The sequence below is a fragment of the Rhopalosiphum maidis genome, chromosome 4, assembly GCF_003676215.2.
Source record: "Rhopalosiphum maidis isolate BTI-1 chromosome 4, ASM367621v3, whole genome shotgun sequence".
NCBI lineage: Eukaryota > Metazoa > Arthropoda > Insecta > Hemiptera > Aphididae > Rhopalosiphum > Rhopalosiphum maidis.
In genome coordinates, this window is record NC_040880.1 from 36297858 (window position 1) to 36442036 (window position 144179).

The window sequence follows — 144179 nt, forward strand, 5'->3', positions numbered from 1 at the left end:
ATAAAATCATCTCTAAAACTCATCATCAACACGTGTTTCTATTCACATACCTAAATACAATAGGTACCTACAATTATATATGACACATGTTACGTAAACTTGCGAAAACGATAAAAATTACAAAAAAACTGAAACTAAACACCGATATCATTCATTTGGAAGTATAATTGCATAATATTGTACATCGAAACAGACATTGTATTTTTACGAGGAACTGGTTAGATTTTGTCTTTGAGTCGAATAACTATTGATTTACACCCACCAAGAACTGACTAATATGAATATAATAACATGACATAATTAATGTAATTTATATTTATAGGTATCGTACATGCACATTTGGTCGACGGCCACGATGATAGCATTAATATCCACATCATTAATACATAATAAGTAATGAATTAAAATCAAACGATGCATCAATAAAATCGTAAAAGGAGGACCATACACTCGCACGACACTCGCAACGACATCGCACAAGATCAGTTCGTTCTCGACATGCTAATCGTGTACCCGAAAAACGCGAGGACATCACGGTTGTGATGCGTATATTATCAGATAGTGGATGGATCGCAGATATGCTGAACATGTGCCGGAAGTGTCAAACAACACGTCTTGAGAACGACACTGCGTACACCGCAACCGTAACAATATTATAATGTCCCGTGACGCGTTTAAATCCCCCTTTTGGAAATCCGCGCTTAACGACGACCACGACCAATACAACGCCCGTGGCCCGGTCGGCCGACAGCTTTAACGTTACATTACATTAATCAGGATGTTCTGGCGTGGCGTACGTGTACTACCGTACAAAATATAGTAATTGAATCAGGAAGCTTGAAATCACAAATCTTCTCCTGCCGCCGCCGAATATATGTACATGTTAATATAATAATGTTGTTATCATAACACGCGTCGGCGCGTTTGTAAATACAATAACAATAATTATTATATTATGCACGTATTTTAACGCGTGTGCTCGCGGCGGCAGTGGGTCAACCGAACGCTAACATGAGGTCAGTCATGTGCTCGACAACGCTTGGCACGACCTTGGCTGTGCCGCGGCGCACGTAGGCACGAAATTCCCTTGCGTAGCACTGCACACCGACCGGCCGGTCGACTGCCGCGATAACTGATAAGTCCGTCCCTCGCCAACTGTAACTGTCCGCTCGGATCGGGTTTTCCCGTTTGTTCAAGAAAACCCGGAGAGAGAGAGAGAGAGAGAGAGCAGTGCGGGATGGTTTGGACTCCGTAAAACCCAATGATCACGAACGATTGGGTTAGGCTAGTAATAATGACAAAATAATAATCAGTAGGTACTAACCAGACTGCCGTTTAACAACGGCCACCACAAAATATATGATGTCTTAATACATTTTCCGCTTACTGCGCCAAACTAACAAACACTTAATAGAGAATGTGGATATGGCGGCGGATATGCATTATTTTCTATTATATTCTATTCTGCACTATAGCATTAAGTCGTGTAGAAGTAGTAGAATACTCTTTCGATAACGAAAGCTCAAATCGGCAAGCACGACACGTCACGATAAGAAAACAACTGTCGTGAAACATCTCTATAGAGCCATAGAGGACAGTAAACACACAACATTATTACAGTTATAGGAACATTAATAATTGATATTTTTTTATTATTATTTTAGCTGCTGGTGTACTGGTGTACATCACATCGGTGTCAGTGAACCTCGTTTCACCGGGAATACACCTGACCGTATATATTTATTGTTGTAAGTTTTCTAAAGAACAAGTATTGGTTATCTAATATCAGTAATATATCTGGTTTTTTTACGTACAAAATAGTTATTAAAAGCTGAATTTGAATATTTAGTTGTTAGTAGTTATCGTCGTTGTGAATCAGTCATCAAATCTGTCTAGGCAATCCAGGTGCGACGGATTGTCGATTGACTACGGTACCCCAATGCATCATTTCTGATTGTACTTAAATTAAAAAATAGAAAGTTGAAAAATGAGCGTGAGAGTCATCAGAGTTATCAGTCGTTATATTGGACATGGATGGCAAATCCAACTGAGGTTTGAGTATATAACAGGGGTGGCCACAACGAGGCTCGCGAGACGCATGCGGCTCTTGAACCAAACTTAGACTAAAACTAAATGTAAATAAATGTTCCTTAATTTGATTTAAAATGAAAAATATATCTCAATTTTGTAAACATTGCTTTACAATGTGGCTCACCTCGAATCAACTTTATAAATTTGTGGCTCCCAAAGTTAATGTTAGTGGCCACCCCTGGTATATAACGTTAGTAAAAATTTTATACATCCTATGACTACATATAGGGATCAGTTCAACTGTAAATCGATTCGGATAAAATTCATTCGTGGGAATTTATGATTTTAATAATGACATTAACTCTAAACGATTACTAAAGACAGTATTAATTTAATAATTTATCAAAAATGAGAGATATAGCGTAGGTACCTACCTAATCTAAAATATCTTGCATGTTTACATATAATGAAAATAAATATTCTATTGATATACGTATAGATATGGTATAATAATTTATAGAAGTGCACATATCTTGCTAGCAGGAAGTGGAGAATTTTTTAGTGGCACAATCCGTGTCAGTTATTATTGTGTTTTTAAAAACAATTTATTAATATCAGTCATGATTCAAGATAAAAGATTGCCTAATATTTTCAGTAATTTATAAATAGGTATTTGGAAAAAATATAGCTCGCAGGAAGGGCAGCTGCCAAGCGTTTTAACAACGCTGAATATGACAAAATGGTTTCACAATTCAATATTACTTCATTTAAACGGCTGTTAAATAAAAATAATTCTTGATACCTACCTATAGTATGACCTATTTTTCAACTGTATTTTAACTTTGAGAACGGTAACCAGTAATGACGTAAACTTCGTCTTCATATTCAAGTATTTAATATTTATTGATCTACGATTTATATCAAATATGTTTGAACGCCAAGGTGTATACACTACGTCAAAATGTGAAATATCAAATAATACGGAAATTAAGTGTGCATACTACCTACGACGAATATTATTTCTGCGTGACGTCAAAAGTGTACCGTGTGTGTGGTCACGCGTGGAGTCCCAAACTTTGAATGACCACAAATTACCGATGTGTTTTAGTTTTGAATAATCAATCTACGGACCTTGAGGAAAATATGTATAAATGCATATGTGAAACACATCACGTACTACTATAATTTTATTAATTACACTGGACCGATTTTCATCCTCGTATATACAGCATATTATGCACATTCCTAATCGTAAAGTAATGGCTGATTAAAATTTCAATACATCAATTAACCGACGCATAAAATTACGGACATACAATTATGAATTAACATATATGACAATAATATTGCGACACCAATCTCTATTGGATCAAACCACGTATACATTTCACACTTCCACCTGTCAGAAGGTCATCTTAATAAATTACATATAATCCCACTACGTCACGTTAATGACTGGATATATTACATATATATATATATATATATATGTATGTATGTATTATACATTTAGTGTGATGTTTAAAAGTTTCCTCTTGAGTACCATTATTATGGCAGTATAGAATTAACAGTGGGCACGTTAAACTTCGTACTACGATGTGTAAAATAAGTGAATGTTCTTGATAAAACTGCTTCTTTTTGAAAGTGTTATTCGATTTATTTAAATTAATCACCGATGTTTTATTTTTATTGTGTCGTTCTGTCAAAATCGATAATCTCTGATTATTTGTAAACCGGATTGTTATAACTTGTATTAAAATAAAAAAGAACATTCGAAAAATCCTAGAAGACACACGAGTCCGTTAAATACTGATATGTAACAAGATACATATGGCATTGGTAAAGATTGTTTGGAATGCAGAATATTGATGATGATTTTTAACGCTAAGATGCTTATTATATTTTCTAATATTTAAATAAAAATTAAAAAAATTTTAGCAAAAGTATTAAAATGTCATAAATCATAATAATAATATTAATGAGAAATTGAATTGGAAATAAAGAAAATATTTAGAGAATAATTAATTATAAAAGAACTATTTATATTATAAAAAAAATAACATTTATTTAAATGTTTTAATATTTATAATTTTAATACAAAAAAAAAATGTTCAAAAATTGTTATCTAATATTCAAATCCTAAATTATATGTAATGGAAGTTCATTAAAAGTTGAACTTGGATTACAAACTAAAAAAAAAAAACAATATGTGTATTTAATACAGTAAACAAGGACTTATGATAGTATTATTAACATTATAACGTATATCAATACCTAAATTTTTAATTTCAACAAATATAGTGTTTTAATATTTTTTATTTCTAATAAATTTAATAAATTATTACAATAATTATTTATATTTTCAAGTACCAAATCATGTATTGTTGATAATTACTGCATGTACCACACTATCATAGTATTGTGAGTATATTTTGTTGAAAACTAAAATTAATTTTATATTCTTTCCGAATTCTTTATCGTTTAAAGAGCTAAATAAAAATAAACTTCTTAGTCATTATTTACTTCAATAATAAGTTTTCTGGTTAGATTTTTTTTTTTTTTTGTTAAGTACTATGCTATAGTTTATAATTTACATAACACAAACTTACTCTATATGTTTAGTAGCTATATCTAAGTAAATTATTCAACCATTAAAAATTAATTAATAATACGAGATAGAATAAAACGCAAATGCAGTAGAAAAAATAAACAATATAGTTACCTACATAAATACCATTAATAAAATCTGACCATCAAAGATAGCAAATGCATCACATAATTGAAATAATAACTAATTTATTATATGTATAATTATTAATCATAGATATTTTGTGTTACCTAATGATATATATAGTATAAATAATATGCTATTTATATTGTCACCACAATACATTTTTAAGAAAACAACTCGTATTGTGTCATTTTTTTCCATGTAAAATAAAACAATGTTTAAAATACCCGTGTATTCATAATTCACAAAATTTTCTTATCTATTCTATAGTTTTTATAAAATCGAAAAATAGTTATTTCGTTTTATTTTTCATTAATGCATGTTGTTGTTTTAGTCGATGAATCGAACATTTATACAAAATTTTACGTCATATTATCACATTTTATTATGCTAACTTGTTATGAATAAACTACGTATAATATGTTTTAACAAAAAATATCTATTACCAAAATAATATTTTTTTTTTATTTATATTGTTTGTCATAATAGAATTTTTATTTTTATAGTATATGAATGTCATGTACTATTTAAAAAAAATTAAAATCTCTAACATACATTTTTAATTGTATTATTTAAACATAATATTAAAAACAATTAACAAATATAAAAATAATTTCAATTTTTTTTTTTAGCGTTGAATAAAATATATATGATTTACTTTTACAGTATTGTAAATAATAAGTACCTATAACATATGAGGAGATATTTATTGTGTAATATCTCATAAAGTCATAAATATACAAATTAGATACTAAGTATAGCTATATTGTAATAATACCTTCTAAATGTCTGGAGAGATAATGAATGAAAAATCTTAGTCTATGGTTGGTATAGACCTAAAATAATAAGACCTTTATAAAGTATTATCTATAAAAATTATATTACGACATATTACATCAATAATTAACTGTTGCAATTTTAAAACTCTTGATGACAAATAGTAATACAAAATAATTATGATAAAAACGCGAAATAATTATAAAGTAAAATAATTGAATACTTACCACCTCTATTTTTCGTTTAATATGTCATAGTATAATTATTATAGTGAATAAAAAATAAAATAAAAACTACTAATTTTTAAGTTTAAATTATTTTATACCGAACGAATTATGCTATATAAAGCAAATATTAATTTAACAATCATTTAAATTAAGAAATCAACAATAAAAATATAAAATATTTAAATATATTAAAATATGAAAACGTCTTTTTAAGTAGCTGTTTTTACTCTTCATATAAAATATTTATATTATTAATTATTAACTATAAAATAAATATAGTACCAATGTATGATAAATATAATTAAGTCGTGGAACATGTTAATAAAAATAAATTGATCAGTACAATGTCTGGTATATTTCTTAATTATTATTTATTAGTTTATTACTAGTTAATATTTTTCTAAGATAGACTCGTGGACTTACAGTACGACTGTCCTAGTTAAAATCATGAAACTGTTTTAAACAAACATAACTGCCTCACCGCCCTCATCCGTCTATTATTTATATATCCTAACCTAATGTTCTAAGTTAGGACTCCTAACACATATATAATATGTATACGTCAATTATTCAAATTCTTATATCAATAGATATATCTACATATATAAAAATGCAGTATTTTAATATGGAACACTTATTATCCCTATCAATTTATGTGTTTTGTTAAATTTTAAAATATTTTTAAGTTATCATATCTACTTTGGTTTAAAAAAAATCTAATTTTAACTATTTCCAATTTTTTGCTTTACTTTTTTTTACCGTAGAATTAGAATATTTTCATATGCTTGTTTATTTTGAACATGGATGTACAATATTCAATCAATAAGCTTGAATTTTTAACCATTTAAACTTTATAACTGATATGTATATGTTTGATGATTAAAAATAAAAAATAAACAGACTATTATTTGTTAAATGTTCGGTTATTTTAATAAAATATTATGATTTAAAACATTAAATTTAAAAGTCACTCTGTATGACTAGTTCTACATATTATTATAACATGGTTGGTGAAGTAAAAAATGATAGTTTGGATGAATGGTTTTTTAAGATATCTTGTTTACTTAATCTTATATAGTTACATATATAGGCATATAGTTCCATATAAGATAAAGGTATGCCCTAAAAATGTAAACAATTTACATTTTCACGTTTAGAACTAATTATCGAGTTTCAAGTAAACACCTAAGACAACACAAAATCAATAAGATTATCTATATTCTGAAATAATACATGTTATAATAAATTATGTACATTAACATGTATATACCTTTATTATATAGTAGGTATTATTTTTTATGGTATTTTTTTAATTCTTATCAGGTGAATGCTCTTTGAACGTATGTATGGATCTCTTTTTTTTTTCAAAGTAGGTACCTATATTATTAACGAATCGTTCAATTCTAATATTCTTAAAAATTATATTTATTTATTCTATATTATTTATAAGCTATAGTATAAGGACCTATATAAACGTACTATCAAATCTACCAAGGTGTTACCCGATTGCATCCGTTAGCCAGTTAAAAACTATCATATTTCACCACTTTGGAATTTAGTGTATTTATGCATTATACAGAATTATTATAATATATTCGCCAACAACTATAATAATATAAAATCGGACGTTGTGCATTTATTGCATCTAATAATAACAGAACTTGATAACCTGTACGACTGAAACAAAGTAATATATTGTTGAACCAAAATGTTTTAACCTATATTTAACTATTTCAAAAAATACTTCAAATAAGTACTAATCAATTGTTATTTATGTGATTTACCCCAAAATTGATTGATTAAAAATATATACGTTTTAGCTTCTTATATTTTCCTAAGTTTCTATATGTACATATTATTTAAATCAAACAAACTACTAATTTTTAGATAACCTTGAAATTAATATAAAAATAATAAGCTTTATAACAATCAAGGTGAGAACTTACTTAGAAAATAAAATCCTGGTATATATATAATATACCTAGGTACCTACTTATATGGCTAAATATATTTCATATTTATTGTTAAAACCATATTGACTATAATCTATAAGACTATAACTTATAATTTTTATATGTATAGATTGAATATAAATATTTAATTGCATTACAAATAAAAAATATATCAGAAATGGCATTAAATGCAATTCAAATCGACAAACATAATTATTTTTGAATATCGTATCTTAATCGTACATATTTTTTTGCAATAAATACATATATAGTAATATAGGTACATGTGTGGTATCAAGAAATAATAATTATTTTTATATTTCATTAGTATTAAATTTTTAAGTATTAGGAATGTATTGACTATTGTTAAAGTGATTCAAATAAGAACAATGTTGAAACTGGTTTCAGTAGACAAAAGCAACTAATCTGTGTAGCGAGTTTATGACGTAGGAGTATACTATAGATAAATAAATTATAACAGGACAGGAACAAAAATAGTCAAAACAAAACATTCTTTTTTAAAATATGCAAGGTCTAACTAAGCCTTATGAAGTATGACTATTTTATTTATATATATACTCAAACTGTCTATTATTGCTGTCGTATTTTTAAAACCTCGTAAATGCACACATCAGTTATATACATATAGGTGTTTTGTATACGCATATCTGGTAGTTAATTGATAAAATATATCAAACGGTTACATTAAAAGTTAGGATAATAGATAGATCTTAGTCTATACGTATGTCATCGAACTTTTTTTTATATTTCTAAAGGCAATAATTTTTGGTACGCACTATGGAAGTACCATACCATAAATTAACTTGTCTCTTGTTCTTTTCACAATACATCTATAGCCAATAGATACACATATTTATATTTAAAGTCATTTTTTTTTTAAGAAAATGTCGATTGTAGCCATATAGGTAATGTCAAAATATAATCTATATACAATTCTTCAATTAATCGAAATTATGTTGATATAAACTTATTTTGATATTGAAATTATTATACCTATAATAATAACAATTAAAACATCATACAAATATATTTTAAAAATCGAAACACAATTTTGTTAATTATATTATGGTACATTTTATTAATCCTGCAATCCCATAGATTTAGTTTTAGTTAACATTTTTTTCGTATGAAGTATAATCTAAAAATATACCTACTTCGTTAATAAATACATACGGCTATTAAACAACAAATTAACGTTCTCGAAATTATGCAAATTAAATTTTATTGTGATTAGTCAAAAATTAAATATACAAGAACACACGATTTTACTTATAGTCTGATAAATGTATTGAAATTAATGGTTTTTTATAACCGTGTACTATAATTGTACCAACATTTTGGTAAATAAGCATATATCCGCCTTTTAAAATATCTATACTATTGTTTCAGGCATTTGTTTCTCCGTAAAGTTAGGTATCATGTATTTATAGTATAACTTATAAGTAAAAATAAATAAATTAAACGCCACAAGATTAAAATATTAAAATTCATAAACCCATAGTATGTAATGTTGGCGCATTTGTTAGAAGAGTGTAAACAAATACATAAATTTACATAATGCACTTTTACATTAGAACAAAGAAAAAAATTCATTATATTTATGTTTCAATATAGAATTTCAAAATATTATAATATTATACATTTACATTTTAATATAATAAGTATTTATTATGTTTACCTCTGTAAGTCTGAATTCGTTTTAAATTTTAAATTAGGATTAATGGACTAAAGTACCACACATACAGCAGTTTTACACAACTATGATAACTGATAAGTTACGAATAATTTAATATATTATAATGAATAATAATTATTAATTGTTCTAGAAAAAGTAAGAGATCGCTCGTTGAAAAATAGATATAATAATATCAGTATTTATATCTATAATAATCATTTCAGTTGCATCGTTTTGTCTTAAAATTTTTAAAAGCATTATTTTATTAAACACTTTATTATTTTTTTAAATAAAAAAAATATAATTCTTAATTTGGTATATGGTCTATATAATTCTGTATAGTGATTGTATAATACGATACACTTCGTTTTGTATTAATTGTGCCATGTTGCTAAGATGTAAACTAATATAATATAGTAATATAAACTCATTAGTATAAACTTTGATATATTGATATATATTAATTAAATTATGTAGGTACCTACTTGTATTATTATCTAGCAAGGCGATAGTGAAATATAATAGTAAAACATATACAATATACATGTATAAATTATAAATTAAATTTATAAGATTGAGTTGTTGAAATCACAATGCATATTTTATACGTGTATAAACTATACATGCAGATAGATCATTAATAATAAATCCTGCCTATCGTTTATAATTATATCAAAGTTAGTCCACTCAGCTGTATGACTTGAATGCATATTTGCACGCGTGTTAAAAGTATTTATTACACACGCCCTTACCCATACACAATATTATTTAATAAATTAAGTACCTAGTATATAGGGAATATTTCAAGTAGTCAAATTATATATTTAGAATTTCTGAGAAGTCTGAAGCCAGATTTATGTAAGCATAACACAGTAGGTAAAAGCGATTTGTCCGAGTAAAAGTATCTAAAGGTAATGCAAAAGCTATATTCTCACCCACGGTCTCTCGATTAAAATGGAAAAAAGTCAGTAGCACTTGTTTATTATTATACGCAGTTACGTAGTACCTACCTATATTTTAAAAGACGGTTTGAGGAGAATATGTGATATTATAAAATATCAAAAACGATAAATCATATTCCACTAGATGATATCTACTATAATTTACACTACAGTAATACAGTATACAGTATGTATTATTATAATACGCGACGACTGACAAATAAAAGTTAATTATTTTTATCGAGTGTTTTTTAAGTGACACAATAGATAGTCCATTAAAAATAAATATTTTTTTAGAAGTAATATCATCGCTTAAAATAATAGCATGTAAACATAATTAATATGATATAATTACAATAACTTTTTTTTTGTTCTGTCTATTATTAAAAAAAATACTGCAACTAAATGTGCATAATGCAATCCACTCAATGAATATTATAAACGTATTAAGTGATGCACGATGTGTCGATGTCATACAGTTTTCTAAACTTGTATTTTTTTGTTTTACACTCCGACAAAATTCACACACAATCTAGTCAACCTCAACCACAATAATATATTAACGCTGCAACCTGCACTCTGCAGATCTATCAGATAAACAATATATTATTATAAACAAGTATCAAATGAGCAATATTGTTGTCGTTATTTCTATTTGAAACGTGTGAATAATACGCGTGATCATAATTATAAACACACGCAACAATCTTCAACAAACTGGTGCCGCGTCTCGTCGGGCCGAATCTCATATTTTCTGATAATAATATAGAAACTCGTTCAGTATTCGTTTTACCGAAATTTAACCGTACACCACAGCACTATAAACTATAGGTACTATAGTCTATATATGAATATAATATGCACTTACAGACGCGGAAACGGTTTGATAATAAATTTTCGTTAATCAAACAGCAGCGAGATAGGACGTAGGAGGCAACGACTTTTATAAATAATTTTATCTATCTTTACAACTGTTATTGATAATACATGATTTAATTATTAAACACTATTATATTATGTACTTAAATAATAACTATTATCGTGCATCAATGTGTTCATTAATATAAGTTGTTGATATATGAGCATTTAGTTTAGGTAAGCATGGTATAATGTATAAGTATATGTAACACTGCAATTAACTAATTTGCTAATATCACTGTAATATTCGCTAATTTGTCTGATGCTAATTGACTCTTGGCACAGCAGGAATAAAATTTACTGGTATTCTGATAATTGGCAAATATTAAAAGATGTTTAAGTATATTTGATACGCAAAACGTATGTTCATTACACGGGTACACGTCCCAAATCCTATACAATGCACGTCAAATTTATTTACCCCATAATTGGCATAATTTGACAATAGAAATAGAAAAAAGTATTAGTACTAATAGTACTCGATTAGATGAAAGTGATAATCACCGTCCACCACTTATGCACTAAAAATAAATAATATCGTAATACTATTTGTTTAAGGCAATTCCATTGCAGTCTTCTAGTTGTTACAAAGCCTATAGGGTATATTATATAGGAGATGAAAGAATTTTTATAATTTGAGAGTTTGATGTGAAATCTATTATAATAGATAGTTAGCGTGGGCGGATGTAAAATTGTTGTACAGATTAAAGTTAATACAGACATGCCAGAATCACCCATTAATTATTCGTAAATTAAACAACTTAAATGTTTCCGCGGAAGTTACTTGAATTACGCTTATTGTTAATACAGAGATTGCGCGCAATAACGCAAAAGAAAAATCGCGATGACGGGTTCGTGTGGATTCTATAAATACCAATACTAGTTTTCTAAACTTACAGGTAGGGTTTGTGTTTATACGACGAAGTTATACGCAAACACGTTAAAATAAAATATAAACTCTTAACGTAATAATATCGTCATAACCTCATAAGATATGCTAATTTCAATATCCTAAAAAACAAGAAAAATGCCTTTAAAAATACGACTTGCACTAATAATATTTTAAAACTTTACAAAATGTCTTTAATTTTTAACTTAATGTTAAATTGAAATGATTGAAAAAAATTTAAAAAATGTATTTGAATTATTTAAATTTACAAAATTTGACGTTATCACGATTGATACAAGTCGTAAAACAGCCAATGTATAAAATACTCGTATAGGTTTTAATTTAATATTATTTGCTTGCACATGACAAAAATGTTATTTATGATACTGTTGCGCGCCCGCCGCCGTAATCGGTCGAATAGGTAAAAATATGAATAATTAAAATAATACGACTACCTAAGTAAAACAAATAATATCTATTTAATTTTTTATCTTCCTAGTGGTATAGTTTTAGGTAAATTGTTATCAAATTGTCATCCATTCTAATAAAATATATAAATATACCAAAATAGTGTTAAAATAACCTAACGGTTCTAAAAACGCTCTATAAATGAAACAAATACAAAATAAAATATTCATTTTTAAGGTCTTTGATGAATGGAATGAATTTTGTGTTTGGAAAGTTATCATAAAAAAATTACGCTCTCGTTTAAATCCACGACCCAGGTTTCTGAACACCGCAATGCACGTACGCGCACATAAGACAAATAGTTTAAGATTCCGCACGTGGTAGTGACGTCGCCAAAAGCAAAAAACACTGTCCAACTGTGTGTCGGATTCCGTAGTATACGATATCGGATATTATACTTAGATACGTATTATACATAGAGGAGGTCGTCAAAAATAAGGTATTTTCATGGTTTCACAGAGTGATAAGTTTGGCGCCACGCGCGACCCCGACTGTATAGGGCACGGCAGCTAGCTGTATTACCACACCGCGAATAATCATTGTAATTAGCTATTATACGACAACGGTATAATATTATAGTGATATAAATTATTATTATAATTAATGTTATCGTTCGCGGTGCTGTAAGAATATAATATTTTATAAACTATAATAAACATATATTATGCATATTATGTAATAATATAATTAATTTGATGGTAATTTAATTACATTTTATTGTGACAGTGTGAGTAATTTATGTGTAATTTAAGTTACACTTTTGTAGTAAATTTATAAAATTACTCTATTATTTATGTTTTTAATACATTTTAAGAACCAATGATAATATTTATGTAAATATTTCATTGAGAACAATTTTTTAACAATAACATTTTTGTAATGCCTAGCTATTATTTGACGAAAAAATATAATTTTAATAACTAGTCATTTGGAAAATGCATTGTTATTTAGAATAAATTAAAAAAAATAAAGAATAAAATATATAAAAAAATTATTTTCTTCTTTGAATCTTAAATAAACACTTCGCATGTTATATATTTTTATTCCATAATCATATTTGATATATTATAATATAGTATTATATAGTTGATGTTTCTACAATTCTACAACATAATGCTATTAAGGTTTTTGAAAATAAAAATAAATAATTTAATAAGCAGTATCCAATGAAGTTACTTTTTTAGTTCAAAATTAATGTAATGACCCAAAAAAGTAAAGTAATGTAATTTAATTACAATTTTGAAAGGTAGATAATTCTTAGTGTAATTAAATTATTAAAAAAAAAGTAACTCCCTCAACAGTCAACACTGTGTTTATATGTCTTTATTGTGGTTACTGTTGATAGCAGATAGGTCGTCGTTGGTATTAACTACTATTATATTGTCATGATGTACTATGCGATGTAAAACCCACAGGACGCGCATGATTCCGTTGGGCAGTCGTGTTCTTGAAGGGCACTAAGGGCAGTCGGGCAGTGGGAACCCGGGCGTCCGGAATTGTATCTGTATACAGGATGATTCACCAAGCATGCTCAACCCCTTTTTCTTCTTCAATAATACAGTTAAAAATTTAAGTTTAGGAATTTTTAATTTTACTCAAAGATCATATTTTCAAACTGTTTACAATTGTTGAAATACTTAATTAAGTATGCCTTGTGAAAATAAAAATTTCTGTTTTTAAAATAACAATATACCTTTAAACTGCAAGTTACTTATTTAGCTAATAACTTTCTAGAAATTTTGAAATTTTGATGTAACAAAAATAAAATTCGAGTGAGAAGTTTTAAATTATTTAATTTTGTGTACTTAGGATAATACGTCCATTATATCGAGTAGGGCTCGGCTTTAAAGGCCCTAAAAATATATTTTATATTTTTGTAAAATCATTTTTAAAGGCTATTATCCTATAATATAAACATTTTAATGACTAGAAAATTATACGTCCTAATTTTGAATTATTTAAGAATATCAAAATTGTCAACAAAATTATTCACTTAATAATTTACAGTAAAAAATTGGGCGTTCCATTCGAAAAACAGAGGTTTTTATCGTTTTAGGCTATTCCTCAAATCCTACAAAAAAAAATCCAAAAATCAGATTTTTTACCTATTAAACGGAAAAATAGGGGTACGAGCGTGGTTGGCGAATCGCACTGTATATAATACTATAATACATTAACATTATTGTTGTTGATATTATGTTATGCTCCACGAACGTGAACGTCCGGGCGTCCGGCAACGACGGTTAACGAAAACGAGCAATGACGATAATGCACGGGCGAACACGACGCTGCGTGAACGCACGTCGGTCACGTAGGCCATGCCTGGTGCCGCCGTCGCCACCACCGCCGCTGCCTATATATATAAGACCGAAATCCAATGCACCGTCCTTTTCACTGCAGACAACGGCCGAGTCCGATACGCTTGCACCGACACACTGTCTAACGCACGTAACAGCAGCCAAGTTCACTGTCCCTTGCTGCGATCGAGCAACGTTTTCCAACACTGTTCTAGAGACGCATTTTCGACGAACTTGTCGACCGTCGACCGCTGTAAAGTATAATCATCTATATATATATACATATAATACACGAGTATATTACCGACGACGACGATCATGTGCGGAACGGCCAATCACAAGTCGGAACACGGACACGGTCATCCGCATCACTTGTTCCGGGTGCCGGCGGCCGACGCAGCGGCCTACGAGTACTTAGCCAAAGAAGATAAGGCGCAGACGATGCCGGCCAAACGTCCGGTCGACCGGAAGAAACCCGGCGACGCACTGACCTCCCTCACCAGGAGCACCGTCGATAAGTGCACATCGTACTTCGGAGAATTTCAGAAATCGCCGGCTTACAAGTGAGCATAACATAATGAATAAAAATATTAAAGTATTTTTTATTTACTCGAGCAAAAACAAATATACAATTTTTATATTGTACATTTGAAATGTCTATCTTCTATACATTATGGTTGTGACGAAGATGGACGGTTACAGTTTATATATGTATGAAACTTAATGAAAAAGAATATTAATTAATTGGGGCAATTTTATAAATAATAATTAGGAAAATATAAAGTTACGTAAAGTTTAACTAAAAAAAACGTGCAAAGATGTAATTAGCCAACCGATAATATTTTTTTAGTACTTATTACAATTTTTTGACATATATTTTTCTTTATTGAAAATGTTATGGAATTGTAATAATTATTAATTAAAGCCAAGTTAATAATTGACACATTTTTTACCAATAAATTTTTCAAAGCGTAATATTTTAACAATTTTTTTATTATTTATATATATTTTATTAACCCAATAATTTAAATTTTTAAACATCCGCGTTTTTGCAATTTTTATGAAAACATAATCCACTGTTAATACGTTAAATTTCTGAAAGTAATGACTAGAAGATACTCGTAATTATTTTTTTTGAAGACGTAGACATACTATTTATCAATATAATATATAACTAATTAACTAATAATAATAATATGGCATAAAGAAAATATATTTACAACGTATTTATAAGAGGAATAAGAATAACGATAAAATCTCTGTCAGCCCGTTTGTCTTTAAGTAAAATGTTTTTCTTTTCAATTTAGGACAAGTACACATATAGGAATGTGTAAACTTATAAATTATAATAATACCTATGCGTGTTTATAATAATTAAATATATTTTGAAAATGGTTCTAACAAGAATGCGCACAAATAATATTAGAATAACGAGTTTGATAATATTAATAATGATTCGTGAACCGTCGTGAAAATGAGTACCATGATCATTATTCACGACAAGAGTGAAATAAACATATTTCTTCGTATATATTACATATAAATATATAATATAATAAATATTTTTAATATTACATGCAAAATATAAAAATATCATATGTCATGTATGGATATAGCTTATTTCAGTCATTGATTAAAATATATACATAATACCTATATATTAATATATTATGTATTAAATATATTAAATATATAATATACATCAGTATTCCACTGATATTGTGTTATCCGCAAAACTTCGAGGATGCATTGAAAAAATATTATATATAGTGGATAACCGTGCTCGAACACTTATTTTATGACTTACGTCCGTATCCGAATTAACCATTATATTCCTGTACGTATTTGATTGATAGCGTCCACAGAGTTCTTAGAAAATCGCCATCTACTTATTTTTCATTAACAAATCATCGTCTCGACAATCGATTAAAATTATATTATACCATTAACCCGAGTTGTTCAAACTTGTTTAGCCTGTTTAACTCGTACGTTAAAAGGTTATAATTGCTAATATGTATATAATTGTTATGTGCCTGTGCGTATGTTTAGACATTGGCTATATAACGTTGTACGTGAATCGTATATAATATAAGTGTATTTGTATATAATACAGTTTCGCGTGCACGGAGCAGGCACGACTGTCAGAATTCTGGACTTGCGATTCGTCCGAGCAGGTAGAAATAGTGAAATACTATACCGTTCACAAACGATACGTAAGATAGAAAGTTGTATCCAATCGAGTATAGGACGTGTGGTTGTGAAAAACTGGAGGGAAATTATAGGGACATGAGGACAAAATCGATCTTAACATTAAGTATATTGCATATTTTTATTGATAGGAGTGATATTTCTTGACTATAAGCGTTCAGCGTATTATGTTTCGTGTGTTACACAATGACGATACATTTATCAAAGAAATGTTTTTTAATACGAATAATAATTAACATATTACAATTGTGTTCAAAACCATGTAGTTGGTGAACTGAGACAAATAGGTGATACGTAACCAAATAATATGACGTAGCTTCTACGAATCGTTTCATAATATTATTTCACTGTACAATAAACGACATTGAAAATCGTCACAAATATGTTTTTATTCATTTGAAAGAATTTGCAACAAAATCTGTTTATACTTGACTTTTCACAACAATACGATCTCTCATACTTTACAACAGTAAGTAATTAATGCAGGTAATATTTAAATATATTTTGTCCTATATTTCATGTCAACGGCGAAGCGTAAGAACTAACTAATTTGTAATTGATGTTATTTAATATTACTCGTTAATCATTCAGGCAACTTTCAAATACGTAATAATATTTTAAAACGAAACGGTTTAATTTCTATCAACTAATTTTGCCTTGAACTGCCTTGACTTAAAATAAGACGGAACGATTCAATAATATTATTGTTAATAAATCCTCTAAACAAAAATAATTTCATTAATTAAATTCGACATACACATGCTTGCTTATTTAAAGTTTTTAACTGGCAGCAGTCAATAAAAACATTCGATGTTTATAATGGATGGACTTCGAGGTCACATGTATCAAAGGTACTGATAGGGTGGGTGGAGAAAGGCTATGATCTTGAGTGACAAAGTATTTTGGCTAACATAACAGTGTTGTTAAAAATGTATGGATAATATAAAAAGGATTTTCGAAGATAGCGTGATAACCAAATTAATTGTTCCTAACTCAAGAATCTGATTCAAAACTAATAATTTCTTAACCTATAAAAATCATTAATTCGTTAATTATAAAAATTCAACAATGATATACAATACCAAAATTTTAAGTCTTACCGATAAGGGCAATAAACATAGGTATGTCTACAATAAATTATAAATTATACGCCTAATTATTTATGTTACATAACAAACAAATATTGTTAAATTAAAAAGCAATAATTATTTTTAAATTAATTTAATGAGGCCAAAATGAGTGTAGGATGTGTAGATAATAATAGCAACATTTAAATGTTATATGCTTAATTAATATGTTATAAAAAGATATTTTCCATATTTTATTTTTAATAAATATTAAACTTTAAAATATTATATAATATTATTTTTTAAATCATTCTTTTAAAAATGTAGGTACATTTGCCATTTGCCTTTTCTATAAACAGTGCTATAATAATAAATTACAAAATAAATTTTAAAAATGTCATTCACCTAATTATTTATTTGATTTGTTGAATATTTATTTTTATAATGTATTTGTGGACCGCGGTACTTTTGAAAGCATTACCGCGAGAGTGCACGTGACGCAAAATTAACCGAGCTTCAAAGTGAAACTTTTATTAATAATACTTACCTTTAGTTAAATGCCAATTAAAACAAAAGTATAAAACATCTGTCGAGTTAGTTTCTACGAGCCAAATCGTCGACATTTTTCGAAATTATTTAAAAATATATGTTATGGTTTCTTCAATTCGTATCGATACGTGTATAAAAGAAAATTACTTAAAGATTTAGAGCAGTTTATAATTTATACAGTTATAATATTAGTTATCAGTTATATAATTATTACAGAAGAAAAACATATTTATAGTTATACAAGTCGGTAGGAATTGAAATGCAAATCATTTTTTTTTTTAACAATCCTCCTATATCTATAACAATAATAATAATAAAGAATAATATGTGCATATTAATCAATATAGATAAAAATAAAAATAAATATGTATAAGTAATAAACGTAGATAAAATTTATGTTTGTCGTTCGATGAATATTTCCGGGGTATTTTTACGTAAGTTAAACCTGTTTAATAAAAAATATTATTACGCATTTACACACAGGTATCTTGTGGGCAGACAGACACATATTATAATGACGTGCGAAGAAAAATTAAATAAAAAAAACACAATATGACGTATAATGATTATTTAACGAATACAAGTGTATGCGCATTGCAGGCGTATAAAATCATGTGTACTAATCGTTTATACGAGTATTCCCGAATTTCGCGTTAAATTAGATGTAGTTTAGGCAGTACAATAATAATAATAATTATTATAATAATTGTATTTTTTTTTTCATTATCTATTAGGGTATTGTTCTTCACGCAACCAGCGCACGTAATAATGGCGTTAGCTGTCACTCTGGTAGCTGCGTCGATGTTGCCCGGTGACATGAAGAAAACGTCTAACGTCAATGGTGAAAATGTCAAACCCAGGACTTTCGTCAACTTCGTGTATCTGGCCGCGTTCTGCACGCACGTGGGCGCCCAGTTCTGGATGACATTCATTTCCGGTGAGTAAAGTGGAGCAAGTTGCGAGTATTTTATAGATAGCCATAAAAGGACGAAAACGAAAACAAAATAGGTATTGCTTAACGAAAATAATCGTCGACGATAAACATAATAATAATATACCGAACACGTGTACATGCGATTGTCATATTATTACAAACGCTTTGTAATAATAATAATAATAAGTAAATATTACGAGTATATAGCTGCAGACGGTACCTAGGTCACGTGCGACTTTCGTGGCGCGTGCATGAAAAATTCGATCTTCTATAGCGATTGAGATTTGATTTTTTAAGAAACGATTTTCCGCTCGAATTGTATACTTGTAAATAGATTATGATTTATGGTTTATTGTGTAATGATAACAATGACATTATATCGAAGACATTTGAATTTGAAAACCGCACTTCCGAATTCGTTGGTAATGCGGACGAAATTTTGGTTATTTTCAATAATAGCTATCCGCGAACTTAGTGTTACGACAAACATCTATGTATATATATAAATACATAGATGTCATTGTTGTCATTACACAATAAATCATAAATCATAATCTATTTACAAGTATACAATTCGAGCGGAAAATCGTTTCTTAAAAAATCAAATCACAATCGCTATAGAAGATCGAATTTTTCATGCACGCGCCATGAAAGTCGCACGTGACCTAGGTACCGTCTGCAGCTATATACTCGTAATATTTACCTATTATTATTATTACACACACATATATATAGTGTTTAAGTTATAAATACATAAAACTGCCATTTTGTAATAAATTCAAAAAAAAATTATGTGCTCGACCTATAAATTATAGATGACTGCATGCATATTCTTCGTGGACACGTGCGAATCGTGGGTAGGTATTATAGGTAGAAGTATTATTTACAATAATTCAATCATTGCAATTCACGCGTATTTATTGTTTTATATATTCATAGTTGTCTTATTTATTGCAACTTTTAAACATTTTTATTGTCCGTGTACACTAAGGTTATTTTTTCTTTTCGTTCCCTTGAACTTTGAGTTGTTTACCGGGAGAGTGGACTACGTAATTAATAGTTATTATAATATTTATATTTCGACTAAAATATGACTAGGTGGCTTATTATGTGCACCAAATTTTATAAATATACTCGACTACAATTAAAACAAAGTCTCGAGAATAATGTTTAATATTTTGAGTCTTAAAATAACTGTGCTCAAGCGTACAATAATACTGACGAGATGACTTATAGGACGGCGATTCGCTTTTTGGGATGCGAAGTATTAATTATATACATGTGTCCAATGACTATTTTCCCCTTGTTTACGAAGTTTTTGGCAGATTATACGAGCAACGAGACGAGAAGTCATTATAAATTTAGCCGACTAATTTATTGGCACAGGAATCGGTATATAGTCGTGGAACGTGCGGTAGTCATTTTCCATTTTTTATTGTTATACAACTTAAGTGAAACGGGATAATCAACACGTGTGCGGTGTTAATATACGTGAACTTTGAGCCACGGCCTCAGGAAATGATAATTTAACAAATTTTGAAATCATTTGTTATCTCTAACTTACAAACGTATTAAACAGAAATATGTATATGAAATGGATTATGGAATATATTTCGGTAAATCCACGGACTTGGTTTAATTGTGTCAACGAGCTGTGTTTATTTTATCTCCATAGACTTAATACATTTAGGTCCACTGATAAATATTGCTCAAACCCAATAGGACGTTTTACTATTTAAGAATAATATTATAAAGTGAAATGTATCACACCAGATGAAATTTAATTTACGGCAATCACATTATTAACTATAAATTAATTTTGTATAATAGTGTGTCTGTAAAATTATACATTTATAAAATAATTATTACTAAATATTTAGATTTAAATTGACTAAATGTAGAGCTTGAAATGGCTTTTCTATATTCTTCGCCGTATATCCCTATATATATATATGCTCACTACAAGCATACTCCATGTATACACTAAAGCAAAGATTATTATTTATTTGTTTTTGTTTACTCAGGGTTGAGTTTGTACTTCAATTTGGCCAGACACGCTTTCGGCGACGTTCAAAAGATCCTGTTTCCCAAATACTTTTCGCTAAACAGTCTGTTGAGCGCCATCACTCTCATCCAATTCGGCAAGATGCACGTCGCTGCCAACATGTGGGACGTACACACGTATTTACAGGTATACACAATTTACACATTTATTAATAACAACAATAGTAATACCGAAAACAAGTACGTGGTATATATTGGTATATTATCAGCGCGTAAACTTACTCACCACGAATGTATCGAATTAGGTTTAGACATACTATATGGTCGGTAGTCGTGTCCACATATTTTGTCGTTACACCTATATTTTTACCATTTCTTCGCCGCCTGCAATATGTCGTGCTCCCGATATAGCAACAGGACTCTCTTGTGTACGCATTCGTGTAGGTACCGTACATATATCAGAGTTATTCATTGCACGACTTATCGTAAAAAACAGAAGACACACTGTACACAGGACAGGTAGATAGTGCATCCTTGAAAAATCCTCGCCAGGTTTCAGGTCTACACGTAAACATTTCCTAACGACGACAAAAATATACGGTATTTATTTATAAACGTGCTGGTGCCCAACAACAATATATATATACACACAATTTTTATGAAATACGTACCCATAGTATATTATGTACGGCCTCCGGTTGTGCAGGGGGTGTCCGGTGTTGTACACGGGGACACAACGTTGACAGTGATATATTATGATATCGGTAACGTGTGTATTGTTGACTGTCGTATAAGTGGATTTTTTTCTAGGTGACATATATTTATCTCTGATCTCTGTATGAGACGGTACGCGCACCATTGTATACAATTATTTATGCTTAAGAAGTTTGGAACCATATCTTTGTTTATCCCGTGTACGATTTATATATTATACTCGTACATACTAAGCTGTGTATTGAACGAATAATACCCGTTACGAGAATAATAGTTTATTACTGGATTTGTTCACGTTTTACTGTCAAGCCGGTTTTGTTAAATTGTTAAGTATTATAATTTAATAATATAATACCTACCTCGATAAACCTTTTAGAAGTAGTTTCAATGCATTTTGAACGTCATACAAAATAAAATATACATGATATATGCGTATACGTGTATAATATGATTTACTTGCAATAGACATAACTTGATAGCCGCAGTCACACAAAAACGTAGTTATCACTATTCACTATACGTATTCGTGTTGTTGGACGTAGACGTATACATTCAGTTTAAATTTGAAAGCTGAAATACGATCGTGTCGATATCGTACCATCTGGCGATTCCGTAAATGTGTTACAAATGTCAACGATTTACACGAAAGCCTTTCAAATTATTAAATATTATATGACATTAAGCCTTGACCTATTATCTGTGCTACAACCGACAGCGGTACACACATTTTATAATATACCAAATGACATCCTTACAAAGTCACAAAGATCCTGCGAGTGACCGGGTCTCATATGTATAAAATATTATTAGGTTGAATGAAGTCTCGAGGAAAAATCCCCATCATGTGGGATTTTCGGTTGTAATCTCGTCGTCTCGTTTATTTTTTCGCCTGAGTTCGGTTACCCGAAAAAAGTTTCGATTGCGTACGCCTACATAATGAATTGTTATAAGCCGATCGAAGATCACAACTGCAAGTGCACTGCACGCTGCGCACCCCTATTTACGCATAACTGCAACAATTATAATAATAATGTATAATTAACGATGGCTGCAATAGTAATAAGATTTTTTTCGTGTATTTGTCCGAACAGTTATTCGTGTTGAGCTTGTGCTTCCTGCTGGAACTGATGATCCGACTGTACGTGGTGCCGCCACTGTTGCGGCTCATCACCGTCAAGACGGCCATCGAAAAGTCGGCGGGTGTCGGCAACGAAGTGGGCCGCTACGACCTGGGCCCGCTGGTCGACTGCCCACACTACATGGCCATCCATCGGGCTTTCCGACAGGTACACCTGTTCGTGGCCATCGGTAACGTGGTCACCATGATGTGCACCGCCTTCCACTTGGCGTACATCGCGGCCTAACGACGCCGCCACCGCCGCCGCAGCCGCAGCAGAACGACCGGAAGTCTTCCCTCCCCCACACATACACACACGCAAAAACCCATTCACCGTGCATTATTATTATTAATATTATTTTATACATACCAGTGAAACGTGTTACAGTGACGGTGGCGCCGCTCCAAATGTCGTTGTCCATCGCGAGGCTGCAGTAATCGTCACTGTAACTATATTATCATACATATATATATAATATATTATATTATTATATTTTATACTATATAATACTATATAAATTCAGTGTCGGGTCTAAGTCTCCGGAGGCCACCGGGTCGCGACTACTGATATTGAAGGTCTCTTCAAAAAATAAAAATAAAAAAATTCTCGTCTACGATTAACTCGACAAATTACATGTTCTTGATACACCCCCAAGAAGATCATCCCCTAATACAATATACTTGATTTATCGGTATACTTTAGAAAATCCAAGAGCGTCGCACCCTCCCTCCACTTTTAAATCCGGCACTGACTATATAATATAATACTATGTTTACCACCAATAATATTACTACTACTACTACTACTACTACTACTACTACTACTACTACTACTACTATTATATACATACGTACATATCTGCTGCACGCGCCGCCGTGCGCTCATCATATATAACATAATCTTATGTTTCAATTGCTATATATATATATACATACCTCTATGCCTATTTTACATATACACGGGGTCATTCGTATGTATTATAACTTAACTGGCTTTCGTTTGTTTTTTTTTCCACCGCCGTTCCGTATCTCATCTATATAGTTCAGTAGAAAAGCGCATGGTTATTTTGCTTTACGCGAACCGCGCCAGTAAAAATTAATCTTACAACATTATAGTCTAGTACACATTGCGTGGGCGATGACGACGACGATAACGATATATTTGTTGTCGACGACGATAGAGTATCGATAATATTCGATTAAACGACGTCGTCGGCCACCAGCGTAGCGAGCGCATTATAATAATTATGTTACCGCCGCGGTGTGCCCATACCGCGCGATGGCGAGAGAGAATAATTTTAATGTGCCTATCTATCGACTTGTCGTTTCCGTGTTTTCTTTTTGGAGACACCCGAACGTGGACACGTCATAGGTATATATAAATATTCGCATGCGTTGCGAATACGGAGCAGACACGGTCGGCGGCGCACGATGTGTGTGTGTGTGTGTGTAATATTATACGTTGCGTGTAATAAATGAATAAATATGACAAACATTAAAATAACGATATGTATATTTATATTATGTAGTTCGATTTTCTTCCCGGGCCTTAGTTGCGCACTAATTTTCGTACACGATAATATTATAATATTATACACACGCCGGGCCGGACTTCCACGCGACCGTCGTGGTGCGGCGACTCGTTTCTCATATCTATTGGGCCGTGTCTCGTATATATTTGCACAAGACTCGACGACGCACGAATAATAATAATAATAATGACGATACGCACAGGTTGGATATTTTCAAAACTATATGATCGTTCAAACGTATGCTGTAGTAGGCCGCGGCGGGCAAAACGAATTGAATTCATGACAGACAATATATATCATAAAATATTTAATACGCACTCCGCTACGCGCGTATGTAATAATAACATTACACTATTACGTTTGGGTACGCGGTTTCGTATTATACGAACGGTTCCTTTTTTTATATATATATATATATATACCGCGTTCGTTCGCATAGGTATAATATTATGTTTTAGTAATAAATAATTGGAGTGCGCGAAACTCGTCAAGAAAGACTGCAGTGTATTTTTTTTTTTAACGTAATCTCTATTTTATTATTATCCATGCGTCTTCTGAGCAGATCGATATTAACTTTTATAAGTGATTTTTTTTTTTTATAACATATTTTATTTTCTCTTAGTTCCTATATTTATTGTTGCAAACGTCTATAGTTGTACGTAATATATAATATATATTGTAACACAAAAAAAAAAATAAATATATTGTTATTATATAAACTATATATTGTTTTTTTTTTATTATATATTATGATGTATATATTTTTTACGAACACATTTTTTCGACCATACCTACGCTATTTTATCCAGGTACTATACCTATATATTATTATATATGTTGAAGTTTAAGAAAAAATAAACATATAGTAGTAAAAACCAAAAGGTAGGTACAATATATAAATAAGCCAGGGCACCCGGAGGTACGTCCAAAATTGTTAGCCACAATACTTTTATCATGACAATAATTAAAATCATTGGGAAATTATTTTTTATTCAAAGGAAAGCTCGAGAAAATAATTTTTAAGTATATAATGGTAATGATTTAAATACAATTGTAAGTATAGGAAAACAATTATAGTATTATTATTAATTCTTTACGTATTAGCTAGCTAGCATAAAAATCATTTTAGCTATTAATGTCACTATACTTAATAATTTAATTTCTGTGACCTCCGTCCCTATAAGTCCTATAGACCTTACTACCTTAGGGCCACCGAATTTCACGTTACACCGTCGACACTCGACAATAAGGTGTATAACAGGCAGTGGTGTTCCCATTAATTTTTTTGAGAGTATACTATATCATCATATATAAACATTTAATACAATAAGAATATTTTTCTTATGGTCTACATGAGTAAAGCCGGTAAAAAGCGTGTCAATAATATGGAAAAAATTGAGGTTGAGAACATACGCAGTTTACCTATAATACTGAAAAAAAATCTTGAGAGTATATACGGCATATACGTAGTACCTATACCCTATGGAACACCCCTGATAATAGGTAGGTACATTGCAAAACCTACAGCGTTCTGAACAATATCTATGTATACTATAAGAGTATAAGGTATGTATTGTCAGTTTATAATAAGTAACAAAGAGTAAGAACATAATTACATATGTAATATAAAAAAAAAACATGTGCATATTAAAGAGTTAATTTACCTAAATCGTAGGTTCGTGTGTAAATTACAGCGTTCAAAGAATGTCTATCATTATTATTGTACATAGACACATCAAAAAAAGTACTGAATAAAAAAAAATTTTCTTTCTTAAACTAAAAAAAGAGTGAAAAGTTACAAAATTTAATTAATAAATAATATTTATTAAATATATCTAATAGTAATGGAACTCCAATTGCTGAATATGTATCAAAATTCAACAATATTATACTCTTATTTGTCCTAATATTGTACTTTAAAAAAAATTTGATTTTACTATATTAGTTATTTAAGTATAAATTGAAGATTGTAATTTAGTTTGATTTCATTAAAAATTAGCAATTGATTTTTAAAATTTTACCCGGGCGCAGGTTACACACGACCTTTTAGTTTTTATATTTGATGAGAACTATATGAGCGCTGATTACATGAATGGTTTTATGTTTATACCTGTACCGGTTGTACCTTGGATGCAGTTTACAAATCGCTGATCAAAATAATAATAAATAAGACAAGGTAATGATCATTAATCAAGTGTGCAAACGTAGACTGTATTAGCTTTGAACAGAAGTATAAAGCAGAATAAGCAGATATATCATATATGTCATTATTTTGATTATTCACTCATTAATCACTCATTAGCGCTTTCCAACAAATTTGTGCTGAAATACGACCATCGTACTTCTAATAATTATTTTTGTAAAAATGTTACCTAATAAATATAAAAACATTAATTGATGTACCATAAAATAATACAAGTGTCTTGTACTATAATCTTATATCAACAATTCGTACGTATGATTTATTATATTTAAGAATATATAATAATGAATAATGATATACTTAAAGGTTTTACTACTTATAATTATTCCGTTCTTCTCGAACACCATTATAATGCTATATTATATAATTTTATAGCGGTCAAAATATTTACAATTGAAAAAAAGATTAAAACGTGTGTTTGTTTTTAAATTGTATATTGGACAGTAATACACTAATACCCGTAGGTAGGGTACCGCGAAATTAATTACCCCGGAAATTTAGTGCCTGAAAAAAATAACCCCATATGAGATTTTGTACGATTTTAAATGATAATAATTGTATGTGGAAATTTTATAAAATATTTTAATTTTTAAGTGAATTATGAGCATTTTCAAATATTTAATATTTTTCGTACTAATAACTCACCTACAAATTAAAATATCTTAAAAAACCAACAAGAAAACACTAGATTATATTCTTACGTAAAAGTTTGATAACAGGTCAATTCACTCTAATAACAATATAGGTATTAAAATATATATTTTTTTTATGTATTATAATTGACATTTAATACTATTAATATTATAAACGTTTTTTATTTATATATTATTGATTGCAATTGAAAAAATTGACTATTTGTTTAAAATTATTATATTATTGATATTTCAAACTAATTTACTAAGTAACATGGGCAGATTAGGAAATCCATATTTTAACAATATAAGTATAAATATAGGACTAATAGATATTAAGATAAGGTACCATATCTTAAGAGGACGTCGCACCCACAATATACCTAGTGTACTTTTAGTTTTGATATTAGAGTAAACTGACCATTGTCAAACTTTTAGATAAGAACATAATCTGTGTTTTCTCGTTGGTTTTTTACGATATTTTAATTTGTAGGTGAATATCAAAAATATTAAATATTTGAAAATGCTCATAATTCACTTAAAAATTAAAATATTACACTTATTAGAATATTTATTTCTTTATTTAATATACATTTTAGTTTTAAATATTATACAATTATTATCATTTAAAATCTTACAAAATCTCATATGGGGTAATTTATTAGACAAATCGTAGATAGAGTATTTTACTACAAGAAAATAATCAAACATATCGAGTTCGAGAAATATTTTACAGGTTTTATTTAAAAATTATGCCTTAGTTTAAGAAAAAATTAACCAAGATACAATTGGTTAGTTTATTTCTTAAAATAATAATTATATGCTAGGTAAGTTCAACACAAATCACATTTTTCTAAAATTAAATTAGACCATAATGCGACTTTTAATAATATACCTCTTGGTTCTTGAGAGTTTTAACACAAATTGACGAACCATTCAAAAGATTGAAACAGAAATTTTAAAAAATGGCGAAAATCCAAAAATGTAATTAAATTATGTGTACAAAAACTGTTTTTCAATTTATTAATAAAATAATGGAAGGGGAAGGCATTTCAAATATCTGTAAAACTATTGAATAATTAGGTTGAAAATGTTAGGAAAGTGGGTAGGTACCGTATGCTGCTGTACATTATGTGTCAAGTGGAACTCATTAATGAGTAAATCACTATGAGTATAATGGATTTTTTTAAATTTAAATTCAATGAAACTCATTGCATACAATGAAAGACGATTTTGAGCAGAGACTGTCTAAATTTTGGTAACTATAACAATTATTTTAACAATATATTAAATTTGCATAAAAATTCCAGTTTTCCTTAATTTTTGTTTTTCCCAATTATAAAAAAAAAGTAATGGGAATATTTTCCTCTAAAGCACAAACTAGATAAATTAGCTATTAAAAACCAGCCTCTAAGTGAAAATTGAAGCTTTTTTATCAACTATTTATCGTATACCTACACTATACACAGACACAAAAAAAAACATGCATTATTGTTAAATAAACCACTTAGAATCTAGATTGTTCTACAAAAAATTATACTATAGGTATTACTCACAAAATGTTATATTATCACTTTCTATGATTTTTGAAGTTATAGCTTTTTATAAATTAATAATTAATATTTTACTTAAAAATTTTGAAAAAACTTAAAGTGTGTAATTTTTAGTAGACCACTGACAACAGTGTAGATTAAAAATACATAGGGGCGTATTTTTTTAAAAGCATATGAAGTTTAAATTTTAACAAAATTCGATATTTAAAAAAAGATAATTATTTTGGTTATTTTGTTGGAAATCTTCCAATTGTTTTTTATAAATGTTTGAAGTTTAAGAATTTTAGGTTATGTCAAACCAATCATTTAATTCAAGTAAGTGGTCAACTTTTTATACTTACCAGCGACCTAAGATAACATAACATTAACAAAATTAAATATTCACATAATAAAGAATTATTTAAGTTTGATTTTGATATATTATTGTTTATTACTAAAAAACATAATCAGTATTCACATGTATTATGCTAAGTGTGATCTGAAAGTAGAAAAAACATGCAAAAACTGCAGCAAAAATAGTAATTGATACTTTTTTATGGTATACAATATTATTCAAATGAAATAATATTTTAATATTATCTGAAAAATATTCAAACCAATACATTACGGTCAACAAATGGTACTGTTATTAATATGGTTATTATTAACATTATTCATTTAAATGAGTAAAAAATTTTTTAGATAATATTTATTATTTGTAAGATTAAAATTAATATTTTTTATAAATGAATTCAAAAGATTTACAGAAATAGTATAAATTAAATCTTGCCTATACACATAAAAATTATTATTTACAATATTCTTGATTTCTTTTGTAAAAAAACATATTAATAGAAACCAATGCAATTAATGTTGTAGTAGGACATAAATATTCTAATATTTATCATAATTATTCGCAAATCTCCATAGGTATGGTATAATTATCAGTTACCAACCCTAATGTGTCTCTCTGAATTGTTTCATAAATATGATTTAATTCGGGAGAGCTTTTAATTTGACATACAAAATCACTCATATGTGGATTTTTATCTAAAAAAAAAAATATTCACAATTATTAACAACAATAATAATACAACGCAATATATATATATTTTATTAATTAAATAAGTTGACTGTGCTCCAAATTTCACTTACTAGCATCGGGTATAGTTTGTAAATTAACAACTGCTCTCATAGCAGATCTCTTAAGTTCTTCCATTTTTTCAAATTCCTGTTTCACAGAGTTGGCTTTGATTTTCAACATGCATGTTTGTTTTAAAGGTTCAACAATTTTATCCAACCCTAAAAAAAAATTATTAAACAATTATTTACATCAAACCCTGATTACTGATTATAGTAGAATTTAACAACTTACTTTGCAATACAGCACTAGGTACAATTTGAGCCATTCTCGAAACCATCAGATATGTAAGCATTTTAATATCATAATGATCACGTAATCCATTCTCCAAATAATTAAGATATTCGAATATGTCTAGACGATCTAAACATGAGTCTAATAATGTATACATACATTCAAAAGCTGCCTTTCTTATATCTAACCCATCATCAACAGTATGCTTAAATGGACCCATTTCTACTTCTCGTATAAGTTCTTTCTAAAATGTACACAAATACATAGAAAATTGAATTCTAAAATTTTAGTTTTAAAATATAAATATATACCTTAACAATTGTTTCTGCATATAGTTTAGGAAGTACAGTGTCGAGTAGATCCCTGACCAAAGATGGCTTATTATGTGCAGCTGAATTAAAAGCAATTAATGTTACTCGTCTAACATTTATATCTGGATCGGTAAGAGCACTCAAAAACTGATCCATATTCTGTCTAAGCAGCATGTCAATTGGTTGTGGTTGATCAGATATAGTGAATTTAACAGCTGTCAATAATGTGGTTCTCATAAGCGCAGATGACGAGGGTAGAGATGACTGCAAGTTTGGCAATAAATTATATGGATCGATTAATGTAAGTTTTCCTAAACATTCAGCAACCACATTACGTGAACCTTCTTCTATACATTCACAGTGCTTAAATAATTGGTTCCAAATAGCTGGGACAAAAGGTTTCAAGTTTTCAATGCCATTAGGAGTAGACGACTCAAATGTGATGATCTAAACAATATCAATAATCATTAAAAAATAAAAATTATATTTAAAAATAAAAATTACCTCTTTTAGGGAATGTAATAGTAAATATTGACGTTTAGGTTGCATGTCAATCTCTCTTAATATGAAAGGTATATATTGCTCTAAATTTCCAATAGAAATGCTACCTAAACTGTAACTTGCTGATGATTTTATTTCTTCCGAATTAGACGAGAATGATTGTAGTATAGTTTCCTTCAAATTAACTACAGAACTTAAATCTCTGTAATTAATATTTAAAATTATAAAAATAATGTTCTAATAATAATAATAATAATAAAAATACATAGATAAACATACATATGTCTACCAACTTCACCAATTACTAGCAACGAAAAAATACGTTGTTGGTCATTAGACGGATTAATCAATTCAGACATGAAACTATTTATAATACCCATTGCTTGAGTTGGCTGTGTGGCTGTCAGTGCTGCTACACACTTGGCTAACGAATGATAAGCCTAGACATTAATAATATTTTTGTTTATTACTGTCAAATAATTATTTAAATTAAATATTACTTGTTTGTGTAAAGTTAAAGCTGGAGTGCCAACAGGCTGAGCCATCAATGGTGATATTAAAAGTGTCACTAACTCTTGGTATCCAAACTGTGGAACATTTGTAGCAACCAGAGATTGGAAGAATAATAAAATAGCATTCAAGGCAGCTCCTTGCAATAATGGAGATTTAGTCAGAGTCATAACTTCTGGCATAATAATGTTAGCCGAAAATGACATAGCCAATGGTTGAATTTTTATTATTGTAGTTAACAAAGAAAGTGTTAACTGAGCAATATGTAAATCTGATTCATTAATTAATTGTGGTAATTCAATAAGTATCTAAAATAAAATATACATATACATATAAATTATGATAATATTTATAATTAAACAAAATATTATTTTATGCATTAATATATACCTTATTTAATAATTCAGTAGAAAAATCAGCATGGAAATTATTTAGCAACATATTGAGTAAAGTTAAAGTACTCAATTTCAATGCTCTTTGATTTTTTCGAAGGAATGATGCCAAAATTAATACACCATCACTCTAAAAAAAAATAATATAATTTTATGTTTTGTATAAAAATATAAATCCACAAATCGTTAATTAAATTAAATTTACCAGAATAGAAGACAAATTAATTTTCAATGGTGATCCAGCAACTTTAATAAGTGCTTTAACAGTTGTAAGTCTAGTAATTTCATTGCGCAAACGATCCAAGAATATAGGTAAACACACTTGCAACTCATTTTGTAATACATCACCTAAATTACATATTATTTGTCCCATACAAGAAATTGAGCGTTCCTTTACTTCTTGGTCAATATCAGATGTTTTCAAACGAGAATATGTACAATTATACAATGGAACAGCGTATACCACAAAATTGAACTCTAGTTTATTATCTGGCAAAATAAAATAAAATTAGGAAATTGTATATCTATTTAAATATTGTTTTGTTTTTACCTAATGGGCGAATGACTTTGACCATTTCTTGTAAAACAATAAGTGCTTCTGCAGTTATCTTGTAAAATGGATCACCAACGGCAGTTATAATAGGCGGAATTAATTGTTCTACCCAGGGATGAAAGATTTCAGGAGCATGTGATGTCAACACGCAATGAATAAATGATAATGTATCAATTTTCATGTTGCTACTAGACTTTTTGTCACTACAAATTATTAACTAAATAATTAAAAACAAAGGAAAAAAATGAGAAAAATAAATAAATAATACCTTAGAGAATATTGAATTCCAGGAATTAAAGTTCCTATGTGGTTGGTGAGAGCACCAGGAAGAACGATAACAAGCTCTTTCAATAGAGCTAAACAGTCAGTACGAGTTTTAACACTCCGTTCTTTCATTTGAGCATGTATAGCTTTAACAATTGCAGGAACCTATATGCATTGTTTTTTTAAAGATATTAATTATTTATAAACTATTTATCAGTCTGTCATTATTTAACTTACTTGGGATTGAAGAAGATACATAGCTGAATCCTCATCAGCCATATCAGCTGTCATATTACTACTAGTTAACTTTGTTTGTTTCAACAATGCCATGTACACATGTAATATATCACTTTTAACATTTTCTTCCCTTTCTAAAATATTAAAGATTTAACTATTGTTTCTAGAATAACATTATTTAAAATATAATTACCTTTAAATCTTTGTATCAATGATTTTGAAACATTTCTATACATATCTGCAATCAAATCCTTTCTGGTTATGATTATACCTTCCAAACACTTTGCAGCTGACCGCCGAACTTTCCAACTCATATCATCATCATCCGAATAATCATCCTCAATATCTTCATCTTCTAAATCTTCACCATCATTAGTATCCATTAAATTCTCATCACCATTTTCACCATTATCATCATAATTATAATTTGGATCATATGCCAAATATTCCAAGCATAACTTAATTATGTCATTAGTATAAGCTGCTGTTTCACTGGGACAACGATTAACAAAAGCATCAAAGGCTTGCAAACAATATTCACGTAATTCATCATCTTCCGTAGAATTTTCTACCAATGGCCCTTGTATTAATGGTACAACACGATCAACATGAACACCAAAACGATGGCCAGCTTGACGACTGCAATGTTAGTAAACAGACGATAATAGTTTAATAATATAATTTAAAATGATTTACTTAAATTTTACCATATAGCTGCTATACACTGTATGGATGTTTTAGATCTTGCTGCTGGTTGTTGTATTGATAAATCATTAACCAAATAATCAATAAGTTTAATATATAATACTTGATTACATGACAATACTAAATGACCAAGTGCAACAATAGTCCTGAAATAAACAATGTATATTTAAAATTAGATGGAGGTAAAAAATGTAATATTCTGCATAATTGTAAAGAGTTAGTAGTAAGCGATCAATATCAATTACTTTTACTATAAATTAGAATATTTTATATTTCATAGATTATTATAAAATATCTTTTGGTTTTAAATTTTAATACATTATACATGATTAAGTGTAGTCAATGTCCATACCAAGATAAATTGTTAATTTAAATTTAAAAAAAAGTATTAAATGATTAAGTTGTTTATCGGGTACATTAATTATATAGTTTTTATTTGATGATACCAGATTAGCACTAAATTCTTTTTCTAAATTGAAATGCTATTGCTTAAAGTAGCTTGCTTTTTCTTATTTTTTAAAACCATTAAATCTGTGTTGTTTAAAAGACTGAATAAATTTTAATATATTTTAAGTATATGACTCATCATATGATAATGTACAATAAACCATACTTATAACTTATTTATCTCTCTCTTGCTGAAATATATATTAATTAAAACAATTATCGATCCCAGAGCATTTTATTTTAATGCAATTCAATTTCCTACTAATAATGTTGATTACATTTATGTGATATGATATTAAGAAATATGTTAACATCCGGGTTTGCACAATCATGATTGAGCTTTTCTTAGATAAATATCAAAATAGAATTAGTTATTATATACTTATATTGATTTATTTTTAATAATAAAAATAATTTAAAAAAATCAAAATAACTAATTAATCAAATTACAATATAAACAGAAAATGTATTATTTATATTATTTAACATTACACTCATTAATCAAACTTTTAAACTTAAAACATTTACTATTTTTTTCTTTTTAAATGGAGGCATGATATCAAATCTAGAAGTGCTATAAAAATAGACTCATTATTTTACTGGTTTTTAAATATTTTTAATCAATTGGTATTTGTAATTTTGAAAAAATATATTCAGCACAGTAAAATTAACTAATATTATACAGTAATCCCTCATTATCCGCGAAGGTTACGTTCCAGCAAACCTGTGTGGATAACAAAACCGCAGATGACGAGACCATAAATCAATGTAAAAAGGGTTTAACTTTTTTTAATTTTAAAAATCAATTATTAATCAATTAATAATTGTTTAATTCATACAACTAAAGCATTTATAGTGGAGGGTTGAATTTCATCAAGTGATTCTTTGATGTTGACAAGACATTTAGCGATGTTATAATTTTTCCATCCTTGTGTGACAGTAAGTTGTAAGTACGTATAATGTATATGTGTTATACCTATAGCGATATAACACAATTATATAGAATTGTCAAAAATAAATTTCTACAGTGTTTGTGTAATAACGGTAAAACGTTATCGCAATCGCAAGGTTAGGTTATAGGCAATAATATGCTATCGTGGACCCAACCGAGGATAATTGAAACCACAGATAACGAGGGATTACTGTAAAATATAAGAGAAAAAACATGGACTTTTTGAGGGGAGGCTTTCTTTTAGATTTTAAGGAGATTGAGAGGAGAATTTAATTTTTAGTAGAAATTGCTACTTTTTCTTTATTTAAATACTAAAAATGAAGGTGTTTTATAAGTTTTTTTATGACTAGGCAAATAAATAAGAAAATTATAAATAGATAAGACAATCAAAAAAATATCAAAGTTTACATCAAATATTTCAACACAAATATTTCAATATAATCTGATTTTTTTTACTATCACTACCAACTCTTAACCTGTTATATTATATTATATCTAAATAATAACATTATTGATTTTAAAATAAATTATTTTTAATTCAAACTTTATTACTTGATCAAACAAGGTAACCACATGTTGAAGTAAAAATCAATTTATTTATTAGAGATAGCGGTACACAAAAATACCCAAAAAAGTGAGTGGTAAATAAGAGAAAAATCCCCGATTAATCACTAACAGGAAATATTCAAAATTAAATTTGTACGTACTATGAATTGTAATAATTAAGTTACCTTTTTCTTACTGCTTGACGAGAAGAATTTAATTGAGGCAATAATGACTTTAGTATACCACTGTGAAAATCTAATAGCAATGATCCAAATCTTGAGAGTAAATCAGCAAGTATGTCTAAAGCTTCCAATTGTACAGATACATCTTGCTGTAAACGAGATTACTTCATAAATGTTGTATTCAATGATAAACTATTAAATTTACCTTTTCAATAGCACTTGTCAATTTTCCAGTAATTCTACGGCACACATTTGCAGCTAATAGGGCGTTAGTGATTGGCAACTCACTTATAACAGTTTTTAATCCAATACTGCAAATGTCTCTCAATTGTTCATTTTCAGATATCATATTAGTACAAAGTGCATCAACAATAGTCTCAACTTGGTTTTCTTTTACTTTATTAACAAGTGGACCCAAACTAAAATTCAATTAAATAATATCACTCATTCATTAAAATTAATCATATAATTTATTAGACATGAATGTTGTTAGGTTATACTCAAATCAATCAAATTTTTGTACAAATGTTATTGCATTAATAACTTGATAATAAATAATAATACTAATGCATCAAAAATAAAATGTACGTGGTCTGTATAAATTAATAAACCTAGGCACTTAATCTTTCAAAACTTGATACTTACCATTTAACAGCAAGATTTTGAACTTCACCATTTTTGTCTTCCAACAATCTTAGTAACATTCTTACAACTTTGCGTTCAGAATCGTCATCTAGTTTAATGCTGTCTTTCTGCAACTCTGACATTAAATCGTTGGTTGCCATAAACCGGAAGTCTTTATCACTTGAAGTCATCTAAAACAACACGCATAATATTCAGCAAAAGCCCTAAAGTGACTACTAAAAACCAATGTAATCATAAATTTCACTTACTTTTTCAAGCAAATGAGCGATTTGGTACGACACGTTAGCCATGATTTTGTAGTGGATCGTTACGCCAATAAATCCGACAAGAGTATCACTGTGCGAATATTAATCGCGACCGAATAGGTAGTAGCTAAAGTTAAAATTCCATTAGACGAATTGTATGCATTTGTATTACACTGGAGAGATTTTACGACACCGGATAAAACGTAAAACGATTGAGAATCGGAATAGGTAAAATAGCTTGTCGTAAAAAAACACGGCAGATGCGGCAAGTAAAAAAATTAACTTTGTGTTTTATGAAAACTGATTACGTTTTTATAGTCTCCCAGAAATATACAGCCACAGTTAATGAACCCTGGTCGTGTTTTTATCTTTTGGCATCGTACTTGAATATACCACGGTTTTGTTGTTTACCCGCCTCAGATAACCGCTACAGTGGTAGTGGGCAGCAGCGACTGGGATGGGTACGGTTGGACGCCGTGATGAGAAATTATCGGTGATAACAGAAATTAAAAGTTCGAACACTAACCTCAAATCGGAAAAATTCAAATCACAATCGCCAACCATTCGACGTTTGTAAATAGCTCTACTGCGATTTTTGAGTACACGAGTTTCTCACCCCGGCCATCAGAACCACACACATTATTTATACGTCGCGTATTCCGCCGGTCGAAATTGGTTGTGAACGACCGTTATTTAACGTTTTAACGACTTTAACGGGCAACGGATAACGACTACCTTGTGTTGCGTTTGCTACCCGCCGGCTATAGCCCGCAAGCTCGAATACCGCGCTGTGGCGGTGGCGCGTGTAACAGTACGACATAATATTTGCATTTTACTTCGTGATTTAAAAATACGCTATTTTATATATTTTCTGTATTTCGCGTACGTGTAATACGTTAAAACGTTTAATAACTCTTTGACGCACAACAGTGGTCTTTATTTATAGATGATGTTACATCACTGGTGTCCACAATACGTCCCGAGTTTGCGGGGCCTTCTGGTGCGTTATTAATTTTCTCGTTCCTAAACAAAATTTTGTTTAAATTAGTTAGGTACTAGGCGCAAACGTCCTTATAGTTTACGTTGTTATATTATTGTTATTTAACTATTCACAACGAGTAAAGCCGAATTTGATGCCAAGTACTGTTGTGATGTTAATAAGTTATTTAGTTGTGAATTCTTGCTAAAACATGTTGACTCGCGATTGTCAATATTTAAATTCACCGGTATAGCACCATCTCTAAGTCTGGGTTCTTTTAGACGCACCTACGAATATATTTATATGTTATGTCGTACACTTTTACCTACGCCTAGTTGAATAGTTCATAAATACATTATATATCCATGAGTAAAGGTACTAACCGTGTATTTATTTATTCCATTTCCAGATACCCACGTGTCTTAAAATGATTACGACAAACACGAGAATTATTAGTAAAGTCAAGTACATTTTCCCATTGAGACCGTAACGCAATAATCATTGGGACTTTGAAAGAACTAATCTTTACATATTTGTCATGTGAAGGACAATTAGGTATACTACACGGCATTTTAATTTTTAGCACAATTACACAATTTTATTACAATTAAGCATCAAATGTTAAGACTTTATGACTAATTGTTGTTTTATCTTCTGAGGATGAAAATTTGTATATATCATAGATGATAGGACTGCTATGGACTAAGATAATAGATATTGATGATATTATAGTTTTATAGTGAAGTATTTATCAGGATTCAAATCGTGGTTTTTACAGACATGAGTATTATGAGAGTAATATTATAAAAAATTTCGTCTATTCGAGAGTAATATTAAGAAAATATTTGATACTAGTAAAGCGCGGGAAAAAATAATAAGCTTGTAAATTCTGCTTCTAAATCGGTACACATCATGTCGCAAGCGCTAGTGATAAATGTTCCAGCTGTTCTAGTTATTTAATTTGGTTGCCAGTTTAAAACGATATTATCATAGGTCGATGGGCAATCATGCTGTCCATACTATCTTAAATTGTGGGTCCAACTATACCCATCTTGCAGCAGTCAGGCGGGGCGCATGTTGATTCCACCGGCTACTGTTTATCCCTCCCTTGTAATTTGTAAATGTATTTTAAAAAATACAGTCCTACATAATATATTGTATAATATATATATATATATATATATTAATAAATAATAATAATAACAATAATTGTATGATAATTAAAAACTAAAATGTATAGTCTAAATTGTATAAAATAATAAAAATAAAACGATTCAATATATTTTATTTTATTTTGTACGTATTGCTATAACGTATTACGCTACATACAAATCGCACTTTCAGAACATTAGTGTAGTAACTCAAAAATTGTCGAATTTGAGTTATACATGTTTTCTGATGATAAAAATGCCGTTCTTTACGAATTTGATGATGATACGTGGAATACATAATGTCTTACAGCTGTTTTACTATGCTATCAAATCAAAAAACTCGTTTTTCTCAAAACATGGTTTTTTGAGTTGCAACACTAACGTTCTGATGGTGCGAAATGTCAATGATGATTCCTGCTTTTAACTAAAAAAACAAAGTATTAAATGATTTGAACGATAATAAAATTTCTAAGATCACTTATTTAAGACATGTGTCCAAATATTACCAAAAGTAGATACATTTATATTAATTAGATTATACATTTAAATTTTAAATTATACTTTATACAATTATTATATAATTCTTTCTTGATTCCTAAATAGTGCGTGGTTTCGTTTACACAACGGTCAGAAATATTAATCCTATTATTTAAATTAAAAAATTGATTTCTTAATTAATTGTTTTAGAAGTTATTCTAATTGGTATATACTACATATACTATAGTTATATTGCTTATATTATAATGTAGCTTAATTTCGCCTTGGAATTACTCATTACCAACTTCAAATATAATAAAAATATTCACGAGTTAGCTCAAGTTTTATTATATCTGTAACAAAGTATAAATTTTATTGTTTCCTAACAAAAACGATCAGTCAAACTAATTAACAAGTCACCTAAAACCAAAAACCAAATTAAACCACGTAACTTACGCTACTTCTTTTTATTCGTGAAAAATATTGATTTTCTTATCCTATAATCGATTTTGTTAATTTATTTTATTTATTTTTTTACTTCAGAAATAATCACTTTGTTACAATAGTTCTGTACTTAACTATCACTATAAATTTGTTTTAAAAATGTACTCAATTTTAGTAATTATATCATATTTTGAGAATTTAATAGGTATAGATTTAACGTATAAAATATGGAATCTTAGTAATAGCCGAAATCTTATAGCTATCATAATTATGGACAAATAATAATTTTTTACAGTGTCGTATACGCCGATAACTCGAACGTATACAATAAACGAACAACCAAAATATTGTAAATACTTTATTAACGCTCAGTGTCTAGTGGTGACCGAGTCACATCACCACCACTGACCCCACTTTGTTAATTTCATTATCCTTATAAATCAATTATATTATATTATTGACTTTATGCTTAGCCAATCTTATCTTATTGAGTATGCATACAATTATACTAGTTGTAATATTAATGTTATTTTACCCTACTTACAAGTTACAATATGCTTAAGAATTATTATACTAATTATTATACTGTTACAGCGTTGCTTTCTTAACATAGTATTTAAATACTAAAATTTTTTATTATTACCTATTTTAATTAATATTTTTTGTGGTACGCTTAATAAAACAACAGCAACGACAACTTCAAATAGACATACCTATCATGTTATAGTATAACTTTAAAAGTTTTGATACATTTAATTTTTTTGATTATTTTTTAATGTAATATAGCTAATAAAACTACCTCCAATGGATGTATACAAACATTTTATTTTACCAAAAAAATTAAAAACTATTGGATATCAATTAACATTAATTAAATTGCAGAAGATAAAAATCAAATATGTATAATTATTATTATGAATAGTGCCGGGTTAAGGGAGGGAGGGCTAAGGGGCAGTTGCCCCCGCGGCAATTTTTCAACGACCAAAATGAAAGTTTTAAAATCTAATGTATTCTAATTTTTAGATAAATTATTAAATGTGGTAACAAAATAATAATAAATAATAATAGTAATACATATAATAATATATTATTACACTGTGATTGTCAATCACTGAGTATTATCACGTCAAGACCATACTATTAGCGTGTTAGCAGCCAACCTGTGTTATTAGAGAGCTCGGATAACCAACGCATTTCTATTTTCGTTCTTATATTATCGTATTATTTTCGATTTTAATTTGTATACAATAATATGTTTACAGACTTACGGCAGAACATATTGACACATAAGTACATAATCGTGTTTGTGTCTGTATTATAACCAACAGATTATTAAATTTGATATTAATAGTTTCAAATGATTTGTTTTTACACTACCAATCAATCGTTTTTAATTTGTATTATACTAGCTATCTATTATTTTATTATTTGTCTCTCGATTTTCGTAGACCGTAGTCATAGTCAGTCTTTTCAAATCATATTATAGTATAATATAGAATATCGATTACAGACTGAAAAACAAACGTACAACATTTTTGTTAACAGCGTTTTTTTTTTAATAAATATAAGCGAAAATCTGAGAAAAAAATAAAACAAACTATTCTCAAACACATACAGTACAAAGTTTCTTCTAAAAGGTAAAAACTAATGTACATAATAATACATTTATAATTAAAACAAAATAACAAATCACAAATGTATACAAAATAGTACATCAGTACCTACTCCATATTCCTAAATAATAAAAATGAATTAAATATATTGTATTGTATTTTATACTATTTAATAAATAATAATGAAAAATACTCATTATAAGGTCGCAATTAATATTTATATAAGGGTTTTTAAAACTATAGTTGTAGATAATCTAATTTATAATACTATTCAGACTATGATTCTATACTATTTATTACATTATTTGTTTTTATTTATTGTTTATTAAATATAAATGGCGGAACAGCATTATTTAATATGTGCAATAACTTTTGTTCTATTCAATGTATTACATTTTAATGAATTAAAGATTAAACAATTTTAACACCGTTTTTATTTTAATATTTTTCTTCTTTTTATGAACTGTACAAAATGTGTAAAGGGCAGCATTTGAAAATCTGACCCCAGGCTGCATATTCGTTAACCTGGCACTGATTATGAAAAAATAGAAACTGAAATAAATAATTATCAATATCAATGATAATACTTAATAGTTAATATGCACCACAATTTATAATATATTAAGTTAAATCTAATTTTACCAGTTGTGTCTGTGGGTTATAGGCATTATGCGCATAAACAATCAGAAATTAGATACTATATTTGTACTAAAATTATTTTTTCCCATTTATTGTTTTGAGCATAACCGTGACAATATTGAAGGTTGTCGTCGTCACCTGAAATTTTAATTGGTAACATTACATATTTATATAATATGTATATATATATATATATATATAAGAGTATCCCTTGTCCCATGAGACCCATTGCAATATTTCCTGAAATAATAGATATCAAAATTATGTTTTTTTTTTTTTAAAGGCTCATAGAGACAAGGGATCAAGGACTACAAGTATTTCATATTTTAATTTAATTTAATGTTTTGATAAAAAAGTTAAAAAATAATTTTGTATTCAATTATTTTCAAAAAAGATTGAAGATAACCATTTTGTAGAGTATTTTTCTGAAATGTAAACGTTCAATATTTTATTTTATTTAGTATCGTAATTTTTAATATTTTTTTTAGTTTCGAGAAAAATTGACGATTGTGAATTATTTAATACTACCTATATACAAGTACCAGTATTAATAAGCATGTAGCACGCGGACTCTTGTGTATATTATACTACAATAATATTCACAAAAATAAAAAAAGATATTGAAAATCACAATTCTAATAAGAATACAATTTTGAACGTTAAAATGTTCAGAAAAATAAACTACAAAATTACTATATCTTTAAGTTTTTTTTAAATTAATTAAATAGAAATTATTTTTTTTAACTTATTTACCAAAACATTAAATTAAATTGAAATATGAAATATTTGTATTCCATGTCACTGGCAGTTTTAAAAAAACAGAATTTTCATATCTCCATTATTTCAGGAGATTTGGGTAAATCCCCCGGAACATCAAGTATATGTCGCATCCATATTGCGTTATTGTACGTTTCATGAAATGGACAACGTCTGCGTCCATTTCACGAAATGGAACCACGAGTTCTTAACTTTACGTAATTACACAATATAGATTATATAGGTATTTCGTGAAATGGATATTTAAACCGTCATCAATGGAACTTGTTCTGTCATTTGGATGTCCATATAGCAAAATTAAAAAAAAAATTATTATGTATTATGTAAAAAATCATTTATAATTAATTTTACAAATTTAATTTTATTATTATTTTTAAGAAAATATTTTACAAATAGGTACTTAAATACAAACTATAATGTTTACTGACAGTTTATTTAAAATTAAAATTATTAGAGGAAATGTAAGTCTGAATAACATAGTACCTTCGCTGTTTGCTTGACGTGACAATAATTCTTATCTGTTCTATCCAGGGGCAGATTTACGCATAGGCAACCTAGGCCGAGCTAGGCACGTGCCTAGGATGCAATATTTTTCAGGGGCGCCGCAATTTTTCAGTATATTTTTACTTTTATTTATACAATATAATTTTGCTTTATGGACATCCAAATGACGGAACAAGTTCCGTTGATGAAGGTTTAGGTATCCATTTCACGAAATATAATCCATATTGTGTAATTACGTGAAGTAGAGAAATCGCGGTTCCATCATTTCGTGAAACGTACAATAGCGGGATATAGATGCGACATATGTACAAATAATAATATATTTATTGCCCAATATTTCAATATTTTATGTATAAAACAATCACCTACGCTAGAAAATAGTTGTAAGTTAACGATTTTGTTTGGTGTAGCTTTTATCTTTAATTGATTAGCATTATTGAACTTCATGGCTATTAATAATATTTTTTTAAATTTTAAATCCATGCTCGTCCAATTACAAGAATATATTCCAAAGTTAACGGATTCTTTCTGTATTTAAACACAAAATTAATGAAAACATTTTACTAATATTACTGTGATATATTTTACTTTGTCATTTAAAACATCAAATAAATAGCAGTATAAGTATAACTGAATTATAAAAACAAAAAATGCTGTTGAGATCTTGAGTATATTGAAAATAGAAAATGATTCTGCTGACGAACATATCTATCAACAGAACAAAATTAGTATTCATTAACTATGATAATATTTAGGACATATAAATAGGTTATATTATTATTATTGTAGTTAGTGTCAATTAGTAGCGTGTGCAGAGGAGATTTTGGGATGATGGGTGGTGATGAGGGATATATCCCCCATGGGCTTTTTCTTGTGCAATTTTTGTGTTTGGGTTACCATAATGAATTATTACTTAAAATTGTATAACATATATCCCCTCTCATTGAAAATTCCTGAGTAGTGTTCATTTTGATTTACGAAGTACCTATACCAATAGGACGCTTAATAATTTTACATTTTAGTTGTTTAAGATGAACAAATAATAATAAAAAAAAAAACGTAAATGTAAGATTGAATAGCCTGCTGATAGACGAATTGATGCTTAAGAAAAACGTATCAATGGGGTTTTCTAAAAGTATATTTAGATTTTAATACTGAGTTAATAATACAAATATAAAATTATTTGTGTAATTACCATAATAAATGAATATGTCAGTATTATTAATAAAACTGAATCTATAATAATCAAAAATATGACTATTATCCACACCACACGATAGAATGATTTTAATTTTCTGAAAAAATATATATTTATACATTATTTTTAAAAAGTATCGAATATTATATATATACCTAATTGATGAAAATGTTACATCATTATTATTTTAAATTTAAATATTTAAAAAAATGATTATCTATCAGTCGAATAATATTCAAGCATTCCTAATTATTTATTATAAAATATAAAATACTCGGAGACGATTGATAAACTTGAAATAAATACTCCATTCACGTAAATTGACCTGGGCGGTGACTAGTTTTTGTAAGTGACGCACAGGTTACACACGTAATTGTTTCCCCTATTTAATCAACCAGCAATAATATAAATGCAGAACGATACCTTCGTCCATGTTAGTATAGAACATAATAGAATCGACAGTCAAACAGCTGATCAATTTGTTTTTATATAATATATTAAGATAAAATGTTATAATGTCTGTGCTGAACTTCTGAACTTCTTCAATTGACTATCAAAATATAAAAACATATAAAATAACTAGGAAAGGGTTGATGTATCTACTATCAAACCATTAAAATAATATAAACGAATTCCATAAATATATGATTAGATCCTCAATATATAATCCTTATTGTTACTCAAAAAAAAATAATGAATCTGATCTTTAAAAAAATTATTTATTGAACAAAATGTCATAGAAGAGGTAAAATAAGTATACTAAAAAAAAACTATTAACCGATGGTTTTAGTAATATTAAAATGTGTTCTCCAATGAGTATAAAATACTTTATCTTCTATAATGGATGAGCAGGTATACCTATAAATGGAATATTATTTAACAATAATTGAATCATTTGAATCTATTTATTTCATAAATCTGAACGCCAAAAATGTACCATTCCATGCACATAATAAATAATAGTAGTTAAACATTTCCTTAAAAGTATAACATAATGTCATACTCATTTTTTGTGTAAATGTATAATATTACATTATAATAACCGAATAGGCCAATATAGCCAATAGGCAATAAGTTACAAGACTAACGTGTAAATTTTTTTCTGATCAATTATTATTGATTTAAAATCTTCATATGCTTCGAAACTATTATTTTCTTTTTCTAGAAAAATAAAAAATGTATATTGTTAATTTTCTATAATTTATAAATAATTACTACAATATTCGGTAATATTGCAGTAATTTGTAATATTACCGGATCATAAGATAATTGGTAATCATGGGCGCCGCTAGGGGGGTGCAAAGGGGTGCACTTGCACCCTCCTGGCTTTACAAAAAATTTAATTAAATTAAAAAAATTGAGTGGTATTGAAACTATTTTATTTTGCATATTATCTATATTATATTATATTATATTACGTATTTAACTATTATTATTATTATTATTATTACGTATATAAGCATTATTTAGAAATTAGCGTATACCTACTTGCACGATGCACCCCCCCTGATAAAATTTCTGGCGGCGCCTATGTTGATAATATTAGACATATAATAACTATTAATGAGTTGTAATTGTTTTTATTGTTTTATTATATGTGTTCTTTTATGGTAATTTTGTATTTAATATGATTTTCTATGTTTTAATTTAAAAATTATAATCCTAATATATTGTAAACAAGTTTAGGCCCGTAAATTTTTTAAAAAATAAAAAAAATATATAAATTATATATTATATTTTCATTTATTAAATTGAAAAATATTAAGTACCAAAAATTATGCTTTATAAAATAATTATTAACTAATTTAAATTCAACTTGTATTTATATCATAATATAAAAGAAACATGTTTATAAAATGTTTACCTATTCAGAAAGTAAAAAGGAGTACCCACCGAAATACAAATTTTTAATCCTTATTTTAGTACGTACATGCGCAATTAGCAATTATTTATAATTTCTTATTTTAAACTAACAATGCCAATTTGAATAATGTTTTTAACTTATTTTATACATTTTGTAATTAGAAAAAAATTACAAAAATTGTTTAAAAAAATAATATATATCCTAATCTCTAATATGCAGACAAAAAGTGAGCATTGCTATTCAAGAAAAATAAGTGAAAACTAAAGTATGGTTAATATATAGGTAGTAAAATACTAATTATTTTGGCAATAATAGTATAACACTTGACTAATACTTGTACTACTATTAATAGTATTTATAAAGTAATCGCTAAAAATAAAGTCTTAGAATTTTTGCTATTTTAGTGACATACCATTCTGAACGTCTTCAAGTTTGCAGTCATTTCCAATATTTTCGAACGCTGTGGTAATTACTTCATACTGTGCAATGATAGCCCAACATAACGATATTAGGAAATTATCAATAATCATTGAATAATTTAAAATAAATATTCCCATCGCTATTTCCATTAAATAAAATATGTAATAATATTGATTGTAAATGCTTGTGGATACCGGATATTGCATGTTGAAAATATTATGATAACGCTGATTCGGGCCTTCCGTCATCACAAAAGTATTTAATACCAATGGTACAATCATCCATATAATGAATACTACTGTGCTGTAATTTTGGTATAAATTAGTTATTGTTATCGATCTATCACGATATTTATGTAGGATTCCAACATTTTTGCGACACCGTCTACTCGATAAAAAATCGAAGCGCGTCAGGTCGAATAAATCCCAAATTTGATCCGCATTAAATAAAAGTACACAGATTTTCAATAAAGAAATAATAATAATAGAGTATATAAATATCATTAATAATAAATCAATACTGTCAATAGTATCTATAGTATCTGTGAAAAAGCACATTGCTGAAAATATATTGTAAGATGTAACAACCACAATAAACAGCACATTTGTTAATTTATAACTATCATAATTTAATATTTTTGAGCTGTTTGGATTGAATATATGATAAAATTGGTATCGCTTAAATAAAGCCAAATTAATCGCTACTTCGTGATCTTGTAACCATTTCATTTTGTGAAATATTTTATCTTACGAAATCTGAAAATAAAAATTATATAGGTACGCATCGTATGAATAATATAATAAGCTGTTATAAGTACAATTTTCATTGATTAAATATTAAGAGAAAATTTACCAAATTTACAACATAACCTTACTAAAATAATGCTATATTTATATAAATTTAAAAAAATACAATTTAATAAAAATAATCTTAAGATTAGGTTAGGGAATTAATAGTTACCGTTTACCTATAGGTTACTATTACCCGTGTCTAGCTGTTGCTAGGTATCTTTATTTTATGTAAGCTCGGTTTTATAAGCTCTGAAAAATAATCAAAACTCCCAGCATTTATTATTATAAGTAATACTTAAGTTTACAATTACATTAACAGTACAAAACATTTCTCAGGCTGATAAAAAGAATCCCAATAGAAATTTAACAAAATTGTAATTTATATAATACCTACATTATGTTCAAGATATATAGACTTTCCGATAACCATCATGTTTCAATCAAGCAAAAGGAACTCATAAGTGGATGTTAGAATACATCATAATTTATAGGGGACGTATAGGATGTTATAGTTATTACTTATAATAGTTGGGAATTTAGTTAAGTTATACCTAAGTATATTGACTTACTGGTTTTAATGATCTAAAATTAAAGGACCTATTAAAATATTTATGTCTCAGCGTCGGGTTACCCTACAGGCAAAACCATCAGGTGATTGGAGCGGCCACTTTGGTATACTTAAAAAATAAAATATAAAATATATTTATAATATTATATTATAATTTGGGACGGCGGAAAATAGCTTAATCCGCCACTGTTATGTCTCATAATATGCTAATTTTTATTGGTTGATATATAAAGTTCTTATAACAATTTATTTATTGACGTCTATTTTTGTGAATTATTAGACAATCATTTGATAATGACCACAGTTAAGTTAGATTAGGTTAGGTATGACATAAAAAATATAAGGATAAATATTAAACAATTATTGTCAATTTATATTTTATATGGCTAAATTAATAATAAAAGTTTAAAAATAAACTTTTAAAAAGTATAAGCGAAAATGCAACACGATTTTCCTATTAAAAACAAAAATAAAAGATTTATTAAAATACACTTAAATTTTTGATAACTTAATAACATATATAAATAAAGTTATAAATTGTTATGAAAAAAATTTAACAAAACATGTACACTGTATTTTGTAATTATTTTTTATTTTTGTTGTTCTGTCTAATGACTAGAAAACGGATTTAAATGCTCTAAAGTCTAAAAAACAAGAAAAATGCCTTTAAAAATACGATTTAATGCACTCATAACAGAAATTTGTTTTAAATAATGCACTCAATAAATGATCTTAACATTATTTTTAACATTGAAAAATTGTTTGATTGCATATATTTTTATTCTTAGGTATTAATTATTCGTATAATTTTCGTGATCTTCTAATTCTCCTATCTACTTTTTACTTTGAAAATTATTTCCGAAAAATGAATACACAATTTAGATAAATACATTCGTTATACTTGTAAAGTATGTTTCATAATAGCATTGTATATTTGTATATAATCAGGGGCTGCTTAATTTTTATCCATTATTTTATAAAAATGACATAAAACATAAAAAAAAATGCACTAATAATGTCAAAAAATGAAAAATAAAAGTTACATTTTTAATTTCTTGATATACGAAATTAACTTTGTATTTCTAAAGCAACGTTTTTGGACATTCAGAAAAAAATGCAATTTACATTTAAATCCGTTTCCTACTAATGACTATTGGTTTCCATGACCTTTCATTTTATCTTTTTTATATTTTTATCTTTACAATTTCGCGCAAACAAAAAATTAAAAACATAATTTCATTTATTTTTTCAAACAATTTATCCTCCAAACTTGACAGATAACATAGTATCTACCTATACTTATAAATTTATAATATTACAATGTGTCAAATACATATTCTTATCTTCTAAAATTATAATAATTATTTAATATAAAATATATTATTACGTACCTATCTTCTTAGTAAAATTATGTCAACAATAATGTTTGAACGTGTTTTTCAAAGTATAAGATGTTGTAATTCGGATATGTCTTATTCGGTGGCTGGTGTAGTATCAACTAAAATTAAAATATTTCACTTTAACATTAAGTTTATAGCACCTATTTAAATTTATGAAATTATTGATTTCACTAATTATCACCTAAACTTTTTATACACTTTAAGTTCACGATATTGAATAATTTCTAACATTAATGGTCCAAAAATTAAAATATTAATAATAAATGTTTATAGATACAAAGTCTTACATAAAAACTTCATAAAACAAATTACCTATAATCTATACCTATGAAATAATTAAAAAGACAAAAACATAATAATTATTGTATAAATAATGCAAAATTACTTCGGTATTTTTTTGTTAATATTAGTAATTGTTTCAAGGTCAATATTGAGTTGTAATATAAATTCATGATAATAATATACATATATAATCAAGGACATCAGTTGTCAAAATTTAGCAAAGAACAAAAACAGAAGATTTATTTGAACCTTATCAAATTCAATATAATTATAAGTCTTAATGTGAAACTCTAACCTAACCTACATATAGGTACATGACGTGCTATTTATATATCTTCAACATAAAGTAATAATTTATCATTTTACCTTATTTTATTACAGAAATTGATATAGGTTAGGTTTTAGGTGTGTTACATAATTAAATTATAATAGTAGAAAAATATTTTGGAAAGAAGAAAAATGCTTTCTCCACATATTCTACAAGCAGAGTGGTGTAGTACGGGGTACCCCGCAAAATATTTGTCCACTACTCCGCTTGTCAAACTTTAAATACATATAACTATTAATAAATATTAATATTTTAAATATTGAAGATTATTCAGTATTATTTTATTTTAATTATAACAGGAAAATACTCATTTATCAGTATCTGAAAATATTTTGACAGATAATAACACCATAGAACTTACTACTGACATTAGATAAGTAAAACAGTTATTGGATGTTATAGTCGTATTGTAAAATTTTTATAATTTTTTATAATTTTTATTATTTCTTTATTAAATGGTAAAATATATTATATACAGTTTGTAAAATAATTAGAAAGTCGGTACCTCTAATACGAATCATAACAAATAGTCTAGTGTAATTTTAGGTTCTGAACGTACTTATTGCTATTTCTGTGTATGGAACCCAAAAGGTAAACAAAATTATTAAAATTATATATTTATTTAAAATATATCAATATATGTACTAGGAAAAACTAAGGTTTGATGTATGAAAAAATAAAACGAGACGATAATTTTTGGAAAAATAATATGAAAACCAAAATTAAAACTTTTTATTTAAAAAATCTCTTATCCGTCTTAATCAAAGAAAATTAGCAAACTTAAAACAATAATCTACCAATACTTTTTTTTTAATCTTCAAAATAATTGTATACATATTTACATTATTATATTATTTATACTCATGAATGTATTAATAATTGTCATCAGCTCATAAGTAATACATTATTTGTTTACATTAAATTATTGTACCTATCGGTCCTTTCGTAATTCATATTCATGTATAATATTGATGTACCATATGTACCTACGACAATACGTCAAAATATATGGCCTATCATAATATTGAAAATAGTATACAAGTGTAAGTGTATTATCAAGAATTACGATAATAGTAACATGGAAACATAGTTAAAATATTATTAGTAATTTAAATATTAATTAATTAAGTTATATTGAAGTTCATGTTTAAATATAAAATATTAGAAGTACATCATTTTTAATCAAATATAAGATTTTATCCAACAACGCTTTAGATTCTGAATGGGTAGCGAAGATTAGGGTTATTATTATTATTATTATTATTTTTTTTTTTTTTTGGTTAAAAAGATAAGATAAAAAATAATTTGTTAAATATTTTGGTAAACTTTTTTAATTAAAATTAAATTCTTCATAAACCAACATAATAATCAACATTGCCTGCTCTTCGAATATGCTGTATACAGCATTCATATTAATTATATTTTATTTTTTTTAATTTTAACTAGGTAATACTGATAATAGCTGATTATACTATAATATATAAACATATAACAATAATTGTTTCTTTTGGTTACTATCGTAGTTCCGGAAATGTGTATTTCGACTAATAGGCGGGTGGCAGCAAGGCTCATAGATTATTATCTATAAACCTTGGTAATTGTGATGGCGATTCGAACTTCAAGACCAAATACGTGGCCGTCATCAGGAAAACGATGAACACTCCTGTTAACAGGGTCCACATTGAACACTACTCTGCTAGCTAATCCGGGACAGCGATCATGATTTTCTGAGTGCCCTTGTTCACTTTCGACATATAACAGACGTCGTCTTCGTCACCGCCGTGGCGACATTTCCTAGTGATTTTTATATTGTCTACTGCAAATAACATATATACAAACACGTAATAGTTTTTTTTCTTTTTTTAACCAAAAACAGTTTAAATTTTTTTTTGTCATAAAACGATAATTATCTAATATCTATCCTATAAATTACTGTAAAAAAAAAAAACTTAACTATAAAAATATTCATTTGTCGTGGAAATATTTTGGGTAATAATAATCTATAAACCTTGGGGTGGCAGTATGATAAAAACGATAACTGATTAGTAATTACACACACTAATATCCATTGAGGTACTACTCACACATAGACAAAGCCGAAATGTTCATGTCATACAAATAGCCTAAATATTACTCCTTAAAACATGATACGCTGTAGCCCCCCTTTAAACGCTGCGAAAAAATCGCTAAATATACTTTTAAAAATTTATAATTTACCTATTTTATTTTATTATTTTTACATTATGTAATATTAAATAAATATTCGTGGAAAATTGGACCTTCAAAATTAAAAATTGGCAACCCTATGTGTGAGTAATAAATTTAATATAATACTCGCTGTGAAAACTAATAAATAAACGTATTTTAATATACTGTCCAAACTTTGATATACGTGCTCTGATATCCAATATTCAATGCAATATAGGTATGAGGCTATTGCAAATTGCAATATAGGCTTTAAAATACTTAATGACACATCCATTGTACTTGGCCCTTGGGGGCAAATGTAAACTGGCCCCGCGGTTACCTTTTTTGTTATAAACTAGGGCAGGAAATTTTAGGTAATAAAAATAATGAAATAGGTCGGTTGTAAACTTGGCTCGATTATTTTGTCACTTATAAAATATAAAAATAAGTAAATATAGGTGAATGAATACGTTGGACGTCGTTCATAACCGCACACTTTCAAAAAAAGGTCATCGTTCAAAACCGCACACTTTAATACCTTAATCCTGCATATTTTCCCCAAGGCCCAAATCAAACTGTTCAATACCGCACACATTGATATACATTAATAATGTATATATTTATCTAAAATAACATTATCATTTAGTACCGCACACAAGTTAATCATATTGTATCAAGATCACAAAATCATAAAAATACAACTTTCAGGATTATACTGAAAAATCAGTTCTATTCGAATATTAAAAAAAAACTACAATGATAAAAATTCATAATCTTGACTATGGTTAAAACTTTTTTTTTAGCTTGCCTTATTTACCATCACATTTGATTCCTAAAGTGTTTGTTGGGATTATGGCTACTTATCCAGATGAAATACAGTTTTATGATTTTGTTGTTTAATTTTTAACTGTCAATCAAATGCATGCGGTCTTGAACTATCGATCATTCAAATTTCCCTTTTTAACAATACAATAAATGTGTGCGGCATTGAACAGTGTAAAATTTGCGGTTATGACGACCGCCGAATACACATGACTTTTTACTTAAAACAATAATAGATTTATATAATAACTTTACATTATTACACTAAAATTTTACTTATATTTTTACACTTTATAGCCTATTTAGCTCTCCCTTGGCTACGTCACTGACAGGTAGTGATGAGTAGTCTATTCAATTATGGACAAGTACACTCGAAATATATACATGTATAATGCAGGTTCTGTACAATATTGTTATTTTGCGCAAGTTCAATTTTTTTTCTGTAACATAAAATTTGTTAATAAAATGTGTTTTACATAATAAAAAAAAATATTAAATAAATACTATACATAATACTTTAATCCTTTCAAATAGGTAATTATTAATATAATATTGGGTAGTTGAACTAAAATGATATAAGTATATTATATTTCTCGATAGTAAAGTAGAACGAATTTAAATTAAAAAAAAATATTTTCACAATTGTCCCAGTCATATTAACTACATAAAACTACTATATTATTACAGAAATAACGAAAAGTACATCATACAACCTGCTTATTATTATATAATACTATAGTAAAAGTTATCACTGCAATATATACAACGTGTATATATAAAATATAGTACACCGGTATTAGTGAATAATTTAATAATTTTTCCAGACCTGTAGAAACACACTATTATGAAATATATAAAGCGTGAACACGTAAAAAAAAAATTAAAAAGGACATTATAATAATTAATGAATTTTAATTTTAAATCATTTTAGAGTATTATTATACCTGTAACCTGCAGTAGAAAACTAGGAAAGTAAGCACGTGGAGTTTTATGTTCCGTCTATTTAAAGTCTAATGCAATTTGAACAATTATTATTAATTATAGTTCATACATTTTTCATTTTTCTTTTATTTTGATCAATTTTTATTGAAGAAAATGTCACTAAAATTTAATAAATTAGTAACAACTGTCAACTGATATAGTTCTATAATTCTGTGTCCAAACACAGTTGCTGTACGCGTATGTAATATTATTCTATAAAAACTCCGTATTTGCAGTCTATCGTTTTATTTTGTCGGTGGTTAAAAATAAAAATGCATTTAAAATATTAATCAAAATAATGTATTATAAATATGAATCAATTTTCCAGTAAGTATTAAAATAAAAATATCAATTTATTTTAAATACTTACCTAGGTGCTAGGTATAGATGATACTTGTCTATGAGAGCTCTTCATGACCTGAATTATTTTTCTATAGGTGAGTTTAGGTGTATACATATTGTTGTTTTTTATACACATATTGCTACACGGTTATTAATTATATAAATGTTTTAATATGATAAATAAATACAACTGTTTTATTATCAATTTTGGGATTGGGTAGGTAAAGTCAACATATTCCATAGAATTTAACTATATTTCAGATTTGTTTAGTATTTGATTACAAAAAAAAAAACGTTAAAATGTAGGTATAACCAGTATACCTAGTTAAAGAGGTATAGTTACGTTTAATTTCGTTATCTATTTGACCACTGCGAACGACGTCAGCTAATTATGTATTATACCCGTATTGAATGCCAATGCCGTATAATATCAACACATAATATTATTATTATTATTATATACATTTAGTGCGAGTTTCATCATATCAAAACCACCATTGCCGCTCTTATAATAATAATTAGATTTAAGATTATCATCATTACTATTATAATTCCAAGTATAAGCATATACTTTAAAATATCAAGTACTGGCTCTCTGGCTCCGTCTGTAATCTATAATTTCCCTTTCCCCTATAATGTTCTAAATGCATATGGTCTGTTTTTCCTTCCACCCGACTACTGCAGTAATTCTCACTCACCCTCTCTCTAGCTGTTTTCTCTCTTGTGTTTTCGCCGTCGAAACAAGTGCATTCTAAAAAGTGTTTCCGTTTGTTTTTTTTTTTCATCTCATTTATAATGTTCATGTGTGTCACTCTTTTAGACACCATCTAACGTTTTCCCTTTAGAGTTGTCGAGTCTCGCAAAGATGGAGTAGAACGCTATGTTCTATACCCGTGGCGTGCAGTGGCACTGACGGGTCATTTCGTTCCGACATTTCATCTCTCGTGAGGTAATATAACATTATAATATAATGTAAAATCAAAAAATATTTCAAGCTTTATCAACTAGCTAGTGTCTATAAATTGTTTTATAGAAATATTAACATAGGTATACGTGACTACGTCAGGCAATCAAAAATTCTTACCATCAGAAAAAAGGTAGATATACATCGTACGATTCTTATTCCTATTGTGCACGCTAAGTTATTATTATTATTATGATCTTGCAGACATAAATATGTAAAAAAATAATAAAATTTAATATTTATATACTTACCATATTTAGCCCTCGTATATGACGCTGTCTATTCTGTTTTCTTTTGTTCAGTTATTACAATAGTTTTATTTTTCATTTTCAATTAATGTTTGATTTTTTGGAGTTGTGTACTGATTGTCTAACAATAATCTGGATGACATTTGAAATAATTCGACTACTTTAAATATAAAATAGACGTTTTTCAAGTACTCGCATTTAGACTATTTTTTTTTTATCCAAAATCCAACATATCTTATAATTATTACTATTCCCTGATTTGAGTAATTTCTAGAATAAAGATTATATATCTCACACAGTTGCGTGTGTGCGTGAGTTTACCCATATAGTAAATTATCATTAGAATATATATGCAGCTTCAAGAGGGTGAGGTATTTTGAATATTTATTTCATGTTCCTACTTTCTTAACACGCATCACATACATAAACTTAGAGTCATACCAATGAACAGATGTTATTTCACATAAAATTATGAAATTTTTTATTATTGTGTTGATTGGCCTATAAATGATTCAATAATAAATTGTTAACAGAAATATACACGGGTACTTGAAATAAAATGTTCTGATTTTATTGTTTTGTGGAGGAATGTATAATCGCGTAGAGCATTTATGTATATTAAATAATATTTAGAATCTGGTGAATTGGTTAATTATAAAAGTTTTATCATTATAGATTGAGTTATGCGATTATCAAAACTTCTAAAATTTAAAATGTTTTTTATCAAACCCATTCAATATTGATGATTCAATCAATTTAAACTATAATTTTTGACTATTGTTGTCTTTAAATGGTTATAATAACTTAATCTTAATTTTCTTCATTATCATTAAATCGTTTAAACTGCATAAATCTGCATAAATTTAATATTATACTATAAGATAATTGTAAGTTATAAATTAAGTGCTTACTGATATTTTGAATAAAGTATGACACTCATGGTACCTATTAATGTTTAATATATAATTTATAAGTCAAACTTAAATAGATATACTCGTTATATATAAATATATTTTTTTCAGTATCTAAACATGTGTCGATGTGAATTATAAAGTGGCAAACCGAAACTTAATATTCTCCCCTCTCACCGTGGAATTCTATTCAGTTTCTTTTTAAATTTAACAATATCTAAATGATGCTGGAACCCTGTCATCTTCAGCCGAATGTTCACTAAGCCGATCATCTAACTTCAAATACCTCAACACAGCAAAACTTTGTAAAAATGTGTAAAATATAAGCAAATTTTCATTCAAAGATTTCATTATAATCTCTCAATATTTTATATGATTAGAAGATGTCGTCGTGTTTGACACGCCTAAAGTTTGATATTTTATGGTTACTGCTACAGTTCAAAAGCATTATGAATAAGTATCCTCAATGTTACAATAACTTCAAACCTTTTTTAGAAAAATACATCAAAGTATCATATATCACCAAAACGGTTTAGTCAATACTCGACCAAAAGGATAAGCAGCTTTACTCAAAATCCTATCATATAATCAAAGTTTATAGTCATGACAGACTTTAAAACCAAATATCCTGTTAACTTGTGGAAAGATCACGGGATCTACACCGATGATTACATTAAACTAATCAACAGCCATTGGTTAAAATTTATGCCTCCTCATCCAACGTCACATTATGTTCTCGGAGTTCTGTACACAGTCATTATGATGTTTGGCTGCACCGGAAACTCTCTGGTGATTTTCATGTACTTTAAGTAAGTACCAATATATTTTTGATATTAAAGCGTGGGGTAAATATATTATTAATTATAGTTGTCACATTTTGTCACATTTACGTTTACCTACTTTAATTTACATGAGACACAAATTCTAACAGAAGTGCATTGTTTTTTTTTCAAAATCTATTATTCCCTATACATATATGCACTTTTTGTACACATTTTTCCTAATAATTTTACTGTTTAAAGTTATTCTGATTTTTCCAATATATTATAGACAAAAATCGAATGCGAACTATCACTAACTGTCTTATGAATCTATTTTTGATTTTTAACGAGGTAAGTAACAAAAAATAGACAGATGTAATAATTCAATTATATTTTGGTGTTTAATATAATTATATTATTTCATTGATTTTTATATTTATCTTAGTCACTAAAAATATAAATATTAGGTACGATTTTAGGTAAATCTAAATTATGATTTAATAAGTAGCTATCAAATTTTTTTTTCAGATGTAAATCTTTACAAACGCCGGCAAACATGCTAATAATTAATTTAGCCATTAGCGATTTTATTATGTTAGCGAAAGCCTCGATTTTTATCTACAACAGTTATTATCTGGGCCCTGCGCTAGGAAAATTGGGTAGGTATTACATCTGGCACATTATTATATAGCATTTACAACGATATTAATAATATTTTATTTTAATATCAATTTAGGATGTCAGATATGCGGATTTCTCGGTGGCTTGACCGGAACCGTGTCCATCATGACGTTGGCGGCCATATCTTTGGATCGTTATTATGTTATAGTGCGTCCTCTGAAAGCAACTGTGAAAACCACTAAACAAAGAGCGAGGATATGGATAGGAATAATATGGATTTGTGGATTTTCGTTCTCTATTGTACCAGTGCTGGATCTGGGGTACAGTCGATATGTGTCGGAAGGATACCTGACGAGTTGCAGCTTCGACTATTTGTCAAATGACGACAGAGACAAACATTTTATCCTAGTATTCTTTATAGCAGCATGGTGCATACCGTTCACATTAATACTGTATTGTTACGTAAGGATTCTAATGGCGGTGTGGATGACCACCGAAATAGTCACCAGCAGGGTTGGCCAACAAGAGGAGAAGAGAAAAACGGATATACGATTGGGATACATGGTGATCGGGGCTCTCATGTTATGGTTCGTGTCATGGACGCCATACGCCGTGGTGGCCCTGTTAGGTGTATTCGACCTAAAGGAATACATTTCACCGCTGGGTTCCATGATTCCGGCACTGTTTTGCAAGGCGGCTAGTTGTACGGATCCGTGGTTTTACGCCATTACGCACCCAAGATTCAAAAAGGAACTTATGAAGCTATTGACAAAAAGCAATACCAGAAAGTTAGTCCGAAATTATTGCATAAAAAAGGGACGGGTCGGGTCGCATTTGAACGAAAACGGTAATATTACCTTCGAAAACCGTTTTAAAACCGAATACAAGGAAGTAAAAAAAACGATATTTGTGCTCGAATCTTATGACAACAACGTGCATTGTCGGGAGTCCACTTTCGGTCAAAAGACTGAATCAATCAATGAGTCGGTGACCAAGTTCCCTGGAAGTACCAACCAAGAGAGTTTCAAATACATGCTTTCAAGCTGATACAAATAAGAAAAATTTCTCAGGGTCGCGCCGCATGAATAAGACATCGAGGAACTTAATATTAAAAATTCTACTAGCAAGTATAAGCAGAAAAAGCAAAAACAATAATAGCTAAGTAAAAAGTCAAAAATCAAAGCAAAATAAATAATTTTCATATACAAATACACACCATAATTATTTACATATATAATAACGAAAGATACTACCTAACCTAGTCACATAATTATTAATTTTCATACTTTAATCATGTTTTAAAAATTAAATATTAGAATCTTATATTATAATAAATACTTTTTATTAGATAGATGCATGTATAATTAAGTAATATATTGAGAGCTAAACTACCTATATGCATTTAAGAAAATTAATTTGAGTCGTAATTATATTATAAAGTAATATTTTAATTATCTTTGCTCAATCTTTAAATTTATTTTGTGGATTTTCACCTTCAAAAAATGTTTCCAGTATATTAATATTTATTATTTTTTACCTGTCTATAGACCTACATAGTATATATATACTTCATTATTATTCTTAATAAACTATTCTCTAATAATTATTATGTACACAGTACACGAAATATTTTCAATTTTTACCTATATATTTCGCCTTTTTAATATTTTATTGTAAATTATATTTATTTTGTTTTGGATTTTGCGATTACTATAGTTTCGCTATTTTAAATAATCTTTCACCCTTAATTGTTACCCCATTGTTTAGGAACCATGTACCACTTAATCTTGTTTTATTTTTACTATTAAATAAATCGTGCTTTGTTCCAAATTCACTAATAATTCGATTTAGTTATACAATAAGAAGGACTTCAAAACAAATTAAATTTTCGACGTAAAAAAACGTGTATTTGAAAACGATTATTCCACTTCTTAGGATTATTTTTTTTGGAACTTGTGTTAAATTGTTATGAATTCTATATTAATATATTATATAGAAAACAAAAATGTAGAAAATGTTGGTCACGAGAAGTCGAGAACAAAAACGATTTCATGACTATAACAATTTACTGTATTTGTTGATTTATTAATTTTGACCATGCGTCTAAGAGATATCAGTTAATAGATAATATATAAAATACAAAAACCTATCAACCTATAAAAACTAAACAAAACTTTGATTTAAATTCTTCAACGTGTCTCTTAAATTTTGAATTTTTATCAAACCGGGTTTCTATTTAAACAACTTTGATCATACGTACAGTAAGGGCATTAAATACATCACAGGTAATTAACATTTTATATCATCTATCATTTAATATTCTAATATTTAAAAATAAATAATATTAAAAGGCATTTAAATCCGTAAAATCTATATTCTATAATACAAACATACACTACGGGTTAAATTTAACCTAACTAGCACAGTTGCATAATATATACCTACAAATGTATAAAATCCTAACCATATATCATTAGTAAATCAGAAAAAAACATAAAAATGTCCTAGGTATGGAAATTAAATAGCACAAATCATGACTACACGACCCCAGACTACAGAATAGTCGACCGTCGTCACGTTTAAGTGGTTGTGGTAAAAAAATTATTTAATAATTGAGCAATGACATAATAGGTATATATTATAATATACTGCCCATGGTTATTAAGAAAACCAGTCGCGTAGTGATTTGATGGGAGGGTGTAATTGTTGACCTATTTTTTAACCTCGTGTTTAATTATACCGAAAGTAACACTAGATTTAAATAATAATTTATAATCCAACACAACTTACACAAGAACCAATGAGCAACAGCGCTACGAGACTTTAATAAATGAAAGTACTGCAGCTGTGATCTTACTTCCGGTGTAATTGATAATAGATAATATTATTAATTATTCATACTTCAACAGATTTATTTTACAATTCGACAGAGAAACAAAATTTATAATCAAATAACAAAAAATATTATAGATTTTGCTATGCAAGATAATATGAATAGCAAAATAAAGTTTATATGATTAGGATGAACAAATTTCATTTAGTTTTTCAATTCAACGGAATAGTAGCGTAGTAAGAGTGTAAGACCCGTTAGCGCGCTGACAATATTAGAAAAAAGCACCCTTTTACCAATTAGATGATAAATCATAAATGTACATATACGCAATGTACGCGTTAATAACAATAATTCATGGAACACCGATGGAACAATTTGGGATTTGCCTTATACTATTTACATCATTTCATAATTAAATTCACACGTATATGTAAATGAACAAAATTATACACATATTTTCAAAATGTATAATGAAAAATAATGTGATTTTGAATGTAGAAAAAAAATACTATTTTCAAAGCAGAATTTTGTGCCATCTTACAATTTGCGCCCCTAGCAGTGGCGCAACTACAACTTATGGTGCCCTAGTGTAAAAAATTACATGGTGCCCTATCCGTGGTGATAATCTGTGGTTGTATCACCGTGTCTTTATATTTTAAGTTTTAATAAAAATTTTGATTAAATAAAATTTCAATAGCCTTAAGGCAAATGTCCGATAACTGTTTTAAATATATAGGTGTAACAGATAGAACTACCTTTTGGAATAACTTTTGTTTTAATTAATATTTTCATTTTTTTTTTTTTTATCATTAAGAGACCCTAGCGCTACATGTATAATTTGATTTTTTATGTTTATTTTTTAGGATAGTAGGAAAAAATCTCGGGGGGGGGGAGGAAGTCCCGGAAAAAATGTCTTAAGGAAAAAAGTACAAATTAGAATATTTTAAATAAAACTTGTATAATCACTCTATATGGTATTTTATGATATACACTCTTATAATCACTCTGTATAATATGTTAGTTTGGTGTAAAAAACCTAAAATAAAATGATAAAATCTACTATTTACTTAATATAATACATTTATAGACTTATCGTTTATACTTCATATACGTTAGGTATTAGGTTGCTGTGGAAAACCGTAAATAAAATGATGATAAAGTTAATGAAAACGATAATTTTTGGTTTTTAGCTTTTACCTACCACGGGATCGGCAGTTGATTTACACACATATATATATAATATACAGTTTATAGGCGGTTAGAACGTGATATAATCAATTAAAATACAGTGATCTCTTGTCTAGTATAATATTAATATAGTATAGAGCAGTAGGTCAGTATAGGTGTGAGTGTGTGATAGAGTTGATAGACGGAGGCAAACGACAACGTATGTCAAACAGTATTAAACAGATTTTATTTTTTTTTTAATGAAAATTTAAAATCTAATAAAGGAAACATGAAAATTGCGTATGAAGGGGTTTTTATACACAAATTTTATTATTTCTTAATTATTAGTATTATTATAACTATACTAGTTTTTGGGAAAATTAAATAGAACTTGAAGATTTTTTAAAAGCTGTAGCTCGGAATATTAAATTAAAGCTTAAAGTTTTATTTAAAATATTTCAATTTTGTACTTATTTTTGTATTGGTTTTATATATTATAATAATATACAAAAAATGCAAATGTATCAAGTGGATCACCCAAAATGGCATGAACTCTGGTAGTGGTAGCAGTGGTGCCCCAGTGTAATTACTACCCAACACCCCCGCTTGTTGCGCTACTGGGCCCCGCTAGCGTAAGAAAACTTCACTATACCCTTGCTATGACGCTAGAGTGGAGTTATGCGATTGTATTGATTTTATAATGATGTATGGTTTTTCCCTTCTGTCATCGCCTTTTGGAGCAGTAAAAATACATGAATTTTCAAGTAAAAAAGTCCAGCGTAAAAAAGTCCGATGGAATAAAAGTCCCTAATTAATAGTTATTAAGTTAAGTCACCTAATAATATTTGCTTAGGTCTAAAGACTAACCATATTATATTATGTTATAGAATATCACTTTAATTCGAAAGTCGTAAATTACTAATTTATTACACACATTATCTTTACTTCTCTTTCTTTAATTTTAAAAGTGAATTTCTCTAGATAATAATGGTTATTTTGGCAAACGCTCAGTCTGTATCCATCTGTCATCTGTGTCTGTGAAATCATTATAGTGTTTTTAATAACTTTTATTCGCGGACTTTTATATCATTATGTATGTGCCTAATATTTTTAATTTTTATTGTATTATTAGTTATTACTTATTACTGTGTAAATTCCAACCAGATTTGTCATTATAAGTAAACGAAACACAAGTTCCAATTTCACATTAAAAATAAGTGTAAAATATATTAATTATCTATATATTTTATTATTATTATTGTATTTTTAGGATATTTAACATGTCGTTGGTGTCGCTAATATTTTGACACCGTTAGTGTCGTGTTAGTGTTTCGCTCACCTATAAAAATACACGTGTGAGCAATGAGCATACAAATATACCATGGTACTGACAAATGTCAATATTAGACTGCTACAGTATAATAATATAATAATAAAATAACAAGAAAATAAACCGAAAATACAAACAGTATAATTATAAAATATACAGTAAGGCGATCAGTGACGGGCGACTGTACAACGCTAACTACACGGTATTATTGCGTATACGGCAACATTGGGCTTCGATAACTTTGTCAGTTTATTTATAACTTTTAATATTTTTCTATTATCATTTTCGTAAATAACTTAAGGAAGCATATATATAATATTATCAAAATCCAATAATATTTAAACCAGTGGTTCTACTGGTTCTTAAAATGGCAATTGTGTGAGCGAAATGCTCATAGTGACACCAACAAGGGATTAGAAGAATTCATAAAAAAATCGTATTTTGTAATAATTGTAATGTTTTTTGAATATTTTGTTTTATTAAGAGGTGTGTAAAAATCTAAATAATTAAAAAAAAAAATGTATAACCGTAATTACAATAATACAATATTATAATTTAGGTAAAGCAAATATTTGTAAATGGTTATTCTTATTTCATTAATTATTAATGTAAATCGAATTAATGTTCATTAATACATATATATTAATATAATTTTTACCGGACTTTTAAGTATAATACCGTAATAATTAGGGCTGGGATTTCGATGCACTTTTATTTTTTCCAGATTGCTGTACGATTCTGGTCACAAATCAGTAACGTGTACTTTTGAATGAGAATAAGAAAATTTATTTTGCATTTTTTGACAATTTTTAATTTTAACCTCATTTTCTTCATTTTTTTTTTTTGGCCATTATTAGAGTTTTTGAAACTTGAAATTTTATTTTAAGATTTTACACGCTAACGCAATTACATAAATGTATAAATATTTTTTTTTGTATAACATATCGTATCGTAGAAAACTTAAATAACGATTTTAACTTAACCGATTGGCGGCGTGGTAAAGTATAGAATATTACTATAATATATCAATTTGTTAAATAATCTGTTAGAGCAATAAAATCGATACTGACCTCTGACTATATCGTTCATTACAAGTTATTTTTATTAATTAATTTAATTAAATATTATTTAAAATTTACAGCGCATCCCAAACGGCTCCCGTCCATTGTTTGCTTATTCCAAAACGGCTCCCGTCGAAAATGGTTTTACGAACAGGTAAATTCCTAAACGGCTCCCATCAAAAAAAAATTTACAAACAGGAAAATTCCCAAACTGCTAACGGTAATACCGGTATACTAATTTGAGCTTTTCTAAGTCTCTGAATGTTCCTAAAACGGAATGTTCCCGGCATGTTCCTAAAACTATACGAACTTGCCGGGACAATAGAAAAATTCCGTATTAAATAGTTTTCCTTTTTATTCAGGGTCCGCATTATATAGTTTTCACTGTATCAGAAAGTGTAAAATGTAAATTATTGAAATTCATATAAGGTAAATAAGTGAAAGTAAAAAACATGCGCTAAGTGCTTAGGTTAAATTTAATAATTATAGTATTATTTTATTAATGTTTGATATTTTAACAATACGTGTGCGAATAAATATTAAAAGAAAGGAATGCATAAATATAAAATACATAAACATAATTATGAATAAATCGGTTCTTGAACGAGTTTGTTATCGTTTTACTAGTGTAATGTGTAAACACTCAATTCTGTCGTCATTTTGTCATTATTTTTCATCGATGATTATAACAAAAAAAACATAATTAGTTATAACTGAATGTCTGAAAACGTGTAGGTACCTAATAAATAATAAAGCAACTGGCTGTCATATAATATGCGGTCTACTGGTCGCTATAATAGGATGTGGTTTACCAGCGGCTGGTTTGATTTTACATCGGCTTTTGACTATCTTTTATAGATGGCTTAATCTTTTTTTTTTTTTTGGTTAACGCTTAATCTTTATGATTATGACTTTCGATAAAAATACTTCAACATTTATTAAAAGTATGGACTCACTAGACTCAGACGCTCAATAGGTCACTTATAATTGCGCGACACTATATAATTTATATAACGCATTCATATACACACGATATGTTTGCAAAATATTTTTATTTTATTATAAGTAGTGATTGATCAACCATAAATTGTTTAATTAATAAAAATGTTTTAATAAACAATGAAAATACCGAATGACATAAATATGGAATTGATATGAATTTGTACGTATATATAAAGAGAGGAATAAAGAAAGGAAAGTTTTACAGTAGTTTTACTAGACATTTTTATTTTTTAATTGTTATTGTTGAATTTTTGACAAATAACGTTGACTGTCGAACACAACATTGTATTTTATAATGTTTTACATTAGTTAAATTCAATTTATACACAATAATATAATTAATGTTATTGTTTATATCGGTTATAAATGTTATAATAACAATGCACCTATTTGTGTATAATCGAAATAACCGTTCATTACATTATCGGAGACTGCGTAACTTATTGACTATTGTTAGAAAAATCAGGGAGAGTGACTCTCGTACGAACACGCAAAGTCGTTTGAAACAGCTACTATTCAAAAACTTCAATCAGTCTGATCGTTGTATTGATGCAATAACACTTCTGAAAATGAATTTGAATTCAGCGTGAAGTAAACTTGGGATCGGTCGGGCCACTTTTTCAGTTTTATTTAATAATTATATTTTATATAATAAAATATTTGCTAAACACTACTACAAAATTTAATATAAAAAAATGCAGTTTAAGATCTAAGTGTCGGACCGATCTCAAGTAAACTTCATGTTGAATTCATATACATTTTCAGAAGTTTTATCGCATCAATATTCTAACATAATAACTCAATTTTTTGGTAAATAGGGAAATAAACAAATGAGACGTGTCAAAGTCACACTATTAATTCAAAAATAATAAATATTAAATATATAAGTAAAATACTCGGGTTACTTGTTTGTATAGTTTAATTTTTTTAACAAGTTATGCGCATATAACATACCGTAAATTAAAAATGCTCATAACTCACTTAAAATCTTAATAATTGTAAAAAACCAACATACAAACACAAATAATGTTCTTACTATCAAGTTTCATAATGATAATAGGTGTCGATTCACTAATATTTAAACTGACTGATCTAAATATGACCGGCTGAGCGTAAATTATAGCTATGTTACGTACGACGGAGACAACTGTATACGGGTATAACGTCCTTATTATTTTAAATAATTTATGTCTATTGACATAACCACAACAAATTTGAGGACTATTATTAGGTATATTAATAATTCTAGATCACTGATATAGTTATAGTCTATATTGTTATAAATACGTTTGTTGTAATGTTTAAATTTCAAACAGCATATAATACTGTTATTAAAATAATTTTTTTTCGAACATTTGTATTACACCAGTAGTATGTAATAATATATTTTAATTTTAATAGTTAAATTAGTACATATTACTAAATATCAAAAATATACATGAATATAATAAAAGTGAACTGACTATTGTATTGTAATGTTTAATTATTAAAAGTTTTAATGTGATATAAGCATAAATATTTTCCACAGAATTTCAGTACAAAAAATATATTATATGTTATTAATTATTATTGACTACATTAAAGTAGGTACATTTTAAGATTGTATCATATTATTTATCGATAATACATTTTTAATCTGTATTATATGTCCTATTACATATTTCAGTATGATTTTTTTTTTTAATGGAATAGCAATGGACATAAGCAAATACGTTTAGGATAGAGCAAAGAGAAACAAAGCAATGCAATTCAGATTTTTAATTTATTAAATTTGTTTTATTTTAGGTTTAGTTACATACAATGATTTGAATGATTGATTTAAAAATTAATAGTATGTTAACTGACAATTTTTAAATCACTTACAAAAGTAATTTGTACAATTTATATTTCATTAGTCTTACAACATTTCAAAAATATTTTTATAATCAAACATTAATGTAAAATACAATTGGACAGTGATCACTACCTAGTACTTCACTTCGTATATCACTATCGCATACATTATCCATGAACCTTTTTGATGAAATAAAATAATCTAGTCTCCTGAAAAAAAATGTTTATTTATTAAATTGCATTTTATATTAAACTAATCACCTAACCTTAAGTAGGTTGCATAAATGTCCTTATAGAGCCTTTAGTACGTTAACCGGGTGCTGCTTGAACACCCAATAGTGTTAACAACCCTGTAAATCATCAACTACTTAATCTGTAAACTACAGATTGAATTTTAGTTCTACAATTATTACAGATTGGTTAAATTATAATAACAATTTTTTTTAGTAATTACTAATCATTATTTAGTTTTAACAAATAAATATAGTTTAATTTATTCAGTAACCATAGTTAACATTAATTTAATAATTGTTTTATGCAACACACATATATTTTACAGTCATAATAATTTTACAGAATGAATAAGTTACAGGGCCAGTAACAAAATATACAGACTAGTTTTTATGCAACCCACCCTAATAATAATAATAAGCAGCGTCATAGCCATTACTGTTTGGCATTTATAAATAAAAATTAAAAATAAATTATCATAGATTTACTTTGAATTATATAAATAGGTATATCAATGATATAACTTATAATAATTTTTGTATACTACGACCAATAAAATAAAAAATTCAGGAGGCAGACTCAGTGCACTTCTCTTATACCTACAGCACTGAAAATAAGTAATTTATATTTAAGTAGTAAGTACCAGATACAGATTTTTACAAAGCATTGTTATTTGTTACTCACAAAATGTCAATTTTCAAAACAATTTCAAGGGATAAATCGCATTCAATTTAATATTGCTAATTTTCTTATAAGAATTGTAAAAATATAAATTTTAAACTGTCAGTTATCTATTTATGAGCAATACCATTAGGAAATTAAAATAAGGTTACTAGATACCTTATTATAAACACTTATTTTCTAGTTACTTTTTAAAACATTTAAGCTACCTTCCACATTAGACCACTTAATTTATTGTCAAAAATAATCATAAGATAGTTTAAATAAAAATAACTACTTATTTTACAAGTTGTATTACTTACCATCCAACATTTTTAGCTCTTGAGTTATGAAAATATGTCCAAAAAGTGTAGGCTCCAGTTTTCTCAGGGTTTAATGTTCTAAATGTATCAATAAATCCTTGTTCAAGAAGTAATGACATATTGTCTCTTTCTTCTTTAGTAAAACCTGCACTTTTTGTATTTGTTTTTGGGTTTGCAATATCTAAAAATAATAAATTTTATTTTGTAGAAGGTAGTTCAAAATGAATACTGAAACAAAAATTAATAAAATACCAATTTCTTCATGAGCAACATTCAAATCTCCTGTTAACACAACTGGTTTCTTAGTATCTAACTCTTTCAAGTATTTACGAAATTCCTCATCCCATTTCATTCTTTTTGGTAAAGTTTTTAACCCTGCACCTGCATTTGGAATATCTAAGACATTTGATTGTTAGTAATTAAAATGATTAAAAAAATAAAAAGGTTTGGAGTATTACAAGTAGAAACCAGGAAAAATTGTTCATATTCTGCTTCAATAACCCGACCTTCATTATCGTCCAATTCTTTTATTTCTTTTCCCATCCTCACACTAATAGGCTTCTTTTTAGAATATAAAGCTACTCCTGAATAACCAGCCTTGTCACCTATAAATAAAGTTATTATATATTTCAGTTTTATCGTCAAGTATCTTAGAACTTAAGTTATAAAGTATTGAGCTAATAACTGTTTAAAATTAATTTTACTATGTTAATTTTTTGAAAATTAAATATAATTAATTTTAAGATAAAATAACAGTTATCAAATACTTTACTAAAAATTTTTTAAGTTTTAACCTGAATTAATATAAATTTTATATCCAGGTAATTTTGCTTCTTCTGGCATTTGTTTTTCAGTGCATTTAATTTCTTGTAGACAAATTATATCAGGATTCTCCTTTTTAAGATACTGTACAACATCTTTCTAAAATATAAAATAAATATAAACAAAAACATTGAAGTATAACAATGGCTACGTTATCTCCATATAATTAATCACTTTAAGCCATGCTCTAAGTCCGGCAACATTCCATGAAACAATTTTTAGATTCCAAGTAAGGCCTTTGGCATTTTTTTTTTCACAATTAAAATTTATTTTATTCAAATCAACTTGTCCTGATTTAGGCTTTTTAGATTCTGAATCATCTCCATCATTGTTTCGAGCTCTTTTTTTTGAGTTATCTGTGGTTGTTGTGATATAGTCAGCCATATTTTTTTGTTTTGTTTTACCACTCATTGTATAAAATAAAAATTTTAAAATCTGAAAATACAAAGAATATTTTACATTTTTTTTTTTTTAACATAAATAATGATGCTGAATAAAACTTTTGAAACGCATTTATAAATATATTAACAAAGATAACCGTTGTATTTATAAACAATTATAAAACCAATTCTTCTTTATTCATATTTTAAGAGACTTAAAATTATTTGCTATAATAGGTACAAGTAGGTATTATTGATATGTTTTATTTTATGTAATATAAAGTTAAATTACTCATTATTTTTCAAAAATGATACTACGCATTTAAAAATTGTTATATAATACATATATCATCTCTTCCACTTGAATTTCTAACTAGTAATTACACTTAACTATTTTGAGTTATAAATACTAAATTTATAATAATAATATTTTCGGGCAATACAAATATGTATATAGAGGCTGTTTCATTTAATAGCTAATTTGTGTTTTTCTACATGTTCATTAAAAACTTAATATATAATACTTATATTTTATTTAGATATACATTAATTGTTCTCGGTATTAGTCGCATGCTCACGGGGGGGATTTGGGTGTCATATCCCCCCTTTGGAATTTTTTGTAATGATTTATTTTCTACATGAAAAAAAATTTAGGTTTTATGACAAGTCAAAAATGAATACCCCCCCCCCTTTCAAAAAAGCTGTGCACGCCACTGCTCGGTATATTCAAGTGTTTTATCAATTTAAACATCAAACTCATACAATATTTCATCATTGAAAATTTTTCTAAAACTAATACACTGTATCACACATAATGTTTTAAAACTATGACTCGAAAAAAAAAAACAACAGTAAGACAGACATCAATAAATACCAATTATTCATAATATAAGTATCATATTATTTAATAAATCAATTTTCAACATTATAGAATAGTAATAATAATTTAAAATATTGTTTCCAATATTAAATATCATATTTAAAACTGTTGTATTACCAAGAAAAAAATTATATTATTTATAACTTGACATCAAAACTAAAATGTACAGTGAAATTTGGTAGTTTTAGAGTTTGGATTTTATTTTTACATTAATTTCTACATTTTATTTTTAGGAATTTATACCATCTTATTATTATACATTATTATATTAGATAATTCGACATAATACAAAGTAGTAACTAATTTATTAAATCTAATGTTATGTAATTTCTACAAATGCTGAAATTATTGATTAAGTATATCTGTCACAAAGAGTAAATTGTGATTATGAATTTCAAAAGATAGGTAGATATTAGATAAATAAAATTATGTAGGAAATAGATAAATAGCAATAATTATGACTAAATTAAGGTTTATTAATAATGTCGGGAGTATTGGTAAACAACATTATTTGATAAACATCAAAATACAAACGATAAAATTTGTATAATACACAATTTATTGATGAATGTATTTTAATAAAGTACAATTTATTTTTTATTCGAAACATCAACATTGAAATAGATACATTTTTGAAAAAATAACTATGTATAGTTAACGCATCAATTATGTGCTTATAAAATTAAAATTAAATTAAAAATAGTAAAAATAAGTTATATTGCTTAAATAATTTTTAACAAATTTATTCTGAAATAGAATTAGAACTAGGTATCTATATTTTATTTTAAAGGTGCTTAATTTTCATTAGGTTAAGTATCTAATATTATTATTGACTTATGATTTATTAAATAGAAATAATATAATTGTTTAATATTATCACATACTTTATATACAGTTTAAAAGCATAGATAAATAAATAAAAATAATCAAGTAACAAGCATAGTATCAATTGTGACAATAGTCTGTAAACAACTAATGGTGAACAAATATTGAATCAAATAAAAATAAACCTCTCTAAATACATATTGAGAAGATGTATGCCAACTAATTTATAATTATTTTTTTTTTTTTTTGTTTTTGAGTAATGCTACACATCACAAAAATTATAAAGGATAACATTTTAAGAAGTTTAAAGGTTTTATGAATTTATTTAAAAATTTTCTTAAAACAATAAGATGTAAATTTAAAATTTAATAATAAAACACAAAACTTCAAAATATATAAATAAAAAACAAATTTTTGAAAAGTGTTTTGAGTACCTAGGTTGCAAGTGGATCTGTGATAGAAAAAATACTGAGTTAATAATGAGACATCTTCTGATGTTCACTTCCAAAACCTCGTTTTAGGTACTTATTATGATTGAGTAGACATTAAATGAAAGTATGAAATAATAAAATTTTAATTTCAAACAGAAAATATACACGACTTTTACGGTATTTTATAAATAACGTAAAATGTGAATAATACTAACTGCTTACATAAATGATCTGGAACAAGTAATAATATTGTAATGAACAACAAAATACATAATGATTTTGTGATTCGTGCAGTTTGGTGCGTTTTGCAATACCTATACTTACGAATTACAAATTACGATAACTCGGAATTTTACTCGAGTAATCGTGTTTGGCGCCTGGCTACTTGAGAGAGTTGTTGAAAAATAATTGATTAAAATTTACAATTTACGATTGATAAACTATAACTATTGTACACAACTACAAGACACTCCAATTATTGGCGATTTCCAATTTGGTATCTTCGCAGTTCGCGTTTAAATTTCAGATAATAATACTATTATTCTTTAGTTTATTACCATAGGACAGGTATAAATTCAAAATCCGTTGTGGGATGCCAACTCCAGCGGCTGACACTGCTAGCAGGTCGATCTCGTTGTTGACGGATCAGCCCGAGCCATGGGTTTATAGAATTACCTTATTTTGATAAGTATTCGTCGTTATCACACGCCTTAAATGCAATGTACTATACACTCTCCAATAATAATAGCCTACTTAACATACTACATACTTATTTAGTATTTATATGCTTTATTTATTAGATATTTCTCTTCGTTACCTCATAATGCATACTGTGGAAAAATTCAATTGACTTTCTATGGCTTTTGTAATTTGTAAATAGTTGATAAGGCAAACATAATCCATGACTATAGGTAAATGTAAATTACAATTTGTAATCTTTTGTAGGTACCTATTTAAACATAAACATTTTAATTATTCTCTCTTTAATAATTTCAATTTCATAGTGGGCTTAAACTTCAACAATATATGTATATGACCGACTAGCCTCTCTTTACAATACGTTTACTGCTCTTGATGTAAATTCTAATTGAAGAAATTGTTCACATTTTGTAGTCAGTAATGAGTAGGATAGTTGACTGATGGCTGATCGAGCAAGTGTCGATTCCGGTGAATCCATTAGCACCAGTGATGATTACGAAATTATCCCATCAAATACGTTGAATGTAAAATCATTTTCTTATATATTATTAATTGATTCAATAATAAAAGTATGTGTTTTTTTAGAAATGTGACGGTAAACCTGAATTGAACATTGGTGGTGACGGTGATTTAGAACATATGCAAAAATGTCTTGGTGAGTTATTGGATGAAGAGAATGAGCGTCAATCTATAAAAACAATCATGGCTGATAAAGATATCAAAAGTAATATAGGATTGACAAAAATATCAGATCCTGTGTCTGATGATCTAGGTAAATACATTTGAAATCATGTTTGTATGTATTATGTATATAAGGAATTTATATTTTATATTGCATAAACTATTTGAGAATCTAGATTTAAAAACATAATACATTTTGATTTTTGATCATGGCTTATAAAGCTTAAGGCATAATACTTGTATTATCTAAATAATAATTTAGGTCAAATTGAAAAAGGTACAATGTTTGATGGAATTTCATATCTGGGTTCAGCTAGTATAACATATCCTAAAGAAAAAACCGAAATATTAAGGATTATGGCTATATTAAATGGAGAACATGTTGTTGATCAAGATATGAAAATATCAGTGTCCATTCCAATTTCATCAGATGGAGCTGTTATGTATGTAGTTTAAATATAATATAATATATAATAGTTTTAGTATACATAAGCAATATTAGTACTTAGAAAAAAGTACAAATATAGATTCATTAATCATATATTTTGTAAGTACCTATTTAAAGCAAATTAATTTTTCATGTAGTTTATTTGATGGAACAAGCAATACAGTAATAGCCCGTTATGAGATTGAAAGAATTATGTTTTATGCTAATGGTGTTAATGGAACAAATGAAGCATCATGTTTTGCATTCAGCTGGGCACATGGTAATACTAAAGAAAATGCACTATTTCAATGTCATGTTTTTCGTTGCTCAATTCCAGAAGCTGTAAGTATTTTGTGTGTGTTTATTTTTAATTGATTAAATTAATGATTAATTGAGACTTAAATGTTAAAATTTTTAGAACATAATGATACATTATAAGGTTATAAAACTATTTTTTTTAAATTACTTTTATTTTTAACAACTTGCATTAGTTCTTTACACCTTAGCATTAAATTACATTTGATATATTTTTATTTTATATGAAACTTGGATGCCATAAACACAATATGCATTTATCTGGTGTAACAGTTGTTTAAATAATTTGTTTTGTTATCATAAAGCTTATATTATGTGACAGGTGAACCGTGTATCCAACTGTTTTGTGAAGGCCTTTCAAAAAGAATCGAAATTTACTTCAAGTTCTACATCACCAGAATTAAGTTCTAATATAACTTTAGATATGCAAAGTAAAAACGGTTCAACCGAGATTTTTATTTTTGAAGTGAGTTTAGAAGTCAAAGAAGATGATGGAAAGGTAAAATACTTACTATAGTTGTTAAAAATAAATATATTTAAAACAATGGTTAATCTGTTATTTTTATACATATGTATAGGGAGGATTTATATCAGTACCAAGAGATAAAAATTTCCTTAAACTTCGAGCAAATGTTGAAAAACAAGTTTGTTTAACTATTAATCAAGTAGTATCCAGAACTCAACAAAGGATATTGCATTTGGAGCGATGTTTTGGAGTACTTGTATGTCCTGGTCGTAATGTAAAGCAAAGTGATATGCAACTTTTAGATATGGTAAATTATTATAGTTGTTTTTCTGGAATATTATTGCTTATAAATTTTAATTAACCAAACATTAGGTATCCATGGGAACTGATTTATCAGACTCTGACGGATGTAATACCATTTATTTGATTACTGGTCACTGGGATCCTTCAGATAAGGTGTTTGAACCCTTAAACAGTGAAACTCAATGTTCCTATATTACTGTAGCAGTAGATTTAGTTATGCGAAATATTAAAGAACCCGTACGATTATCTATAGAAACTCCTATCAAAGTATATGCTGCTAATGAAAGATTTTGGGTATTTGGTCGAAGACAAGTTACTCATCAGTTTTACTTGAATTTGCAACAAGTAAGTTATTTTAAAATAATTTAAGATTTTCTTAAACTACTATTTTATTTTTAGATTAATTCAGGAAATTCTGATATTGATTATAAACTTTTAAATATTGATTCTTCTGGTGAAATGGATAAAAGTCGTTTGAATATGACATTAAATAATTTGGCTAATTTCATTAAAACTCAGAGCATTAACTCAATTGAACTGTCTTCTCCTAAAGATGAAGATTTGTCTGGTAATTTTACTTTAGTTTGTTTTACTATTTTTTTTTTATGAATTAATTTATAAAAAAAAAATGCATTAATCATTAATATTATTATTTACTGATTCTGTATATTATATATTTTATTATAGTTATTCATTTATAATAAATTAAAGCATTTTATTTTAAATTTTTATTCTATTTAAAGATAATGATGAACCTTTGGTTAGCGGTACTGGAGATGTTTCCAAAGAATGTAATGAAGTGGAATTAGAATCGTGGAAAGATGTTTTATTAAAATGGGCAACATGTAAATCTCCTCCTGCACGTCAATTAGCTGTACTTGTAAAAGAAGGTATACCTGAAGCTTTACGTGGAGAAGTATGGTTACGTTTAGCCAAAGCTGATTTAGACCCTAAACTCATGGATACATATAGAATACTTATTACCAAGGTAATCATATAGTAACAGTTTTAACTTCATATTGATTTTTAAAGCTAAACTTAAACTATAAAAAAAAAAAAAATGCTGATTTGAAATTGCATTATACATTTTACTTTTTATATTTTTCTTAATTTTTAAATTTAATTTAATATTATTATTATTGTTGAAATTCATAAATACACAGGACTGTGAATGCGGAGGAACCATTCAACGTGATATCCATCGAACATTTCCTGCACACAATTTTTTTAAAGAAGCTGGAGGTATTGGTCAAGATAATTTATTCCATCTAACCAAAGCATATGCTGTATACGACACTGAAGTCGGTTATTGTCAAGGTCTAACATTCTTAGCTGCTACATTATTGTTACATGTAAGAGATTTTCATTTGTTTTTAATATAGATTATAAAATATGTTAATTATATTTTATTAGTTAATATTATAATTTTTAATTTAACTTAGATGCCCGAAGAACAAGCCTTCTGTGTTCTATTAAAATTAATGTATGATTACGGTCTACGAGAGTTTTACAAAGATGGTTTTGAAACAGTTTACTTAAAACTTTATCAACTGAATAAGCTCATGGAAGTTAGTTTTATTATTATTAGTGTAGTTTAAATTTTTCTCACATTAATTTTTATTTTTTATTAGGAACAAATTCCTCATCTTTTCAACCATTTCAATGCTAATGGAATTGAAGCTCATATGTATGCCTCCCAATGGTTTCTTACACTTTTTACAGCAAGATTTCCATTGTTTTTTGTATTTCGCATAATGGATGTAGTACTTCTCCAGGGGCTGGATACATTATTCCAAGTTGCTATTGCCTTATTACAAGTATGTGATGAACAGTTTAAACTAAAAATATTGTCAGAAATGTATTATATTACTATTAATCATTTTTAGTTTTGCAAAAAAGACTTACTACAATTAGATTTTGAAAATATTCTCAAATATTTTAGAGTGACAATGCCAAAAAAAGTACGTAATGAAGAAGTTGCCAGGTATTTAATAAAGAATGCGTGCGCTATAAAATTGAAAAAAATAAAAAAATATGAACAACAGTTTTTGGCTTTGAAAGGTAAAATATGTTACTAACAATTAGAATTTATTAACTGTTTTAATAATTAATTTGTATATAGAAGCTCAAGAGAGTGCTGAAAATTTTACTAGTGAATTAGATCAAGTAAAAATGGCATTAAAGCAGACCGAAGAAGAAAAAAATCGCCTCGAAGAAGAACTTACTAGGGTAAAACATTACTTTTTGAATTATATTTTTAAACATAAAAGGATGTGATTATTATTTTGTTGATTTAAGGTGAAAAATATATTAAAAAAAGAAATTACAAAAGCTGATACAGAAATTAACAGAGATCAAACAATTATTAAAGAATATAAACAAGTAAATAACTATAAAATATATTCCAATAATATTTAATAATTAAGAAGACACTACACCTCCATGTGTTGTCTCTGTTTTAGAAACGTAAAACAAGAAAAAACTGTTTTGTGCGAGGTAGAAAGAACCACTCAGGCTGTAGTGTTCGTTTAGACTCTAAATTGATATATAATATAGTTGAGAACATTATCTGTAAAATATTCTTATTTTTTTGATATCACTTATACAAAAAAAGTTTTTATTATTTCAAAATCCATTATTTTTGTATTTTTCAAATTTAAATAACATTTTTTGTAGTTCTGATATCAATAAATTAAAAACCATATTTCACAGCCAAAGTTCTCCTTTTTATATAATGAAAATTTCGCTTCTTAGTTATGACTATCTCGGTTCTTTCCCGCTCAAAACAGTTTCTGCTATGTTTTACATTTGTTAGATGAAAGCAACACATGCAGGTGTAACATCTTCTTGAGGCAGATAGATTCACTAACATCATTGATAAGTATTATGTTTTTTTCTATGCTTTTATTATAATATAATGTTGGTACTTAAAAATTATATCTACGTTTTGGTAAAAAAACTAATCTAGACATTTAAGTCATTACAAATTATTCTGTTGGCCTCAATTTATATTTTATTATTTCTACTTAAATAAATATTAGTAATTTTTTAAAAATTTCTAGATATGTCAAAGATTAGATGCTGAACAAGCTTCTATGAGGGCTGTTATAAAATTACTTAAAGTTAGTACATGACAACCATTTCTTTACAATTTTATTTATTTTGTATTTGAAAAAATAATAATATTATGTTATAGAATACATTAGGTGAATGTGCTAGATGCAGATCATTTATTGAAACACCATTATTAAGTAATGATGTGTTATCTCAAAGTGGAGACACTTCAGATTCTGTAATGGAAGAAAATAAACTTTCAAAACGAATTACCGAGCTTGAAATTGAACTTGCTCAAACCAAATTAGCCTTAGTAGAATCAGAGTGTAGAAATCAGGTATGCAACAGTTTCTTTCCAATATGTTAATACAAATCACATATGATAAGCTGCCATGTTAACAGGATTTGGGGCATAGATTGGGTGTAAAGTTTTCGGAACTGCAAGCATCCAAAAACACATTACCTCCGTGGTTGCAGAAAACACTGACATCAATCAAAGAGGTAACTACCAATAAGACAAATGATCAGCTACGTATGATTGTTGGCAGAAGAGATTCTGCACCTAATACTCAGTCTTTTGATCTATAAAGAATAACCACCTAAACAATATCCCTCAATTGAACAAATACTTAATGATAATAATTATTAAACAGTAAAGTATGTACTGTAGTATACTAAAACTAATCTTAAATTAAATAATCAATAATTAGAAATGAGCTTTTGTACTAAAATAAGTTAATATTATATAAGTGTATAATTTAATTATACATTTTGTTGTAGGCTGTTAGATTAATGATTAATTTTTAATATTAATTTTTATTTAAATATTTTAATCATTCCACACAACTTTTTGTAAATACTATACTATTAGTTATCCTAAAGATATTATTTTCTTGTGGTAATTAATTTTTGATTAAAGAACAATTTTCATGTTCCGAAATCAAATTTCTTGAAATATTAGTTATTTGCAATATTTGTATGTTTTTTTGTTTTTTTTAATTAAATTTTTATAGGTTTAGTAAATGTACTGTTTTTCATTGATAAAATGAATGTTTAAATTGTTTTCTAAAAAAAAAAAAGCTAAAATTTTACTTTTCAGTTTATAAGTTGGTTAATTAGCTAATACCAAATCAGCAAATGTTTAATATTGTAATCTTAAACAATTTAAGAATTGTGATTTATGATGGATGGCAATAAAACACATAGAACAGTGTCAATACTTGATTACTGATGCAGTCGTTGTCAGATAATGAGGCTCACAGTAGCGCTCACCAGTATATTATACATATTAAACAACAAGGAATCATTTTAATATTTTATGCTTATAATGTGATCCAACACTTAAAAATGGCATTTAGCGTTTTTTACTTTTATGAATTATTATTCAATAATGAATAAGACTACACATAACAACATTGGGAAATAACGTAAAGAATACTTAAATAGTGATATTTATTTATTTAATAAATTATTTTCCTGAAAAATGTTATATTTTTTAACTTATAATAGTCTAGTGTTGCCATTTAAGCTGGATCATTCTGTGTTACGTTCGTTACAGAGGTGATATGAGGGGTTGGAGGGTGATTCTACTTATACGGAACTGAGCTGGGCGAAGAGAAGAAAAAAAAACAGAATAGAATATGCCGTAAAAATCGGGAATTACTCGCAAGGGGTTGAGCGGCGAAAAAAAGTGTTACGATTTAAGAGTGTATAATATACATATATATATACGTATAATCACCAACAACAACTATACGCAGCGTGTTTTCATTACGATACCGACTACGGATCGCACGCTGAGGAGAATCTTCCGCCGCTTCGCGTCTCTTGTTAATCATAAAACCGTCGTCGTCGCTGCCTGCCCAACATTGTGTATATATTATATATGTAGGTATGTATTTTATACGGTTTTTAATTTTTTAGCCGAGTCATAGCGTGGGAGGTTTTTTCATTGGCCTCTGGGGGCCAGTTTTCCATACGGTTTTCTGCAGAGATGGCTTCGCTACATCGTGGCTCTTTTTCCAAAGAAAATTAATTAGGTAGATACGACGAGCTGCCGCCACCCTTTTCGATCCTTATTCCCAGACGCGTCTGCCTCGGTGAGTAGCTGTAACTATTGTATACAGTCAACCGAGTATAATATTAATTGCGTTGTTGTAAATTGTTCGATATACTATATGTCTATTAATTATATTTTATTGTTATCGCCCATGTAGAATCACAAATAATACTTTATGGGGGCTGAAGTATACCATATTTTAAGGATTAGTGTTTAAGCATTTCATATTACGTGTACATTTTGGCTATGTCAATGTGTGAGAAGTAAATGAACATATTAGTGTGTGTGATCGATCCATTATTGCATTTTTCGCGACGAAATTTGAATTCCTAGATTTACGATAATAATCAAAATAAACAATGCCGTATGAGAATTCGTCTGAAAAAATTATGCTATTATTTTTCTATATAACTATTAACTACTATAAATATTCATTCATAATATAGTTGCGTCGTACCCGCATCATAAAATATGATAAATAAATGAAAAATTAACTTACATAAAATAAAAACAGTATCTAACTATATTATTTTGCTGTGTTTATTTTTGACCACAAATCATAACAAACAATAACAATAATTTTTTAATTTTTCTTTTTCTTCTGTTGTTAAGTGTGTTAAACTATTAGAGACGTTCCAATAGTTCTCGTCGGGTCCAACGTAAGAAATTTTAGATTTATTTTTTGGTTTCATAGAAAAAAGTTAACGTCGTATTTTACGGGCAGTCTACCGTTTTTTGATGTTTTTTTATAAACATTTTTTTATATTTCCCAGGGATTTTATTTGTAACGTGCTCAGGGGCGCACCCAGGATATTTTTTTTTGGGGGGGACAGATCTCTCGGGAACCGGAATAACAGGTATAAATATATAACATTATGTTATTCCTAATGTTTCAATTTCGTTAGTTGATAATTTGTTTATATAATAATTTAAAGTCAATATACCTAATCAAATTATCAAAATGTTTGAGGGGGGGAGGTGTCTAAAGCCCGTTAGCCATCCCCTTGGGTGCGCCTTGAACGTGCTTATTAAATAATGATAATCGATTAGATCCCGCATTTTAAGCCATAACTGCAGCATTACACCTAAGTTGATATCTGATATGAACCTTTTAATGAAAAGTTTACGCGTTTTCCTCCTATAAATTTAGTCAATATTGAATTGTATAGTTCAGCCGTATTGTTGTTGTGATTAAGTAACAAGCTTTCTGCGTGGTACGCCAGTCTTTTGTATATACCATAGTTTTAGCAGCTAAGGTACGTAATACTTAATTATTATAAATCTCACTGTACTGTTTGTACCCGAGTACGGGTGGTTATCGAATGACGATCTTCTTCTTCTTTCTTGGTTTCGGCCTTTAAGACCATACCGCTAAATACAAATCTTGCCATCTGTCTCTATCTCTGCAGCTTACCTCCATCTGACTCCTGATTCTAACATTTTTAAGTTCTTTGTTACACATGTCTTCCCACCTCAATCTGGGTCTTCCTAAAGGCCTTTTACCTATAGGTTCTTCCTCTAATATCTACCTAACTAGAGATCCTTGTTTACGTCAGGCATGGTCCGCCCACATGAGTCTTCTTTTTGTGATCTCCTTAATTATATCAGGTCTCTGAAACTGCATTTTGAGTTCATATTTATGTAATTTTCTACATTCATTTGTGTCACTGGTAAAAATCGATCCATATATTGTTCTTAAAACTTTTCTCTTAAGTACTTCTAGTCTCTGTTCTTCGGCTTTCCTCAATGACAACGATATAAAAATAATATTATCATTGCAGTTGAATAATAATTATATACCTAGGCAATATATAATCCTAATATAGTATATGATTATACATATTATATAGTAATAAATATTAAATCACCGTGGTACTGGTTGTACGTGTGATGAGATATAATAAGATTAATTTTTGATATCTAATGGTTTCCCGGAATTGAAGTAGCCTAGTAGGATATTGGTAATTCACGGGACGATAACACATTCTCGCACGCGCAGGAACATGTCAAATTTCGGTATGATCAAAATTGACACACCGCGTTTTAAGCATCTAAAAGACCAATAACTAATAAGCCAGACAAAACTGTGAGGCTTGGGGTTAATAGATTTTATTTTTGAAAACAAATTTGAATTTGTCATCTAATTTTTTAGGTTTTGATCGAAGCAATTTTAGATATTCAAATTAATTATTAAAATATTAATAATTAAAAAAAACTATAAATTTCATTCATTTTAAGAACGTGTTCAATTTTTCAAAAATAAAATCCATCAACCCCAAGCCTCACAATTTTTTCTGGCTTATTGGGTGTTTTACATGTTTTTTTCGACCTAATTCAGCCACCTTAATTGCATATTCAAAATCAGATATCTTTTATACTAGGAAGTTCATTGCGATTTGTGATTGGTGAAATTTCAAAAATAGGTTTTCTGGAAATTTCTGAAACAGTACTAGTTAGGTTTAATCATTATTAAATATTCTGTAAAATGGAAATTAAACTTTGAAATCAATTTTTGTATTGGGTATCTAGTCAAACTTGGGTAGGTAGTATAATGTACTAATGTAGTATTCGGAATACAGCATTCTGAATACTTTCGAAAAAATTACTTGTTTTAATATTTATCTATTGTTATTTTGTAAATCATAAATTATCATAGTCAGGAGTAGATATAGTTATACATATGAATACATATAATTATACAAATTTAATAGTTACCAATATTTTAACATTGGCTATAATTTAAAATTATTCTGAAGACAAGTATAATCTTTTAAATATATTATTCGGAATACTCTGTCATTACTTTTTTATATTACGACAAATTTACCAATTAACCGATTGTTGAGTATAATTTTATAACCGCAGTATCAGTAAGATTTGAAAACTAACAAAATACCGATCTTATTTACAAGGGTATTTGTTAATTTTGACCATAGAAGTTATATTATTCTGTTATATAAGTATAACTATATATCTTATAGACTTATAGTATACAAATATTATACGATCAAAATATAAAACTGTAATGCGACATTGCGACTTTCCTTTTTAGGTTTATGTCATGTATACATTATACTTAGACTCGTTAGACAAACTAATACTATACAGTATAATGTATATATTAAATAATAAATTGGATTTGGGACATTTGGATGCATCGTTTTATTTTTTAGTTTACATCGATGCTTCCTCCGACCGAGTAATATAAATTGTATACATGATAATCGTATGATACTATGATATACAATGTACCGGCTTCGGCACGTTATACCGAAAGGGCGAAAGATCATTACTATATATATGTACTGTTCGGCAACCATATGGTGTTTTCTTTATTTTCATGATTTTATAATCGATAATGTTTTATAAAACGTTAACCGACGTCCTTTATTGTACAAAACACGCGCACCATGTACTTTATAGGAAAAGACTAAAGAGCGTTTTGCTGTGTGGCGGTGTCATATTATATATTATGTGCAGTTGTGTTGCGTACTTCCCTCGCTACCGTACCTCTATTATGTGACCGCTACTGTGCGTGGACTGTCTTATAGCGGGATAAGAGAGCGCCGATAAATAAATCCCTCTGTGACCTTATTATTGTTTAAGCTTCCGGTGATTTAGAATAAGTTATTTTAGATTAAAAAAACACTTAGATAACATAATAATTTATAATGTAAATTGGTATCATATATTAAAAAAATATATTTTTCACGTGGTTGATAAAATACTTAGTAATGAAAAATTATTATCGTGTTATAAAGTATTTACTATAGTTGTTTTTTTTACAAATTATCAATTAGCTTCATTAGGTCAATTTATGAATAATGATTGTGCAACCGTTTTGAGAAATAATAGTTTTAAAATGTCAATTATTCTAGCCTAACCTAACTTACCTGGCTACCTATACAAAATTACTCTGTATTTAAATCTATATAATTATTAGTTAAGTTCCTATATAGCTTATAATATTACTTATATATTTATATTATATTTTATATAGTTTATTCCAGAACGTACTATAAGCACACGACATACACTGTTAGGTATATCTACTAATGCTTATAAACGAAAACAAATTATAATAGAATAATTAGTTTTATATTATTACCTAACTTGAAACCTCGTGATGTTTCAGTTAAATACTAATAGGTAGCTTCTTATATTGAGGAATCACGTTCACTTTTTTAGTCACAAATTATAGTAGGTAAGTACACGCAGTACCTTATTCTACATAAATTAAATGTGATTTTCCAATAATAAATATGCTAATACATTTTTTATACCTAAGTTTATTGTTATTGATATGAATACTGAATATAGTGTAAACTCTAAAGCAGCAAAATATAGAAATCAGGTAATTATAGGTTGCGTATAGACGTATAGTTATTAGATAGAATAGTTAAATTTATTCTCCCGAGTTCTGAGTGTCTGTCATCTGACACCACAAGAAAACATAATACCCTAATCTATTGTATAATATGTTATAATATATTTAATACTGAGATATTTGAGATATTTTAAGGCTATTAAAATTATAATTTTGTCTATCATAATATACGCACACAATCACAAACCCTTAACTACAAAACTACAAGGAAAACTCATAACTTACTATTATACAGTTACGTAATAATCTATAAATAATAAAATCAAAATATAGATTAACAATCTTATTATTTTCAACTATGTATTTTTGTACAATACAAACTATAATTCTTAGAATCATAATAATATATGATTATCAATATAATATTAATCACAACATAGAGTTAGTAGATCCTTAGTTTTTAAGTAATAAGTATAATTATATTTATTAGATACCGGTATTATAATTTAAAATCGAAACCGAAAAAAATTGGATACCGGTATTTAAGTCAAAACCGAAACCGTAAAAAAATTGGAAATCATTAATTTTTTTTTTTAATTTACGTGTTTTTAAAATTTTAAATACGTAAATTCCATTAATATGCTCGTGAGATCGTGATTAAAATATTGATAACCATTTCATTGTTTGCAAAATTATTAGTTGTTTTATAAATAGTAATGAATATATTTCTTTTAGTTGGTAAGTATTGTTTAATTTTTATCGTTAAGGTTAGGTAACCTAACTTTTTCAACTTTAATTTTATTTAAATCGAAACTGAAATATGTAAAAACCGGTATACAAAATCGAAACCGAAACCGAAATTATTTCAATCGGTTTCAAGCCCTGATAAAATTTACCTAGCTAGGTAGATAGTGGAATATAATTGGCATAAATTATTATTATTATTTTTTTTTTTTGAAACAGAAAAATGAATTTTTGATCTCCGATTTTACTATAAAAATATGAAGTATAAAATAGTAGGTTCTTTTAGTGTCTAAGAATTTAATTTGCGTACCTATAAATTTTAATTTTTTTTTACGCCTTATAGCATCGGTGTAACTTACAAGTAATGTTACACAAAGTTTAGTATAGGTATTCACGCCATATTTTTCACAGTTTAAAAGTTTATGTCTTAATAGGTTTTTATGCCTTAAAAGAAAATCTCACTAGGTTGTATTAATACTCTTCGGGGAGTGCTAAGCTCATACACGAGCGCGTGGGTAATATGAAAAAGACCCCTGTCCCTTGTGACACGTTACAATAAAAAATGTAATTTTTAATTATTATTTTTCAGTTACAGTTTTTAATAACGAAACAAACACGTGTTTAATTTAATTTCAAAAATAATATTATAGGCTTTGAAAACAAATTGTAATAAATACAACCATTGATTATAAATACTAGCAGTATTTAAAATCAGTGATACAACGTATGAATTAAAAACCACCAGTATTAAATGTAATAATACGATATAATGACAATAAAATATATAGTGTATGTATTTAGATAGTTACATTCTGTTATTTCATTTATAAATTATAAGGGTATGATTTTTTATTTTATAACCTACATAAAAGATAACTATAAGACGTATAATAGTATATCGTAAGAATCATAGATGCACTTTTTATGGTAAATTTCTTAATTTTTTGGATTATTTATGTTATGTTCTTTGTATAATATTAATTAAAATTAAATAAATGTATATTATACAAATAATATATTAGTATTTAGTATTATAACAAATATTATTTTTTGTAATGTATATAATGACTCTATAATATTTATTTATAAATTTAATTTTAATTTTTCAAAACAACCTAATATGGCAAAAAAAGCGAGTAAAATATGTTGTATTAAATAACCCAATTGTATGATTTCTGTAAAAAGTTAACAATATGTTTGAGTACCCAAGGGACACTAAACATTTAAAAACTACATAATTTAAAACCCCTTTCGTAACATGATATCCTTTTACCTACCAACCTACCACCCCATATAGAAAAATGAATACAAATATTTGCAGTGAAAATAAGATGTATATTGTACTGTAAACAGAAATTATTTTATTTGTACTGTAAGATACGATATATATATATATATATATGACCCGCGTACCAAAATTGGCAAAATTATTCTCAAACATCTATTATACAATACAGATATAGGTACCTAGTATAAGTTTTTTTTTAATTCACTAATTTTAAATAGTATAAATCCTAATGTCACAGTTCACTTTACATTTAAATTATAGTTATTTTCGATAAATGTTTAGATGAAGCATTTTTGCCTTGTATTTTTATAAATATTTTAAATTAGGTAGGTACTTATTATAATACTATGTTATCGTTGTATGACGATATTGTTGGTACCGATGGCATTTGATGAACAGTGTATTTTTCTCATACCTACTCTGTAATTCTGTTGTCTATAATATTAAAATGTACACATATAATTATAATTAATTTAATTTGCCAATAACTATAGCATACAAAATTAAAATAACAAGCTTTTCCATATTGTTATTGTTTACAACTTCTTAATACACGTACATATTTTTAAATAATTAATAATGTATAGAATAAGATAATAATTGTTGTTAGGGATAATAATTTAACAACGAATTTGTCATTAAAATACTTTAATAAAATTATTTTTGAGTATGACTTTCAAATCAATGATTTTTTGCGGTACAAGTACAGACTATCTGAATATGTACCTATAAATTTATTATTTTATTTTGTTTTAAATAATTTGAAAATAATATTTTACATCTAGGATCTAGATTATTAAAATATATTTACCCATAATATTTTAAAATTACTCAATTATATTACAACTGATATTTAATTATTATGACAGATCATTTAAATTAAAAAGCTGTAAGTACAAGCAAATAGAAGTAATCGAGGAATTGTGATTGTTGAGAGTTGAATGATAAAACTATGAATGATTACTAGTGTATGTGTAGTAGTGTATATTTTAGGATAATAATTCTTCTTTTTTGCTGAGTTCGTAACATTATATTATATACTTTAGTGTACTTAAAGTTTACGCTAAGTCACATTATGGATATTATGTATAGTATAATACAGAGTAGGCACTAAATTAACGAAGATCTTTCTATCTGTAAACAAAATATATTACCTTTTTCCATATTATATTATAGTATTATACTAATATTATAGGTTAGGTACTCATTGGACATTGAAAATAAATAATAACCCTGAGTCAAAACACTCAAAACTAATTTTAATAAGTCAAAGAAGTATTGTTTTATACTCTTTTACCGGAACCAACAATTTAAGCACATAATACAAAATCTATTTGAAACTCTTCTGGTCTATGTAATCATTAACGGTTAATCTCATAGTTCAAATTCAACGGTGCGCGGTAACCGTTTTGAATATTTTAAAAATAAAACTGTGAAATGGTAGCTCATATACTTAGGTATGCGAGTACAAGTTACACAGGTAGGCATTTACTTGTTAGTTGTTAGCCCTGTACAGTGTACAAAGAGCATTCTTGAGTCACTAGTCTAAACTATTTATATTAGGTGTCATAAAGTGGTTTTATTAACAAAGACAGTTTCTTACCTATATAAATAGGTGTGAAAATATATAGGTTCATTATGTTTTTACTTGTGTTACATTTCAAGTTCGTCGTTTGAGAACTATATAATATGAATATCGTATAAGTTCAGAAGACGATGGATAAAATAAAATACGTACTTACAATTATTATGACGCAGTTAAGCATTATATTGCAGCTGTAACAGGTATTAATATGTTTATACTTTCTGTAAAAAAAAAATACAAAAAAATGTGTTTAAAAATAGAATATTATTACGTGCATAAAATGAAATATTCATAAATAAACACAAAATAATAATATGCAATTAATACTGTTTTTTTCTATCATTATAATATTATAATATAATAGATAGTGATAATTTGAAATTCGCTTAGCGCGAATAACCAGCATGCATTTTAAGGTAGGTATACACTATACCTACTGTGTGACCTACCAAAAAAAAAAATTCTATAGTGTATATTATATTAAAAAAATAGAATATTACTGAAAATAAATAAAATATATATTATTAAATTATAAAACGAACTCTTTTTATATTTTTCAAAGTAATTTGGAATTTTTTTATTGAGCATTTGATTTTTAATTTTGAGCAGAACAATAAATAATAATGAATATTTATTTAGCAGTTTGATATTGTTTACATAATATTAATATTTTATGGTTACACAACGTCTACCACTAAGGATATATTTCCTCGTTTTGATAGACACGAGTCGGAAAAAAATAATAAAAATAAGTAAATAAATAAATAATAATAATAAAGGTACATGTTTTATAGTTATATGATAACAAAAATAATAATAATGATAGCGTGTCAATAGTTCGTGAAACATAATAAAATATAAATGACGGATAAGAGAAAAAGAAAAAGAAAGATAATTATAGTTTAATAGTTGGTAATTATATAGTTAACTTAAGGATTTACTTAATTTGTCATTAATCATCCGAGATACAACTCATATCTTTCAGACTCTGTGGTATAATTTCCGTTCATTGCATATTTTATGTGTACTACAATAATAATCTTCACCGAAATGTATTTTTGGTCAATTGTAATTTATTTATTTTTAACTCAATTTGTCTATACGATTATAATAGACCGCGGTAGGCTTAATAGGTGTCACGTGCTACACAATGAACGGTCATAAATAGTAATCAATAACTTATGCAGAAGTCGTTTTGGTGTTTTCGTCAGATTTGTAGCAACGATTATGGCAATAATAATATAATTCGGTTTTTTGTTTGTAATTTTAATATAAATATACGTAATTTCGTTAAATACGCGCATATAATTTATTACGTTAAAGACGTACGTACTACACATATTTATATACATACGTAATTCCTATAGTACACACGTATCACATATTATATACACACATATACATTGCTGTAGAATGTTAAAAGTTTTGTGTTAGCGCTCCCCAAATTGATTCCCATGAGAACACCCGAGACCTGACCGAAAGTGGTGTATATGTCCGGGTGGGTAGTAGTCGGTCTACTCGGTCTTTAGTGGAATGTTGTATTTGCCTGTTGGTAAAAACGCGTTTGGGAAATCGTGGACTTTGGTCGTTTTCCATGGCTTGGTGGCGGTGGTGGGGAAAATGAAAAGGGAGATCGAAAGGGATTGATGGGGCCGCGTGCACGCTGACGAAAACGACATGACACACGAGGTTCATTTAGAAAGTCCGGTTGATTACTATTGTAGCGACTTGTGGCATGACGAACACTACCCCACCGCCCGCTACAACCATTTTCACCACTGCCACCACGATCCCGTCACTTCATCCACACGCTCGGCCGCCGAAAACTCGCATTATATTGTACACGCGCGCATATAAACTATATAGTATGTACACACCGAGTGTGCCGTGGTGTTAAATGAAATGATGACAATGGTGGTTAGGCGCACGATAATAACGAGTTCGCGTTAACGGTTAACATCGATAAATTATTCAGAGTAATTTGCCAACCTCACACTTTTTTTATTCTTCAACAATGCAGTTGTTATTCAAAATCTGATTTTTGGAATTTTTAAGTAAGTTTAACGATCACACTTTCAAATTCTGAAGTATTTTCGTACTATACAACAGAGAGTGTCCTTTGAAGATACAAACTTATTTTTTAAATAAGAACCCATACTGTAAATTATTTAGCAAATAATTTTTCTGAAAATGTTGATGCGTTAAAATCATAATTCGAACAATTATTAGTTTTTGAATTATTTAACTTGGTGTAAAAAATTGTTCAAGTATAATAAGTACTAAATCCAATATTAAACCTATTTAATTTTTCCGTATAAAACCATATTTAATGGCTTTTATCCTTAACATATTAAACTCAAATAGCTGAAAAAGTTAAATAAATGCATTATTAGAACGGGAATGATTGAGTGAGCATGCTTATTAGTGAATCACGCGATCACCCCATATATACATTATATTTATATACCAGAGATTATAAGTTCTCGCGTTTCTGTGCAGCGTTGATGCTTCTTGAACTTTTATATTTTTAGGGTGGATATAATGATGTATTATATGTGGGATTCCAGCTAGTGAACTGTCTTACATGTATTTTTTATTCAAATATTCACTGCGATAATTATATAATGTTCATGAAAAAATATCATTACCACCAATATTTCGCTGCAAATTTGGTTCTAACATGTGAACATTACGAACACTTATACGCACTAAAATTGACTCCATCTTATAAGAACATTGTTTAGGAGGGGGGGGGTATAATCCACAATTTAAGTGTAGCGTTTTGTGATCGATCTCTATTTAATGTATAAATATTTCTATTTTTAATGTACCTATATAATTACTTAAAATCATCCTTTTTAGTGCATCATCCAATAACACAAATTTATCAATTATACATGAGCGTAATTTAGAAATTTATTGGGGAGGGGAATACATATTATATCAATATATTATTGATTATTATTATATTACTTACTCCTCAATTTATTCTAGGGGGACAATGGCCTCCCCCCTAAGTTTACATGCAGTTATCGTTGGGCAACTTTATCCCTTATTTTACATCGTTCAAAACTGCAAACATTTTATTGATAATTAAAAATTAAAATTGAATTATTAAATGTTTATTGTTATTAAACTAACAGTACCAGATTTCCATTTAATGCACCTATTTATAATTTATAATTATGAAATTTAAAAAATATGGATTTATTCAGTTGTTTCAGCAAGTCTAAATAGCAAGAAAATAATTATCTTATGTACAACATATGTAATAATAATTAACGAAGTATGAAGGTCTCAGACCAATTTGTTTACGTCTATCATTATAATCCTATCGTGTTTCGTTTGGACCATATCATCATCGCCAAGTTCCGGCACTTGTCATGGATTTCATTTTAAGATTTTGCTAATCACGAGTTTTTCTCATTTTCTCTGTTTACCACGCAGGGTCTTTACACAAATGGATTTATCATGTTAAACAGTGCCCATTATGGGCCACTCGGTCCGCATATATTTTATATATTAGTACAACGCGAAGACGAAGGGTGTTACGAATGAAGAAAAAATAATCGTGGAAAGCTGCGGAAGGAAAAAAAATAAAATAAAAGAAGCAAACAAGAGTAGGGAGCCGATATTAATTTTGGTGGTGCAGCCGCCGCGACATTAATTAAACCTCGTTTTTAGGAACGCATTAAAAAGACGCTCCTGTCGCGTGCTAGCGATCCGATTGAAATATTGCCACAGCAGCGGCACCGGTGGAGCAGCGTGCGTTCGCGGATTATATAATAACAACCGCGGTCGTTGTAGTTTTTTTATCCCCGCGCTATTTAGTATACGTATACACACACCCACTGACGCCTCCTTCAACGAAACTAATTTAAGGTTATAACTGCACTGTAGCGACGACAACCCTAATGGCTTTTAAGTGAGATTTACGATCGACTGTTATTGATTTTTGGCCTGTGTATCTATAACATAGTAATATTATGTAATATTATTATAACACAACTATATGCATTCTAATTTCTAGCTATATCATACAGATAATATCAGCATCGATGAATACTGCAGGCTTGATCAGTAAACATGTATCAAAGTTTGTAGTTACGTAACCAAGTTACATTAATTGTAACTTATAATTTGTAATCATTTTCGAAATTTTCAATAAAAGATGCATGTATGTGTAATATCTATTTAACGTTTAAAATTAAGTATTAAGTAGATAATCAATAATATTTTTGTTATAATTTTTAAAAATTGAAATATTTTACGTAATGAATATCTATTATTGAAACTTGTGTTTTTTCTACAAAATAAATCGATATAAATATTACTGATGCATATTTATTTAAAGTTAGAACAGAATCACTCGATCATACGTGTTATTTTATACATTTTAGTCTAAAATCTAAATACGTAAAAAGTTTTTGTATTTTTAGTTTTTAATTGAGTTAAATAGTCATAACTCATATTACAAGTTTACAGTAATCATTAGTGTTACCTACAAAATATGTTAAATGTATTATTTTTATTTTATTTCATAATAAAACCGCATTCCCACGACTGGTGTACTTGACAAATACGCCAATAATCGTACATTCGACCAGTGTATAATTACGGTGTTCACACGACTGGCGTATTTGACAAGTATGCCAATACTTGAGTACTTGTACAAGTAGCCAAGTACACTGTTCCCACAGCTGGGAATTACAGCAAATATTGGTGGTGGAGCCACATTTATAATTAATATATTTAATAAAAAAAACGTAAATAGGTACGCGTGGGTATCATATAAAATAAATAGCACTTACGTAGATTTCTATTGAAAAATGCTAATCAATCAATTATTGATATCTAAATATCAAATTTGTACATTTAATAATAATTGTCAATTTTTCAAATTAATAAAAATTATTATAATGGTATACATTAAACATTGATTTGTATAAATATTGGGAAAAAATGTATTTTTTATTTGTATGAATAAGTTTTGAACATTTAAATACTATACTCGAGTAGTACCTATTATATAATAGTACTATCATATATTCATATTATTATAATAATAAAATTATTGTAAATTGTTAATAAGGCAATATGAAATATATGACACAATACTGATAAATTGATAACAATTAAAATCAGAATCATATTATAATTTTCAAGTTTTTATCTGATTTTCTTTGTATAATACTTTTACCTACATATAAGTATAAGTACTGATATTACACCTACGAGGCTTATACATCTGATAGTATTCCTAAAATTATTCACCGGACGAGATGTTCGAATTCAATAAATATGTTAGAACATGGCTTTATAAATATGTTGTATTGTTGTTTGTGTTTGAAAATAAATATTGTATGATTAATGATTAAATTAATATAGACCCCTTTTATAGTTTAACATTAAAATAATTAAACTTGAGTTGAAATCTAAGAGGGTATTTATTTAATTTTATTATTTTTAAATAACATAAACTTGTGGGTAGGTACTTACCTAACAGTAAAAAATATCAGCACATAAAATATAGGGCATGACGCTCTCGCTTATTTTTATTGTTTGGTAGATACAAGTATTTACTTCGTTTTTTTTACACTGTCGAGTTTGTATTGCAGTGTTCAAAGCAAAATAAAATGGATCAAATACAAAATTGCAGATGACAGGGTCAGATATTATTGAAACAATTTGGATTTAGAAAAGTAGGGTGGGTATATGGTATATTGGTGACATAAAAGGGCTGGTTTCCTCGATAACAGACCACCAGTGAATATGCATGTGCGTGTGCGTGTACTCGATTTTTTCCTCCTGTCCTATAGAACCCTTTTTATTCCTTGAGACAAGTATAAATTATTTAAATTTAATCACGCTTTCATTCCTATCCCCAGAGCAGTAATATTCATCTCCCATCCACCGTGTCCTTCCAAGCAATCAGCTACGGGTACCAATCTTCGTCCGGATTCAATTACTACCAGCTTTATTAACCCTTGGTCCGTAGTTCGAGTCGTATATTCTTAAGTGTAAAAAATTACATTTAGAAAGTTTATTTTAATGAAATATATAGTTTAAAACGAATACAACGTAGGTATTTATTGTAATAAGTATACTTACATTTTAAATTTTAATCAATACATTTTATTAGAAACTTAAAATTAAAAAAAAAATCACTCTAAGACATTATATATTCAATATTTAATGATATAATAATTTTTTTAAAATATATAATGATATATTAATAACTATTTTTGTATTATACTTAGAGATGATAATATAATATATAGGTACAATACCGAGTATCTATATTATCCTGTCAGGAGTATATTTCAAATTCAAGTACAAAAATATAATGGCATTACAGAGATTTGGCTACTTCAAATAAATAATGTAACATTAACTTAAAAAAAAAAACATTAAACATTTATGATTTATTTATTTTTATGTATGTAAGTATGTAATTAATTAGGATATTTTGTTATTTCTTTTTAGTTGCTCTCAGTATACTATTATATTTTGTGTAGATAGTTATAATAATATTTAATATGTTTTGCCTAAACTTTGTTTATATTGTACCTATATTATTTATTTTGATAATTATATTATTTTTCAAATATTATTTTTTATTATTCATTATATTTACAGTATGCTAATTAATAAAAAAGTCATAATTCAAGAAGTTATCAATATTTAAGTGAAGTTTTTTAATGTACTTAGTAGGCTTATATGAGTTTATGACTAATAGTCTCCTTTTACAATAATATTATAATACTTTTATAATATCATATACTACATAGAAAAAATTTCACTAAAATAATCGAATCGTAAACAATATTTTAACTAAAATTTAAATTAAATAACACTATATTAAATAATATCTACTGTAGGTTGATATATAGGTATCAAATATTTTATTAGTATCTAATACAATATTTGTGCATATTGTTAGATCCATCAAAAGGCAAACAAATATTATATTTTAGATAATTCCTAAAACATATTATAGATTTATTAGATATTTGATAAATATATGAATATGATAGTAACAAAAATAATTATAGTATTATTGATTTATATAAAAATAATTATATTTGATCACAATATTATAGTATTATATTATAGTATTACTAGTATCACAATATGTATATATAGTATGGCTAAATATATTACCCAAAACCAACTAACAAATTATCCATTTACTAGATTTTGGTAATTTTTTTAAATGATTTCACACGAAAATAAAAATGTATATTTTAAACACAAAGAAATACCTAGACTGAAATGCGTGCAAAGAAAATATTAAATTTTGTTCAAAGAAAATCTTCAAGATGTTTTAGTGATGGATCGGTTGTCATTAGGTCGAGTCGTTTTTGAGCACAACAGATGACGGCAATACGACAACCTGATAAGGGAGAATTCTGGTTATTAATACACTCTGTTATATAAATGGGAGACTATTATAAAGGTTTGCGGGTTCGTTTTTTTTTTATATTCTTGTCCAAAACCAATTCCAATTAACTGCTTAAGTCTACTTACAGAAAAAAAATAACTTTATAAAAATTCTGACATCATTTTAAAAATGATTAATTTTTTCGAAATAATATGTTCAGAACTCAGACAGATTGGTTCTCATATTACAATGATTGTGCATAATTATAGTAACAACTTAAATCAATATTTTAATTTTTATTAACATATAACGTTTAACGAAGTTATAGGTAGCGCATTGTGTTGTCATGAATTAGGAATATAATGTACATATTGTACTCTGTAATATATGTTTATTGTATATTTGTATATTTGTATATTTGTCTATGATCTTTGTTTACAGTTCTGTAGCAATACAAATTTTTAATAATCATAATTGCTTATATTCAATTGTACAAGAGTTTTTAATAAATAATCAATATCAAGAAGAAAGGTATATAGGTGTATAGCCCGGTATGTAGGTAATGATTACATAGTTCATACAACATCTATAATGCATTTATACATATTATAGTTTACATTCGTGTATGGCTTCAATAGATTTTTATTGAAATGACAGCGATGAGCCTCTAGGGTTAGATTAAAGGGATAAGATGTTTTGTTATTTCAATTATATACGTTCGGGGATTTTGATAAAGTAACTATATGAACACAATTTCGTAAACTTTCATATCTTTTAATGTTTTTTATTTTATACCTGTCATAAAAAATAAAAATATTGATAATCTAGCAAATTAGTTAAAGTAGGTTTTGACCTAAAATTTTTAAGTCATGAAGAAGTTGAAGATACGATTTATATTTAATAAGCTACAGTAAAACAAGGCTAAAAATATATTACCGAAAAAATAAAAAGACAAAATAGTGAATATTAAAAAAAAAAAAATAACATGTGATAAAAAGTACAGTTAATTTATTAATATATGTTGGATAACGCTATCTTTAAATTGACATAACAGTAACTTATTACGACTTATAATTGATTAACCTATTATTTATATAGCCTTATTTTTTTTATAAAATTATTATTATAATTTATGACTACGACTTTGAACATTTTTATCACACATTTTATTCAAATATACCTGTGTATACATTTATCATAAATTATTTAAATAAAATATATAATTACTAGTGTATAACCCATCTCTGCCTGGGAAAAAATAAATAAACATAAAGCATGGTGCTAAATAGATCTATGTATCTCAGTTTTATAAGTTTTAGTTCAACGGAAAATTAGTGCTGGTGTACCTCACTTTGTGAACTAATTTGATTTAGATTGGCAACTGCTCATATATAGTAGCTATATTGGATTGGATGTAATACTTTGTATATTTTCATACGTGATTCAAACTACTCTCTAGTCTCCAAGCATCTCTAAAGATACCTTTGAGAAGAAAGTTTTTCCAAAATCAGCCTATTAGTTATTGAGTACCTCTATATAAACAATAAACTTACATTAATTTTGTTTATATTATATAAAATATAACTTTTATTTTTGTAACCAATGGCAACCCTATAGCTGTGTATAAACAAAAAAAAAAAAATTCGATTTTCGTAATATAAAACAAGATTTGTGTATGCATCACACCTTAGCAATCTAAATAGGTTAAAAAACGAATCTGTCAAGAAATATATGTGCCAAATTTAGTGCGAAATGGATAAGTAGTTTGGGAGATTGGCGAGTACTAAAAAATGCTTAATCATTTTTATACATATAAAGATTATTGTTAAATATATATGTTTAATTTATAAACTTAGAACATTTAATACATTAATAGATAAATAGATATTATAATAATTAACTTAATTACTTGAATGATACCACTTAATACGTTAAATAACGAGACAAATTATTATTTTAATCATAACTAAAGAAATGCGTACGAATGAACTAAACATGAAGTATCTACCTATATTATGTTTACCTATAAGTATTTTAAAAGGGTGAAATTTAAATTAGACTTGATTTTTTATACTAATTAATATTTATAGTTACTAAAATATACTCTTAGAACATTAGATTCTGGTATTAAGCTTGGACTACCAAATTAGAATAATTATATTTTGAATTATACACCTACCCATGACCTGTCTAATTAATTATTATTTTGGTAGGTACCTAGTAGAAAAATCAAACAAATTGATAGAGATTTTAATTTTAAATGTATAGTGATAAATCACTTTATTACAAATATATCTTTCTCACTTATAATTTTTTTTATCTGAATGAAAATATCAGTCTGTATTTATGTAGAAGAATTCATATTTGTATTAATTTAAAATAATAATAACATATAAATATACTTTTGCTTTAGGTTAGGTAAACGTTTTATTCGCGTTTGTTTTACTTTCATCGATTGGCACAATCCCCCGAGAATATAATTTATTATTGTACAGTGATTGTATAAATATCCATATTATAGGGTATAAATTAAACCCAACCGGTTTATAACTTTACACCGATTTCTGTACCTCATGTCGTATGTATATAAGAAAAATTGCAATTAATTCGGTATACGGCATAGGGCTAATGGTGGCCGCCTTTGGTCATAAACTTAATGGCCTGTTGTATACATGTACTTTTTATTAAGTGCCGTCCACCGTCGACTCTGTTAAGGGTGTGTTCCAGCAAGACATTCTTCACACTGGTAACGAGAACAAAATAAGGAGAAAACAATTCTTCGTTATAAATCGCCCAACACCTTATTGCCGTTAAGGTTTAGGGGTCATAAAACAACTTACCACATTTAAAACGCACATTACGGTGATGTATATTATACACAAAATATTATGGTAGGTACATGACTTCAAAAATCAGAGAAAACACATTAATACTTCATAAATACAATTGTATGGAAAAATAATTAATAATATTAAATGTACGTGTTTAGTCGGGAGGAATAATTATTTATACGAATGTGTGCTTCTACGTGAATGAAATATTTGAAAAACTCATATTTATATTTATTTTTGTTTTTATATTATATACCTACTTGATGTCCGCTGGAATGGATCAGATTCATTTCATCTTGTAATGTTTAATTTATCAATATGATAAATATAAGAAATTACATGACGTAGTCTTGCAGTAGTACCGTATATGCCAATAGGGCATATTCTAAGGTAATCATAAAACAATATTCATGGATGATTTAGGTCATTGAAGCAAGTGAGCTGAGACAACAAAATGTTTATCATTTAAGAGAAAACGAATATGGGATTCTCTCCAAAACTCGTGGCACGGCAGCACTATTACCAGGGAACTGATATTATGCGTTTAATGAATAAATATATTTTAATAAAACTGAGTTTATACTCAATATACAAAAATCACTAATTTAAATTTTGAATTCCAGTGTTCTTAATTTAATACCAATAATTATTTTGTACTTGAATCGTTTTAATATCTTCTATAAGTTACATCAATTAGTATATAATAAAATTTGAATATTTAATAAAAAACTTTCGTTAATTTTATTATTTATAAATATGTGTTAAAGAATTTATTAAATTATCAAATTATCGTATTGATTTATAAGTTTTTAATAGTATTAAACTTTCAAATATTTTTTTTTAAATAATAAAAATTATAATAATGAGGAGTGAGGACTTAAAAAATGTATTTATCTTTGTTTTTATTTGACAATGAAATTTCAAACTGTCTTTGTACAATATTATTAGATTCATAGTAGTTGTAATAGTTTAATAGCGCCTAAATTATACGATTACAATTATTTACCATGCTTACTTATATGGAAATATCAATATTATATTATTTATTACATATAATCAATTGACTAAAATTTTAAGATTAATCTACGTGTCTCGTTGTTTTTTTTTTTTACAATATTAGGTATTGCAATTGTTTTGTTATAGAATATTTATTTATTCATCATAATATTTTTAAAGTTATATTACAATACTATATATAGAGTTTAAGTATACTTACAAGTTGATAATTATGTTATGTACACGAAATACGAATTGTTGGATTTATGTTTTATATTTGAAAACGCTCAGTGTGTCTGAGCTACAAATTTCAATATTCGAATTACTGGGATAGATCTATTTCGGTGAAGCGTGTTAATGGACGAATTGTTTATAACTCAGTAGCCGATTAGAAGTGAGTGTAAACACAGCGGTGCTGAGGAGGAGAGTCACATGACGAACGTGTTTAATATACATAACTCCGGAATGGTTGACATTTTGTTTAGAGCATAAAAAACAGACGCAATGGTAAAAAAATCTGATTTTAGAGACAGGGGACGATCGCCAGAACGGGCACTGACTGACACAAATCCCTTCATGCGCGCACACACGAATAAACAAAGTCGCACACAACATTATTGCCGTGTTGTTTGGGTAGAAGAGGGACCACCCATCTATATTATCCTATTTTTAGGGAGTTTAAAATGTAAACAAATATTTTGATACAACTTTAGTTCCATGGTCGTGGCAGAGTGTACAATATATATATAGTAATCTAGTAATGGGATGAAGCGGAATGTGTGCAGCTAAATTATGTTAAATTTATGACTTGCGTGGACAAAGACAATAACAAATAAAGAGTATTGGAATATAACCAAAGATCGACAAAAATTTAGTATTATAATTTATAACAACAATAAGATTATTATTCCAATTGGATGACGGAAATGGTGATGTGTATACTGCAGTCAAAGGACACGCTTCGTAATACGAAGATAAATTGAATAATATAATATATCACACGCATTGTATAAGTGATACATAATATAGTAATTCATAATATTTGAAAATAATATAAATAATATAATAATTGCTCTGAAACAATTTGACCGTTAATTGATCTTTGTTATTTTACAAATTATGTATATATAGGTACATGGAAAGTACCTTTTACGAGTTTGATGAAAAACAAACGAAACACACAAAAACATTTTTTAAATTTACACTTTTAATAAATAAGATTTTAAAATTTATAATACAAGGTTCTTCATCACTTGTTCTTGTAACAATTTAATTTGGAAAAAATTGGATATTTAAACGAAAAATAACGATTTGTTAGCCGATTGTAATTCAAAAAGTATCATTTGTTGGAACTGAAACTTTTACTATGTACCTAATTATTATTTACTATATACAAATACACAATACAATTTTCAATTTATTTAAATTAATTTTAAGTTTTTTCACCTCCAACCTAATATTCACACTATTTTATACCTTTTGATATTATTGACACAAGTTAATACCATCAAGTAATATTATATACGATTTGTTTTTCAAAAAATTAGTTTAATAGGGTAATAGGCAATAGCGTAATACTAACGGAAAAATATATTATCAATATTAACGTAATATTTACTAAGAAATATTAATAGAAGCTGACAGATTACTATTCCGCGTAGAATCGTTTTTCATATGCATTAATAATTATCATTGAAACATATTTTAAAACAACCATTATAATTTATAGCGACTCTAACCTATTACGATTAACCAGGTACATTCACACCTATTAACTAATTAATTGGTATGTAACAGACCGACTTTTCTAGTTTTGGTTTTTTTTTCAAATGCACTGGATGAGAGTCAATTAATATAAATTCACTGAAAATATACTCCTGTACAGGATGGTCTGGACTATAATGATAGATCACTGTACAGGTATTGTATAGTGGTGTATACCTAATATATTTACTCAAATTTTGATTCTTGGAATTTTTAAGTATATTTAATGACTAAATTTTCATACTGAGCCATTAAGAACTGCTGTTTTGTATGTTGTGATAGTGATACAAATTCAAACCTTATTTTTGTGTTTGAATCGATGACGCCGCGGGAGCTGCTTTCGCATTACTTCCGCGACGAAACGAATTCAAACTTACTTTTTCGAATGAGAACATCCTATTTTTTATTGTAAATTGTCAAGCATAGGTTTTTTTTAAATGTTTATATTAATTTGTACATTAGATGTACAATTTAAAATTATCGTAGTTTTGAATTACTTAACTTTATGTACTTATTACATAATAATTATTAATGAACGTTATGTATTTATAGTGTAGTAAAAGTATAAATTAGAAAATGTTTATATATTAACCTATTATATTATATAGTTTTTAATTCATTTTAGCATTCATAGCCCCAATATATTTTAAACATATAATGAAGTATTATGGACTATTATGTTACTCATATAATTTCAAATAATTCAGAAACTAATAGTTTGATTACAATTTGTTATGTACATTTCTGAAAAAATTATCTGATTAACTTGCTATTTACAGTAAAACGAGATAATCACGTGAAAAACAAAGTAGATTAAATCGTGTACAGGACACTTTTTAAATTATAAAAAATCTATTGTTCAAAAATATTGCATTTACGTTTCCTAAAAATTTAAAAAATTGGAATTTGAATAAATACATTATTGAAGGAAAGCACTTTTGTGAGCGTGCGGGTGATTCACCTTGTATAACTTGAAATTGGAATATTTTATAAATTACTGATTACTGAGGTTACTTATATAGGGTAATATAACGATACAAATAACAATGTGCCTATAATTATCATGCGTTATCTAGTTTGAATGATTACCGATTATTCGCGGAAGATTGCGTGAATTTTAACAGTAAAACGTTACTGGATAAACGTTTTACGGTCGCTTGTACAAAATTATTTATTATGCTCGTCGTCGGTATCGATTGATATATAATATTACTATAAAGAAAATAATATCTTATGTAATAATAGTGTTCGGGATCGCGCGTTGTTGGACATCAAGAACCGTTGGTCCGGCGATCAGCGGATTTAATTCAGCGTGAAATTTCGAACGTTTTCTGATTGATTGGTCTGGATCACGCGCAGACCGGCGTGTCGCTTGTATTAAATATAAAATAATATAAGTGTGTAACTTATAAAAGAATAATGATACTGGCGTAGGAGTATGCAGGTACTAGTATTTAATAGTAACGTATAATAGGTACCAACAGGCAACACTATTATAATAGCAAGTCGACAACAAAAAATAAGAACTACAACCGTGGTCGTATAATATTAATATATACTTACTAGTTATATTATATTTAACTACATTATTCCTTAAAAATATCTCACAGTGTTGCACTGTTGCTCTAGTATATATTTTACCCACCAATTATACAATATATAAAATGTTCTCTTACTTATACGACTAAATATTAAAACTTATCTATAAATATTAAAATATTAACATACTTAATTTTCAAATAAAATTATTTTCATGAATATATAACTCCATGAATTGGTTTTTCGGATTTTTGTATAACACCATAACATTTATTTTTATTTCGAGTTTAAATAAAACACTATTAATAGTTATCAATATTATTAGCTCTTGGCTTATTTTACTATATTAATCATCAGATTTCATGACGAATTACTTGCGACCCCTGTCTCATATAGAGTACTAATATTTTAGTTGAGAGAGACATAACATTATGTCTAAGACAAAAGGAAACACGAAGTTGTTAATATATATTTTTGACCAAAAAACGAATACAATTTTAATATTTTTGAGTATTTATAGTTTTTTGTTATTTTTTAATAGTAAATAATTAATATGTATTTAATAGAAAGTCATTATTAAGTATGTAATTATGAATTTGTAAAAACATAGGATCGATTAAAGAGAATAAAGCATATTGGCAGCATTGGTCTTTTAAACGAAATTACGTCAGTTATACAGAAAACGAGTTATTTTTGGACAGTTCTGAAAAATAGTCTCTATAATCTATTATGCTAACAAATAGAAACAATTGACATTTGATAATATGGTCCCAAAGTAGGTATACTTCGCTTAAATATTCCGAAAATCAGGATTTAAATGAAATCATTATTAAATGAAAAATTGAGGGATGATCATGTTTGGTGAATCATTCTGTATATAATTAGAATAATTAGATTTCCCTAATAAATAATCACGAAAAAAATAACCACTATAAATTAAATATATATACCTTACAAACATATTCACGAGATGTCAATGTCAGTATATGTATGATAAAAACAGTACATTTTTAAATCATAATAAATTTGTATTAAAATTTTAATAATAGTATGTACAAAATAAAAATTATATATAATATTAATATTTCATAATCGTTTTCTCAAATTGAAGTACATTTTTTCATTATCATAATATTATCAAGTGTTTGGCGGACATTTCATGTTTCCGGAAGAAACATCGCTGGGAAACGTCGAATGGTGAACTTGAGTGTTTTTTTATGTGTTTAATGTATAGTTTCACTCACGTAGATTTCTTCAAAATATTTAAATAACTCCAAGAGGAATATTTAATTTTATATTTGTAATCATTAATTCATAAAATCACTATTATAATAATTAAATATTAATTATTATCCCCCTTTGCCTCTATCTTTTTTTAATTTTGCAAAATCTCACACACGGGGTTATTTTTTCGTGATACCGCATAATTCAATATGTACAGTGCCCCTCCTATCGTGTTCTCGAAGATGGTCGTCATTAAGCGTCATCCGTCAGTTTATGTAAGTCCATCGTCGTGGAGCGTAAGTAACTGTAAATTATTTGTTGGAGGAAAAAATCCGAGAACAAGCGAGCAACGCTTATAAATTACCACATTCTGTCGTATTGGTTGGTACCTATAACCCTCGTACATTTGTACATAACGTACTATATTAAGTTTATGTACCTTTGTAGACAACGAGAAGTGTTACGATGTGATCTCATTCGTATACACATAAAACAAAACACGCAGCGTACAATATGATGACGATAATAATAATAATAATAATAATAATATTATAAAGCCGTTGGTTAAACATCGTCGCGTTTAAAATATATATATTATTATATTATATGTGTGCGTGGTTAACAGCCGCGATTTATCGTCATCTTGGCCGGCGACAACGACGAAGAAAAGGACGGCGACGAAGATGGTGACCGGGGAAGGACGATTCCTGATGCATTTATCTATACATATATGTACATACCTATATAGTATTAAATTGTAACGCGCAATAAAACGATTGCGTTGGGTCGCCGCAGCCTCCGTGTCACGGGTCACAGATAAGAAGATCACGTTTCGCCGCCGTTATTTGATTTACGCCTTTTCACCTCGTCACTAAATCTCTATCCATAGCAACGGCAATAAAAAAGAGACAAAACTAATCGCTCAGAGTCTATATGCTATAACATATACTTATGTTAATATATATATTATACAAGGTGATTAACAAAGTATATACTTATTTTATTATAGATTTTAAGCGGAGAAATTAATGTTTTTATTTTAAAATAATGTGTGTTTTTTTCTGTCATCACCAGTTAAGGTCTGCAGTCGCTTATTTTCAATTTTTTGTTTGTGGATGGGGGAGGGGGGGTTTAAAAATGTATTAAATTATATATTTATATGTATAAATATATACATAATATTTAAACTATAAAATGAAATCAAACTTTCTATTCTCATTTGCTAAATCATTAATTTTTGGGAGGAAACCTCCAGCACTCCTCTATAAATATGCCATTGGTTAAAGTTATGAGGCTATACTCCCCACCCCCTATAATACCCCTCTTTAAATCATATGAAAATATTTATACATAATCAATTTAAAAAATATATGAGTAAGTAATTTACTATAAATAATTTCACCTATTATATATATTATAGTTAGAAAATAATAACAAACTCAAAAGGATAATAAAAGTATAAATAAATAAAAAACGTCCATTTTTAACTATTTACTTAAATAGTTTTATAAATTATTATTAGTATAATTTTGTTTTTTATCTTCCAATTTTATCCTTTTTGGATATAACAATTTTTTTTCGCATCTATTTTACCATTTATTTTCTAAGACTCTACACACCTACTTGTTATAATCAGGTGGTATAGGTGGTTGTGGCATCGAATGCGTCAGAACTAATTGTTTCAGTAACTTAGGTAGATAAACGCATATCTTTAGGTACAGCTTTGCGCAGACTTGTTTCTTGGAGGTTCATATACTTCAGATCACAAGTAATAAGTAAACAAAAAACTAATCAGCTGATCAAGTGTCATTTTTATTATATTGTGATATTAGTTTAAAACCATGGTCTAGTTTCTAGTTATTCTATAGTTACCCTTTATCACTTATCTTTACGCAGTCTGAGTAGAACTCACTAAATTTTAGTTCTAGAGTAAATATACATATTATAAAATTAAATTTTGATAATATTTATGTGAACAAGACGATGAGTTTTTTAAAAAAAATTAAAATTTTAAAAATTTGAAGATTATTTAAAAATGTTGTAATTTATAGCTATTTTTTCAACGATATAATTAACGTTGTATTGGGAATAATGAAAAAAATTCATCGTCTTGTACTCAAAAATATTATCAATATTTAATTTTATAATAGGTATATTTACTCTAGAACCAAAATTGAGCGAGTTCATGAATTGGATACAAACAAAATCATTAATGACTAAAAAACAAGAAGAGTTAATTTTTATGTTTAATACTTTCATTTTGTTTTTCTACTTTGAATATAAACAAATTGGAATTGACGTAAAAGAAAATGATCATCATTTATCACCAAAATCTTATCATTTTATATAAAATGCCGCTGTTAATAGATATGACTGATACAAGAATTAGCTAATAATCAGTTTTTATTAGTTTTTATATTAAGGTTTGGAAATTTAATACAATGTTCCTCATAAAGAGTTAATACTAAAAAAATATATTATCACATTTTTACGGTTCTTTGAAGTTTAAACTTTGAAATTACATATTTTAACGATGAACGATTCTGTTAATTATCTTGTTATAATGCAAAAACATTATTCGCGGGGACTATGTAAATTAATTTAATGATATTATCTACTTATATTACTGTATACACTTATTTACTCTATTTATGGTAAGATGGGATTGTCTCAAAAATTAATAACAATAATAAAATACGAGTATTATTACGGCATAAGTATATATGATTTTAATAATTAATAATTAAATATTAATAATATAATAAATGCAATGTTTGCAGAAAATATTAAATAATTAAATAACCTACCATAATGCTAATAGTAAAATAAGTTACTTTAATAGTAATGTCAAAAAATATATCACGAAATAAAATTAGTAGGCATATAGGCTGACACTCTGACAGACTGTCTCCAGCCTCCGTTCATTATCATTTTTCGTATACTAATTAAAATGTAACACATTTATTACATTAGCCCATTTGACACTTTTTATACAGAAAAGCATTATCCACCTATTTACTTTTTAGATTATAAGTGGACGTATTGATTTTGTCGTGTGTTTTTTTCTTGTGTACACGATACGATAAGCTGTAGATAAAATCCTTCAATTTTCAAATGTAGGGGTGATCAAATTAGATCTAGTATGTACTTTAGAAAGGTCCCAGTACTTATTTTTAGGTTAGGAAAATAAACAAAAAATTAAGGGACAATGAGAATTTTTACGCAAATCCAATTTTTGACAATAAAATACGCCGAGAACGGTATGCATGAGTTGTATACAAAAAAAATACGAAGTCGTTATAGAAATTTGTCGATCACTCATTTAGCCGGCACTGTGTTATCTTACTTTATTATAGTATGCGTATTTATAGCGCTGTGTCCGTGTTGCTTATTTATTTGCGAACTTTAGGCAATGTATAACGCATAAACATTGAGTAATCGTTCAACACATTTTACGAATTTTATACTATCCAGATGCCAATGGAACATTCGATAACTTTATCAATATATATTTTATATAAAATAATAATTCTTTGTAATAATTTATTTTGCTGTATACCTGTCAAAACAAATTTTTTGTCTCGATTTTGTTCAAATGTTATGTAAACTAACCTAATAATAAATAGTTATGTATTGTCGATAATCTCTTATAATAAGACACAGTTTAATCGTAGATGTTACATTTTTAGAGAATATTCACGACCGTAAATGATGTAGTAATATTATGAATAAATAATAATATTTAATATTATTATCATAAGACTATAAAACAATATGAGTACCTAAACAGCAACATTTTTTGTAACTATTAAATTGTTTCATGTTGTATAATATTATAATGATGTTTATTTTTTAATTAATTATTACTATTATAATAATACGAAGTGACTGAGATATACATTTACGGTATATTTACCATATTAATGATCTTTTAAAATAGGTAGAATATATAATTTAATTTAATTAATATGTTGATATAAATTAATGTACTATTATGTATTATTAGTGTTATAATCATATAAAATCCATGGAGCTTTCTGAAATTATGCCTATATAAATGTAATGGGTACCTATAAGAAACCCAACCTTTGAAGTTTATTTAGATGTTATTTGATTAGGAATTTTTTTTATCAGTAGTTTCCAACCTAAACTTTATAACCTTATTTTTATTAATTTTTTTTTATATAAGTAAGATTTTTATTGCTTATACAAAATATTTTATGAAACGCTATATTATATAACTACCAATCGTTAACTTGGGGGTATCACAATGGTATCTATATATAAATATATAAGTTTGATAAAATTAAAAAAAATCTAGGTAAGTACTTATAAGTTATAACGTATAGAATTAATTATTTTAACCACTAAAATTAATCACGACAATATTTATTTTACATTAAATTCATTAATATGTTTATGTACATAATTCTTTTAAAGTATCTACCTACGTGGTTTCGATGATTTCGTAGTGCAATATTGAAACAGTTAAAACTAAACGTTAGTTCTGTACTTTTGCGTAGTTCACTAGGTACTGAATATTCATTTTCTTCATTCTTGTTACAATAGAGAACAAAGTTTTGTGATCAACTCTCTTTGAGTTTAATTAAATAGTTTTGTTTTTCCAGACGATTGATCACTAAGAGTGTTCCAATACGTTATGATATTATTTACATTTTATAGACAAATAATTTACCGATGAATGGATTTAATCTTAACATTCTAAACTCGGAGTCTTCAACTAGCGACTCAAGTATACATCGCGTATTTCGCACGGACCGACGACCATCAACATTTTTTAACATCGATGAGATGAAGAGAAGTAACTGTGCCTCTAACAGAATATATAATGCTGGAAAGTTTAAATTTTAATAAATCTCCAGTTATGCGTACGGTATAAAATATATTAAGTACTACCCACTAAAGAATATTTACAGATCATTAAATTCATAATATGTAATATGTATTTTACCATAGTCGAAAATATTGGAACAAAATAGTATTGGCAAAGATCTCCCACCTACATACATGTAAAATTCGCATCTCTATAAAACACATTTTCGAAGAATACCCTATCTATAAAACAACTCGCAGGTCTCCCAATCTTCTGCATAAACCCAAAAAATCATCATATTCATTACTAAATATAATCTTATTTAATATCTGTTATCAACAAATTCTAATTTAACCAGAATATATAGTAAATCATATCATAATTCACTATTTATAAATAGTATCAAACCTTTATTGTTATTAAAAAAAAAAAAATCTTGGCTAATAACCAGTTGACGCCTATAACCTTTTTAAATAATAATAATAATAATAATAACAATAAAAAAATAGTGTTGAAATCGGTAATGCAAAAATCATAAAGTATATTATAAACTATGTATTTTCTTGTTTAATTCCGAACTTATACCGAAATTAGAATCAACCAGAACTTCCAGATAACCTTTATGAAGTTCTGAACCCACGAGAAAACTACTTTATTGATTCCATAAATTTCACAAAATTTCCTTTTTTTAAAATCAATTAATATGTACATATATTTATCTTGTATATTAATATATACGTCTCCATTTAGACGCTACATTTTAAATAATATTATGTACTTTTTTTTACATTGATAATTATTTATATTTGTAGGCAAATAATCTTGTATCAATTTAAACTGTGAAATGAATAAAACATTTTTAGTCTAACACTAAAACAAATTATTTGTATTATTGAAAATCCAATATTCATTACTGTAAGTTTCATGCAGTATTTAATAATAGTATTAGGGTCAGGAAAATACGATAGGATGTAGGTTGTTTTTTTTACCTTAGCTCACTTCAGTGCGTCTTGATTATATAATGTTTTTTAATAACGTGTCATATTTCAGCAATAATCAGTTATCGATAAAAAAATCAATTAATAAACTTATATTGAACAAATGGAAAATAATTAAACACAATACATACAAGAGTATAAGACTATATACAGGTTTGGACCATTGTCACGTGCTAAAACAATAAACGTGCTCAACAAGATAACAAAAAAAAGATCTGATAAATATCTTTAAATGGATTATATCGCCTCTTTCGCAGTGAACTATAATACTAATAAATTATCGACTTTTAATCGGCTTGGCCGTGTATGTGAAGATTTTATTTTATTATTTTTTATTTTGGGCATTCAATTTTCACAAGGTATTGTACTTACGGCAATGCCAAAGCCGTCAGAGTATGCATCGGAACGACGCGGTAGCCGTGGGGGTAGGAGGCGAAAGTTGTGATTCTTTTGTGCCAAGCAGTTTTCCCGTGGGAAACAGTACGTGGCGGCGTCCCTTGTACACCCCCAACACAATATTGGCCTTAGACATGTGGATATATATATATACGCTTTTGACGATTGCGTCTTTATCACGCACACGACGCGAAACTCGTTAACGTTTTTCCGAAGGGTCTTGTGCGCCACTAGTTTGCGTGTGTGTGTATGTGTGTGCGTGTGCGTATGCGTCTACCTAATTACGGGGCAGAAGTTGTCGTCGTTTCGTCGTTGCCCAAATAGCCGGCTGTCGCGCGTAATTCTTAGCCGCCCCATAAATAAACTCGTGTCCGCCGTCGAGTGCGTGCTTCAATTCCACGTCCATAACGGTTTTTTTCTCTCCGTACTACCAAAGAAAACCCGTACGAGACTTTTGGGAAAATAAACACGTGTGATGTCGAACACGGTTTATGTGCACGCCGACAACGACGCAATGATGTATATATATATATATAAATTCATTATACCTATATATAGTCGTTTCACCATTACCAGCTATATTATAACGATGATGATTTCGTGTAGAATACTACAGCTGCCCTATTATTATTACTGTTATATTATATGAGGACGACAATGCTTTAAATCAATGAGCCTCGACTATTCTACATTGTGTCAAGTATGGAGACTATGATGATTTCAACATTGTAGTGATTAATTATATTAATCTATCAACATTTTATAATCTGTATTGCTACAGAGAACTCTTAAATTGGTTAAAAAAATCTCAAGTATTTGAAAATATGATCATTGACAAGCCCGGATTAAGAAAATTTTGGGTCCGGAGCCAAACAATTTTGGGAGCCCATAACCATAATCAAAATATTGGTGACCCACAAATAAAAATATTTCATAAAAACAAATTATATTTATAAATGTATTTCTTAATTTTTTAAGTACAAAAATAAAAATGTTATTTGTATAAATAATTGTACACGTTTCTTTTGATATGCGAAATATACTATTATTATAATAGCCAAGTATTTCTGGTTTACCAGTTAGGTTAGGTTAGGTTAGGTTACCAGTTTTAATTTAAAATTTAGTATAAATACTGAAAATGTATAGTAAATTAACTATAATTCATCAGTTCATCACTAAAATGTTTCTACTTTTAAAAATTTCGAGGAGAGGACCCCTGGACCTTCCCCTCATTTATGACCTTGATCGTTACCCATTAGTTTAGATAATTGTCACTTGTTTCCGTTTGTTCAACAATTAACAAATATTTAATATTGTTTCTATAAGCATTAGGCCAAAAAATTAAATAAATAAACAGTAAAAACTATTCATAAATAACGTGAAACGAAAATAAATATTTTTGTTCTATATTTTAATTTTTAATATAAATATATTAAGTTAAATCCATAAAAAAAACTAAGTAAGTTGTAATCACAATTTTTTCCTAAAATAAAACGCGTATTTTATAAATTATATTTCAAATTTTTTAAATTTTTAAATCCGATTATAACATTTCATATACTTACAATAAAGAAATGACTTAGTGTGCCAATATATTAATAGATAATTGTGCATTTAAAATATTTCTTACGTATTACTTATAAGTAATAATAAATTATGTACACATAATAGTCATAAATACTTATCAAAATAAGCAATTAAGAAATAATTATAAAATAATATAAAACGTAAAATTAAAATATCTCAACATTATAAATTATAATATAGTAATGTAGTAAATACCTATATAAATTATAACATAACTTAACCTCTAAAAGGTTAAATTATATGTTATCAAGATGTCGATAAAGTATATGAAATCTTGCTTGAACTTAGTAAATTCTTTATTTATATTTTATGAATTTTTTTATTTTTTCATTTTCATTGCCAATAATTATTAACTTAATGCAAATATATTTTGTATGTTAAAAAAACCTTTAAAAAATAAGTCATTTATCAACACAGGTACAATAAGAAAATAAATACCAGAAAATTTCTAACCAAATAATTTAATAAAATGTAAAAATAATAATAATTAAAAAAGTTACTAAATAATCATGAGATAGTCATGATCCACGATTGAATATTGTTTTTATTGAATTATAATAACTATTGGGTGTTCAAGGTTTGAAAAATATAAAAATTAGAACAAATTCGATATAAAAAAAAACTAAAAAGGGAGACATTGGCGTACTAGAGGTGGATAACACCCTTAAAGTTCAGATCTAAGTACGCCTTTGACGGGAGATGTGTTCAACACATAATTAGTTAAGATATTATATTTATAATAGTTAAAATTGTATTAGTTTTACTTTGTTTTACGTGAAAACAGCTAGAGAATTCGAAAAAAGGCAAATACAACTTTTTAGAATTTATCATTTTAAACTCAGCAGAGTGTTTTTTTTTCTCTTTTTGCAAAAGTAAGATATAAAAAAGATATATTTGTATAATAATTTATATATATATATATATATATACTTGTATACGATTTAAAAAAAAAAAACTTTAATCCATAGAAAAAACCATTACAAATCAATAAGACTGAAAAACAAAGAATATTTTATATTATATATTATAACTTATATTTTGTATATTTAATACTTATACTTACGTTTTTAATTATAGAACGTCAACTACGTATTATGTATGAAAAGGAAAAAGTATTGTATTTTTATAATTTTGTAATTAAAGCGTTTTGTCTCCCCAGCAAAATCAATTCTCTTAAAAACAATATGTTTTCTTTATTTATTTTAGTAGTCCTTTCGCATCAAAATCTATAATATAATATAAAATAATAATTATTTCAACTAATATATTCTTATAAATACATAGATAAAAATTAATTCCTCGTAAAAAAAAAATATTCAAGTATTATTCGTGATTTAATTTAAAGTTTTTAATTTAAATAATTAAACTTTTTGGTGTATTATTGTCATAGCTTTAATTTTTTTAGTTACATAAATAACTTTCACTTAAATTTTAGAAGTAGGTAAGTACAAATTGTATTCTTTGATAAATCAAAGGAATATAAGAATTCTCGTGCAGAAAAATGTCTTTTCTGATTTCTTCGTTTGTTCAAAGTATACGCAGGACGTTTTAAAAATACAAGTTGGCAAGATAGTATTTCCGGAATGCTTTTACGGTGAGCATGGTGTAGAGAGTAGTGGAGAAAAACAACTCGAGGGTAAAAGATTGGCGGTGGTCCTCGATTCCGGCGTGTCATTGTTTCCGCATTACTTTGCTCGAATTCCTTGTCGAATCTGGCGCAAAAATGGAAATGAAAAACCACGGCTGTATATACAATGAAAAAGAGGGCAAAAGATCCAATGCGACTAGTCATCCGTCGTCAAAGCCGCATTAACGGCCGTTTTGCCGACAAACCGCGGAACACATTTTCCTCCCTGCACTCTGTTTTCTTCGATTTCTTGTAAAGGGGTCTATCGTAACACGTAGTATGTCCGCTATAAAAACCTAAATATAATTTCCATCGACGTTACGTTACGAACGTAGAGTACAACTATAACATACAGTATATACATATTTCATTTCGAAAGTATACGTTTAATTTGCTATTGTTTGGTATAGGTGTATATAATATTAATCTTTTAAAGTTTATTTAAATTCACATATTCAGAACTCATTAGTTTTGTTTATTTACTTATTCGGTCAAATGAATATTGTGTTAAACCGTTAATATAATAATATGTAGGAGAAATAACTCAGAAATGCCGGTTAAACGTAATATTTTTTATGCGGTATTTGTTTGTTTGATGGTTATAAAGATAATATATTTTAAAGGTGGTGATTGGATACTTGTTTAAACAAATGGTTAGGTTAGGTAAGAAGAATAAATGTTTCAATTTCTAGTTGTTTTTATTAAACTATCGAATAATATAATATATACTTTATACTTACTCCTTAATAAATACTACTTATTTAAAAAAATTGGACAATACGATTATACGAAGGCAAAAAAATTATTGAAGCATATAAAATTAAAATCTCATTTATGAAAAGTTATCTGCATGTGTAGCTTTTATCAAACTGTACAAAATTCAAAAATAACATATTATCACTAAAACAATATTGAAAATGGATGATGCAACGAGATAATATACATGGCGGTATATCACAAAGAGTAGACATAAGAGAATACTATCTTATACCGTAATATGATATTTAAATATACTTAATTTGAATGTCTAATAGTTAATCGTATGTATCTATTCTATTACTCTCTATGATATGAAATATGTATTATATATAATAAAATAAGTCATCATTACTTTGGTTAAATTAGTATGTTTATTTTTATGAAAAATAAACATAGAACAACGTTAATAATATTTTAAACGTTTAACCTATAATAATAATATATATATTTATTAAAATAATATTAATAGATTAATAGATAAATAAATGATGATCACATAGCATGTTCATTTTGTAATAAATTTAATTTTAATATCAAAAACTGTATAAAAATTAAAATTTGATAAACAATTATTGAAGGTATTTATCAAAGTTATCAATCAAATATAATGTTTGTAATACTACTTTAAGAAATAACAAAAATTTTTCGCGATGACATACATTTAATAGGATATAATATTATATAATATTGTATACTTACCTAAATTATTTTCGCTATTTTATACATAAACATATTGATAAATATATTTATATAAATATTTCAGGCATATCCTATTAGTGTACTTATATCAAAAACCCTATAAGTGCCTATGTGTCAATCCATTTGACAGATTAAGTGTTTGCGAACATTTTGATGTCATATATACTGTGCGTGTATATCATACATATAGATGCTCGCATGAAAGCATATTTACTATGTACAAACAACTGCGTAGGTATGTGTAATGTTATTATATGCGTGTATATTGCGTATTTATATATAATAATATTATTTGTAACATTTGTATAAATGTTAGGTTAGGTTGATTGGTGGTAAGTATTCCAAACGTATAGTCACTTTATAATAGTCGGATAAACTTGTCGCGGAGAGCAAGATAAAAAAAAATTGAACGAATAACACGCAACGTTTATAATATAGACACCGATTACAAATTGGCGGGGATTGGTAGGTAGGTACTCGCAAAATCACCAAGCTTTGAGGCCGGTGTGAGAACGACGTTCGGTGGCCAGTTTTTTATTTTCACGGCATATATAATATAATGTTCTTGCAGAGATGTGCGACGGGGGTTTCGACAGCAAGTACACACACACACACACACACACACACACACACACACACACACACATACACACACACACACAATCTACATTTATGCTCAAGCACGTTATAATAGTAAAGAGCAATTTGTTTGAGATTCCATCGCGGCGTCGAGCGCAAGAGAGCTTATGAATTTATTATAACCGCGTGTGGAACGCGAACGCGACAGTACGTCGTGCGGTGAAACGAGCTGCATAAAATATGGATACCTATCTGGTATTGTTGTTCGTGAAAAATAAAATAAAACGTATATTATGAACAACGTGACTTTATTACGTTTTATAGAGAGAACTTTTATTTCATTCGTGTATAGTTTGTTTCGTATATTACTATATTCAATAATGATAATTAATTAATTGAAATTTGATTAAAACTGACGGTTTATTTTTCTGTCCATTTCAGTTCCACGAAACTACAGCGGTTCATATTAAACACAAAAACGTTAAACACAATTACAACATCGTTCATTAATGAGTGAACATTTAATTTTAATTTTTTTTCTGTTCAACTCACTCAAGGGACTTTATTAACACACAACTTTTTACATATTTTTTTTAAAAAGGGTAAATTCGCAATTTCGGTCTTTGGCCACTGCAAGCGATTGAAATATCATTGAGTTATATTTAAATGCTTTTTTATATTTTTTTGCAAAGAATAGGTAATGATTTATCCTTAATTTTGATTATAAAATAATATAAGCACGTGATAATAACACTACTCTTACGAAATAACTTAAAAAAAAAAAATGTAACCTTTTTATACCTATTATTTAATAATTACTAATAATGATTAATAATAATATATGATAAATATAGCTCTACCACTAGTTAAATAATACTTGACTGATTTGTGTAAGTTGTACTGTAGAATATATTTGATAATGCATTTTTATCAATAGGGTTTTATAATTTGTTGCTTTTTAAATTGTATTTGATTTTGTTATTCATGAATATAAATAGTAATAAATAATATTGTACTTAAATACTCTGATGAATAAATGTATGACTTAAATTTTAATTATTTAAAAAATAAGAAAATGTATGTTTTATGTTTATTAATTTAAAATTTCACGTTAGTCTTAAAAAAATTACTAAATTTGTAAATAAACATTTAATATTGACTAATTGTTTGAAAATTATTATTTATTTTAACTTATCAGTGAATAATAATTTGATATTTTTTTAACGGTAACATAATATTATAGTTTGGCTACATTGTATGATATTATTTTGATTATTCAGTTATACCGTCATATTGATTTACGAGATAAATTATTACAATATTATGTATCATTTATACGACAATGATGTAGATAATATTTACCACTTAATAATCACTTAAGTTATCCCCGTGTACTTTCCGGTACAAAATGCATTCGTATTAAATTTAATTTTAACGTATCGCGTGTGGATAAATAATATTTTTGGTTATATTGCTTTAGTGTGTAGATGATATTTCCTACATATCAACTTTATATAACTGTCCTGTTCATTGTTGCTTATTTTTAAAATTATTTTTCTTATATTTTTTTTTTTTTTGTTGAACGACCCAAATTTTCTTTTCTTTTCATTCTGGACCAAAGACCAACGGCTCATAAAGTTTTAATAGTGTGAACCAAAAACAATGAAAAATTTTTTTCTGTTAAACTACATCATACTATTCATTAAAATAATAAATAATTGGTAACACGGATGAAAAATATATTTTTTTGAGTGTATTTTCCTATTATTTAAAAATAATATAATCAGAAATAGACTTAAAACCTGCTTCGCGAATCGCGATGTATTCTTTCATTAAAAAAATCAAGATAATCGGTCATGTAGTTTCAGAGAACGTGCTTGATAAAGATTCTTATTTTCATATTTATATATATATATATATATATATATATATAAAATATAGATGAGTTGTAAAAATATGTAAGGGAATTCATGTTGACAGTAAGATAATAATAATATATATAATAATGATAATTTAAATCTGACAAAAAGTGTAGGCATAAAATATATATATATATGCACTATATGCAAAAAAAACTTTTTTTGACAGATTCTACAGGTTATGAAATACAAACATTTCTTACTCCCATCAAACAGCATACGCTTGTTAAAAATATGTTTTTGCATAAAAATCCGGACTCTGGTAATAACCATTAATTTAATTATATTTATTACCTGTAACCTATAACATTTTACAATTGTATTTTTTTTTATCGAAATTTAATTTTTATCGAATAGGTGGTAGGTATTACACTTGTTTTATATAATGTGTTACAAGTTAGTATGGAACAGAATGTTTTGATACTGCATTATACTTCTATATCTGTTTAGTATTTACCTACATATTCTGGGAGATCGTGTTTTGCGCCAATTTTATTACCTGTAATTTGCGCCACATCTAAAAATTGATTTCAGTAATTTGCGCCAAGACAGAAAACGAAATAAAATATGTAATCCGCGCCACACTATTAACTTCAATTATTGGAATTTAATTGTACTTATATACATTTATTTATAACTATAATATGGCTGAATTTTATGCGTTGGAATTATACTTCTTTTTAATTACTTTTAATAATTTTCCAGAAATGTATAACTTGATTAATCAATAATTAAAAATACAATATGTTAATCTGTAAAAATAATTTTTTTAGTTATTTTATTCTTATATACATTTATTTATAGTTATAATATGACTGATTTTTATAAGTTTTTTTAATTACAGGAATTGTAGGTACTTATATATTTTAATATCTATTTTTTTAAATAGTTTTCAAGAAATGTATAACTATTAAAATTAGTTTGATTGATCAATGATTAAAAATACAATAATATGTTATTTTGTAAAAAAAATTGTTTAGTTGTGGCGCAATTTACAATTTTTGAAGGTACAAAATGGTGTAGATTATATAATGTTCTTTTATTTAGTTTTATGTGCCGCAAACTACAACCTTAAAAAGTGGCGAAAATTACCAAATACATTTTCAAATGTGGCACAAATTACACAAATAATTTTTTCTTTAAATTGTTTTTTTAAATTACATACGTCCTATATTCTTTACTTAAGTCCTGAAATCGAATATATTATACAATGATCTTAGGATTTACCTTACTGAAAATCAAATTTTTTTAATCCAGATTTTTTAAATACGACTAATATTTATACGGTGTACATTGTACACCGGATTCTTTATTATTCTATAATATTTCATATTTCACTCTAATGGAATATAAATCTAGAGTAGTCACTAATAATTATGTAGTAGTTAAATGTATAGCTATGAATTAACTTTTTAATCTCTAAGTTCTTATCTAAACTTATTTTTTTAGTTGCTGATGAAAAAATATTTAATTACTAAACATAGCCTAAATTATCAAATATAATAATGAGGAATAAATATTAATATTGATATAGGTTGCTTATTATATTAAAACTCATCCGTGCATCGTTAATTACGCACTTAGTTTTATTGATATTGATATTATTTATTTTCATTCGAGATAGTTATTTGATATAATTTCAGTTAAATTTGAGAACCAATATAAAATAACAAGACTCAGTTTGTGTTCACTAGTCAGTAATAATTAACAATTTTTAATTAAAATATAAACCATTATACATTTTTCATTTTATATGGTAGGTATGTTTTATTATTAATTTTTACTATAACATATTATAGATTGTCTAAAAATATTCCCTTTGGGTATTTCTTTTATATTACTATATTTGTAGTTTTTTATATTAATTAATTGTAAAGCATAAATACAGTAACGCAGTATTCAAAACGTAAATAATGTTATTATTTATTTTTGCTAACATATGCCAACTATAATAAATTGTAGCTGTATATTGTATATATTACATATTACGTGTTTATTATAATTGTTTGGAAAACGTAATTTTAAAATCTTAACAATTCAATAATATAGGTATTGAATTATAAAAATTAAATATATCAAAATTGTATTTTATCCTACTTTCTCTTAGAGTGTCTAAAGATGGTAAATTGGTGAATATAAAAATAAATTACATGCTTGTAAAATGATTAAATTAAAAAAATTTGCTTTCATTTTTCAAATCTCAATCCATCAGTGAATCAATATTCAGGCTTTTGGGTATAGTAAAATAGACCTTTATGATTACCATATTATGTATATATTTTTTCAAAATGTACCGAAGTACCTAATTTTCAATGATATATTTTGTTTTTAAAACAAAAGTCTTGCAAAATTCAGATAAACATATTCTTTGTTTGTGAGAAGTGGTGATTGCCGTGATTTCAGTGGTATTAGTGGTAATCTATAGCAAAACATTTGTCGTAGCCCGTAGGTTGCCCGGTCACTACTATTGGAAGAAGAGGGTGAATGATAGAATAAGTTGATTTTTTAAGCAGAGTTCTCGAGAGCGATAAGCAAAAAAAAAAAAAAGAAAATAAAGGAAAAAAGTTCAATCATTCTTCTATTCAGAAGTTATTACGGCAGCAGGTGTGCTAATCAGCGAACAGCTCTAGAAATCGTTAACTCAGGCTGTACACACACAAATATACACATACATATATACACCCCTAATACCGCCCGCACATCACTACCACGGCAACGTTAGTTCTCCGGTATACCTATATAATATACAGCCACCGCGCCCATCTCGACACCGGATCGCCGCCTCATCGATCGTCCGCACACATTAAACGGACAAATAAAATGTCCGGAAATGACAAAGCTTGCTCGGCCGAGTCGCAAAACCACGTCACGTATAAGCGACAAGATTTCCACCCTCTTTGCCCTTCGTACAATAAAACAGAAGAGGGGCTCTGAACAACATACGGTCAAAGTGCATATGTGACCTCGGTGAATCGCCAACACGCACTATTTATATTTAACCTACCTTTGTATATATATATATATATAAATGACGGTAGGCATATATACTCGGATGCTGTCCTAGTGCGTATGGCGATCACGTATTCGATATGAGAAGTGGACAACTGCACCAGCAACCCAGCACTTGCCCTAAATGAAAGAACCACCGAAAATCTCGGGGGCAAAGAGGTCGTAATTAACTGTCTTCATATAAAAGGCTCTTGGACCGGACTTTTAATGAACCACCCTCCCGCTGCTGTACATAAAAGGTTTTCGGTTCCTATATATATAAGATGATGAATATATATATATAGGTACCTATACACACTATACGTTGAAATACTGCAGTATACTATTACTGCTGCTGCCGCTGATGCTCATTTCCAAAACTTGGAGAGTAGAAGAGGGTGCCGCAATGCAGTTGTATAAATATACGCCGTTATTATTGCCTTGTTTCATGTATGTTTCATTATATTATGACCGTTTTTTACAATGTTATATGAACCGTATAATATCATAGATCTGTATAATACAGTTGATGCAAGGAGTGATAGAACACTGCTGATTGCAAACACTTACGCATTTTTTAACTAACAACTTTTTTCCATTTTCGTATAGTCTTATAAAAAAATTGAGGGACCGAGCGGATAAAAACAGTATTTACAGTGATAGGCGGATATCTTATAAAACATTGAGAGGGCTCAGATATTAGTTTAGCAAACAGAGCCGTGAGGGCTTTGCTCCTATACCCCCAAAAACCTAATATTTACATTAAATAATTAAAAAAATAATAATTCAATAATCAATAATAAAAATAGTGAAGGTTCTTATTATCATAATAATTAAAATATTTACAAACAAAAATGAAAAATGAATAAAATACAATTAGGTACCATTTTTAACTTAATTTATCAATCTATTACACTTTTTGTTTAAAATAATTTCATTACTTATAATATTTAGTCTTATTTTTTTCGATGTATAATATTGAAATTTCATTAAATTTTTTTCATTACATAGATGATTTTAGCTATGTTTTTATATTCCTCAAAGTAGAAAAAAATTTTCCACACGTAGTAGAACTAATAGGTAATGTTAAAGCAAGTTGGATAGAAATTAGAAAATATTTGAGGTGAAATATTCTTTTTAATATCTTCAATTATATTCTATGTTATACATTTATAATATGATATGTATGTGATACGATTTTTTTTTAAACAGCTATTAAAATTTTCATTTTATTTTTTAGTATTAAGGTAGGTTGATATAATTTTATTCTAAAAATATTGCATATACCTATTAAAATTTATAATAATATGATATACATTCAAGTTTTGAGTTCCACTAATAATATTTTTAAATTACAATTAAATAATTATCATCGTTATTTATCATTTAAATGAGCAATTTTGTCCAAATTTGAACTTAATATATTCATATAAAAAATAATTGCCTTTATATATTTATTAAGTTTTATGATTTAAGTACGTATGAAATAGTTATGATGAATTTTGTATTGTATTTTCAAAACTTAAATATAAAAATAAAAGTTTTAATGAATTTCTAATTACAAAGTCATTAATTATTTTTTGCGATTTTGATAAATTTCTTAAGATGCATTTCAAAATAAATTGTGCCTATGTATTTTTAATATTTTCGTATAAATATAAGAAAATATATGTGGAATCTTGTATTGCATTTTCGACAATTTGGACCCTGCTAATAATTTTTATCAATAATTATAATAGACAAAAAAAATTGAAAATTTGTCATGTCTATAATAGCTTAAAAATACTATTTTGAAAATCTTATCATATAAAATATAATGAAAACGGTAATAGGTATAAACATTTTATGATATTTTAATATATGTATAAATTTATTAGTTTTTGAATTACAATAAAAAAAAAAAATTGTTTGGAAACAAATAGTTATTACAGGTGTGTATATCAAACGTAGTAGACATTTTTAACTTAAAATGCTTATAAAATAATTAATTTTGCTTCCCAGAAGAATTTTTTTTTTTTAATATAGATTGTAAACATAAAAAGAATCTTGTATTCAATTTACCAATCTCAAGTTTAAACAGCAATTTTTTAAAGAATTTCTAACTACAAAAAAATTTGTAATTTTCGAGATTTTGACGAATTTTATCAAATTTTAAATACTTATGAAAAAATATAATAATTATAAATTTCATTAGTTTTTAATTGGGATATAAACATCTAATAAGGAACCTTGTACTGAATTTGTAAGCAAATTGATTATTTCAAAAAAATCTAAGTTATAATTCTTTAATAATCAATACTGCAGTGTGATATTTAAATAAGTATAGTATAAAATTATATAATTTATTATACCTATACAACCATACAATATAGTGATACACTTTTTTTGAAACTAAGTTGAAATTGGTTGGTATTCCAGAGCTTAATTGATTCTCAATGCAAGCTTTATTGCCTCAAAAATAAGTAACTATAATATAAAATTAAATAAATACATATTATTATTATAATAATTAAAAAATACTAATAATATAATAAATGCAATATCTTCGAAAAATGATATCAATTCACCTTAATATTGAAAATAAAATAAATAGTTTTAATAGCTGTTTTAAAAAAAGTATATTGCGAAATATACTTATAGTGATATTAACTGACAAACCGTCTTCGCTTAGAATCGATTTTTATATGTGATGATATATCATTGGATTTAAATTTACTGCACTCATAATAGTGATTTATTCGACACTCGATTTACTGCAGAGCGATACCCATTTGCTTGCTTTATTATTTTTTATTACTGTTTTTTTTTTTTTACTATTTCAATTTTATATTTTGAGATATTAAAGACTCAAGTACTTATATTGTTATAAAATATTCAAATTTAAAGTTACATAATTTAGTTATTTTGTAAAATAACATACAAACACATACTATATTTTTGTTTAGAGATAAAATTACACTTACTGTTATGTTGATGAAATTAATTTAGACAAAATTGCCATGTATTATCGTCTCACATTCATTTCAAACTGAATTATTTTATATAAATTCGTCTTTTAATCCAAGGTCTCACGTTCGGATTAGGTATTGCGGTCATGGTGGTACTTATATGTAGGGCCTGTCCCGTCAATAAAATATCATGTAATTCGCATCATGAGTTTGGGAGGTATATATGTATGATAATGGTGATGGCGTTACTACGTGATCAGGATGTGACTGATATTTTCTTTTCGTTATTATACCCCATAACTATTGGAAAACCCGATTGGGGCAAATAAATAAAAAAGTATAGGCACCGGAACTTTCTGAGATGACACTTCCGGTAGATGGTTTTGGCCGATAAATGTGTCCCACGCGGCCATATACCATGCTCGAAGGGTTCTCGTATATGATACTATATCTGTGATTTGTGAACACAGCACGGAAATCGTTAAACATTCACGGTCACTATAAGAGCTGCAGAAACACGTGCCCATAGAAAAACCTTTAAATCAGCCGGCCACAGCTTTTCTACTATTTATTATAATTGGGGTTATACTTACTGAAATTGAAAAATGTTGGTTTTACCTGTGCAAAAGTTCTAATCGGTTTTGATCTCCCAATCGGATTCATAAAATACGTTATTATATTGGATGTACGGAAATTAATGTGAATCCAATGAGACATCTAACTTAAAATTAATTTTTTTAAAGGGTTATTTTAATTTAAAAAATATTCTTTTTAGTTCTAAGCTATACTAAGTTTTAAAATTAATTAATTAATATAGTGATGTTCATTTAACGTGGTTCGGAAAATAAAAACTTTATGATTAGGTCTTAATATTTTTGTCGTATATCGTGTTTATTTATCTCGTTAATTATTAGTTATTAATTATTGTGGTCTATCTGTTTTAAAAAAATCGTGTTACGTTTTCTACAAAATATAGTAAGAACTCATAAAGAATAAATTATATATTAATTATGTATAAAAAAAAAACAAACTAAACGATAACACTATAATATTATCAAGTAATCGCATTTATCTCAGTAAACAACAATAAATTAACTTAATATAACATAGGAAGTGATGACCCGAAATATCGTAAATAGGTTCATTAAAAACTAAATGTGACCATAATTTTATACTAGCACAACACATGCGCTGTAGAGTGAGACTACCGGGGTTATATACACAGGTCCAGGGCAAATATGTCATAATCGAGATAAAGACTACAGCAGACGATTAATTAAACAAATCAAAGGTTAGACGATCTAGTTTACTGATATGTTATCCAAAAACTACTTAATGACGTTTTGCTTTGAAATGATAAATTACCTGATTAGTGATTATATTTTTTCCGTGCCTGTATATTATATTAATATTATCTTAATATTATTATTAATGACTAATATAATATTATTTGTTTTTTTTAACGAATGTAACGAACATAATAGTTTACTAATAATTATATGAATTTACCATTACCTACTTAAAGTGCTCGTTGTGGCTGGTTGTTTAATTCAATAACAACATATACATATATTATACATGGCGTACAGGTACTGATTGAGTATTTATTTTCAAAATGTTTGGTGATTAAATTATAATTTATGACCGAGAAGTTTTGAAATTCAAACTATCACAAAAATATTATATTTAACATAATATAATTTTTAACGATCGATAAATATTCGTTCTTAGACGTTGTACAGTGGTATTACGCCATAATACGTATTACGACTTCTCTTCGTATTATCGTGTTGTTTGCCATATACATTAATACATTATACCTATGCATTGAACGCGTGCATAAACGACTCGTGTAGTTAAAGTTCGCCACCAGCGGTAGTGGTGTATTGTATGTTACAGAACTCATGACAAACCAGCATTTCGGACAATGTGTTTAAAACGACCGTTACCGGGGTCCTTAAGGAGGACAATAACGACGCCATTCGCGGCACGCTGCGACCGCTTAAGAATCGTTTTTCCCGTTGCCGATGCGCCCATTTACACGCGTCGCAGTTTGGCGCTCCCTCGTAAATAATTTAAAAAGAAAAACAAACGTCGTTACCGGCAAATGGCAGCACTAAAAAACCGCCATTAAACAGCCCAAAGACACATCAAAGTGGTCCCTGTCCGCTAATTATAGGCGGGTAGAAGGTTCGGCGAAAAATAAAATGTAAAGACGACACTTTAAGTCACGGAGAGATAGTTTCACTTTACTTGAATATACCGACACATTATACACTAAATTACACACGTGTATGTATACACTCACGATGCGTGTACATTTCAAATAACTTGTTGAATTAGATATGATATTATCGATCGGGGTGTGTATGTGCTATTTATATTTCATTAATACTTTTACTGCCTAAAACCCTCAGATATTATATTAGATGACATTATATACCTCATGTCAGTATAGCAATAGACGACGGCAGTGACGATTGTACACATCTGTAATGGTAGACACGTCACACATAGACCCCTCCCCCCTTCCATCCACAGATGGTTACCGATCCGAGTAATATATGATATGTTATGTTTATCAACTGTCAGCTTGATTATGGACGGAACTGCTCAAGTGCTGTTGTCGTTTGCGAGCGTTTTTACCACGTGCATGTAAACGCAATACAAACGTTCTTTCCTTTTAAAAAATACTTCCAAAACCAATTGAAATAACGCTGTAACATTTTGTAAAGATTTGTAAACTCGCCTTTGTGGTTAATATACTCAACCAAAGGCGATAGTTTTGATGACTTGGCGTGAGTTTTTAACTACACATTATTACATAATATAATAATAATAATAATTGTGTATTATCGTATAGTATACTAAGCACGTGCAAATTAAATACGATTGAGATTTTTACTTTATCACTATACTAACTGTCTTATTCGTTGTGGCGAACTCCTAGAGGCTAACTGTGTTTACCTAAGCATGCTTATAATATATAAGTATATGTAATATCATTGTACTACCGAGTATAATGTGTACACGTTGTGTTAGGTATACCGTATACACGGTGAAATTGCAACGACGTGCAGGAGCGAACCCTTTAGGCGGTGCGCGTGCTGCTGCCCCGAGTGACAGCGACGTTTTGATCGAACGTTTGGCTCATACTATTATTATATTAATTATATTAAAGTTGTGTCCTACGGCGGCAGTGGCGGTTACGGCAGCAGTATTGCAGTGTTTATATTATAAATTAAAACTGCACGCGTCGTCATCCAATGGGGTGAAAATGTGAAATGACATTTTTGATGTTTGTGACTGTTTTGCTATAGCAGCGTTGTAGACAAGAAAACGCTTCATTACGTCTCTTGTTTGTCATAATTATATGAATATTTATAATTATTACAGGTTTATAAGCAGTTTAAGTTAAAAATATTATAACATAGTATATTTACTTATAATTATTTAACTATGTTTCTATTATTAGCATTAATTATTATATTTTTATATATAAATCGTTCATTAGATTTAAAAAAAAAAAATGCTGTGATTTGGTTGTTGCTTCAAAATACCTCAATGTATTAAAAGTTATCAGAATATTTTTAAAATAAAATACTTTTTTCATAGTATGGTGTAACTATCATTGCACGTCATACTTTTATTAAATATTTTATGCTGACAATATTATTAAATTTTCCAATTGAAATGATTATACTATCACCTTATATTTTGAAAGGGATGAGTAAATTAAATTCTTATAATCAATGGAAAATACAAATAAAAATCATAAAGTACCTAAATAGGTTACATAAATACATTTAAAGACGTTTTATATTGTTTTTAGACTTTTAGTACGCTTTTTGTATTCGATTTTTAAAACAAAAAAGTATTTTCGTAAAATAAAAAGTAGTTTAACAAAACAAAAAATCATAATACAGTGGTTTATATAAAAATATCCCATAAAATAATGATTTTCAGAATTAAAATATTATTTTAGTATTAATAAATAATGCATTTTGTATGATAACATATGGAGGTTATTTACTTACCATATCTGACCTTTTATATGTTATGATTATGGTACTCAGATGTAGTATAACAATATAAAATAGGTAGCGGCCCAATAAGTTATATCTAATTATACTCTATAAGTATTTCAATATATTTAGCTATTTAGTAGCTACTTATCCATTATTTTGTATGTGAAATACTTTTTACTAATTGCCATTTAAAATGATAGAGTCCATTACAGCTATTTATATAATAGTCACATGATTTTTGACAGATAACTATGATACAACTGATACTGTTATATAAATGTAATGTATATAATGCATATATTTTATGTATATAGGTATCATATAAGAACATGATATAAGATCACTAATGTAACAATATTATACGTTGTATTCATAGGTGCATTTAAGATTTTTCTGTCCTAGGTATATACTATTTTCTTTGTACTCTTTCCGGCTTATTTTGGTTTTCGTGTTTTATGATATTATATAGTTAATTCTAAGTTCTAGCTTCCTTGATTAATCATACCATCTGGCCCCAGGGAAATATATGCTAATTTATGCCTCTAACTGTACAAGCTATAGAAAGTATTTTAGGCCCACATAATGTAATTGGAATATTATTTGTGTTATTTATAAAATTTTTAATTTACACATAAATATATTTATTTTGAGATAAAGCAAATAAATATCAAAGCTAAATTAGATTTTTCAATTAGCTCTTGTTCTGACAAAATCTTCAATTATTTCGTCATAACTTAATAATGTCATCATCTGTGTTCCAATATCAAGGATAGGTTAAACAAATATAGCCAAATTATTTAAACCACTGCCATTCATTGTCAATCCAAGAAAATATTTTAATTTTATAAGTGTACTGAATAGAACTGATTGAAGCGTATAAATAATACATGTAGGATAACATAAAAATATATGCAGTGCAATAACAGCGTACAGATATAAAAATCTGACAAATTTTGATCTTTTATACATCTTACGCAATTTTAAGACTAATTTTGTTGCCCCATTTTTTTTTTTTTTGTGAAGCTTAATATAAAACCACGAAAATAAATACATTCAGTCATAAACGATGATATATCCAGATCCTCGGTAGATTGTTTTATATTGTAACTTTTTGTCGGCTTTTCTTACTACTGAAACTTAGTATTACAAAGATGAATAAAAATCGAAAATAAGCATTATTATTTTCATACGCATTTATACTCTTTTTTAACTCTACTGTATCTACTATAGTAATGAATTCAGTACGACCATACAATATATACTTGTATTGTCTATGTATCTATATATTTATTTAGGTACGCATTTTTATCTGATAAAAAACCTAATTAACTATCAATATTCTATTTCTATCTCTAATATCGAACATGTTTCTCAATTTGAGGATTTAGGCATTATTTTCGATTTTAAATCAAATTTTTCTTTTCGTATAGAAATTGTAAAGAATAAAGCTATCCGTAATTTGGGATTTATTAAGCGCGTTTATGGCTCATCATGGATCCTATTCCCTTAAAATGTTATATTGCTCCCTTGTTCGTCCCCACTTGAAATACTGCCCTCTTATTTAGATAAATAAAAACATAATTCTACACTAGAATCTGTCCAAAATAATTTTTTACGTTTTATTTCTTTCAAACTTAGTACTCATAGACCTTCTCACGGTTCTTATAATAATATTTTAAACTTTTATAATCTTAAACCATTTAATGAACATCGAATGCTTTTACTCGTATTATCTAAATTTCTCCATAAATTATTATTAGGTTCTATTGATCGTCCTGAACTATTGTCATTAATTAATTTGAAAATTAATGGTCTTAATACCAGAGATTCAAAATCATTTTACCTTCCATTTTCAAATAAAAATTATATTTTAAATTACTCTGCTAACCTAATGCGTGCTGGCAATACATATGTCTTTAATTTTATTTAAGTTTTCTATTATCTTTATTGTACCTATAATATATTTTATAGTTTTTGTTATTATATTCATTTTTTATGATTAAGTAAATACTAAATAATTTTATATTTATAATATTGTAATATTTTTATCTTTTTGTAGACTAATTTGTTTGTATTTCAAACACATATTTCTGTACACATTGCTTAAAAATTGTAATTGGACTCACGTCTGTATATTTAAATAAATATACAGTAAAATCCCGTTACAACGAACTCCAGGGGACCGAATTTTTTTTCGTTATAACAGAAATTTATAACGTTATATTTATAACGAAAATTCGTACAAGCTCTTTATATGCCCTGCTTTTCGGCAGAGGACTTCTATGACTTTCGTTATAACAGGATTTTTCGTTGTATTGGTATTCGTTGTAACGGGAATTTACTGTATATTTATTATTTATTATTATTTTTTATATTTATATTAATATATTAATAAAATACGTTTAATGATATCAAATTGATTTATAAATTCATCTTGTAAAATATGGTTTAAATTCTCCCAACAATAAATTTATTGGTAAGATTTACTACCTTCAAAAAAATGTTGCCAGGAGCAATTACCCTTTTGTTATTCAATTATACATATAACACTCGTTGTATTGACAAGATATAATCTGTTCGAGATTTGAAAATTTGTGTTAGGTATTATACTTTATTCTTACAAACTGATACAGACATACAGTTTGTTCAAATAAAGTAACGTAAGTATTAGGTACTAATAAATCGAGAAACGGCATTTAAAAGATATTCGTAATGTGTAAAACGATACTTTTTATCTTGGAATCTTATTCGATAATTTATTAACAAATGATATTTAATTATGAGTTATGTATAAAGTTGTATATACTACGTATAATATAACGACATTGTTGTCATTATCTATAGTAGAAGAATTATTATTTCTATTATATAATATAAATCATTTATTGCATAGATAAAAATACAGATACGTATTGTGCTTTAATTATAATAAAAATGTATTACATAAATATTATTTATGATAATTAACCTCATCTAATGAGAAAAATAATTAAATTTAACATTTATATTTATTTTGATTGTAACATAATTGCATAAGGCTAAACTTTAAAACTTCAAAATTCAATTACATGTTAAATGTACATTAAATTTATCTAAGTTTAACATTAACCGATAGATTTGTTACAATAGATATATATTTTAGAATAATGAATAGTAACCATTATTTCGCAAATTCATGAAAATTACCATAATATTTCAACATTTCGGTAATATTTTATCCAAACCAATTGAGGAGGAGATAGGCTTATATATTATGTTTCAAACTGTGAAATATTCAAATAGCCTGCTGATAGTTTATTAATAGATATTATATTTACTATGAGCGATGAGACAAATTTCCATAATGGATTAATTACAATACCTTCATGTAATTACACAAAATAATTTGAAATAATTTTATTTTATTTATTTTTTTTTTTTAACAAACCTGTGTTATAATATATATTAGTACCAATAATTTATCGTTATCCGTCAAGCGTAAAAACATTACGTTTGTCGCACTCAAAGTACGTGCAATATTTTACGTCGAAACACCGGGTAAGTATAATCTATTAAATCAGTGTGTCAAAACGTGAAAAATGTTTGTCAAAAGTTTCTGCGCAGTTCATATTATTATATATGTATTTGTCTTACGGAGACAGAAAACTGTGTACAGATGACAAAATACTGAAATGTTAAGTCGTGAAGTATGTCAGGTATGCAGTCGTTGTCATTGCCAAACACAAATTCCGTATGTCCTTATCAACCACGCTTGTAATAATAGGGTGTGCATTATGCAAGCAGGAGTGTACTGAAAACACAGTGAACTCTGAAAATCGATTTCGAACGACCTTCAGTTTTAACTTTGGGGAGTTGATTTTAGGAAGGGTTAGAAACCCTTTTTTTATTATTTTTTTAACAAAATATTAATATAATTTTCGCGTCGACTGTATATATACCTATATTATAATATAGTGTAGGTATTTAGTTGTAGTACATAATATAGTTAAATAAGACATTACATTTGTTATTTATTAATGAGCTATATGCGTTCAACGCGTTAGTTTACTAGCGTTATGTTAGATTAGATTAACCTGCACCCATGCGATCTGTTAAAAATTGTGTGTGACATATAACTAAATATAAAGATTAAAGAGCTTTCCTAATAATAATGTAATACCATTTTTAATTGATTTATAATTTATAAATTAAATACAATTTTGTTTATAAGTAAATTTTAAATATTATAGCCAATATTTATTATATATAAATACTTTTTATATTTTATTGCCATCATAATTATATATACTTATGTGTTGTATTTATATTAATACTGCAATTTAAATATGAATTAAATTATTTTATAGGGCACCGCCCGTTTAAAAATATAATATAATAGCAAAATATGTTTAAATTATAGCCCTTATATCCATGGATTTATTTATATATTAGGTTAGGTTAGGTAAAATTAGGTCATTTGTTGCAAAATTGTTGATAAGAATATGCAAATTGGAGTATCGGATAATGTACCTTTCAAGTTACAAGTTCTCACGTTAACTATTTTATAATTCATTTCTTTAATATAATCCGGTAGATAAATCAGAATCTAAAATGATTGTATAATGTGTGTTTTTTTTACTATTTATCAAAGATATGAGTTAAATACATTCATTAAATAAATTAAAAACTAATATAATCCAAAAGAAAAACCACCAATAAAAATATATTTCGAACGTTATAATAAATATATGACTATTACAATTATTTAAGTGATACAATTGTAATTAGTAAAGTTGTTATAAAATGTAAAAGATAATAAATTGTGTTATTTCAATAGGTTTATTACTTTTAATTAATATTTTAATTTATTTATAAATGTTTTAAATTATATCTAATTAAATTTAAAAAAAACATATTATAATATATCGCTATTATATAATTTTAATTAGTGGATTAATTTTAGTCTAGATAAATTCTGAATAATATCTACAAGAATTTAATGTTTGGGTCGTTTATACATATTTTTGTAGTATAGCTGTAAAGGAATGGTAAAAAAAAAATACTTGTAGAAAGTATTCGAATAATTTCTCTAATTATTGTTCAAGAAAAGTATTTTAAAATATAGCAAAAATCTTTTTGTAAAACTAAATTTGATTATTATTCATACTTTCAGAAAGAAACAATATTTGATATACATTTGAAATATCTATAAATTATAAGTATTCTCTATAGATATTACATAATTATGAGAAAAAATGTATTTTAACCTCGATAACTATAAATTAATATTAAGTAATATATGCATTTTAGTATACATTAACATGATAAATACTAATCTTTTTAAATTTCTTGTTTTACCATTAAGGTTTAACTGTACTCTTAAATAAATATGACAAATAATTTTAATAATTTGACTGATGCATACTATTATGAACTATATATTTTAGTTTAAAGTGGACTTTTATTCATTTCATTGCTCTTTTACATTTTAAACTTTTATACTTATGTTAGTACGATAATTTAATTTTGCACATTTAAATAATAACATTAGACTTAATTAAACCAGTAAAAGTATTCTTAACATTCTCTTTTTACGGAAGTTATTAAAATTGAAATTAATTATATTTTTAAAAATATTTATTTTAAGCCTTTAAAACTATAACAAACAATTGTTTCTGTGAGATATAAAGAATTATTTCTGTATATACATTACATTATTATAATACTATATACTTGTTATTAGTATTTGTTTATATGCATTAAATTTAACTAACTATAAGTTCTAACAAAATTCTACAAAATAAAATGTAGTAGTAAATAATGATAATTTTACTTCTAGGAATATAATAGGGATGTCTAATACCAATACGCACCCTCTTTTCTTATTTAAACACTTTATTTTTATTAGTCTACATTTTGTTTTCTTTTTCATTTTTGTTTATTATTGTTACTTTTTTATTATATAATACTATCATTTTTATTTACATCTTTATACTCTTCATAATATATTAAATAATCATAACTATACAATTATTTATTAAAATTTAAAAGTGAAATAAAAACTGAAATAGGCATGGAAATTAGGTATATGTTTACACTTTATATTTATTAAGACTATGTTAAAACTATGTCTAAGACTACTAAAATTAAAATTAAAATAATGAGATTTGAACGATGAATCCCGGTGGATATTTGTCTGATAACAATAATTATAATATGAGAATTAAAACGAATATCTACATGCAGTTAGAATTCATTTTGAAATTGACTATTACATCTTTGGGTGAGTATACGGGGTGTCTCACGAAGATCTGACAAATAAAAAAACTTATGTTCTAATCAATATTTAAAAAAAAATTTTTTTAAATATTATTCATAGACACTTGCGCTACACTTTTAGTATACATTTTTTATTTTTTATTTTTTAATACTGAAAATGAAAAACTATTTTATAAAAATGTATTGCCTATACAAAGCGCCGTGCATACAAATTGTGTTGTATTCAATTAAATTATAATAAAGTAATTCGAAATTCCACTTTAGGACATTTTTCATAAAAATATCAATATTGATCTATGCAAAATTGTGGAAATATCATAAAAAATATGTAAATCTAATATATGATTTAGTTGTCAATTTAATTTTTTAACATGCTATACTGTTTTTTCTAGGAAAAATAAAATGCTTTTTACTGCGTATCTGTGTCACTGGCAATATAATACATTACCTAGGTCGGCATTAAATTCTTTACAAGCATAGTAGCTTATTTAATTTCATGATTAAATAGCATGGTTGCCGGCTGTTTTACTAGAGATTTTTATAAAAATGTAATAGCAATTATTTATATAGACGATTAGGCCGTTCATCATTCTGTTACAATGTTTTGGTCACAATTTAACACATTTGTGAGGCAACGCTTGTCTAAAAAATAAACTATTTAAATAATAATATTATAAAAAAGTATATCCTATATCAGTGTACCTAATAATAATATAATGTTATTTTAATATATATGATATAGGCATGTCATCACAATCGACCTTTACTCTATAGATTTGATTTTCTTCAGAAAAGTAGTTCTACATTTTATTGTTTTAATTTCCCTTATACAATTTTCAAACTTCAGTATTATATTATGATATTATATATTATAATGGTATGCTTATAAAATGCAAGCACTGTACATAAATTTATAAAAGCATAAGGTGGCGGTAAAATGATGGTCATAAAAATTCCACTGCAACTTCACTAACCCCTACCCTGTATTATATTATAATATATTTATATATATATGTATAATATTATGATATAAATATTTTTTAGTAGATATGCTATTGTTGTTTAATGTATACTGTCTGTTTTCGTCATTTATCAAATAAATTTGGCTTGGTACAGTTAAGACATATGCAAACATGTGGACAAAGCGTTTTATTTTTTACACTGCAGTGACTATAAAAACCAGATACAGCTTGTCAATGAAAATAGAAATATTTTCTTTTTTTTCATTAGTTTAAAATTATAGTATTTTGAAATAATAAATAAGTATAATACTAAATTACCTTGTTATCAATTTAAAGAATACAAATTTTAATAGATATATTACAATGAAAAATGTTTAAGTGCCCCATTAGACTGATTCACTAATTTAAGTTTAAGACTACGTAACTATATATTATATACAAATTAAAAACACATTTCAACTTAATATGCCTATACTATTATGAATCTTACGGTTTATAATACTAGTATAGTATTAAATTATTATTTAAGACTGATAACATATAGCTCTAACAAAGTATATAATATGGAAGCACTTATTCTGAAATATGATTTAAAAATATGCGCAATACATAGACAATTTATAACTAAGTAAAAATGCGTGTTCACTCAAATACTCAATTACTGTTATAGTACGTTGATGATTTAAAATAATCAAATGGTATAATAACCAATTGTCGTTTTTGTTGAATATTCAGTGTTTATGTATACTATACGTTGTATAAGTATCATATAATGATCGGTGGGGGCTATCTATCCACTATTAAAGAGTAGACAATTTTCAGTGTTTATCACTACGATTTATACAATCATTACAGATTACTTATAATACAGATAACAATAAAATACAATGAAATACGTTTGTGTTATTAATAATATTAGTAAATAAAAATGCACAACAGTTTGAATAAAAGAAACATATCTCAAATAGCAAAAACCTAAATACATATAATAAAGCAAAAAACAAAAATATGGAACACAAAATTACAGATTTTACTTAGTTTTAACACAAAACAAATTTATTTGTGACTGTCCCTTTTTACGATTGTGCAAGACAAATATGCAAACGTGAAAAGCCATCTCTCCTATATAAACTTATTGCATCGTTATCAATTATTATTTAATTAAGAATATATTGCTATTAACTATACTACACTTTGGCCAACGGAATGGGCAGCGATAGACTAATGAATATATGGCAATATACACGGCCGATAAATCGCAGTGATCGATCGATCTGTGGTCGTGAGAGATGTTAAGATGCGATGGACAGGTAGTCGGGCCGCCAATGGTCGTCTATTTGTCAGGTAAAAACCAACCAGTGGCTGCGGCTGCGGTGGCTGTGGATTTATCTACGGGTGAAAGGGTAAAAATACTCAACAGTCGCCTACGCAGCAGTTGGCTCGGTGCCTGTGAGTTTAATTCGACCAACCGAAGACAAATGTTGCGGTTAACGGGACCGGACAGCGGATACGCGGGGCTGTAGGAGACCAATCTCCGCTCCACCAGTGTCGACTCATCAATTCCACTACGGTCACCCACTCACCCACAATCCCTCGATAACACCACCGCCGCTTCGGTTTCGTCTTACCTATATAATGTATATATATTATTTGCACCTCACCGCTATATTCCGGTCCGCGGTGGCAATTAATCCAATAATTGGGACCGCCACCCCCATCACATCATCCCCCCGAAGCGGCTCTGTGTCCCACGAGGACCACCACTGCCACGGTACATACATATAATAATAATTATATATATATATATATATATATACATCTGTACGTTTTCCTTGTCTTGCATCAGAACCGGGCTGTAGACTCTACGGCGCGTATTTATGGCACCGAACCCTGCGAGAGGTATACACATATAATATACATGCGATTTTACACTACCGGAGCACTGGCAAATTACAAAAGTGGTATATCGCCCGAGATTCCCCAAAGGGTTACGGCCGCAGCGTCGTTTTTGTAGTGTACCATATTTTCAAATTATTTTCCTTTTTCCCCGGAAAATTAACTCCTGTAAAATGTTTGAAAATCACAACATATAATATATATTTTAGTGTAGGTATATCATAATATTATATACGTATATTATGATAACTAGTAAGGCACAGCATAAAAAATATTATGCATACACATCATAAATCTGAATTTTATACCTATAATATATATATATATATGTTATATGGTTTGCATTGAGATGATGAAATGCACCACGAACGAGTGACTCGAAAAACCGCATGACTTGTCAAAGCGCATCGGGAAGGACGGGAAGAAAAGAAATAATAAATAAATATAAGAAGTTCGAATTTAAATAAACGTTATTAATGTGTTTTTCCGTCTCTCCTAATGGCCGTAGACGTGCAACGTCACTCTAGGCGTCGTCGTCGTCGTCGTCGCCGCCACCGCTGTCTTCGCAAACAACCCTCGAAAGTCGCCCATGTCACTGCTGCCACGAAGAAGGGGTCGTTCGGAGCGTGTTTGTTTTCCCTTTCGATTTACGCAACATTAGTCATTGTCCGATTGGAGTGGAGCGTAAAAAATAAAGCTTCCCTCACACATATATACACCTACTGTAACTGGAAATCAAATCCGAGATATCGACGGGTTTTACACATATTCACTTACTACGAGGTTCGGTGTATATATAATATGTGTGTGACTATAGTGCAGCCAAGAGGAATGAAATTGAATAGATCTTATCCGGACGTATATATGTGTTATATAATTGCACCAGGACCCTATTATATTGACTTCACAAGTCAACATGTCGTTTTAAAACTACTAGTTCGATTATGCGTGAAAATCATCGTAAACAATATGAACAAAACCTATTCTTTTTTCAGAGTACAAATTTTCAACTGTATTATTCAAACTGTAGCAGTAAACGTAATATGTACATAAAATGTGTAATATGCACAGCGCCGGATTAAGAGTTAAGGACGCCGGGGGCAAAATTTTTTTTCAAATAATAGGTTATTGGTACTAAAAATAGTTAACTCTGTTCTTAACATATGAAAATTATGACGCCGGGGGCAATTTCCTCCTTTGCCCCCCGTTAGACACGGCACTGAATATGCACACAATATTTACAGTAATATAAGAACATAGTTATTTTAAATTTAGGATTAAACTTCAATTTCGCGAATCGTAAATCAAATTAAATTTTCAAACATTTAGAACTTTTGAACTTTTATAAATGAAAATGTCATGATCATTTATAAGAAATTTATAAGAGCAATACACGGATTAAAAATATTATTCTATGAAATGACTACATTTTTCCATATATTTTTAATAGAAATAACTTTGTTCCAACTGGAGCCTGCAATAACCTTGATCTATATAGCATGTCGATATGATATAAACGTTACGGATAAATGAGTATATTGTGCGTGCTTGGGGAGCACCCTGAATATTTAAAAATTCATTTCTTTAACTTGACATTGGAAGTGTAATAAATTATATTAATATAACGCATTTAATTGATATTTCTAGCTTTCCAGATTGTTAACCATTTTATAGTGACGGAGAGTGCATAATTTTTACGATCGTCGTCTATAAAAGTCGTTAAGTTTACGCACGACATGAACGGTATCGGTTTCACAAAAACGATCGTTAACGTGGTTTTAGTGCAAGTTACAACGATCACTGTAATATATTATATACCACTGCTACAAATTCGCGCACTGAGGTGGTGGACAAACTGAGTTGAGGATTGGTAAAATACTCCGGTCGACCCTGCGCTCGCCTTCCATCGAAAAGGGTTGTTTCTCATTAAGCGAGCGACGACGTTCGTTTTGTTGTCCCGGTCCACTGATCCATCCATCTACCTCGAAAATGCCGACAAAATGCGACAGCCTCTCTCTTCAGTGCAGAACAATAATAACACTAACAGTTGTTATATGTTGTCGTCGTCACAATCACCACCGCCGCCATCAATGCATTTTTATATTAAAATGAAAAACTCTAAACTTTTAACAAGTTAGGTACTTTACTTGCATGATCAGATGTGCGTTACAATAATAATAATGTTTCATACACTTCCCGATAATATTATGAAATATATTATTACTAGTCAATGTAATCAATTGATCAATAAATAAGTTTTTAATTTTCAAGCATTTTAGTATGTAGATTTTTTTTGTTGATGTTGATGAAATTAGATCGAACGACAATATTTTCGTATCTGGAAGTAGGCAACTTTGAATACAAGCCCAATGGGTACACTTATTTTAGACAAAAATTTTCAATTTTGCTCGCATATACCTATAAAATATATTTTATTTTGGTTTTTAAAAATGAATTTATAAAGTTGCGTGATGTGTTCGCAGAAAATTTAATTTATTTAACCTATATATTATTAATTTACGAGCTACGATGACATAATATATCTTTATATATCTTTATATATATGTATATATATCGCACAGACGCATTAATTTTCTTTCGTTTGGCGCTTTCTGTCGCTGTATATTTTGGTAAAAGTTATTTATTATTTTTAATCGCGTGTTTAATTACAGACAACGGTCAATTACAGATTTCCTAGTTGTCAAGGCGAAGATGGTAATTCGGTGTTCCAAGAACATCTGCTAAATATGCATATACATATATTATCGTCATTTAGCTGGGGTGAGTTATGCGTAAACTGGTACACTGCATCGGTCCTTTAATTACCGTACGAGCCTGTCACGAGCACTTTTCCCCTCTCTAAATCTTTCCGACACGCAATTAGTCACTCGAGCTCTGGTCTTCCTACGCGTACCACCGTGGACAAGGGCATTTGTCGTCGAGGGAAAACAATTTTTGTACTTTTGATACGTTTCGTATACGTGCGTGATGTTTTTGTGCTGATCGGTTACTAAAGCAGCGTTCTGTAGTTTAAGTCTTTACTATATTATTGTTAATAATGACTAGGGTAGAGGACTTGTAGCCATTAAAAATCACCAAATATGCATTTGAATACCAAAATATGAATTTATACGCAAAATAAAAAATATACCAGAAAAGTGCATTTTAAAAATAAAAACACGAATATTTTTATTTATTTTTTGTATTTTATTTAACTTGATTTGATATTTTGAATTAGTTTTATTTGTTCCAAGTATTAAAACTTATAAGTATTAAATTACCAGTAATACGCGATATCACATCGTAAACGATTATCTATACTATATATTATACTATATACTACTATATATTAAAATGAATACACCGCAAATGAATAATATATTATTGTTTTATCGTCGAACTTCAGGCGTTACTGGGAAAAATGTACGCTCGTGGACAGTTAAAATACAGAATAAGTATTATATGCAAAATAAAATTTCAATACTAGTTTTGCGAAAACATGAAACGTATCTGTTTCGCACTCTATATTATTTTTGTGACTGCAAAATAAACATACAAATGCTACAACTTACAAAACCACTGCTCTAATAATGACCGTTGGTTAGATCTAAATGTATTCTAATAATCAGTGATGACAGACAGAAAACAAAACACACGTCATTAGAAATTCAAAACATTCATCGTTCCACTCAGAATCTAAAATTGAAAAATACGATGTCACTATATTAAGGTAAATAATGCATAAATATTATGTAATCTGTTATTTTATGAATGTGCATATCTAGTAGCCGTTTTTAAAAATGCATCTTTCGAAATTGTTTCGATTTATCACACTCAATTACAACTATTGAAATAAAGTTTACCTAGGTATTTTTCCTACAATATTCATTTATCATTAGCTGTGAATGACTTTCAATATTGAATGTACCATTTTTATTTAAAAATAATATAATTTTATTAAAAGATTAGAGCATCTATTCTTATATAATAAATTAATAACGAACTAACACATATTATTATTATTATTATATAGTATTATACATTTATAAATATATTTTGGTTGATACTAATATTTTATAAGATATAAAATGTTGTAAATTCGATTTAAAAATTGAAAGCAATGCTCTTTGATTCTGATTTTTTTAATTTTTTTTTCATAACTGCAGTTACTGACATGACATAAAAAAAAAAAAATAAATATTATAATATAATAAAATAATCTTTTTCCGACTCCAATATTAATACACTTTTTGTTTATTTTTTATTGTTACTTATCTAAATGAACCAATATCTAATTGCTTCATATATTTTGATCTCTCACCTCATTTAGACGCTTTAATATTATGTTATTTGAGTTAAGTTAATCGAATATTTGTTTAATAATATAACGTATTTAGATTAGCTCACAGATATATTAAAAAGGTATAGCTGTTATAACTGTTGAATCAATGATTAAAAAAAAAGAAACCCAAAATGTGTTTTATGTAAATCAAAATTAATAAAATACATACAGTTTAAATTATAGGCGTTATAAATTATTATACCGTATAGCTTGGTGTAATTAATTGGATCAAGTTTTTTATTAGTAAATGTTAAGTAGGTACCTAAATGGCTAGAATATATTTTGTCAATATTAGTTGTTTCACAATAATTATTGCTGTCTCTCAACAGTCGGCATAATCCCGAGTTCGTTATGGAGTCTGAATAATAAATGTATAATGATATGCCTCGAACGAATAACAATATTTAACGGACGATGAAACTACCGCTGCAATGCCTGCAGGGGACATATGCCCTTGGTTCATTTTCTGTACTCGTAAATACTCGAATGTATATGATATACTATGTGTGAGCATGGTTATCACTGTCTGCCGATAATAATTAACTACACGACAAAATGAAAAAAAAAAAAAATAATAATAATAAAAATAAAGTCGACGAGAGATCACGTTTCCTGCTGGTCGATGATGATAATATTATGTAGAATATACCCCTCCTCCATTATTATTTATGTGTGTGTGTGGAATAGTTCATCTCGCGAGTCACGACATTTACTAGTCCGACTTCCAAGCGGTAACCTATAATTATTTCAAATGTATGTTGTGGCCACGAAAAAAAAATAATATAAAACTGAAACCAATCAAGGACGAAAACGGTCTTTGACGATTACGTGACAGAGATTCAATCGACAAAAAGACTCTAGCGCGCGAGGCGGTAGATTATTTATCGTCTGAGGGGGGTGAAGTTTAAAAAAAAATATATAATTTTTATAATTTTATTTTTACATAAACTTTAATCATACCCACATCATTATATTTCCTAAACGATTAGCCTGACGTAGGTATGCTATTCAATTAATACTATTGTCTATACTTAATGTAAGTCTCTCTTACATTATAATATGGATATATGGACCATTTTATTTTTTATAAGTCGATTATATGCATATAATAATGGTTAATTAAACTATTAGTAGATATTATAATTGCACACCGCGAATGACATAATACAATTTACATTATAATAAGATAACATTAATATATCAATATATGTATTTCTTTTGTTTTACTTTTATGTTGCATATAAATTATACGTGTGTAAATAATATAATATAAATAATGTGCAAAAAATTTAAAAAATACGATTATTAGATATTATTCACCTATACATAATTATCACTTAAAATAGTTTATACATTAGATCATAATACTGTGTTAGTTTAGGTTAAACTTAGGCTAGAATAGTCCTAACCTAGTATATATTCTAAAATTTTAATTATAAGACTGTAAGAGGCAACGTTTCATTTATAAATAAAAATATATGGTAATAATATAATATTTAAATTTTATAAAATAATATATCGAATAACTTATAAAAAAATTAAAAACAATCTAAATATAGAAATTTTATACTCTTCCTTTTAATTATTATTTAGCATTTTATAAGCTGAGGTACGTAAGTTTAAGATAATGTCATTTAAAAGTTTAAATTTAAATATACAATACCAATGATATCACCTGTATATAATGTAATTAATAAAATAAGATAATGATATTATTATTATTTACTTTTGTTACGAGATTTATGAGAATTTTTTTATCTATAAGAGGTTAACATTTGGAAAATACTGTTCTAATTTTTCTTAAGCTTTTTGTGAACATGATTTAATATTTATAAAAAAAATCATGAATTTATTTGAATTATTTTACACTTCCAATAATACATTATTATTTATATAAAATCTTCTTTATTCGTTTTATAATAGTGATAATTGAATTCAATTTTACATACCATTAAATTTAAAGAATTAAAATTAAAATAAACGTTTATATTATAGTTGTTTAGTTTGTGTTTTATTTTTTTTATTTTAAAAACAAATATTTAATTTTCCAAAATTTGTTTATCTCATAATAATATAAGCATTTATATAACATATTTTAGGATATAATATGGATATTTTTTTAAATTTATCGTCCTACATAATTTAGACATTTGTTTTGTATCATAAAATAAATTCTATTGATAATATTGCGTAACTTGACGATCACTATTTGATAGAAAGAAAAGTTACTATTAGTATACAATTATAACTCCGATTATAACAATGTATTTTATTGTCTTGATGACTATAATTATTATAATTTATAATATCTTATATATTAAAAATAAAAATTATTATCAATATCACATATATATATATATAATATATTTAAATAATGCAATTAAACATTCATATCACTACCTACGCATAGATATTGTGGAGATATTGTGCAAGAAGTAAATATATCGACGTTATATTGTTCAAAACGCCATTATTATTTATGTCCTAGATATATTAAAGTGTTATTATTATTATTATTATATTATTAAGAAAATTTAAAATATCAATATAGTAATAATGCTATAAATTGTAGCGATTAGATAGTTATCGGATTATTCTAGTACAATGGAAATGAATGATAAACTCTTCGTATGCGCGTGAGTTAAAAGTTAAATGCTAATGAGTCTTGTATTTCCACCATACTTCATATTATAGTATACGAGTATGTAGTTTATTTATAATTAGTGTTCCGATATTAATATCATTTAAATCATTTATTGGGACATTTTAAACTACGATTTGTTGGTTAAAATGTGTTTATATATAGTACCTATACGAGTACGAATCAAAAATCTAAATAACTACCTAATTTTTATTTTACATTTTTTGGTCAATTATTATTTTTATATAATTTTCAATTAACAGACTATATTATTTCCCACTATAAAGCGTATTATTTTTTAATACCTGTACACAGTTGTACACAGTTCAAAGTGCATGGTATGTATGGTATACAAATTAGAGTTTATTTTATTTCATATACTTTCTGTTAATATTGTAAAATAATATAAAAATATAATTATTTTTATTATAGATTAAAAACAGTTTAAGAAAAAGAGGGATAAGCATACTTAGTGAATCACTGTGTATTATATAATTCAAAATCTCTGTTTAAATAAATAATTTAATTTTAACATTATAATATCAGTTCAACGGTTATTCAGTGTGATTAACACTAAGTATGACGTCCATCCCTTTTTTATCTTTAATAATGCAGTACTACTTTGAGACCGTATTTTCAAGTACAATATGATATTTTAATTTAATTTAAAGATATTATCCTGTGACGATACAAACTTC

General features: G+C 27.4%; 7 protein-coding genes and 1 pseudogene across 19 annotated transcripts; 3 read left to right on the forward strand and 5 right to left on the reverse strand.

Annotated features, from left to right (window-relative positions):
- Positions 1-14954: 14954 nt before the first annotated feature.
- LOC113547767 (transmembrane protein 205-like) lies at positions 14955-24509 on the forward strand. Its single transcript, XM_026948252.1, has 4 exons — positions 14955-15490; positions 19486-19688; positions 21710-21876; positions 23495-24509. The coding sequence occupies exons 1-4, from the start codon at positions 15246-15248 to the stop codon at positions 23765-23767; spliced, it is 888 nt and encodes a 295-aa protein (XP_026804053.1). The 5' UTR covers positions 14955-15245; the 3' UTR covers positions 23768-24509.
- On the reverse strand, positions 21897-22885 carry LOC113547768. The gene is made up of 2 exons (XM_026948253.1): positions 22361-22885; positions 21897-22267 (listed from the first exon to the last, which is right to left on the reverse strand). Exons 1-2 carry the CDS (start codon positions 22546-22548, stop codon positions 22048-22050), a joined length of 408 nt encoding a protein of 135 aa, XP_026804054.1. The 5' UTR covers positions 22549-22885; the 3' UTR covers positions 21897-22047.
- A 5668-nt stretch (positions 24510-30177) lies between the features above and the next one.
- LOC113549024 (cullin-associated NEDD8-dissociated protein 1) lies at positions 30178-37329 on the reverse strand. Its single transcript, XM_026950167.1, has 18 exons — positions 37288-37329; positions 37040-37209; positions 36600-36813; positions 36398-36543; positions 34270-34413; positions 33756-34201; positions 33563-33696; positions 33330-33490; positions 33059-33264; positions 32714-32997; positions 32507-32638; positions 32107-32424; positions 31886-32046; positions 31610-31808; positions 31106-31552; positions 30795-31038; positions 30575-30721; positions 30178-30469 (listed from the first exon to the last, which is right to left on the reverse strand). Exons 1-18 carry the CDS (start codon positions 37327-37329, stop codon positions 30330-30332), a joined length of 3735 nt encoding a protein of 1244 aa, XP_026805968.1. The 3' UTR covers positions 30178-30329.
- Positions 37330-38450: 1121 nt separating this feature from the next.
- LOC113550274 lies at positions 38451-38834 on the reverse strand (annotated as a pseudogene).
- Positions 38835-42328: 3494 nt separating this feature from the next.
- LOC113549458 lies at positions 42329-52485 on the reverse strand. The gene is made up of 9 exons (XM_026950768.1): positions 52310-52485; positions 50101-50207; positions 47343-48105; positions 46155-46227; positions 45064-45163; positions 44457-44576; positions 44238-44396; positions 42591-42725; positions 42329-42500 (listed from the first exon to the last, which is right to left on the reverse strand). Exons 3-8 carry the CDS (start codon positions 48076-48078, stop codon positions 42663-42665), a joined length of 1251 nt encoding a protein of 416 aa, XP_026806569.1. The 5' UTR covers positions 48079-48105; positions 50101-50207; positions 52310-52485; the 3' UTR covers positions 42329-42500; positions 42591-42662.
- A 3380-nt stretch (positions 52486-55865) lies between these two features.
- On the forward strand, positions 55866-59814 carry LOC113561125 (opsin, ultraviolet-sensitive-like). 4 transcript variants are annotated; one of them, XM_026967356.1, is made up of 5 exons: positions 55866-56148; positions 57286-57598; positions 57670-57983; positions 58464-58594; positions 58672-59814. In XM_026967356.1, the coding sequence occupies exons 3-5, from the start codon at positions 57778-57780 to the stop codon at positions 59601-59603; spliced, it is 1269 nt and encodes a 422-aa protein (XP_026823157.1). In that variant the 5' UTR covers positions 55866-56148; positions 57286-57598; positions 57670-57777; the 3' UTR covers positions 59604-59814. The 4 variants fall into 4 exon arrangements, with proteins under 4 accessions (XP_026823157.1, XP_026823158.1, XP_026823155.1 ...); XM_026967357.1 differs by having other exon boundaries at positions 57286-57583; XM_026967354.1 differs by having other exon boundaries at positions 55866-56000; positions 56085-56148; positions 57286-57983.
- A 7918-nt stretch (positions 59815-67732) lies between these two features.
- LOC113547747 (DNA-(apurinic or apyrimidinic site) lyase) lies at positions 67733-73006 on the reverse strand. 5 transcript variants are annotated; one of them, XM_026948220.1, is made up of 7 exons: positions 72892-73006; positions 69993-70253; positions 69791-69917; positions 69455-69601; positions 69249-69392; positions 68997-69177; positions 67733-67992 (listed from the first exon to the last, which is right to left on the reverse strand). In XM_026948220.1, exons 1-7 carry the CDS (start codon positions 72892-72894, stop codon positions 67875-67877), a joined length of 981 nt encoding a protein of 326 aa, XP_026804021.1. In that variant the 5' UTR covers positions 72895-73006; the 3' UTR covers positions 67733-67874. The 5 variants fall into 5 exon arrangements, with proteins under 5 accessions (XP_026804021.1, XP_026804022.1, XP_026804023.1 ...); XM_026948221.1 differs by lacking the exon at positions 72892-73006 and adding an exon at positions 72659-72884; XM_026948222.1 differs by lacking the exon at positions 72892-73006 and adding an exon at positions 72649-72884.
- On the forward strand, positions 72916-79055 carry LOC113547746 (rab GTPase-activating protein 1-like). 6 transcript variants are annotated; one of them, XM_026948214.1, is made up of 20 exons: positions 72916-73055; positions 73135-73245; positions 73339-73557; positions 73619-73805; positions 73977-74157; positions 74300-74483; positions 74779-74955; positions 75035-75229; positions 75295-75570; positions 75625-75793; positions 75969-76213; positions 76389-76577; positions 76668-76793; positions 76857-77042; positions 77112-77286; positions 77348-77454; positions 77524-77607; positions 78288-78347; positions 78422-78616; positions 78682-78867. In XM_026948214.1, the coding sequence occupies exons 3-20, from the start codon at positions 73474-73476 to the stop codon at positions 78865-78867; spliced, it is 3006 nt and encodes a 1001-aa protein (XP_026804015.1). In that variant the 5' UTR covers positions 72916-73055; positions 73135-73245; positions 73339-73473. The 6 variants fall into 6 exon arrangements, with proteins under 6 accessions (XP_026804015.1, XP_026804017.1, XP_026804018.1 ...); XM_026948216.1 differs by having other exon boundaries at positions 73448-73557; XM_026948217.1 differs by having other exon boundaries at positions 73048-73245; positions 78682-79055.
- The last annotated feature ends 65124 nt before the right edge of the window (positions 79056-144179 follow it).

Bases quoted from the DNA above. Each gene is read 5' to 3' on its own strand.
- LOC113547767 (XM_026948252.1), top strand. From the start codon at position 15,246: ATGTGCGGAACGGCCAATCACAAGTCGGAACACGGACACGGTCATCCG. The intron at 19,689-21,709 runs GTGAGTAAAGTG...TTGTTTACTCAG, and splicing joins CTGGATGACATTCATTTCCG to GGTTGAGTTTGTACTTCAAT. The intron at 21,877-23,494 runs GTATACACAATT...TTGTCCGAACAG, and splicing joins ACGTACACACGTATTTACAG to TTATTCGTGTTGAGCTTGTG.
- LOC113547768 (XM_026948253.1), bottom strand. From the start codon at position 22,548: ATGGTGCGCGTACCGTCTCATACAGAGATCAGAGATAAATATATGTCA. The intron at 22,268-22,360 runs GTACGTATTTCA...TGTCGTCGTTAG, and splicing joins CCGTACATAATATACTATGG to GAAATGTTTACGTGTAGACC.
- LOC113549024 (XM_026950167.1), bottom strand. From the start codon at position 37,329: ATGGCTAACGTGTCGTACCAAATCGCTCATTTGCTTGAAAAA. The intron at 37,210-37,287 runs GTAAGTGAAATT...GTGTTGTTTTAG, and splicing joins TCGCTCATTTGCTTGAAAAA to ATGACTTCAAGTGATAAAGA. The intron at 31,039-31,105 runs GTATATATTTAT...TGTACATTTTAG, and splicing joins ATGCAGAAACAATTGTTAAG to AAAGAACTTATACGAGAAGT.
- LOC113549458 (XM_026950768.1), bottom strand. From the start codon at position 48,078: ATGAAATGGTTACAAGATCACGAAGTAGCGATTAATTTGGCTTTATTT. The intron at 45,164-46,154 runs GTTAGTCTTGTA...ATATTTTTTCAG, and splicing joins GATCAGAAAAAAATTTACAC to AAAATTAAAATCATTCTATC. The intron at 42,726-44,237 runs GTAGGTGATTGT...TTAAAATTTCAG, and splicing joins ACTTACAACTATTTTCTAGC to GTGACGACGACAACCTTCAA.
- LOC113561125 (XM_026967356.1), top strand. From the start codon at position 57,778: ATGACAGACTTTAAAACCAAATATCCTGTTAACTTGTGGAAAGATCAC. The intron at 57,984-58,463 runs GTAAGTACCAAT...TTTTTTTTTCAG, and splicing joins GTGATTTTCATGTACTTTAA to ATGTAAATCTTTACAAACGC. The intron at 58,595-58,671 runs GTAGGTATTACA...ATATCAATTTAG, and splicing joins CCCTGCGCTAGGAAAATTGG to GATGTCAGATATGCGGATTT.
- LOC113547747 (XM_026948220.1), bottom strand. The intron at 69,602-69,790 runs GTTAAAACTTAA...CTTTATTTATAG, and splicing joins TAAAATTTATATTAATTCAG to GTGACAAGGCTGGTTATTCA. The intron at 69,393-69,454 runs GTAATACTCCAA...CAAATGTCTTAG, and splicing joins ATTTTTCCTGGTTTCTACTT to ATATTCCAAATGCAGGTGCA.
- LOC113547746 (XM_026948214.1), top strand. From the start codon at position 73,474: ATGGCTGATCGAGCAAGTGTCGATTCCGGTGAATCCATTAGCACCAGT. The intron at 73,806-73,976 runs GTAAATACATTT...ATAATAATTTAG, and splicing joins TCCTGTGTCTGATGATCTAG to GTCAAATTGAAAAAGGTACA. The intron at 76,578-76,667 runs GTAAGAGATTTT...AATTTAACTTAG, and splicing joins CTGCTACATTATTGTTACAT to ATGCCCGAAGAACAAGCCTT.